Here is a 123,996-nt window from a genome sequence, read left to right as displayed (position 1 = left end):
TATATAAATACATTTGATTTGATTTGATTTGCGTTAACACACAGGTGCACCTAATAAAGTGGCTGGTGAGTGTATGTATGCAGGCCCTTGTAATTGCTTTTCCAATACAGCCAACTCGTTAGTGATGATTGATTTCACATTGTGGTACGAGAATATCGTGAAATGAATCGTATCCACGTACAACAATATAGCGATAACATGGAGACGGCAGGTGATCCAGGTCACAATAGAGGTCAAGCAATGGGAGGAGGAAGACAAGGAATACGCAGTGGTCAAAGGAATGGCAGGGGACAAGCACCCCTTCTGAGAGGTGGTCGTGGTCCTCATTTGAGAGGTGTGGGGGAATGTGGTAGAGGACAAGGCCACAGACCAAGACAGTGGCAGCAAAAGCAAAGAGTGTCCAATGAAATCCGAGCAATAGTTTTAGACCATGTCTTAAATCATGGCACGACAATGACTGAGGCAGCTGAGGCAAGGATTCAACCAAACCTCAGAAGATCTACCATGGCCTCAATCATCAGAACTTTCCTCAATGAGAACCGGTAAGTCTTCAGCATGCGCTAAACATTAGGCTACTCTCAACTATCAAATGACTGTATATTGCATGCCAATGTGTACCACAGAGTAGGTGATGTGACTAAATCTGTTCTCACTGTCATTTTCTCTGCAGAATCGAGACTAGGCCAAATAGGGGAGGCAGAGGAAAAATTCTGACTGACCAACAAGAGCGGGCTGGTCAAATTGGTTCGGGCCAGAAATGATATTCGCCATTCAGAAATTCAGCTGCACATCTTGGACAATGACGACATGTTCAACAATGTGGAAGCCATGAGTTTGCTGACTATTGCCTGTATGCTGAAAAGGCACCAGGTGTCTCTCAAACAGCTAAACCGTGGGCCTTTTAAAAGAAATGCAGGCAGAGTGAAGCAACTGAGGACTGAGTATGTTCAGGTATGTTCAGTTTCAAGATGCCTGTTGTGAAAAATTCCCCCAAAATTCTGCATCATTGTAATCAGTAATTCTCTTTCCAAAATTGATTTTTAGAGGGTGATGGAGCTGGATGCTGACGAAAACCATCACAAATTCCTATTTTTGGATGAGGCAGGCTTCAAGCTGGCCAAGTCAAGGAGGAGAGGTAGGAATTTCATTGGCCAGCGGGCAACCATCCAAGTACCTGGACAACGTGGGGCCAACATCACCATGTGTGCGGCTATTTCAGAAGATGCGGTGGTGGGATGCAGACCTCGTATTGGATCATATAATGCAGGTCTCCTTGTAACCTTCCTTGATGAGCTAAATCAGGTCTTTAGAGCTGATGGCGTGACTTATGTAATTGTGTGGAAGAATGTCAGGTTCCACCATGCTCAAACGGTGCAAGCATGGTTTCAGGCCCATCCAAAATTTACCACCCTGTACTTACCCCCATACTCTCCTTTCCTTAACTCGATTGAGGAATTTTTCTCCACATGGAGGTGGAAGGTATATGATAGGCGCCCCCACGACCAAGCCACCCTTCTCCAGGCCATGAATGGTGCATGCAATGACATCACGGCAGACCAGTGTCAGGCCTGGATTCGCCATGCCCGAAGATTCTTCCCAAGATGTTTGGCTAATGAGAACATGTGATGTGGATGAGAACCTCTGGCCAAATCCACAAGACAGGGTTGATGGAAATATAGAAGTAGAGTAATCAATTCTTTGTTTTGCTTTTTACAGTAAGCTAGGTGAGGAACACTGCAGTTCACATTTTACTGTCATTTTTTTCTTTCTTGTAGCTAATTATTTTTGAAACCTATGTTGTGTTTTCATTGTATTTCATCAATACATTTCAGATTTTCTTCAATGATTCCACTGTCTGTAGTATTCTCTCTACTACTCCTTTTACAGTGATGTATTTACATGTAGTACCACAATGAAACATGTATCACATATTTTGTACTACAATATTTAATGATTGTACGAACAGCTACACAGTGAAACTATCAATATCTTGTGTGTGGGTGATCTAAATGAATGTTCCTATGGTGTGTGTGTGTGTGTGTGAGTTATTTGAACCGATGATTCTGCAAGTGCAAGGTTTCTTTAAAGATATGAATGCACAATGCAATGTTAACAACATTGGACAGCCTGTGTTACAAGTGATGACCGTTTTGAGTTAGTTTTGAAAAATGACTACAAGGTTCTGAAATTAGTGCCAAGGTGATTGTAAAAAACTGAAGTTACATTGAGGATGAACACACAGTGTGAGTGAAACCAAACCAAGTGAATCACTGGGTTTCCCCACCTCATTGTGTCTGTTATCTAAGATCTTGTTCCACAGGCACAAGGTGTCCTTTGTGGACAAACTCCAGTGGAAACAGTCTCGTACTGTATACTCAGACTCATTGTTTGTGTTGTGCTAAGTTGAATTCCCATCACTCAAACCAGTCCTTTCTCACATTCGGTCACCTGATCCCATCTGTTTTCCTTTACCCTCTCGTCCCAGCTGCAATTGTCAAGTGCTACAGTCAGCAATCAACATCAAACAAAAAGAGAAGACAGTGGGCAAACAAACTGGCAGACAGACTAAACATGCATGGCTTGTCTGGTGTGTGGGGAAATATAGGACCAGGCAGGGGGAAGTGTGCATGAGTCTGTGTGTGCGTGTGTGTGTGTGCGCGCAAGCGTGCATGTGTGTGGGATTGGCAGCAAACAGTGGGAACAAAAGAGCCTCAGCTCTTGCTCCAGTAGGCCACAGCTGTTGGTATAAACTCAGTGCAGGTGTTGCCGTCTTTGTGAAGCTACCAGTGCGTGTCTCCATCGTCTCCTTGTGTTTGAGTGTTTGTTGGAGATGTGTGTGTGAATGGTTATTATTGAGCTAAAGAAATAAATGGAATATGCAGAAGACTTTCAGCTTTGCGAACACATTTGGAAATGAACAGAGCGAGTGTGTGTGTGTGTGTCTGTGTGTGTGTGTCTGTGTGTGCGTGTGTGTGTCTGTGTGTGCGTGTGCGCACGTGCAAGTGTGTAAGAGAAAGATGATGAAGTGGTCCTTCATTAGCAGTGTGTTGGTGGAGGCCCAGTGACACCCAGACAGTGTTCACACTCCCCAGTCACGTGACCTGAGTGAACAGCACCATGCTGCTGTCATGGCACTTCAACATAGTAAAGTGGAATGTGATGATAGAGCAGTGAATACTGGCCAAGACTTATTATAACCCTACCTCTACTGCTCTGGCTGAAAAGACAAAAAAGGATTAGTTCCTCTCAGTGCCATTGGGGAAACTTTACTTAGGGGGAAGTTATTTCACCTAAGAGGAACTTCACAAAGCATTTTCAGGAAGTTGCTGGATATGCACTTGTGAGATATCTGTTGCATTGTACACACTTCATGAATTGCAAAGATATCTATTACAAAAACATTTTTAGGATGGCTGGGAAATCACTATTTTAAGCCTGTTTTCTTGCTTATTTTGTTTGTCTATGTCCTCTCTAAGTCCTGAGTGTTTTAGCGGGCTCTGCTCGTTTTAGCAGCTGTCCAGGAGGCACCTGTTGAGCTAACAGTGTGGCTGGACCAGGAGGGGGGCTGACACCAGGTGGGATCCCAGTCTGGATGCCCCATGCTGGGCATGCTCTCAGCTGGGACTGAGTCATCCTGGTGGAGGTCACACAGGTGGATGGACAACAGGCCACCAGTGTGTGGGGTCCTCGTGACTCCCATGGGTGGGGGCCGGAGAAATGCCTGTCTACAAAAAGCACCCAGCTATCATGTGTAGTACACTTCAACATCATAAAGAGACATTTTGTTTTCTCTGATGGAAACACACTTGCTCACCACTCACAAACACACACACACACACACACACACACACACACACACACACACACACACACACACACACACACACACACACACACACACACACACACACACACACACACACACACACACACACACACACACAGAGGTCCTCTTCAATTTACTGTAACTTCATTGTTTGTTTGTCACACAGTATACACATGTAAATGAAGAACGTGCTCATCATACCATGTTTTTCCTTCCATCCATCTTCATGACATCTAGCACTCATCCATGATCAGTGAAACTATCTCTAGGGAACATTTGGATGTGCGTCAGGACTTCTCTGCATCCCCGGTTGTGTATTGTGTATGTTTTTGTGTGTGTATTTGGTATTTTTGGTATTTTATTAGGATCCCCATTAGCTGTTACGATAGCAGCAGCTACTATACCTGGGGTCCACCCAAGGCCTACATTTATGATTTACATAATATAGAACATTAATATTCGAGGCCTACATTTATGATTTACATAATACAACACATGAATAGTCAAACATTTAGGATTTACATTTGGATATATGACATTTGCATTCAGTACCATCTACCGTAGGCTATCAGTGACACATACATATCAGTACAATTCATATCAGTACAGTACATATCAGTACAGTACATATCAGTACAATTCATATCAGTACAATTCATATCAGTACAATTCATATCAGTACAATTCATATCAGTACAATACATATCAGTACAATTCATATCAGTACAATTCATATCAGTACAATACATATCAGTACAGTACATATCAGTACAAATCATATCAGTACAATACATATCAGTACAGTACATATCATAACAATTCATATCAGTACAATACATATCAGTACAGTACATATCAGTACAATACATATCAGTACAATTCATATCAGTACAATTCATATCAGTACAATTCATATCAGTACAATACATATCAGTACAATTCATATCAGTACAATACATATCAGTACAGTACATATCAGTACAAATCATATCAGTACAATACATATCAGTACAGTACATATCATAACAATTCATATCAGTACAATACATATCAGTACAATACATATCAGTACAGTACATATCATAACAATTCATATCAGTACAATACATATCAGTACAGTACATATCAGTACAGTACTTATCAGTACAATTCATATCAGTACAATACATATCAGTACAATTCATATCAGTACAATACATATCAGTACAGTATATATCAGTACATACATATCAGTAAAATACATATCAGTAAAATACATATCAGTACACTACATATCAGTACAATACAAATCAGTACAGTACATATCAGTACATACATATCAGTACATACATATCAGTACAATTCATATCAGTATGATACATATCAGTACAATACATATCAGTACAGTACATATCAGTACAATACATACCAGTACATATATATCAGTACAATACATATTAGTACATACCACAGGAGGTTGGTGGCACCTTAATTGGGGAGGACGGGAACAGAGTAATGGCTAGAGTGGAATCAGTGAAAGGTATCAACAACATCAAACACATGGTTTGATGCCATTCCATTCGCTCCGTTCCAGCCATTATTATGAGCCGTCCTCCCCTCAACAGCCTCCACTGGTACATACATATCAGTACATACACACAAAATATTTAGGTAAAACAAGCGAGAGGCGCTGTGCTGTGAGGTGTTTCTCTATCTGTTTTTTAAAGCCACGTTTTCGGTTCACTTGATTTGGGGGCTGTGAAAAGAAATGTAAGGTGGGGTAAGTGTGTGTGTCAACACATTAATGTTTCCTATAAAAACAAGAAGTGATACTTACGAGAGAGACTGGCATGCATAGTATTGGACCAGCTACAGTTTTTCTAGGTCCTTCTTTGCAGCACCGGACCATGTGTGTGTGTGTGTGTGTGTGTGTGTGTGTGTGTGTGTGTGTGTGTGTGTGTGTGTGTGTGTGTGTGTGTGTGTGTGTGTGTGTGCGTGCGTGCGTGTGTGTGTACAGCTTGTGTCCCTTGCCTTGTACAATGGCACCCTTATGGAAAATACACACTCTCCAATGGGGGCTGGCCAAAGTACAATCTGCTCAAAAATTCCCTGTGAGAAAATAGACATTGTGTGTGTGTGTGTGTGTGTGTGTGTGTGTGTGTGTGTGTGTGTGTGTGTGTGTGTGTGTGTGTGTGTGTGTGTGTGTGTGTGTGTGTGTGTGTGTGTGTGTGTGTGTGTGCGTGGGTGAGTGAGTGTGTCTAGGGTGGTTTGAGGGGGTTGGTGTGGGAGATTCCAAGTAAATATGTTTGGTGAACCCCTCGATCACCTGAAACCTTTCTGCTTTGAGTCTCATTACAGTTTTTTAACAATGACTTCGGCACTAATTTCAGAACCTTGATGTCATTTTTCTAAACTCTAGACACAAAACTCACAACCGATGATCAAATGATGATTGGACTACATTTTCCATGGATGTAATATTTCATCATCATTCTTTATCAGACACTGTTTCTATTGTCCCATGTACCACTTTCCAGACCATGTTTTCAGATTTGACATTACTGTATACACTTTATTAGGTACACCTATCTAGTACTGGGTAGGACCCCCTTTTGCCTCCACAACAGCCTGAATTATTCACAGTGTTGTACGTTAAGAGATGCCCTTCTGCACACCACTGTTTTAAACAACTGTTATTTGAGCATTTGTGGCCTTTCTGTTAGCTTGAATGAGTGGACATTCTCCTCTGACCTCTCTCATTAACAAGGTGTTTTTGCCCACAGAACTGCCTCTCACTGAATGTGTTTTGTTTATCGCACCATCCTCTGTAAACTCTAGAGCCTGTAGTGTGTTAAAATCCCAGGAGGGCAGCTGTTTCTGAGATGCTGGAATCACCACGTGTAGCACCAACAATCATATCATGGTCAAAGTTGCTTAGATTGCGCATCTCGCATCTCTCTACTCTATATGCTCTATACATTGAGTTGCAGGAAGCCACATGATTCGCTGTTCGAAGGAGCAGGCTATTTGCGTTAACACACAGGTGCACCTAATAAAGTAGCCGGTGAGTGTATGTATGCAGGCCCTTGTAATTGCTTTTCCAATACTGCCAACTCGTTAGTGATGATTGATTTCACATTGTGGTACCAGTATATAGTGAAATGAATCGTATCCACGTACAACAATATAGCGATAACATGGAGACGGCAGGTGATCCAGGTCACAATAGAGGTCAAGCAATGGGAGGAGGAAGACAAGGAATACGCAGTGGTCAAAGGAATGGCAGGGGACAAGCACCCCTTCTGAGAGGTGGTCGTGGGCCTCATTTGAGAGGTGTGGGGGAATGTGGTAGAGGACAAGGCCACAGACCAAGACAGTGGCAGCAAAAGCAAAGAGTGTCCAATATGTAATACTTATGAGAAAGGTCATTTGGGATTTTGAAGTAGCATATTGACCCAGTAGCTATTTGCACATTATTCATTCAGTGTGTTCAGTTTTCATACATTTCCTAGTGTCAGTATTTTTCGAGGGGGAGAATAAAGTCTAGTGATGAATAGACAGGGTGAGATGTCGACAGCACCAGTCACAGCCTGCGTCCTTCAGAGGACTGAGCTTTAACATTGAGTCTCAGGTGACATCTGGTGGTCAGTTGATGTATAACACAAGAATGCAACGAATCCTAGACAGACATTATTTTTAACACATAATATATTCAACACATTACTGCTATACACACAAATGAATACAAATGAATACATTGATCAAGTAAATTGTAGTCAATTTCAGTGGGCAGAATCATTGCCTTCAAAATGCATTTTGGAATGTTGATTGTTTCATATGATGTCCTTGGAGCAACATTTAGGTATGTCTGTGGGACATTTAGGTATGATGTCTGTGGGACATTTCGGTGTGATGAGGCTCTATGAAACGGTTTGTTAAGCTGTTGATCCATTACTATTAAGGCCTGTCATGTAACATAGACTAGAGTGTAAAGTCCCTATGGTTTAATTAATATCCACTGGGCCAGTCATAGACCAGTATAATACACTGAACAAAAATATAAACGCAACATATAAAGTGGCCCTACGTTTCATGACCTGAAATAAAAGACCCATATGTTCAAAAAGCTTATTTGTCTCAGATTTTGGGCACAAATTTGTTTACATCCCATTTCGTGAGCATTTCTCCTTTGCTAAAATAATCCATGGGGTTGAGGTCAGGGCTCAGTGCAGGCCAGTAAAGTTATTCTACACCAGTCTTGACAAACCATTTCCGTATGGACCTCGCTTTGTGCACGGGGGCATTGTCATGCTGAAACAGGAAAGGGCCTTCCCCAAACTTTTGCCACAAAGTTGGAAGCACAAAATCATCTAGAATGTCATTGTATGCTATAGTGTTAAGATTTCCCTTCACTAGAAGTAAGGGCCTATCCCGAACCATGAAAAACTGCCCAGACCATTATTCCTCCTCCACCAAACTTTACAGTTGGCACTATGCATTCGGGCAGGTAGCGTTTTCCTGGTATCTGCCAAACCCATATTCGTCCATTGGACTGCCAGATGGTGAAGAGAATGCATTTCCACAATGGTGGTGAGCTTTACACCACTCCAGCCAATGTTTGGCATGATCTTAAGCTTGTATACTGCTGCACGGCCATGGAAACCCATTTCATGAAGCTCCAGACTATTGTGCTGACGTTTGGAGGACTGACGATTTTTACGCGACATGCGCTTCAGCACTTGGCGGTCCCGTTCTATGAGATTGTGTGGCCTACCACTTCGCGGCCTAGACGTTGTTGCTACTAGACGTTTCCAATTCACAATAACAGCACTTACAGTTGACAGTTGAGCTCTAGCAGGGCAGACATTTTACGAACTGACTTGTTGGAATGGTGGCATCCTATGATGGTGTCACGTTAAAAATCATTGAGCTCTTCAGTAAGGCCATTCTCCTGTCAATGTTTGTCTATGGAGATTGCATGGCTCTGTGCTTGATTTTATACACCTACAAATTTGAAGAGGTGTCCACATACTTTTGTATATACAGTGGATATTGTGAAAGATGTCTTCAATGATCGTACCTTTGATCACACATGGGATAAATATTATGCAAATGCTATGTTCAGTCACTTTTAATGGGTAGTACAAGTGTATTGCCTAATGTGAAAACAGTGTAATGTACTGTAATTTACAGTACCGTAGCATCTACATTCAAATAGTAATTTTGAAAAAATGTATCTTACATTTTTGCTATTGCTAACGGGTTGTTAAAATAACTACATTGAGAAGATATCATTATGTTGTGTTTTGGTGATTAAACTAATGTACTCATTATATTTCACAGTAAACGTATATGTTGTATCAATTGTTGTGTGGTGAAAGACGTCTGCAAACCAAATGAATGCACAATGAAAGGTTTTGAATGTTAGACTGGCTTTGTTAGAAGTGTTACCAGTTTGGAGTTCTGTACAAAGAGTTTAAAAAATTCACCACAAACTGTAAGAGACAGGTCAAGGTCACCCTGGAAACTGATGGTAATCAAGATGGATGTTGCATTGAGTTTGTCCCCTGACCCCCACCTGAATGTATACACCTGTGTGTGAATGAGAGAGATTAACATTTTTAGTGTGTGTGTGTGTGTGTGTGTGTGTGTGTGTGTGTGTGTGTGTGTGTGTGTGTGTGTGTGTGTGTGTGTGTGTGTGTGTGTGTGTGTGTGTGTGTGTGTGTGTGTGTGTGTGTGTGTGTGTGTTTGTGTGTGTGCTATTTTTTTTCATTGATGACTTTTAGTTTTTTTCTAATCTACCTTGGCCGTATGGCCCATAACTCTATTTTTCTCACTGTTGTTGACCAATCAGTGCTTTGCTGAGAGAACCAATCCAATCAATGTGACATGCATTTTAAAACCACAATGATTATTCTTTAATACAAGCAATTAGTGGGAAGAAAAACAACTCTAGACTATTACTCCTTCCCCCCTCCTCATCTTTTTAGAGTACAGGCTTCATATATTCCATTTCCAAAGGTATATAGTATGTTTTGATATTGCTGGGGGAGGTGGAGGCAGAGAGATTACAAAATGCCAATCTGATTTGATTGAAAACGCAAATCCCACACTGGCCTCGACGTCCAATCTCACCCCATCTCGGCACTGACACTGCCGCTGCCCGCTGCCCCATAAACCCACTTCTTAATCCCAAAGCCTTTTTAGTTTATGGCCAGTGTGCCACGCATTTCATAGATAAATCCCTCAGTCAATCTTACCAACCCGCCCCCACCCTATCCTCTCTGCATCTGCCTGTCTCAGCATCAGCCACAAACTGGCAGTCAGTAACCTGGGCCACACATTATCAGTCTCTTGTAATTTTGTTGGTACCTATTCAGGGCCCTATTGTAGGTGAAGGTCAGTCCTCCACATAACTGGTTGTGGTGTAGCCGACTGTAGGCTACTCTCTCTTGTACAGCACAGTATTATTCTCGAACACATAACTAGGGAGCAACGGCAGACATTATAAACGTCAGAATCGTTGTCAGACTTTTGGCCTCAGGGGAGTAAGAGGCTTTTGACCAAATTGATGATGCTCTCTGATAGGCTCAGTGCGCCTATGACCAGCGCGAGGCGGTGAGAAGTACCGCATGCCAAGCCCACTGATATTATATGGGAGAGCCAAACCAAAGCAGTATACGAGTGTAACGATGCGGGAAAGGAACAACCTTATTCTACGACGGTAAAACGAATCGCATAAAGCCTGGGTTACTAAACTACTGACTAGGTATATTTGCGGAACTATTGACAACAACGTCAAACGTATAGCGTTAAAATTATCTACAGGGAAACAGAAGTAGCTTGCTGGACCAAAACGTTTTTTTTCTCTCTCACCCCTTCCTTCCTACCTTCCTTCTTCTGGACCAAAACTACGCGGAGTTCTGGTGGATCCACTGAAGTCACAGTGTCAAAGCACACGCGTTGCTAGTATTTCACATCCACAAAGTGATCACAATGATCACTTGGAAATGTGTCCCCTATATGTGACCTTAATTATAAACAATTTACATAAAATATAGCCTAGCAGTGCGCGCTCTCGGTGAAGCGCAGCATCAGCACCAGTAACTGATGCGCGTCCCCGCCCCGGCAGAGGCTACCCGAGATCCCGGGAAGAGGAGTTGAAACTGCGCTAGTTAAAGTTGGGAAAAGGGGGGTGAAAGGATGCTACCGTGCCCTGTGGATAGGAGAACACAATCTACGATCTAATTAACATAGCATGTGCGGAAACGCGTGTCCTCTGTAAAGGATGATTTGCAAAATATTGAGCATAATCCTTTTATTTTGGGGTGTTCAAGAATGCTCATCACGTAAGTCTTGTGAAACAGTAACGGTCATTTATGTCAGTGTCTTGTCCTTTGTTAGCCTATTGCTATCATATTAATGAAATAGCCTAAGCCTGTATATGCAGCATATTGATAACAATATTGACAAAAAAAGGGATTCATTGTAAAAATGTGAATCAAGAAAGAAGCGGCAAAAACCTCTGGGTAATAGGTGCATCTAGTCCTTGAAGGGCAGAACATCTGATTTAAAATGACCAATAATCATCAAAACATTGTATAAGGGTTAACAATGGCTGTTATGTTTCTCTATATATATATATCTCTATATTTTTTGCTTTGAATTCTGAGGAAAGTCAAGTGGCATGTTTCCTGCGGGCTGAGGGCGCGCGGCGGTTACAGTCTCGTACTGGGCTTTCTGCATTGCAGTGCTGTCTCGCGCCAGCGTGCAAGTTTCTGCATCGCATGGTTCATTTCCCGCCCACCTCTCCAGCACTCTGTAACGGTCATGCCAGAGAATATCCCAAACTGTATGATAATGATGGCACTGAAAATGTGGTTTATTATCTGTAAAAGCTACAATGATGCTGTGGGATGATGGAATAATTTGAGCCGTGTCCTAACCTGCCTGCTGCGTGCGGGACCACCCCACTGCAGTACTTTCGCAGAGTGTGTACTCATCACCTGTACGCGAGCAAAAACGTCCCCTTCATCTAGGAACACGCACCACGCGGCAAAAATTCCAAACAGGAATTCCGTGATCAATGATGTATATCGTTTTTAATAGTCGCTTCGGATGTGGTTGTACAGCAGGGTATTATAACATGCAAGGCCGTAGGGAGATGGATTTGAGATGCATGTGGAGAAAAACTTGGTGGCGTGTTTTTCCATAAATCATTGTCGAAACAATTACCTCAGAAGAATTCACATATTAAAGGCTGCAGCAGTGTGATTCACCAAGCAGTTTTTTAATAGATAGGGTGGGGTGGAGGGGGAGGGAAAGGGAGGTAGGGTGGAGGGAGAGAGGGTGGGGTGGAGGGGGAGTGGGAGGGAAAGGGAGGTAGGGTGGAGGGAGAGGGGGGGGGTGTGTGGTGGGCTAGGACCACCTGACACCATGATATATGAATGTACCACGTAAAGGTCTAAACTTATGAAAAACATTGTTACTTCACTTCATATCACTGCATATAGTACAGTAAACAGGGCAGGTAGTTTGTTTTGCTCTCTCTAGGCTATATTAGGGATTACTAGTGAATACTTAGTGCCCCAGTGCCCTCTTGGTGCTGTGGCGGTGTTAGACTACTGTAAGAGGATCACACAGGCAGGCTATCCTGCGCTGCTGGACTATCAGATAGAGTGATTATTAAGGTGGGAGTTAAATATCTGGGGCATTTGGGTGTGATATTGTGGTGAGTTGGACTGTATGTCCATGTATGGTACATTTGGTTGTGTAAATACGTTGTGAACACTTGTTATGGTCATGTGGTGCGACGTCTATTTTTTGTTGTGGTCTCACATGGTTCCCATTTTGGGTAACTAGTTGGTGTTACGGAATCCATGTGCGTGTTGGGGGTAACCACACGGGTCAGTTTTTCTAGATGTGGCATTTTGTTCAGTGGTCTATTGTGTTACTACTGTATGCCTTCAGTATTGAGGGAAGTTGGTTGTAAGTGCGGGCCATTAGGGGTGTAGTATCGCACTACGGTGTTTGGAACCTGACTGGTTTACCGGGATGGTGTTGTGGTGATTTACCCCCTGTAGTTTGGCCTGCCGGCCTGTGTATCTGGGTGCTGGCAGGCATATGAGGCAGTGCCCACGACTCAGGCTGTGTCAGGCAGGCAACCAGGAATATACTCTACAGATTAGAACGGAGACTCCATTCCTGGGACATGCTCATCTGGGGTGGGGCTAACACACAGCATTGCAGGAGCATTCCTACTATGCTACTGTCTGTGCAGCTGCCCTGCTGTGTGTGTGTGTGTGTGTGTGTGTGTGTGTGTGTGGGTCACAGGAGGTTGGTGGCACCTCAATTGGGGAGGACAGTTTCGTGGTAATGACTGGAGCGGAATCAGTGGAATGGTATCAAATACCACATGATTTCCATGTGTTTGATTCCATTCAATTTGCGCCGTTCCAGCCATTATTATGAGCCGTCCTCCCCTCAGCAGCCTCCTGTGGTGTTTGTGCATGTATGTGTTTATTACTGTGAAAATGTGTATATATCTGTTTGGGTGTGTGTGCACTGATGTGTGTTGTTCCGTCTTGGTGTGCTGCCCATGCATCTCCAGTCCTCACAGAGACTAGTTGTGTGTTGTGGTGTGTGTGGCTGTGTGTGTGTGTGAGTGTGAGTGAGGGGAATTGATATGGAGGATAGAGGTTCACCAGTGTGGAAACTGTTCTATTCTTAGACCGATGCAGGATGCTGTGGGATGATGGCCCTGTATATGAGATGTTTTGGGGCTTTGATGTCTTTCATATTTAGCTCTTTTTAAAATATATATTTTAAAAAACTTTCCCTCAGTCCTCCGTGTCGCCAGGCAGACACTCCCCACTGTGAGGCCTGACTTTGGCTATGAATAATTCAGTCTGCACTCTAACACGCACCAGCCTGCCTTCCACTCTGTGTGCCACACAACCCAAATACCAAAACATTATGGCATTTAACATTAGGATTCTTGGCTCCTAACCATACATGAAAAAGCAGAGATATTCATCACACTGTACATCATTTATCATGGGCCACTGCATGATGTGTCCGGAGGAGGCTGTTTCAATATGCACAGCAATTGTGATGCGTCAGCCCAGACAGCCCCAGCCCCTTGCAGCCTCTCCACCCTACAGTAACACAAGACTGATGCGTCAGCATCTCTGATAAGCCGGCAGCAGCTCTTCACACTTATAGCCGACTGAGCCAAGCCATTCCCTTAATGATAGATGGATTGAGAGAACCCCTGGTGGTGATGTAGAGAGAGAGAGAGAGAGAGAGAGAGAGAGAGAGAGGGAGAGCGGGAGCGGGAGAGAGAGAGATGTACAGACTCAGTGAGCATAGCCTTGCTATTGAGAAAGGCAGCTATAGACAGACTTGTATTTCAAGAAAAGACAGGCTTTGTGCACACTGCCCACAACATTAGGTGGAACCTGAGATGCACTTCCTAACCTGCCAAACGTATGACCATATAAGTGACACGTATTTCCCTCAGATTACACAGACCCTCAAAGAATTTGAAAAAACAAACCCAATTTTGATAAACTCCTACATCTATTGGGTGAAATACCACAGTGTGCCATCACAGCAGAAAGATTTGTGACCTGTTGCCACAAGAAAAGGGCAACCAATGAAGAACAAATACAACCCATTTTTACATTTATTTATTTTCCCTTTTGTACTTGAACTATTTGCACATACTATGACATTTGAAATGTCTTTATTCTTTTGGAACCTTTGTGAGTGTAATGTTTACTGTTAATTTGTATTGTTTATTTAACTTTTGTTTATTATGTACTTCACTTGCTTTGGCAATGTTAACATATGTTTCCCATGCCAATAAAGCCCTTAAATACAATTTATGAGAGCGAGAGAGGGAGGAGAGAGAGAGAGAGCGAGAAGGCGAGATAGATAGAGGGAGTTAGAGGGAGGGGGGTAGGAGAGAGGGAGAGAGAGGGTGAGATAGAGAAGTAGCATGATCGAGAGAGGGGGTGAGAGTGAAAGAGATGGAGAGGGAGAGATAGAGAGGAGAAAGAGAGAGAGAGAGAGAGAGAGAGAGAGAGAGAGAAAGAAAGTGAGGGAGAGAGAAGAAGAGGAAGAGAGAGCGAGGGGTGGAATGTTCTGGATAAGCTCTGGGTACATCTTTTAGTAACTGCGACACAGCGACACCCACTCGAGAGGTATTTGAGATCAAATGAGAGGAAGAGAGAGGGAAGGTGTTAGGTAAGGCGCTCCTTCATGATTATGGCTCAGGAGAGAGAGAGAGAGAGAGGGGGGGGGGGGGGGGGGAGAGAGAGAGAAGAGGCATGCTGAGTGAGATGGAGGGATAGGTGATGTGAGGAGAGAGAAGAGGGTGGAGGGAGGTTTGGAGTCGGATGGAGGGGGGAGAGGAAGAGATAAGAGCATCCTGTCAGTAGGAGGTGGGCGTTGAGTGGCAAGGCCTGGGTTAACCTACAGCAGTCCTATTGTCTCTCTGCTTTCTCTATGCCTTTACTACCTGTAGTTCTTCTCCACCCTCTACAACCCTCTACACTGCTCACCACAGAAATTAACAAAAATCTATGTTCCTTAAACTGGAAGTAAACTTTAACTTCTATTAGTGGTAGGGTTAGTTATAGGCTTTGTTGTTGGAGTTAGCTGAATAATTATTGACTTGACTAACAAACTATAGGCAGCAGAGTATTGTACTTAACAGTGAGTTCTCATTCTGTAATGTCTGCAGGAGAAGATCAGGGGACATGGCTAGAAAGGTCACCCAGTCGAGACTCAGATACCCAGACAGAGACAGTATTCTATAACACTCAAGGTCAAAGGCAGCACATGTCTCTGGCTCAGCTGATTTCTTTCCACCTGAATGGTCCTTGGAGGACAGCATTCAAGGTCCCGTGACAGCAGCATACCACCCTACATACCACTGCTGGCTTGCTTCTGAAGCTATGCAGGGTTGGTCCTGGTCAGTCCCTGGATGGGAGACCAGATGCTGCTGGAAGTGGTGTTGGAGGGGCAGTAGGAGGCACTCTTTCCTCTGGTCTAAAAAATATCCCAATTCCTGAGGGCAGTGATTGGGGACACTGCCCTGTGTAGGGTGCCGTCTTTCGGATGGGACATTAAACAGGTGTCCTGACTCTCTGCGGTCATTAAAGATCCCATGGCACTTATCGTAAGAGTAGGTGTGTTAACCCTGGTGTCCTGGCTAAATTCCCAATCTGGCCATCAAACCATCACGGTCACCTAATAATCCCCAGTTTATAATTGGCTCTTCAATCCCCCTCCTTTCCCCTGTAACTATTCCCCAGGTCGTTGATGCAAATGAGAATGTGTTCTCAGTCAACTTACCTGGTAAAATAAAGGATAAATGAAACAGATTGAGCTGTTTTGACGGTGGGAAATGAAATAGAAGGCGTTTAGGCTCAGTGAGTGGCAAAGTGTACTACTGACTGTTGTAACTTCCTGACCAGCTCAATGATGCTGTCTATACTGTGGGGTAGTATGGAGAGTACAGAGATAAGGTTCAATTCTTCAGCAGAGGTTATCCCCTGATAGTTGTTCCTGTTTGAGCTCCGACGCTCCTGTCTCCATTTATTTTCTCCCTCTTCAAGAGGTGTTCTAAAAGATGAGTCTACAATCTCCCTCCCTCCCTCCCTCCCTCCCTCCCTCCCTCCCTCCCTCCCTCCCTCCCTCCCTCCCTCCCTCCCTCCCTCCCTCCCTCCCTCCCTCCCTCCCTCCCTCCCTCCCTCCCTCTGCAGGCTGAATACTAATTCTGCAAACGTCTCCCTTGGTTTGGTTTCGACCTCCCTGTCGCTCCCTGTCTCCCTCCCTCCCTCATCGGTTTGACCTCAGAGACGGCTGTATTAATAGAAGCTACAACGGTGAAACTAGTTTTAAACAACAACCGTGTAACAGAGAGGATTACCCCAAGACATGAGGGTGGGGGGGAGTATTGTTTTAGCCTCCCCAGGTTTTGTACTGTGAGATTTGGGTTTCTCTTTCTTTCCCCCCTTTGTCTTTTTCTCTCTCTCCATCTTCTCAGCCTTTATGTCCAACTATCCCTCTATCTATTCCTTTCCCACCTATCTACATGCCTCTGAGCTGTGCGGAGGAGTAACAGACATGTCAGGACATTGCAGAAGAGAAGGCAGTATTTTCTAGTGACCGTGGTGAGGACATAGTAGGTTTATCTGTGCCAGTGACAAGATTAGGCAGAATTATAGTGATTCCTAATTGCTGAGGGTATTTATCGAGGAGGGGGGACGGCGGATGAGACAGACGGTTGATGAGACGATGAGGGAAGGCCTCTGATTTATTTTGCTGCTATCTGTCCACTAGGCACCCATAGAATAACACCAGCTATCTCCCATCTCCCTGAGAGACAAGGCCTCAGTCAGTAACGCTGTTCATTAACTGCATAGTAGTTCATGCAAAACAGATGTATATGATCACTCACGTACACACACACACGCACACGCGCGCACACACGCTCATACGCACACACACACACGCTCACACGCACACACACACACACACACACACACACACACACACACACACACACACACACACACACACACACACACACACACACACACACACACACACACACACACACACACACACACTCGCACTCGCACTGTTCATTTCCAAATGTGTTTGCAAAGCTGAAAGCCCTCTGTATATTCCATTCATTTCTTTAGCTCAATAAAAAGGGGATGGGTGGAGGTTCTCTTCTTGATAACGATCATTCATCTCACAGGCACAGTGGAAAAATACTTACTGGCTTCTGGTTTCATGCCTGACTCCATCCACCATCCATTACTGCTGAAATAAAGACATTAGTTAGGTCTCTGCATCTTTATCTGGGAGGATTGATGGTTAGATTCATCAGTACAGCTCCACCTGTTCTTAAGGAGCCAGTTTACACTGTAGCATTACAGATGACTGCACCGTGCACTGTGCAGATGGGAGGTCATATTGTGGAAGGGTTATTACTGCACACCACACAGAGGCCTAATTAGTCTGTGCTTTTGTTTTCCTGCCTCTGAATGTAATCAGACTTGTTGACTGTTCATAGCTTGTGGCCCAGCTACAGGACAGATTATGCAGTGCTTAATTAGTTGCAATCCAACGTCTGTCTCTTATCTGTGTGAGGAGAGGCACCACTAAACCACGCTGGGTTCTGTTCAGCTGAAATCCCTGATGTTATCGTGTGATTTGAACGGTTTTGGAGAATGATGTCTTGTGTAGTCTGAGTATTACTGTAATCTCTGTGTTTAACTGTCTCTTCTCTCTCATCTTTTGTTCTAGATGAATGTGTTGATCCCTTGGTATCTTCGCTCTATGCCAACTCCTTCTTGGCCTCTTCCAGATATAACTTTTTGTACTCGGCCAACTTTGCCAAATTGTATGGTTAGTTTTCTTGGCTATATCTATGTGTGTGTTTTGTGTGTAATGAAGTCAGAGTGTGAGTTCTGGTTGATGACATGTGTGTGTTGCGTTCCTCCTCCAGGGAGCAGTGGCTGGTCCCCGTCCCCCCGGGACAGACAGCCCTGGCTGCAGATTGATCTGAAGAGGAAGTACCGCATCCAGGCCATCGCCACCCAGGGCACCTTCAATTCCTATGACTGGGTCACAAAGTACACACTACTCTATGGTGACCGCCCTGACTCCTGGACGCCCTACGTTATGAAAGGAGGGAACTCGGTAGGGAGGGGAGGGGGGGGAGGGGGGGGAGGGGGGGGGGTAAAGGGATAATCTACTCAAATTATTTATTATTTGTTCTCAGCTTGAAAGTTGTCTTCAGGCTCAGAGTGACTGTTATGAAATTAGGACATTTGAGTGAACTATCCATTTAGGTTGGGGTCTGTCAGGTCAAAAAACAGTCATTCAAATGTAATCCTTGGCAGTCTGTTCACACTGGGCACAGACTTCAAATCAATGTCTATTCCACGTTGTTTCAATGTCATTTCATTGAAATTCATTGAAATAACATGGAAACAACGTTGATTCAACCAGTGTGCTCCCAGTGGGTTGTTTGATTTCATGTTCATTCTAAAAATGTTCACCACAGAGTAACAGTTAATAGAGACAACATTACCACATTATCCCTCAGTGAGAGAGTTTGAAAACACTAATCTGTTTTTATCTGTTTATTACTGAATGAATAACTTCTTCTTCTCTCTCTCTCTCCCTCTCTCTCTCGCTCTATTTCTCTCTCTCTATTTCTCTCTCTCTATTTCTCTCTCTCTCTCTCTCTCCCCCTCTGCTGTGCACAGACGATGCCTGGGAACTGGAACTACCACCAGGTGAAGAGGAATGTGTTCCACTATGCCTTCACAGCCAAACACATCCGCCTCCTGCCCCTGGGGTGGAACACAGAGAATGGAGGCAAGATTGGCGTCAGGCTGGAGGTGTTTGGCTGTGCTTACGGTAAGGACATCTTTCAGAATCATTGTAACTATAATTTGCTGTAGGAGTCTTCTTCGAAATCTCAAGATAGCACACTCAACAGTCATGCAACTAACACAGTTAACAGTCAGTAACTAACCTCAACAGTCATTTGAGTTAACCCTCACAACTCAATGACACCAACGTCAAACAGTATCTATCAAACATCTATCTACACCATATCACAGGAACACTTTTGAGCCTCTCAACCATTTGAATCTTCATAGGATCACAAATGTGCCATTCGACCTCTAACATCTAACCACTTTCCCCTTCTCTCTCGGCCAGACTCCTACGTGATGCAGATGAACGGGGACGACTCGGTGGCCTTCATGTTCCCAGGGAAGAGGTTCCGGACCCTGCAGGACCATTTTGCCGTGAACTTTAAGACCCTGGAGCAGGACGGGTTGCTGCTACACAGTGAGGGAGTCCAGGGAGACATCTTGACCCTGGAGCTGAGGAAAGGACGCCTCGTCCTCACCATCGGCCTAGGTAGGATCAGCTGGAATGCGTGGGGTACGGCTGGGCAGAGACTCTAAACTGGTCAGAGTGCGGTATGCCATAGATGGAGGACAGATAAGAAGCACTCTGACCTGTTGGTCTGTGAAGGATCAAATCGAAACAAATGGAAGTCAAAGGAAATTCAATCTGTTCATTGTCATAAACACAAGATGAAATGCTTAATGGAACATAAATATTTGTGTTGTGGGGTGATTATACAATCTGATAGGCTGGGATATGACTTAAGGGTTCAGTTTCCTAGATTAGATCTAGTTCTCTTTACTGGATGAAAAACAGGGCTTCCCTGTCAACCCTCCATTACTGCTGAAGCAGACATTAGGCTTCTGTATCTGTGAGGAGAACTCTGGTTGGTATAGCCATTACTTCAGCTCCACCTTCTCTAAAGGAAACATTTATAGAAAAAAGTATACACGCTGTAAGTCGTGTAAGTCGAACTGTAAGTCGCTTTGGATGAAAGCATGTGCTAAATGGCCTACAGTACAGCTATAGCTTGAACTATAGCGAACTATAGCGAACTATAGCGAACTATAGCGAACTATAGCGAACTTGATTATTGAATGAGTTTCACATAGCAGTACTCCCATCATCCCATCAAATTCTTACGTCATTCATGTCCGTTCTCCTATTAAAGGAAGCAGTACGGTCAACCAGGTGGACGGTCGGACCACAATGACCGTTGGCAACATACTAGATGACCAGCACTGGCATTACGTCACTATCAAGCGCTACGGTCGACAGGTCAACTTCACAGTGGACGCCCACACTGAGACGGCCATTAGCAAAGGAGATTTCACCTACATAGACCTGGACACTCAGGTTGGTCGTAGAACTAGACGCTAAGGTGTGTCTGGACATTTTTTCTGTTGCTGAACATTAGAAGGTAGTGGGCCTGGAGAGTTTGGAGTCAGGCTTGTGACAGTGGTCCATAGGGACAGGAAGGAAGTGGTCATTGAAGGGGTCAATGGTCATAGACAGAGATCAGCCTACTATTTACCTGGCGCCTGCTTGTCATTCAGGGTGTACTTTGTTGATATACACATGATCTGTTCCTAGGCCATCATTGAAAATAAAAATTTGTTCTTAACTGACCTGCCTAGTTAAATAAAGGTTAAAAAACAACCAGCAAATACATGTGTGCCTTTGAGTATAATATTCCATTGATCATACGGGTACATTTATCTCATTTATTCCTCTGCTGGTACTCTCCTAGATGTATGTGGGCGGAGTGATTGAGCCCAATGTGCCCCACCTCCCAGAGGTTCCTAACTTCCGTGGCTGCCTGGAGAACGTCTTCATCAACGGGATCAACGTCATCAACATGGCCCAGGACCAGGAGCCCGAGATACGCATCCCTCGGCAGGTGTAGCTTCTCATCCGACTTCACCTCTGCATCACGTACTCGTTTACCTACACACACACACACACACGATTTACCTGTGACCTACAGTGATGTAGCTAATCTTTCTTCGTAGTTTGTTGTAAATGCAATGATTATTTTCTCTCAGAAAAAGATGCACTACGCGTGCCGTGACATCCTGTGGAAGCCCATGACCTTCGCCGGGCCCAACAACTACCTGCAGGTGCCTGGGTTCTTCAGGAAGCCTCGGATGTTTGTCAAGTTTAAGTTCCGTTCCTGGGACTACACAGGCCTGCTGATGTTTACACGCTTCGCTGACGACCTGGGAGCCTTGGAGCTGGGCCTGAGTGAGGGACAGGTCAATGTCACACTCTTTCAGCCAGGCAAGAAGAAACTACAGTTCGCAGCAGGTGAGCCAAAATGTGGAACTGAACTCACCCTGCCTCGTTAATAAATTCTTACTCTTCTACAAATTCGAAATAATGTGCAGAACGTAGAAGATGCAGCTTTGTCAAATGAATACTGGATTATGTTGCATTCATACTGATTCATTACATCTAAAGCTGTTCTAATGTTCTTTCTGTTTGTTCTCCTCTTCAGGTTACCGTTTGAATGACGGTTTCTGGCACACGGTAGACGTAGCAGCCAGGGATAACCTACTGTCCATCACCATAGATGAGGAGGAGGGCTCTCCGCTGAAAATCACCAACCCCTTCACTGTCCGCACAGGGGACCGCTACTTCTTTGGAGGTGAGCTGTTCACCACTCCTGTTCTGGCTCTTGACTTTACTGTTCCCAACATCAACATACATTACAATAGCAACCACTGGAAGTGAGCTGTTGAACAGACCTGGGGTACGTCCCAAATGGCACCCAATTCCCTTTATAGTGCACTACTTTTGCTCTTATATACCAGAACACTGTTCATCTACATCATTTGTTTTATATTTAATTAATTATTTTTAGACTTTTTTTGTCATTTAGCAGACACTCTTATCCAGAGCGACTTACAGGAGCAATTAGGGTTAAGTGCCTTGCTCAAGGGCACATCGGCAGATTTATCACCTAGTCAGCTTGGAGATTTCAACCAGTGACCATTCCGTTACTTGCCCAACGCTCTTAACCGCTAGCCACCATTTTGATGTTCTCACTATCAAAATGACAACCCAATAGGAACATATCTTCACACCTCCCTCTGTGCTTTGATCCTCAGGGTGTCCAAAGACTAACAACACGATCAGGAAGTGTGAGACCAAGCTGAACCACTTCCACGGCTGCATGCAGCAGATCTTTATCGACAACGAGCCGGTGGACATCGACATCATCCTGCAGCGACGCTGGGGACGCTACGCTGAACTGTTGTTGGGCACCTGTGGTATCACTGACAGGTAGGGGGCATCAGTGACAGACAGAGCAGAGGGAGGGGTCATCAGAGACATATATACGGAGGAGGAGGTTGGCAGAGGGGGAGGGGCACAGACTAAGATACTATGGTGAAATGGTTTGTTTGCAACATACTAGGACAGGCCTGGGCAATTATTTTCCATGGAGGGTCACATTAGAATATATTTTTGCCATCGCGGGCCAGAACCATATTACAGGATTATACATCATGTGTATGACTGTGTTGACAGGTATATCTACTGTAAATCACGTCCAGATATGCTACTTATTTTATGCACAGAAATAAACCACATCCATGTTCTCCTTTTGGTAGGTATTTTCTTTATTAAACAGACAATGAACTACATGGAGGGAAAAGTACACTGTGCTTTCAGCACCACGGACAGAACGAGTTTGCACAAAAATACAAGACAGAGAGAGAGCTCAACATTACATTTAAACTGCTCAATCAGTGTGAGGAGTGAAGTCTCTGATGGGCATTGACTAGAGCAGTGAAGTCAGGTATAGTTTCTGACGTCGCTATGCGCAGGATTGCTGAGAGGTGAGAACCAGTAAGAGATGAGAATCAGTAAGAGAGTGCCTTGTTATAATTCATCACTGAAAATGTCTGTTCACATACATAGGTTGACCCAAACACTACAAACGTCTTCTGAGCATGACTCCTAATCTTTGGAAAGTTTTGTTCATCAAGAGATGCATAGAACCTCGTCAGTGTCTTTGTTTTGAGTAGTTCTCCAATCACTGCATCAGACTGAAGATCGATAAGTTGCAGGTCAGTGGGAGCGTTATCCACATTGAAGGTGAAAGGAGAGGAAACCAACAGCATGTCATTTTCCAACACTTTGAAATCCTCAACACGACAAGAAAACTCCCCGTTCAAAGCATGCAGCAGCGAAGTATACTTCTCCCGCTGGTCATCTGATAACAGACTAGTAGTGTGGGAAGGTGGGTGAGATTGTTGTCATCTGATAGGGAACAGACTAGTAGTGTGGGAAGGTGGGTGAGATTGTTGTCATCTGATAGGGAACAGACTAGTAGTGTGGGAAGGTGGGTGAGATTGTTGTCATCTGATAGGGAACAGACTAGTAGTGTGGGAAGGTGGGTGAGATTGTTGTCATCTGATAGGGAACAGACTAGTAGTGTGGGAAGGTGGGTGAGATTGTTGTCATCTGACAGGGAACACGGTTGTAAAAGCCTTCCGGCGCCGACAGAGATGGCCGCCTCGCTTCGCGTTCCTAGGAAACTATGCAGTTTTTTGTTTTTTTTACGTGTTATTTCTTACATTAGTACCCCAGGTCATCTTAGGTTTCATTACATACAGTCGAGAAGAACTACTGAATATAAGAGCAGCATCGACTCACCATCAGTACGACCAAGAATATGACTTTCGCGAAGCGGACCCTGTGTTCTGCCTTTCACCCAGGACAACGGAATGGATCCCAGCCGGCGACCCCAAAAAACGACTTCTGGGGAAAACGAAGCGGTCTTCTGGTCAGACTCCGGAGACGGGCACATCGTGCACCACTCCCTAGCATTCTCCTCGCCAATGTCCAGTCTCTTGACAACAAGGTTGATGAAATCCGAGCAAGGGTAGCATTCCAGAGGGACATCAGAGACTGTAATGTTCTTTGCTTCACGGAAACATGGCTCACTGGAGAGACGCTATCGGAGACGGTGCAGCCAGCTGGTTTCTCCACGCATCGCGCCGACAGAAACAAACATCTTTCTGGTAAGAAGAGGGGCGGGGGCGTATGCTTTATGGTTAACGGGACGTGGTGTGGCCAAAACAACATACAGGAACTCAAGTCCTTCTGTTCACCTGATTTAGAATTCCTCACAATCAAATGTAGACCGCATTATCTACCAAGGGAATTCTCTTCGATTATAATCACAGCCGTATATATTCCCCCCCAAGCAGACACATCGATGGCTCTGAACAAACTTTATTTGACTCTTTGCAAACTGGAATCCATATATCCGGAGGCTGCATTCATTGTAGCTGGGGATTTTAACAAGGCTAATCTGAAAACAAGACTCTCTAATTTTATCAGCATATCGATTGCGCAACCAGGGCAGGAAAAACCTTGGATCATTGCTATTCCAACTTCCGCGACGCATATAAGGCCCTGCCCCGCCCTCCTTTCGGAAAAGCTGACCACGACTCCATTTTGTTGATCCCTGCCTACAGACAGAAACTAAAACAAGAAGCTCCCACGCTGAGGTCTGTTCAACGCTGGTCCGACCAATCTGATTCCACACTCCAAGACTGCTTCCATCACGTGGACTGGGATATGTTCCGTATTGCGTCAGACGACAACATTGACGAATACGCTGATTCGGTGTGCGAGTTCATTAGAACGTGCGTTGAAGATGTCGTTCCCATAGCAACGATTAAAACATTCCCAAACCAGAAACCGTAGATTGATGGCAGCATTCGCGTGAAACTGAAAGCGCGAACCACTGCTTTTAATCAGGGCAAGGTGACTGGAAACATGACCGAATACAAACAGTGTAACTATTCCCTCCGCAAGGCAATCAAACAAACTAAGCGTCAGTATAGAGACGAAGTAGAATCTCAATTCAACGGCTCAGACACAAGAGGTATGTGGCAGGGTCTACAGTCAATCACGGATTACAAAAAGAAAACTAGCACTGTCACGGACCAGGATGTCTTGCTCCCAGGCAGACTAAATAACTTTTTTGCCCGCTTTGAGGACAATACAGTGCCACTGACACTGCCCGCAACTAAAACATGCGGACTCTCCTTCACTGCAGCCGACGTGAGGAAAACATTTAAACGTGTCAACCCTCGCAAGGCCGCAGGCCCAGACGGCATCCCCAGCCGCGCCCTCAGAGCATGCGCAGACCAGCTGGCTGGTGTGTTTACGGACATATTCAATCAATCCCTATCCCAGTCTGTTGTTCCCACATGCTTCAAGAGGGCCACCATTGTTCCTGTTCCCAAGAAAGCTAAGGTAACTGAGCTAAACGACTACCGCCCCGTAGCACTCACTTCCGTCATCATGAAGTGCTTTGAGAGACTAGTCAAGGACAATATCACCTCCACCCTACCTGACACCCTAGACCCACTCCAATTTGCTTACCGCCCAAATAGGTCCACAGACGATGCAATCTCAACCACACTGCACACTGCCCTAACCCATCTGGACAAGAGGAATACCTATGTGAGAATGCTGTTCATCGACTACAGCTCGGCATTTAACACCATAGTGCCCTCCAAGCTCGTCATCAAGCTCGAGACCCTGGGTCTCGACCCCGCCCTGTGCAACTGGGTACTGGACTTCCTGACGGGCCGCCCCCAGGTGGTGAGGGTAGGCAACAACATCTCCACCCCGCTGATCCTCAACACTGGGGCCCCACAAGGGTGCGTTCTGAGCCCTCTCCTGTACTCCCTGTTCACCCACGACTGCGTGGCCACGCACGCCTCCAACTCAATCATCAAGTTTGCGGACGACACAACAGTGGTAGGCTTGATTACCAACAACGACGAGACGGCCTACAGGGAGGAGGTGAGGGCCCTCGAGTGTGGTGTCAGGAAAATAACCTCACACTCAACGTCAACAAAACTAAGGAGATGATTGTGGACTTCAGGAAACAGCAGAGGGAACACCCCCCTATCCACATCGATGGAACAGTAGTGGAGAGGGTAGTATTTTTTTATTTCCTCGGCGTACACTTCACAGACAAACTGAATTGGTCCACCCACACAGACAGCATCGTGAAGAAGGCGCAGCAGCGCCTCTTCAACCTCAGGAGGCTGAAGAAATTCGGCTTGTCACCAAAAGCACTCACAAACTTCTACAGATGCACAATCGAGAGCATCCTGTCAGGCTGTATCACCGCCTGGTACGGCAACTGCTCCGCCCACAACCGTAAGGCTCTCCAGAGGGTAGTGCACAACGCATCACCGGGGGCAAACTACCTGCCCTCCAGGACACCTACACCACCCGATGTCACAGGAAGGCCATAAAGATCATCAAGGACATCAACCACCCGAGCCACTGCCTGTTCACCCCGCTATCATCCAGAAGGCGAGGTCAGTACAGGTGCATCAAAGCTGGGACCGAGAGACTGAAAAACAGCTTCTATCTCAAGGCCAGCAGACTGTTAAACAGCCACCACTAACATTGAGTGGCTGCTGCCAACACACTGACTCAACTCCAGCCACTTTAATAATGGGAATTGATGTAAAATATATCACTAGCCACTTTAAACAATGCTACCTAATATAATTTTTACATACCCGACATTATTCATCTCATATGTATACGTATATACTGTACTCTATATCATCTACTGCATCCTTATGTAATACATGTATCACTAGCCACTTTAACTATGCCACTTTGTTTACATACTCATCTCATATGTATATACTGCACTCAATACCATCTACTGTATCTTGCCTATGCCGCTCTGTACCATCACTCATTCATATATCTTTATGTACATATTCTTTATCCCCTTACACTTGTGTCTATAAGGTAGTAGTTTTGGAATTGTTAGCTAGATTACTTGTTGGTTATTACTGCATTATCGGAACTAGAAGCACAAGCATTTCGCTACACTCGCACTAACATCTGCTAACCATGTGTATGTGACAAATAAAATTAGATTTTGATTTGATTTGAGTAGTGTGGGAAGATGGGTGAGATTGTTGTCACCTGATAGGGAACAGACTAGTAGTGTGGGAAGGTGGGTGAGATTGTTGTCATCTGATAACAGACTAGTAGTGTGGGAAGGTGGGTGAGATTGTTGTCATCTGATAGGGGACAGACTAGTAGTGTGGGAAGGTGGGTGAGATTGTTGGCTTCTACTGGGCGGGTTAGGAGGAATAATTCTCCCTAGAAGGCTTTGACAAGGCTGTACATCTGATGTGCAAAAAGGCCCTTCCCTTGTAGTTTGGAATTCAGTTCATTCATGAGGGCCATGATGTTCACGGTGAAGGCAAAATCAGCCAATTATTCTTAATCCATCTCTGACTTCAGGTCCCACACCCTTTTCAACACCTTCCCCAAACTCAGCCATCTCATGTTTGTGTGGTAAGGGAGATCTGCAAGACCCAACTCTGTCTCTGCCAACAGCGAGACAAACTGCCTGTTGTTTAAAGATGTTGCTCTTATGAAGTTTACCACTTTAGTGACTGTATCCACAACATGGCTTATTTTAATAAACATTTACAGAGCACTTCCAGATGAATAATGCAATCATTGCTCAGCTCAGCTCAGCTACTTGATCTTGTATCCTACTCAGCCTTGTAATATCAGTGTAGTACAGAGATAGTGTTGGAATGTTCCATCCTGATTCCTGATGGACCAATGTGACAGACACAGTCAAGGCTCATTGCTATAGGAGTCAAGGCTCATTGTTATAGGGATGAATCATTCTGAGAAGGCCTCTCATCTCAGCCCCCATGGCAGACGAATAACACTCAGACACCTCCAGGAGATGTAGTACCGGTTGATGACAGGGGCTATTCTCAGTTGAATGCACCTGTCTGGACTGGGAGGATTATTTACATCAGAGTAGGATCCATGTTACGGTATAAAGTATTTTCACGGCCACGCCACATGTAACCTCTCTCACTGCAACACGTTTGCGAGATCAACATTTTAGAAAAATGTCAATGTAAGACCATCACATGTAACACTAAACTTCAGTCCACCGTTTTCTACAATGACTCCTTTCTCCACCTCCATTTCTCCCCTCCTTTTATATGAAAAAGGTTCGGGGCGAGCGCTAGTTTCTCTCCAAAATCATGTGCAAAGACCATTGTGTTCTAGTTTGTATTCGTGTCACATGCTTACATCAGTATGTTACATATTTATCTGCTTTATGATGTATGATATTTTCTCGATGCCTGCTCTGTTTCACGAGGGTATCAGCATGACTATGTCTGTGGCGCAGTCAACCTTGGTGGTTCAGAGTCTTCCTGGTTTCCTGGTGTTTCCGAGTGTTTTCACACACAGTTTTTGATCTATAGTTCAATTATTTGTTACATTGTATTTTTTTTCTCATTTGGTTTGGTTGGTTTCACATTGCCAAATATCAAACAAACTAAAATTCTTAACCAAAACCACGTGTCCATGTAAGCCATTTATTTAATCTTCATATTATTTTTCGCTTTGGTCTTCCATCAACAGGAAACAGCGCAATAGCCGCTCTAACTACAACGTGAATAACCTATGTTCAGTATCCTACCGTATATCCCCGTTATAGTCCCAGTCTCCCCTAATCTGCATCGAATGCGCTCATAAATGCACTGGTATTCACAGCATGTTTCAAATATCTCAAGTTATGATGCTGTGTGCGTTTCATCAAATGCTCGTAGTCCAATAATACTAGTCCAATATACTATAATAACCAATAATACTAGTCCAATATGCTATAATAACCAATAATACTAGTCCAATATACTATAATAACCAATAATACTAGTCCAATATACTATAATAACCAATAATACTAGTCCAATATACTATAATAACCAATAATACTAGTCCAATATACTATAATAACCAATAATACTAGTCCAATATACTATAATAACCAATAATACTAGTCCAATATACTATAATAACCAATAATACTAGTCCAATATACTATAATAACCAATAATACTAGTCCAATATACTATAATAACCAATAATACTAGTCCAATATACTATAATAACCAATAATACTAGTCCAATATACTATAATAACCAATAATACTAGTCCAATATACTATAATAACCAATAATACTAGTCCAATATACTATAATAACCAATAATACTAGTCCAATATACTATAATAACCAATAATACTGCCCGACTCTGTTTTTTTCCCTGTTTGGTCTGTACTGCATTCTCACCTGTAAGAACTGCACCATGGTACAAACGTAAATCGTTCCCGAGACCACCCTTTTTGAGCGAACCATGGTGCATTGTTTATTGTTCTCCCTAGTGCGGATAGAGTATTCAAGTCCAAACTATCCGAACTGAGTTGTTGAACACACCAGAGTTCAATTTAGGAGTTATGCAGTATTATTGGTTGTTTGACTGCGAGCATTTGATGAAATGCACACAGCATCATAACTTGATACAGTATCTCTGAAACATTCTGTCAGTAGCAATGCATTTATGAGTGCATCCGATGCAGATTAGGGGAGATGGGGCTAAACCGGGGCTATAGGCGACTGAATAAAGGCTATTCACAACACAGTTAGATCAGCTATTGCGCTGTTTCCTCTGTCAATGTTGTTGGAAGTAATACGAACATTGGGGCACTCAAGTGATGCTTCATGATAATCATAGATGGATTCAACGTGAGCATTTTTTCCCCAATGTGAAACCAACCAGAAAAAATGCAATGTAACAAATAATCAAACTCTGATTCAAACTATAGATCAAAACTATGTGTGAAAACACCCTTAGTGATCCTGAGAATCAATATTGAGACCAATATATGTAAATGATATGAAAGACCTGTACAGTAATTTATCAGTTGACGCTAAGGGCTGAGGGGCTGCAGACAACGCCCACCCCAATCAGAGCCGACCACAGCCCTTAAATCTTCCCTCATACAGTAAATAAAACCTGCCAGAGTCCTACAGAAAAGTGAGAGAGAAAGATATTGAGTGACCTAATTCTCTCATGTCCTTTCATACTCTTTCACCACCCAAATAAAATTTTCTTGTTACCATATAACGAACAAAATACACTGAGTATACCAAACATTAGGAACCCCTTCCTAATATTGAGTTACATCCCCCGCACCCTTCCCCCTCAAAACAGCCTCAACTCTACAAGGTGTCGAAAGTGTTCCACAGGGATGCTGGCCCATGTTGACTCCAAGGCTTCCCAGAGTTGTGTCAAGTTGGCTGGATGTCCTTTGGGTGGTGGACCATTCTTGATACACACGGGAAACTGAAAACCCAACAGCTTTTCAGTTCTTGATACAAACCGGTGCGCCTGGCACCTACTACCATACCCTGTTCAAAGGCACTTCAATATTTTGTCTTTCCCATTCAACCTCTGAATGGCACACACAATCCATATCTCTCAATTGTCTCAAGACGTAAAAATCCTTTGATAACCTGTCTCCTCCCCTTCATCTACACTGATTGAAGTGTATTTAACAAGTGACATCAATAAGGGATCATAGCTTTCACATGGATTCACCTGGTCATGGAAATAGATGTTTTGTGTACTTAGTGTACAGAGCATTCAGAAAGTATTCAGACCCTTGACTTTTTCCACATTTTGTTATATCACAGACTTATTCAAAAAATGTATTAAATATTTTTTTCTCCTCATCAATCTACACACAATACCCCATAATGCTAAGCAAAAACAGGTTTTTGGAATAATTAGCAAAAGTAAATAAATAATAATAAATCAAATTAAATATCACATTTACATAAGTATTCAGACCCAACTTTGTTGAAGCACCTTTGGCAGCGATTACAGCCTTGAGTCTTCTTGGGTATGACGCTAAAAACCTGGCACACCTGTATTTGGGGAGTTACTCCCATTCTTCTCTGCAGATCTTCTCAAGCTCTGTCATGTTGGAATGGGAATGGTCATCTCCCTGACCAAGGCCCTTCTCCCCCAATTGCTCAGTTTGGCCGGGCGGCCAGCTCTAGGAAGAGTCTTGGTGGTTCCAAATTTCTTCCATTTAAGCATTATGGCAGACACTGTGTTCTTGAGAACCTTCAATGCTGCAGAAATGTTTTGGTACTCTTCCCCAGATCTGTGCTTCGACACAATCCTGTCTCGGAGCTCTACGCACAATTCCTTTAACCTTACGACTTGGTTTTTGAACTGACATGCACTCTCAGCTGTGAGACCTTATATAGACAGGTGTGTGCCTTTCCAAATCATTTCCAATCAATTGAATTTACCACAGGTGGACTCCAATCAAGTTGTAGAAACATCTTAAGGATGATCAATGGAAACAGGAAGCACCAGAGCTTAATTTAGAGTTTCATAGCAAATGGTCTGAATATTTATGTAAATAAGGTATTTCTGATTTGTATTTGTAATAAATTTGCAAAAATGTTGTTGTCATTATAGGGTATTGTGTGTAGATTGTTGAGGGAAAACAATAATGTAATCCATTTTAGAAAAGGCTGTAACATAACAAAATGTGGAAAAAGTCAAGGGGTCTGAATACTCTCCGAATGCACTGTACATGCCCCATTTCACTTTTACCCACACTCCTGCATGGTGTGCTCTCTAGATGTACTCCAAACCCCTGTGAACACGAGGGCAGATGCATCCAGTCCTGGGATGACTTCATATGTCTGTGCGAGAACACAGGCTACAAAGGGGAGGTGTGCCATATGTGTGAGTATTTCCTGAGAGAGCCTAATGTTGTTTGCGAGTACTAATGACAGCATGTTGTCGTAACCTCGCCAGTGTAACAACCAGTTTGTTGAGGCCTATATCCTGCGGTAGTGTGAGACAGACCCATGTCATCATTAAAACCTTGCTGGTGTAAGTTAAGATACGACTTCTGCTTCTCTCTTCCCCAACAGCGGTCTACAAAGAGTCGTGTGAGGCCTACAGACTTACTGGTAAATCCTGGTCAGGGAATTATACCATAGACCCGGACCTGAGCGGACCCTTGAAACCATTCGAGGTGTACTGCAAGATGAAATGTGAGTAACTGGCTTTTCAAATGCATTTTTATGCATTCATAAAATGTACTAGTATACAATTATATTATACCATCTGACCAACATGATTCCATGGTGCATATCGAACATAACGGTAGTCAGTGCTTACAGTACCTTACAGAAATGGACTGTTATTGAACATGTTGAGGCAGAGACCCTGATATTAAACTGTGTTCAGGTTGAGGTGAATGTTGACTGTGTGTTCCATGAGGAATGACAAGGCAACAGCAGCAGCAGAGGAGACAGCAGGGCCACATCTGTTGGATGTTGATCATGGAATAATGAACTCCAACGAGGACAATGGAGAACCAGTTTGGGGCCAGATCAGTAATTGGTTGTGGGGACAGAGTATTCTCCATCCAATCCTATCCAATTAACCAAAATCTATTACTGTAGGTTCCATGTAAATCCCTTAGATTAGTCAGGGTCTACTGCGTTAGAGCTGTCTGTGATAATATCAGATCTCTGGACACAGCATGGCACAAAAACAGATTCCTCAGTAGTAGATGTGCTTCTCTCACTTTGTCTCTCGCTAGTTTTCTCTCTCTTTCCCACTTACACAATCATACATTTTTACCCTTTAATGTCAACCCCTTCCTTGTCTCTTGACAAAGCCGACAAGGCATGGACGATAGTGATGCATGACCGTATCGACGGTATCAAGGTGACCGGTAGCACGGTGGACCGTCCTTACATAGGAGATGTCAACTACTGGAATGCCTCCTGGGACGATGTCACAGCACTGGCCAACACCTCCATGTACTGTGAACAGTGGATCGACTACTCCTGCTACAAGTCACGCATCCTCAACACGCCCAGTGAGTAGGACTGGTTAGGCTCTATGGGCAGTGGTAGCTATTGAAAGCACCTGAATCTGTACCTATTTGTATATATATCATAGAACATTTCAATGATGAAATTATAATAATCATATTCCATTGGTCTATTGTCATGTCATTCAGATGGGAGACCGTACAGTTTCTGGATTGGTCGAAATAACGAGAGTCACGAGTACTGGGGCGGGGCTTTCCCTGAGAGTGGGAAGTGTGGCTGTGCTATCAACCAGACCTGCACTGATGCCAGGTTTCACTGTAACTGTGACGCTGACTACCGCCAATGGTGAGACAGAAAGGATTTGAAATACTATTTTCTATAACTTTTAGAAAAGTGTTTCCATAGATTGATATACATTAGTGTACAAATGGAACCTATTGTGCAGGTACTCAGACAAGGGCTATCTGATGTGGAAGGATCACCTCCCAGTGAGGAAGGTGGTGGTGGGGGACACCAACAGGACAGGGTCAAAGGCCCACATCAGCCTCGGGCCCCTACGTTGCCAGGGCGACAGTGAGTTGTAGTTAAACCATTCTGCGGTATATAATTAGTCAAATGATTGTTTATCGTGGTTCTGGTTTGGATCTCATGGCCTCTTTGTCCTCACAGGGAGCATTTGGAATACCATATCGTTCACCAAGCCCACCTACATCGAGTTCCCCACCTTCAGGCCAGGCAGCACCGTCGACATCTCCTTCCACTTTAAAACCTACCGCCCCCACGGAGTCTTCCTGGAGAACTCAGACGACTGGCTCCGTAACTTCATACGCATTGAGCTCAACAGTAAATTACCACAGATTATCTAGTGTGAATCACATGAAATTACTCATATAATATACACTATTTAAAATACGATTTTCTCCAACGTGACTTACAGTCATGCGTGTATAAAATGTACATACGGGTGGCCCCAGCAGGAATCAAACCCACAACCTTTGGCATGGTAAGTGCCATGCTTTACCGACTAAGCCACATAGGACCAAGGCAGGAAACATAATTTCCGAATTACAATTTTCGAAAGGTTTTGTTGCTGTGAAACTTGACGAATGAAAAGGTTTAGAAATGATATTATCAATATTTTCCGGTATTTATTTCTATAATATATTTCATCCCTCATTCTGTTTTGTCTCTTCTTCTCCCAGCCACCCAGAACCTGGTCTTCATATTCATGGTGGGAGACGGCATCCTCAACGTGACGCTACGCTCGCCGGTGCCTCTAAACGACAATGAGTGGCACTTTGTCCAGGCAGAGCTCAACGTGAAGTTAGCCAGGATCAAAGTGGACTATCAGCCATGGGCTGTGAGACGCTTCCCTGGCCAGACCTTTGTCACCATGGAGTTCACCCACCCTCTCCTCGTGGGTACGTCACCTGGCCGCTGGGGCTGGGGAGGGCGGGGTGGTGGTCGACAAGGATTTTGGACTTCTCCCATTGGTTGATGTAGTCCATTCCTATGAGTTTAAACAGCACTACAGCACAGGAAACATATGTTTATTTTTTATTTTCTTATAACGAACACATATTTATTCTTCTTAATCCAAAATGCTCAACTTTACAATGTGATGATTAACTGACGGTGTCCCAATATATCCAGGCGCAGCCAATCGCACGCTGTGGCCATTCCTGGGCTGCCTCCGAGGGTTACGAATGAACGGTGCAACCCTTGACTTGGAAGGCAAAGCGAATGAGGAACAGGGTATACGGCGGAACTGTACGGGCCAGTGTCTGAACGCGACCATACCGTGTCGAAACGCCGCCCAGTGTATCGAGGGCTACGCCGCCTACACCTGTGACTGCGGCAACACTGCCTTCGACGGATTCTACTGCCACAAAGGTGAGCTCCACACAGGTTGGGTTACCTCGGTTTTTCATGGAGCCCCAGAATCACTATGACGGCCTTAAGCACACTGGGTTACAGTAACAAAAACCTTGATTTATTTTGACAGTGTTGGCGATAACCAAATATGGGCATTTAGCTCAACTTGATCCTGTTTGTACCCCCTTAGACATTGGGGCCTACTTTGAGATAGGCTCGTGGTTGCGCTACAACATCAGAAAGAAGCCTACGACCAATGAAGAGTGGTGGGCTAACTGGCTGGACCCACACTACCACAACTTCAGCCTGGGCTACAACGACACCAGTGATGAGATAGAGTTCAGCTTCAGTACCTTCCAGACCCCGGCTGTACTGCTCTACATCAGCTCTTTCGTCCAGGACTACATGGCTGTCATCCTGAAGAAAGATGGTAGGAACGCTCGACAGGGAGGAGCGCTTTAACATTATGGGTTATTATGGTTAAGATTCAAGGCAGAGAGTGTTCGAATTGAACTGGCTTTTGATTTTACTGTCACTGATTGAAGTTGGATTACTGTATGTTCCACAGGAGGTTGCTGAGGGGAGGACGGCTCATAATGATGACTGGAAGGTTGCAAATGGAATGGCATTCCACTGATTCCGCTCCAGCCATTACCACGAGCCTGTCCTCCCCAATTAAGGTGCCACCAACCTCCAGTGGTATGTTCTTCAGTCATCCAATTTATTTGAGTGGAAACACAAAGCAAGACAGGACTTGGACAAAAATGTATCACTGTACTTTACAATATGTTTTGTACTTTTTTTCTTTAACTAGGCAAGTCAGTTAAGAACAAATTCGTATTTACAATGATGGCCTACCAAAAGGCAAAAGGCCTCCTGCGGGGAGGGTGCTGGAATTTAAAAAATATATATGTATAGGACAAAACACACATCATGACAAGAGACACCACAACACTACATAAAGAGAGACCTAAGACAACAACATAGCAAGGCAGCAACACATGACAACACAGCATGGTAGCAACACAACATGACAACAACATGGCAGCAACACAACATGGCAGCAGCACAACATGGTAGCAGCACAAAACATGGTACAAACATTACTGGGCACAGACAACACCACAAAGGGCAAGAAGGTAGAGACGACAATACGTGAAGCAGCCACAAGCCATACTTCTCACAATAGTTAATGGAAATATAATGTTTTAATGCCTTACGTTATGAACTGTGGAGTGTATTGTTGCCCCATCCCTCCACAGGAACCTTAGACATGAGGTATAGGTTGGGGTTGATTACCCACAAGTACCAGTTGTCCTTCAGGAACCTGGCAGATGGATACCCCCACTACGTCAACATAACCAGACACAACAGGACCATCAGGACACAGGTACGCTGACGCTCCGCCCCAATGTATACACCTGTTAACACTACCTACCTCCTTCACCACCGTTTAACAGTCAATCACAAACCAGGATGGTCTGGTACCACTTTACTTGGTTTGTAAGTTGTGTGCATTTGTGTATTTTCAGTCTTTGATTTATTTGTTCGTGTTGACAGGTTTATGGTTGTGCGTGAATATCAATGTGTTTGTGTTGACGTGTGTAACTCCTAGGTGGACTACATGGAGCCGATAGTGGAGAAGATCACCCTAGTGGAGGACGGCAGGTTTGACTCACCCAAGAACATCTTCCTGGGGAGAGTGATGGGTAAGATTACACTTCACCCCCCCCAGCTGAAACATTTTTTTATTATTATAATTTTTTATTATAAATGTATTTGATTCATTATACAAAAATCAACTTACATTGCTACATCCAACATGTCTAGCAAACCAAACACAGGTATTAACAATGCTCAAACATACAAAAAATTGAAATTTTTTTTTTTTTTTTTTTTTTTTTTTTTAAAGAAACAATTTAAGTGCAATTAAATTCACTCTAAAAATACTGTATCTTATTATAATGATTCATGAAGATGTTATTCTTGTTGTTATTCACTAGGGTTAGTGTTTAAATAAGATAATTCAATTCAATCAGAAAAATTTGTCATTTTGGTATAGAATTTTTGTTTGTGTATAAAGTATTTGGCAACAAGAATAAAATAATTAACAATCATTTCAGTGGTTTTGTTATCATTGCAATAGTAACATATTATATATTTTATGTTAAAATTATAGGCAGTGTTCATAATGGTAAATAAGTACTTTGCAATGTTTTCCCAAAATTCTGACACAAATTTACATTCAAAGAACAAGTGAGACAGATTCTCGCCTTCTTTTTTACAGAAAACGCAGATATCATCAATAGCCACAAATGTGGAAATCATAGAATTACATGGATATATCTTATGCAAAATGTTGAAGTGCAATTCCTTAACTTTGTTTGGTATATAGTATTCATAAGGCCTTAACCATGCATTTTTTCCAGACAATGTCAGGAATAAGCATGTTCCAGAAAAACTTTCCTCTCGGTGTAAATTGGTTTTGTGAATGAAGCATTTGTCTTATATATTTATTACAACAAGATTTCTCAAGTAAGCCCACGCCTTCCAATCTGAGTTCTGGATAAACTTTAAACCCCAGCTGAAACATTTCTGCTTTCCTATTGAGAACTGATTTGGTCACACTTTATTTGGATATTCTTGGAGAGTCCATCTGTAGGTGCACATACTATCAACAAACTATCTGTTGATAAGCAACTGCTTGCTGAGGTTATGGTTACGGTTAGGGTTAGAATAATGGTTAGGGTAAGAGTTAAGGTTAGGGTTAGGGTTAAGTTTAGGGTTAGGGTTAGGATTAGGGTTAGGGTTAGACCTAGGGTTAGTAGATAGTTGAAATGTCACTGATAGTCTGTGGAGCATCTACAGATGGACTATCCAAATAAAGTGTTACCCGTGGAAGTAAGGTATCAGTTGTCCCACTGTAAGTTTGGGAATTAGTTGCGGTGGATGTGCACATTGTAACTCCTCTGTCCCTCTCTCTAACCCCCTCAGAGGTGGGTGACATTGACTATGAGATCCAGAGGCATAACAGTCCTGGTCTGGTGGGCTGTATATCTGGGGTGAGGTACAACATCTACGCCCCTCTTAAGACCCTCTTCCGGCCGAACGAGACGGAACCGCCGGTCACCGTGCAGGGCTTCGTCTCCGAGTCTAACTGTGGGGCCTTCCCTCCTGTCCATGGATATGTCCCTTGGGAGGCGGACCACTGGTTCACTTCTATAGGTGAGACGACATATCCCAGGATCCATCAGTAGATCTACTTTACATGGGACTACATATCCCATCAGCAATTATGACCTAGTGATGATAGTATATAAATTCCCCATAATAACATAATTGATGTATTTTTAACATTTCAGAATACATATATATCCACGATGACCTAGGCCTGTTTTGGTTGACAGGTACGTTTTTACTGATTACGATTCACAATAATGTCTCATTTCTCATGAAACTATACTTTGATGATTTTTGTGAAATCTATTAATGTAAGTGTTCATCTGTCGTCTGCCATCTGTGAGTCCTGACCTTAGTTTACCTCAAGATTCAGATTAAGCCTCCTCTCACTCTCTCTCTGTCCCTCTCTCTCTTCCTCTTGCTACCTCCTCTCTCTCTCTCTCTCTCTCTCTCTCTCTCTCTCTCTCTCTCTTCCTCTTGCTACCTCTCTCTCTCCCCTAGTGACACAGATCAGCAGTAGTTGAAATTCTCATTTTCATAAAATCCCCTAATCCTAAAATCGGAGACCATCAGATTCCAGAATAGGCTTTCCGTCCTCACGCTAAAAGCTAAAAATGTGACATGTACCAGAACAAATGCTGGAATGTAAAGAAGGATATTTTATTTTATCTGTTGAACATGAGAGGCGAAGAAAATGGGATTGGACAGCAGCTCAGAGAGTCTGTAGTCTGCACTCTATCCCTGTCTGAGATCCTCACCCGGATCAACTATATTTAGAGCTGCCCCTCCCTCCACTATTCATCACAGATATTTGCTTCAGCTTAATGTACTGGATACATCTGTACAGGGTTGTTATGGTAACGCAGAACATGTGAGTTTGATTTCTGATGTCTGGGCCGGTCCTGCTGTCCCCTTGCCGACGTCCTCCAGTTATTGGACATCCTTTGAGATGGATGGCTCCCTCATAACAATATGTGGCTGTATAAGAAAGGATACCTTGTCTCTAAAGGGAAGTTAAGTGAGTTTGGCAGAGAACCAACTGAGTCACAATGGTATTGATTGAAAGGGATATTTGTATCATCCACTGAGATACAGGTACATCTTTTCACAGTGGCAATTCCAACGTGAGTCATAGAACCCTACTGTGAGGAACAATGGGTTTTCAGCTGTTTGCTATACACTGTTGTTTTAACCACACCTTGACTGTGTGTGTTTCTCCCTCTAGTTGTCGTTGCCGCGGCCGTGATATTGCTGTTCATAGGTCTGTACAGCATCTACATCTATCTGTACCGGTACAAGGGCAGCTACCACACCAACGAGCCCAAGAACTTCCTGGAGTCCCCTGGAGGCAGCAGCTCCAGACCCCTGACAGGGACCCTGGAGAAGAAGCGATATCCAGCGATAGAGGAAGACTTTCGGAGTGACTAGCCTCAGGCTGGGGAACGGCAGGAGGGAGGAGAGGGTGGGAGGGATTGAACTGGGGCGGTTTTGGGGCTTACAACAACCACAATACCTGTTTATGTTTTATAATTCCTTTAACTTTTTGATTTACTTTTCGGTTTTGTTTTCCTTTCACCAGGTATGTGTTATCTTAAGCCTGGTGCTCGACGTAGTGTTGTTTTTCTAATGTGTTCATAGTTTTGCAGGCTTCGGAGATCAAATCAAGCCCGGATTGCGTGAGTGACGACCGACCAAGCTCACACTGCAATGAAAGGTTGACCAACTGAAGTGCCTCGACAGAGCAAAATGAGATCAGAAATAACCCCATGAGTTCATTGAGAATTTGAGACTTAAACTGAGGGAATTAGATTTCACACGCAGCAACACGTATTCAGCAGCCTCTTCTGGTTTGCAGGTCTGTCATTGAGATCACTTGATAGATCAATGCCATCTACTGTGTATCTCTTTCCGACCATCCACTCTTGCAGCCGTTTCGATAAAGCCATCCAAACTATCCCACTCGCCCCATCCTTTGACTAGTGAGCTAGGATCCACCACAGAGAGATGCTGCAACGGTGCAGCAACAACAACCGCAGCAACAACAACAACACGCACAATCTGGCATCTGCAAACAGCCTGTCCTGCTTAACACCAATTGAAGAAGCTATAAAAAGCATGGAGCTCTAAGCTTTGACATGACATATCTAAAGAATAATGGAAGGCATATAAACATATATTTGTTGTATTTCAGCCTATGATATTGCATACCTATACAAAAGAGGAACATGTATTAATGGTTAGTTTCATTAGATAGCAGCTTGGCCAATTACAGTATGCTCTGCGATTCCTAACCCGATTCCCAACCAATCAATGAAGCAGTCATGTACGATCAACAAAACATACTGAATAGATGTGACATTTGGCTCGGGAATATAAGACGATCGCCAATATTCTTGTTCAGAATCCTCAGAGTAACATGTGAAATGGCTGGGTAGCGCTAAGAAGCCGTGGTAGTTTGACGTTTCCCAGCGGTAGTGCTATTCGTGTTGGTGTGAGACTGGCCGTTTGTGCACTGCAGAAAAGGGAATGGAGATGTTGAACCAGGGACAGGACAACCTTATTGCTAGTAATCCTCATTCCACGCTTCACGTTTTCTGTTTGACTTCCAGTAGCGAGTGAACATGCGGCTGAAATCGGGGTGCTATTTCAGATTCAGAGGCCCCGGCGTGGAGGGGCCCCTACCAACAGCAGCCCTGTCGACCAGCCTGGTCAGGACTCATTACAAATGTCTTTCAGGAAAAGAGCTGCTCCGCATGAACATCCGGACATGCAAACACACACACACACACACTGGCATATTGTGTAGAGGACCACAACAATGTCAATGCCAGTCTTGTACTTCTTCTCACCACACTAGACTATTTTTGCATCTGACTGCTCTGTAGGACAGTGCTGTGCTGTGCCGCCCCCCCGCCGCTGTTACTTCTTACCCACTGGGCACTGGCTGAATCAACGTTGTTTCCACATTATTTCAATGAAATTACGTTGAACCAACGTGGAATAGACGTTGAAGTGACGTCTGTGCCCAGTGGGTGGGTGCTTCTTATGGTGCTTCTCTTCCTTTAGGTCCAATGATATTTCCCTGTCTGGAAAGTCACGATTTCAGGTTAGACGGTGGGTGAGGTTATGGTCAGGGAAGATGTTCCCAGTAGGTGAAACGTCATTGGACCCATGTAATGTGTGGCGTGGTAACCAAAGCTTAGGTCTCTGACATCATCACCCAGCGCCCTTTGAAGCTCAAGCAGTAATACATCATAGAAAAAAAGAGAGAAAACATAAGAGCATTTTGAAAATATATAGAGCAAAAATATATAGAGCATGATGATCGCACCTTGCAATGAAATGCAATAAAATCAGCCGCTTCCAGCGCAGGTCACCTCAAGATATTTTTTGTGTCTGTTCCGTTCGCAGCAACTTGCAGCAGTTAGGATCCTAGACATAATATGTATTACGTGAATATATGAATAAGGTGTTTATCGACTTTTTTCTTTATTCCTATGGTTTGTATGAAACCGTTGAAAATGAGTGGAGGCTAAGAGGTGTGAATGTAAAATCCTAATCATGACCCTGTAATGTGGACAGGCTCTGCAGCAAGACCTGCTCTGCTCCTCTCTGTGTGTGCTCTGTATGATATGTACACTCATTACACTGAAAACTATTCAGCATAGCTTTCTCACATGTTCAGGATGTGGACAATACAGTACCCTCCCGATGTTTCAGTAGAAAACATCACAGAACATATTTCAACATCTTTGGTTTTTAGCCTGTTAAGCCATATTTGTCAGAATGTACCATTTGAAATAGTATTAATGTTAGCATTGGGCAATTAGAGTAGTAACATGTTCCACCTCTGGAGAAATAGGAAGGATGTGTTTTTGTACAGAGATGGACAATGACCTCTTACAGAGCTCATAGTAGACCAGTCAACAACCTGGGTCAAATGTGCTTTGAAGCCTTTTAGGGAAACAGTCGACTTATTGATATATTATGTAAATGTCTACGCTGCGATGCATTTATTTGAAATGGACTACAGTACATGTGCATCCTGCCTAGCATCACTGCGATGCCACACCTTAGCTAGTCCATCCATGCGTGGTCCCTGGAGTGTGTGTGATTGAATGTACAGTAGACGTGCTGGTTTGTGTGTTCCCAGTTCTGTTTGTCACCTAACCCTCCCTACTGATGATGAGGATAGTCTCTGCACTGATGATGTGAATGAGCCAACTCACTTGTTGTCGTCCACCAATAGCACAACAGTGAGCAGATAGTGAATGGGTGCTGTCCAGGCAGGCTCCTCCCTACCCGGATGTTGCTCTACAGCTCTTGGTAATCAGGTAAAGCCAGAACATCTTCATCAGGTCAAAATATCAGTATTTTTAAGGATGTGTGTATGACCACAAACTTGACTACACTGTATGACAGCCTCAGCTCTTAGATCTGAGCTGATTGGCAGTCTATAGCAAGTTCCCTACCTTCCACTCTTAGAAAAAAGGGTTCTTCAGCTGTCCCCATATGAGAACCCTTTCCTGTAACCAAAAAGGGTTCTTCAAAGGGTTCTCCTATGGGGACAGCCAAATAACCATTTCTGGTTCTATATAGCACTTTGTTTTTAAATAGTGGAATATCAACTTAGCCACGGATGAGCAGCTAAGGTTCTCTGTGTAAAGGAGACTCAAATTGAATAAGGGGTTGAGGGAGTGAGCACAAGGGTGAAGGAGACGAGGATTCTGTCCATCCTAAATGCATGATGTCATCATATGACAGACTAGTGTTGTTCCCTACAGTGGAGGAGTGGCCTACAGACAGAGCTAGGGCCAGGCTAGAGGGAGGAGCAGGCAGGGGAGTCTAAGAGGGCCAGACCCCTCTGTGGGTCGCTACCCTATAAAATCTTGCAAGAGGAAGCACCAGACAGTTAGTAACTGTATGACCTAATGTAGCAGGTGTAAAAGCCCCACATCTGGCTTTCAGGGGGAAAAGAAGCTAGGTTGAAGATACTGTATCCCTGAAAACCGGATGTCTCAGGTTTCTTAAAACCCTGCTGAAGGTGATCGACTGCAGGACTTTGTGTTTGTGACCACATTGAAATCGTGGAGGTTTTTTTTCTCCCTTTCTGTTATGTTGGTTTTGTTTTGTAATAAGTTCACTGTAAATGACCATTACTATGTTAATCAAAGCAAAACCAAACTGACACTTCAATAAAGAATCCTGAAGGAAATTAAAATGGTGTATTTTCCCTTTACCTGTTGACAAAGGCACAATGTGTCTGTCTGGTGAACAGTTCTAATAAACCCATGTTGGTATGGGGAAAATTGGAACACCTCAGATGAAACCAGTGGGTAAATTAAGTTGGTGTTACCTGAAGCCAAGCTCCAGTACCTCATGGTATTCAAAGAGTAAAGTAGGATATAATAGCTAGGGTTAGGGTTGAGGATTTAGTGTAGAACCGGGATGTGGACAAGAAGCTAGGGTTAGGGTTGAGGATTAGTGTAGAACCGGGATGTGGACAAGAAGCTAGGGTTAGGGTTGAGGATTTAGTGTAGAACCGGGATGTGGACAAGAAGCTAGGGTTAGGGTTGAGGATTTAGTGTAGAACCGGGATGTGGACAAGAAGCTAGGTTTAGGGTTGAGGATTAGTGTTGAACCGGGATGTGGACAAGAAGCTAGGGTTAGGGTTGAGGATTTAGTGTAGAACCGGGATGTGGACAAGAAGCTAGGGTTAGGGTTGAGGATTAGTGTTGAACCGGGATGTGGACAAGAAGCTAGGGTTAGGGTTGAGGATTAGTGTTGAACCGGGATGTAGACAAGAAGCTAGGGTTAGGGTTGAGGATTAGTGTTGAACCTGGATGTGGACAAGAAGCTAGGGTTAGGGTTGAACTGGGATGTGGACAAGAAGCTAGGGTTAGGGTTGAGGATTAGTGTAGAACCGGGATGTGGACAAGAAGCTAGGGTTAGGGTTGAGGATTAGTGTTGAACCGGGATGTAGACAAGAAGCTAGGGTTAGGATTGAGGATTTAGTGTAGAACCGGGATGTGGACAAGAAGCTAGGGTTAGGATTGAGGATTAGTGTTGAACCGGGATGTGGACAAGAAGCTAGGGTTAGGGTTGAGGATTTAGTGTAGAACCGGGATGTGGACAAGAAGCTAGGGTTAGGGTTGAGGATTAGTGTTGAACCGGGATGTGGACAAGAAGCTAGGGTTAGGGTTGAGGATTAGGGTTGAACTGGGATGTGGACAAGAAGCTAGGGTTAGGGTTGAGGATTTAGTGTAGAACCGGGATGTGGACAAGAAGCTAGGGTTAGGGTTGAGGATTAGTGTTGAACCGGGATGTGGACAAGAAGCTAGGGTTAGGGTTGAACTGGGATGTGGACAAGAAGCTAGGGTTAGGGTTGAGGATTAGTGTAGAACCGGGATGTGGACAAGTAGCTAGGGTTAGGGTTGAGGATTAGTGTTGAACCGGGATGTGGACAAGAAGCTAGGGTTAGGGTTGAGGATTTAGTGTAGAACCGGGATGTGGACAAGAAGCTAGGGTTAGGGTTGAGGATTAGTGTTGAACCGGGATGTGGACAAGAAGCTAGGGTTAGGGTTGAGGATTTAGTGTAGAACCGGGATGTGGACAAGAAGCTAGGGTTAGGGTTGAGGATTAGTGTTGAACCGGGATGTGGACAAGAAGCTAGGGTTAGGGTTGAGGATTAGGGTTGAACTGGGATGTGGACAAGAAGCTAGGGTTAGGGTTGAGGATTTAGTGTAGAACCGGGATGTGGACAAGAAGCTAGGGTTAGGGTTGAGGATTAGTGTTGAACCGGGATGTGGACAAGAAGCTAGGGTTAGGGTTGAGGATTTAGTGTAGAACCGGGATGTGGACAAGAAGCTAGGGTTAGGGTTGAGGATTAGTGTTGAACCGGGATGTGGACAAGAAGCTAGGGTTAGGGTTGAGGATTAGTGTTGAACCGGGATGTGGACAAGAAGCTAGGGTTAGGCTTGAGGATTAGTGTTGAACCGGGATGTGGACAAGAAGCTAGGGTTAGGGTTGAACTGGGATGTGGACAAGAAGCTAGGGTTAGGGTTGAGGATTAGTGTAGAACCGGGATGTGGACAAGAAGCTAGGGTCAGGGTTGAGGATTAGTGTTGAACCGGGATGTGGACAAGAAGCTAGGGTTAGGGTTGAGGATTAGTGTTGAACCGGGATGTGGACAAGTAACTAGGGTTAGGGTTGAACTGGGATGTGGACAAGAAGCTAGGGTTAGGGTTGAGGATTAGTGTAGAACCGGGATGTGGACAAGAAGCTAGGGTTAGGGTTGAGGATTAGTGTTGAACCGGGATGTGGACAAGAAGCTAGGGTTAGGGTTGAGGATTTAGTGTAGAACCGGGATGTGGACAAGAAGCTAGGGTTAGGGTTGAGGATTAGTGTTGAACCGGGATGTGGACAAGAAGCTAGGGTTAGGGTTGAGGATTAGTGTTGAACCGGGATGTGGACAAGAAGCTAGGGTTAGGGTTGAACTGGGATGTGGACAAGAAGCTAGGGTTAGGGTTGAGAATTAGTGTAGAACCGGGATGTGGACAAGAAGCTAGGGTCAGGGTTGAGGATTAGTGTTGAACCGGGATGTGGACAAGAAGCTAGGGTTAGGGTTGAGGATTAGTATTGAACCGGGATGTGGACAAGAAGCTAGGGTTAGGGTTGAGGATTAGTGTTGAACCGGGATGTGGACAAGAAGCTAGGGTTAGGGTTGAGGATTAGTGTTGAACCGGGATGTGGACAAGAAGCTAGGGTTAGGATTGAGGATTAGTGTTGAACCGGGATGTGGACAAGAAGCTAGGGTTAGGGTTGAACTGGGATGTGGACAAGAAGCCAGGGTTAGGGTTGAGGATTAGTGTAGAACCGGGATGTGGACAAGAAGCTAGGGTCAGGGTTGAGGATTAGTGTTGAACCGGGATGTGGACAAGAAGCTAGGGTTAGGGTTGAGGATTAGTGTTGAACCGGGATGTGGACAAGAAGCTAGGGTTAGGGTTGAGGATTTAGTGTAGAACCGGGATGTGGACAAGAAGCTAGGGTTAGGGTTGAGGATTTAGTGTAGAACCGGGATGTGGACAAGAAGCTAGGTTTAGGGTTGAGGATTAGTGTTGAACCGGGATGTGGACAAGAAGCTAGGGTTAGGGTTGAGGATTAGGGTTGAACTGGGATGTAGACAAGAAGCTAGGGTTAGGGTTGAGGATTTAGTGTAGAACCGGGATGTGGACAAGAAGCTAGGGTTAGGGTTGAGGATTAGGGTTGAACCGGGATGTGGACAAGAAGCTAGGGTTAGGGTTGAGGATTTAGTGTAGAACCGGGATGTGGACAAGAAGCTAGGGTTAGGGTTGAGGATTAGTGTTGAACCGGGATGTGGACAAGAAGCTAGGGTTAGGATTGAGGATTAGTGTTGAACCGGGATGTGGACAAGAAGCTAGGGTTAGGGTTGAGGATTAGTGTTGAACCGGGATGTGGACAAGAAGCTAGGGTTAGGGTTGAGGATTAGTGTAGAACCGGGATGTGGACAAGAAGCTAGGGTTAGGGTTGAGGATTAGTGTTGAACCGGGATGTGGACAAGAAGCTAGGGTTAGGGTTGAGGATTAGTGTTGAACCGGGATGTGGACAAGAAGCTAGGGTTAGGGTTGAGGATTAGTGTTGAACCGGGATGTGGACAAGAAGCTAGGGTTAGGGTTGAACTGGGATGTGGACAAGAAGCTAGGGTTAGGGTTGAGGATTAGTGTTGAACCGGGATGTGGACAAGAAGCTAGGGTTAGGGTTGAGGATTAGTGTAGAACTGGGATGTGGACAAGAAGCTAGGGTTAGGGTTGAGGATTAGTGTAGAACCGGGATGTGGACAAGAAGCTAGGGTTAGGGTTGAGGATTAGTGTTGAACCGGGATGTGGACAAGAAGCTAGGGTTAGGGTTGAGGATTAGTGTTGAACCGGGATGTGGACAAGAAGCTAGGGTTAGTGTTGAGGATTAGTGTTGAACCGGGATGTGGACAAGAAGCTAGGGTTAGGGCAGTGGTTGAGGATAAATTTAGGGTTGTGGTTGAGGCTAGGGTATGTTCAACCCTGACTCATCCTAGCCCCCCACCCCCCAAATAGCGCTCCCCCACTTCCACATTTAAACACTGGAGGAAACCAGAATTATCTCTTGACTGACAATGGTACTCAACGACAAGATGCATATTGTAATAATGTATAAAGTTAAAAGTTTTATTTTCATAGGCATAAGTTGTACATAACGATAAATTCCACATAGTTTCAGTCACCTCCGTGCAGAAAGATCTCATCTTCTCATGGGTGTAAATGTTTTGGACTTAAGGATAAAATCCTGGGTGAATATCAGACCTGGATGTCAGTTCCACAATTCACTTTTATATAGTGTGACAACATGATCAGATGGATGGTTGTATGTACACAACATCCAAGTGGGGCACTTGAAAATTGAAATTGTCAAAAAATGTTATTTTTCCTATCTTATTTTCCCGTGACGAGTAGAACCGTAAAATGGTTACCTGTAACACAGTCCTGTCCATTATATACAGTACAAACATCATAATGACAACCCTCCTCTTTCAGTTTAGATTCATTTGGCACTTACAGCTTTTTCAGGGGAGACTATAGTGTTCATGGTTCTTATACACGGATATAGTCTTTTTTGAGTTAGAAGAGCTGACGCTCATGTAAACTGAATGGCAAATGCTTCATAAAGTACACGTATCACTGAGTACCAATGGCACAGGTGACTAGTTGTCAAACTAAAGGAGGAATGAGATCTCCCATCAACCACCACTTCAGAGTTCACATTCAGTTAGTCGGTTTCTCGTACGGTACGGCATGTTTTCTTTTGAAGAACATTGGTATAAATGCACAGTAAGTTATTTCACTATGTATGAAGGGGGTGGTGTTGATGCTATAGCCACAGAGACAGGTCAGATACAGAGCTTTAGCATTATCATGAGTTTAGCATTGCCTCCAAAAGCTACCAGGAAGAGGCTTTTTCTGAGTAACAGGAAAGTTAGCATGACAGGATACTGAGTTCCTCCATAGAGCTGCATTTGAAAATAAAAGCTAATTATCTTGCTAATGTGCTTAGAGTTCATTTTAAACCAAAAGACAACACGTGCGCTGTCTTGCACTGTTAATAGATACACTGTAGGCTAAAAGCTAGCGTTGCTCATTGAGAGGACAAGCAATAGTTAATAGATGTGAGTACAGTAACAGAAATACAGAGAGAATAACACACAGCATGTGTTCATGTTGAAAATAACAACAATGCCGTGAGGCTGATGGTACAGTATAAGCGATACATTGAATATATACTGTAGATAGTAGGTTCTTGTTGCCATTCTAATTGCTTGTTTCATTCCAGAAGCTTCATGTACACAGTTTTCGCTAGGTGAGTGATAAAGCAGAGTGGGGAAGTGCTTCATACAGAGAGGAAGTGATTTCACTGATGTGGTAGCAGGAGGAAATTGTCACCAAGGGAGAAGAAAACCGTTCAGCACTGTTGTCAATGGGGGACTAGTCAGTAACATAGATCAGGGATTTTAATTCTCCTCCATTACGGTGAATGTTTCACAGAGGAAAGAGCTTGTAGAGCTTGTGTTTGTTGTGGCAATGTGGGGAGGAGCAGAAGCATTACCAGGTGGTGTGTGGGGGGGGGGGGGGGGGGGGGGTCAGTCAGCAAGGGGTCAGTGCAGGTGGCTGAAATGCAGCAGGCTAATGCTAGGCCATGTCGACTTCTCTCTCTATGCCCACATACTTCAGGGCATCATCCTGGCTGTACCTGTAAGGGGCAGGAGAGAGAGAGTCAGGACAGTGTGAAGCATCAGTGTAAAAAAAAAATGCATGTCATCCCACAAATATCAGAGACAACCAAAGAAGGACTGCGATACCGTATTGTATCGAAGACTCCAGTGTTCCCATGGCCACAAGGCTCTACCTATAGTCGAAGAAGAGCTCCTCCCCCTGTAGGATAGCCCGTTTGGCAAAGATCCCGATGCGGTGGTCTCCATTCACCATGACCACTGCAAGAACAGCCATCACATCATTGATTTGTGCACGTCACCAAACCAAATCATTCCACAAAACAGGCTTTGCATTTTTCACTATGATCCTACCCTTAGCGTAGCAGTTTGGGTTCACCGAGTGATTCGCAAATCTGATTTTATTCCCTTTCCTTGTGGCGTCCACGACAAAGTCTGTTGAGACATTACAGGAACAGTGTCAGCTCAGCGATCACAGAACACAGTGACGGTGATGTCCTTTAAAGGGTTAACTGTGCACCATCAGCGTGTTGAGGAGTCATTATTACCATTGTTCAGGTTGAAGAGGAAGCTGGACATGTATTTGTCGTAGATCCTCCCCCGTCGGTCCGCCTCATCCTGCGAGATTAGCTGCAGACACAGACAGTTTCAGAGTGTGATGGTCAGACTAGATGTTTTATACATTAACACAAAGGCATTCATACAAACGCATACTGATACCGTATAAACCCCACACCCAACTATACCCCATTACATGATAAAGAAAGCTACGTTCAACAGTTTTATGTAGCCTCACCTCTCCACAGTACTCTGAGATGAACTCATTCTTCTGAACGGACTCTTTGATGAAGGTGCCCCACCCTGCCACGTTTGAGGGGGCAAGCAGGAGGTGCTGGGAGAGGTTAGAGGTCAGAGGTTAAAGTTGGCTGACATTTACGCAAAATGACAAGACAACACCGGAATAATACAACTGTGCCTTTTATTCCTCAGCAAGTCATAAGCATGTTAATATGGGTTCTGACTCCGACCTGAATTCAGATACAGCACATCATCGACTATTTTCTATTCCTTTGGACTGGAACATGACCCACTGGCCTACCTTCTTGAGCCCCCTTTGGATGCTGCAGTTCTTGCAGGAGACTACCTTGCTGTCCCAGTGGTCCGCGGCTCCACAGGTCATACACAGATCTGGGTCACATTCCCTCACCGCCAGGTAGCAGGGACATTGCTTGGTGTTGCACTGGGTCTTACAGCGGCAGCCCGGGAAACGGTTCTGGCCTGGAGAACAACGTAACACCCCAGGTTAGTGTTCAGAGTCAGACAGGGGAACGTTCAGCGGAGAGGTTTATAGTCACTTTTAGAAACAGCATAGAAACATACTGCGGCCGTATGAGTTACATGCCTCAGTGGACTAGAGAACTATTTTGTAACAGAATTCTCTGTGACTGTGTGGCGAATGGCAACTGCATTTTCATTAATGAACGCTGCCTCAACGGTAAAAAAGCTGCTGCTCTGTAATGTAACTCATCAATCACTGACCTCTGCTGGCAGCTATGCTGAAATACAGCTGTGCTGAGAGTAATGGAAAGCCTTCCAGGCAGAGGAAGAAGGAAAACGAGCAGCAGACAACTTAAAATGTCCCTCTCCTCTCCAACAGGTTTAGCTGGAGGACAATACTCCATAAGTAGAGCAGTGACATTAGTCTTGTCTCTCCTCCTTCCTAAGTCTTCTTCCCTACAGTTTGTGTGGCTGTGTGTGTGTGTGCGCATCACCGAGCAGTGTTCAGTCGTAGGGGTCGGTCTCGTATAAATGTAGGGATGGATGTTGTAGCTCAGGCACTGTGCCTGTCACATCTCTTTGATTCCACTCCAGGGCGGTGGAGCTCACACATTAAACCCTCCATACGCTGCTTCCTGTCAGAACCAGGGAGGGGGAGGGAGAACTGTATTTCTATTAGAACACAAAATGAGCCAAAGCTGTGAATTCAGAGCCAAGCTCTCTCTCTCTCTCTCTCTCTCAACATTCCTTCCTTCCGCCCTGTGGCCATTTGTGGAAGTGCGTGGGCACAGCGGTTCAGGCTCATTTCTCCTGGGATGAATGTGTCAGAGCATTGTGAACACGGCCCCATGCTGAACAGATGCCCATGCAGCTAACCAAACCCTGCCTGCCAGAGGACAGCTTATCCTGCGGAACACACAGCGAGGAGGAGGATCGTCTTACACACTGTTCCACTGTCTATTCTGGCCTGTCAAAAGGGCCTTTTCATCCACCGAGTGAAAGAGAGCTAGTCTTCAGCAGAATTGTCCTGTGAACACATTCCTATTTCCATTACAGAGTTGAGCTGTGAAACCTCTCGCTGTCAGTACAGGTAATTGTAGTACACATTTACCCCAGCCAGTTTAGTGGAAGGAATGTTCAGTATGTGTTGAAATATGTCTGTTTTCACACTGATATGTGTTGGTCTTCTGCAAATGGTCTGTCCGGGTTGGGAAGTGGTGTGTCTGTGTGTGTGTGTGTGTTAGGACATGGTGGTAACAGTGGATGTGTGTTTGGGTAAGGTGACACTCACACTCGTGCTCACACTGGCAGAACTTCTCACAGAAATTCTGGGTCATCACACAGGGACAGGAGCTGTCACATGGGTGGTCCGGGTGGTCACATGGCTGGTAGTTGTACACCTGATTGGATGAGTTATCTAGAGAGGACAAAGGCTTTAATTATACAATGAGCAGATACATCATTCTGAATTAGTGTATAAGAAATGCATTTGACAACGTTAATTTGACTATTTCAATACTTCAGTCAAGTGAAGAACTCACCTTTCTTGAGCTGTATCTTTGCCCATAACCTACAGAAAGAAATGAAAAACACTTTCAATAATCATGTCTATTTCTGTACAAGGGTATTTGAAAAAGAGCAGTTCCTTTCATTTTCTGCACGGTTTAATCTTTTTCTCCCACTGATCTGTGTATCAGGGTCCATTCTCACTACATTCCTATGAGGTCATGCTGCAACAGGGACGGGGAGGGAGTGAGTGTAAAAGTCGGCGGCCATCTTGCCTGTGCTTCCTCTTCTTCTTCTGAGGGGAGTTGCCACCATCCTCCAACGGAACACGATGGATCAGGACCTCTTTCACAGCAAACTCATACACCTGAGGAAGAGAGGGAACACACACATTAAACACACACATGCAGGCATATTTGTCAGCGCATACACGACACGCATACACACAGATATGAGGCAACTATCCACAACGGTGCAGAATGTTGTGTGGTTCTGGAATTGGTCCCATTGTGTAGTTGAGTGCCTCTCAAATTAAGCTGGGAAGCGCATCGCTGCATGTGATTACTCCATAAAACACGCGGCCCTCTCCTCCCCTATCAGAACCCACCACCATCTCAGCGTAATGCACACACACACACCTCCCCGCCATCCCACTCACCGCACACACCCGCAAAGCCCCAAACCACTTCTGCCTGCCAAAAAAACAGATTTGGCTTCCTCCCTAAAACAGACAGACACACATTACGCAGAGGGAGGGACTGGGAAGCTCGTAGCAGCGGTGTTTCCATCCAGCCAAACCACAGGCTCTCTGAGGGATAACAAGGCCATGCTATAGAGTCACACTGACGTTGTGCTGGAGGCCGGGATGCTGCTGCAGGGGGCTAAGCTACTTTGCAACGTCTGTGGCGGATCTCTGTCGTCGCGCTTCGCCCTCTTTGTTTCTCGTTCTTTGTCTCTCTGTTTTGGTTTTGGAGGATTGGAACGTGTCTCTCAATAGCTTTGCAAATCTGATCAGAAGGCCTAATATGTTCCCCATACAATACTCCCATAACTCCCCCATATTAGAGACACACAACATCCCCACAATACCTCAGCTCAGAAGGGATCCGTTCGCTATAAGCCGTCTGAGCCCGGAGACCGTGACAGCGTCTCAGAGAATCACAAAACTGTCAAGTACATGTCGTAAAAGTCCTAATTAATGACTCCGCATGTTGTTTACATTCCATTTGTAATCATCCCAATTTTACATACAGTATTATGTGTTACGAAACTTGTATCAATGCCAACACACTACAACACAGTCACAGCACCACTTCGTTATCTTGTCGGTCTGTACTAGTCTGTAATGTGTTTTGGTCATTAGCGTGTTGGCCAGGAGACTTGCTTTAATTGGTGTATCAATAGAGTATATGAACATCTGGTGGGTGTAGGTTCTTGGTGGTTCACCTGTTTGCAGGTCTTGGTGCTGATGAGGCGAGCGATGGAGCAGAAGTTGTTGTAGTAGGTTCCGTGCAGCACTCTGAACAGAGACTCCTCAGCCCCACTCCACTGGACAGGAGGTTCCACCTGCTCCCCGTGCTCCTCCCCCGGGCACAGCTTGGTGGGGGTCTGACAGCGAGAGTTGCTCTCTGACCGTACCCAAAAACACACACATGCGCACGCACACAGACACACACACAGGGGGGGGGGGGGGGCATTTGAGACTCATGCACATACACCCACTGCCATGCACATACACCCACTGCCAAAGGCAGAGAGCAACATGTTGCTTGGCAACAGGTTCAAGGCTGTGTTATTGTGACCACATGCTATGACTGGGGAATGCTTATTAGTCCGCTCATCAATCTGTTTTTACACATGATTTGAGCTAGAGGGGACGGCCGCTGGGCCACCAGCTTAAGTCAGTAGTCTATCTTCAAAATGAAGAGCTGCAGTGACATCACAGTACAGATATTAGTTCCTTCCAAACTGAATGCAAGAGAGAGACAGTAGAGAGACTGAGTGAATGATTAAGACAGAGAAAACGAGAGCCTGAGTAGATTGCTCTTTCTCCCTCCCACTGTTATCCACATGAGTCTGTCAACAGAAAGAGGAAACCAGGGGGAGAGGCTGAGTGAAGAATCTATTGGTTTTGGAGCTGAAACCCATGGTTGGATTCTTGTGTTTGGAGAGCGAGTGAGAGTGAATGGTTTAAAAATATATATATATATTCTTCAGCCAATGTTCTCTTTTCTGATGAACTGCATTCAGCACACATTAACCATTCTGGCAGATGAGCGTTATGGGGAACTTAGTCGATCCATTCTGTCATTAATACACTGAGGTATGACAGATATACTGTAGTACCGTAGCAGCTGAGGCATTAGTGTTCTCCTACCTTAGAAGATAGGAAGCTGGCAGTCTCCTATTCATGGGTTGCATGTTTCGTCACAATATTGTTTTGAACGTTCGTTTTGGACTGATGCCCAACTGAGCATCCTACTCAATGTATTGTCAATGAGCGCTGACGAAAATGTAATCACAAGTGCCCCAGCTAGCACAGTGGTTCTGGGCCGATTCCGGCGGAGAGTCCGCCTTCGGCAGTATTGCTTATGGCTAGGATGCGGGGATTGAGCTCGGGCCGATTCCGGTGAGCGTTATCTGGCCCAAATGTATTACTTGGGGCTCAGGCTGATTCCGGTGTGAGTTATCTGGCCCAAATGTATTACTTGGGGCCTCGGGCCGATTGAGGCTACTCTCTGGCAGATGATTACACGGGCTGCTTTATATAATTAACATTTCATTATTTTCTCATTGTTTCTGTGATCAAAAAATATAATTTACATTTATATTAAATTCTTTAAGAGCCCGTTGTAGTATTTTGATACTTTGTGCAAGGCAATTGATAAACATGAAAAACTTTGTGGATGGAGCTTCCCGAGTGGCGCAGCGGTCTAAGACACTGCATCGTAGTGAAAACTGCGTTGCTACAGGCCGTGACCGGGAGACCCAATTGGCCCAGCATCATCAAAGTTAGGGGAGGGTTTGGCTGTCAGGGATGTCCTTGTCCCATCGCGCTGTAGTGACTCCCGTGGCAGACCAGGCGCATGCACGCTGACACGGGCACCAGGTGTATGGTGTTTCCTCTGACACAAAATTAATTTTTTTGTGGATGGGTATAATTTATATGTATAAAATGCATAATAGTAATATTTCAATCGGGTCATTTTGTATACATTTATTTACATTTGCATCGGGCCGCTTCTGTGGGGATTCTAGTAAGGTGCCGGCAAAGTCAACTGAATTCTGGTAGATGGAAAAGACCTGATGTACTTGGGCCGATTCTGGGCAGTCATTCATTTTGATTCCGGGCCGAGTCCGACACCCGATTCCGGGCCAATTCAATCAGTTCCGGACGCCCAGAAGAGGACCGCTTCTGGGCAGATTCCTCACTGCTAGCTGGGGAATTACAGTGGCTTAGAAATACAATGCAAATAAAAAAGAAGGCAAATAAATCAAAACCTTTTGTCATCATTTTGATGTCGCCAGATTGACTTTAGATGCATGACGCGACCGAGTGACGCAGGTGCAACCTGTGAATAGTACTTTAGAAGCTCGTCTTTCCCATAATTGTCTCTTGAAGTACTTACGGACCAGACAGACTAACATGAACATTGGCCATGCGCAGTGGGTGGCCGTCCTATCGCCTCTGACCACAGAACATCGGCCGCCATTTTCTGTTCATTTCCCAACGATTCTACATGTTGAACCGCCCCTGTTTGTCGACACCCAGCAGGTGCTCTACTGCGCATCCCTGACGTTTGTGTTGGTCTGTCTTGTCCCTTATAATGCTTGTGTTTCCCCAAGCTACCTGAGGAGCTGGTGGTCTCGTGATCACTATCCACCTCCTTGGCCTCCTCAGTGGTGCCTGACGGGCCAGGGCAGCTGGAGCTGGGAGTGCGTGGCTGTCGCCGCCGCCGCCGGGACCTCTGGGAGCGCAGCATCTCCTGATCCGCAAACTCTTTGGCCCCTTTCTTTAGAGGAGGGAGAGCGGAAGAGAGGGACAGAAATGAAGAGATAAAAGAGTGTTAAAGAAGGGATGAATGGATCGGAGCGTCATCATTGGCTTGTCTGTCTGTTGTCGGGCAGTTAAACACAGAGGACATGTAGAGGATCAGAGCACACCTGGAGCAGAAAGCAGTCCAGACCACAGGGATCTGTCTCCATGCGAATCTCCTTGCTCTTCCTCTTGTAAACATTGGGGGTAGCATGAAAAGCTGGAAAGACACATACTATTAGTATACTGATAGTAACAATATACTGTATGTTAGAAGTACAGTAATAGTAGGGACGTAAAACATTTTGCCTGCTGCACAGACGCTATGGACACTGTAGTCTAGAGCGCCTGGTTAAATTGAGCTTAGGAGCATATAAATTCTCTCCATGGTTAAAGTAGGAAGAAATATATGTCATTGTTGTAACAATGTGTGAGTCTGCTACATTTACTATTATCATGTATTAAAATATTGAATTACTTTGACATATTTAATTAGGTTACATTATGCTAATTTCCAATGGTGGACAGAATGTGTTACTACATTACACATACTAACGTTTTTACCACACAAGAATTGCAGGAAATACACATCCTTTTTTACCTCAGATGGGTGATGTTAGTATCACAGTTTATTGTCATCATGATCTCATAAAATCAATTGCTTAAAACAGATCAATACCCATACTTGTTCTAAATAGTAGCCATTTTGGGTATGCAAAAATAGTATTTTAAATGTTGAAAATGTTGTATGCTTTAAATGCCAGGATGTCATACTAATTTGGGGTTTTCATCTAGTATTCCACTATTGAGGAAGAGAATCATTTTGAGACCGACGTGTGTTTGACAACAGCTGATAATCAGATATTTTGGACACTGCCACTGGTTTTGTCATACACACCAGTCCTTTGTGGGACTTAGAACGCAGCTGTCATTTTCAGACCACACTGGCTAGAAAAAAAATGGGCGCTCTGGCATTACATGAATTAATGGATTTGAGGGTTAAGCTATCATTCAAATGATAGAAACCGATGATGAGGTGGTGATTTGTTGAAATGATCCAGTCCCCCAAAAAATGTCATTTTCCGTATTGGTCATCTACCAAAATCATTTTCTCACAGAGAAATAAGTTGATAAATGGCTACGACAGGTTGTCATCATTCGACATATATATGTTGTATACCCAAGTTCATTGAGGTTTGTCTGGTAGAAGAGTGTTAATGGTACATATCGCCACGGTTATTGTCCCAGTTCAATTGATTTCAATACAATATCGATGTGAGTGATTAATATGCGTGCGCTACTGATTACAGTAGTACAAGCTCATCAATCCCATTCTTGAGTGACCGCTCGGTAAATATTAGTACATGTGCAGTTTGTAAGGTGCTAATTTAGGGAAAGGGAAAGGGGGATACCTAGTCAGTTGTCCAACTGAATGCATTCAACTGAAATGTGTCTTCCACATTTAACCCAACCCCTCTGAATCACAGAAGCTGCCTTGATCGACATCCTTCAGTGCCCAGGGAACAGTTGGTTAACTGCCTTGCTCAGGGGCAGAATGACAGATTTTTACCTTGTCAGCTCGGGGATTCGACCCAGCAACCTTTCGGTTACTGGCCCAACGCACTAACCTTTTAGCAAAATACAAGTATCCTGAACATGTGTGACACGTGTGTAGGGTGTAACTTGTATGTACTGGTCTTCAAAATATCACAAGTATTTCAGCATATTGATTATGAATTTGGACATATAAAACCGGTGTTTTAACACTTGGCCATAAATCAAAAAGCCATGACAACAGTGTCATTTTCAATCTTTTTTTTAGGGAATACAAACGGTACTTTGAAAATTATTTTAAAACTGAATTCTACTTTATCAGGTAAATACTACTGAATGAGCCCAAAAAGATGCTACGATTCATTGATTTGGATGATATTATTGAAATCGTGAAAATATGTTTGTCCTGGCTAGTAATAATGCATTTATTATAACACTAGAGATGTGTTGATTCCAAGAGAGTCTGAGTGAGACAGAAATAAAAAATAAAAACAGAAATCCAGAGGAAAAGCCACATGTTGACAGATGTCAATAGGTTAAAAACACAGAGTTAGAGAGTTAGAGAGAGAGAGTTAGAGAGAGAGTTAGAGAGTTAGAGAGAGAGAGTTAGAGAGAGAGTTAGAGAGAGAGTTAGAGAGTTAGAGAGAGAGAGAGTTAGAGAGAGAGAGAGAGTTAGAGAGAGAGAGAGAGTTAGAGAGAGAGAGAGAGTTAGAGAGAGAGAGTTAGAGAGAGTTAGAGAGTTAGAGAGAGAGAGAGAGTTAGAGAGAGAGAGAGAGTTAGAGAGAGAGAGAGAGTTAGAGAGAGAGAGAGAGTTAGAGAGAGAGAGAGAGTTAGAGAGAGAGAGTTAGAGAGAGAGAGAGTTAGAGAGTTAGAGAGAGAGAGAGAGAGTTAGAGAGTTAGAGAGTTAGAGAGAGAGAGAGTTAGAGAGTTAGAGAGAGAGAGAGAGTTAGAGAGAGAGAGAGTTAGAGAGAGAGAGAGTTAGAGAGAGAGAGAGAGTTAGAGAGAGAGAGAGAGTTAGAGAGAGAGAGAGAGTTAGAGAGAGAGAGAGAGTTAGAGAGAGAGAGAGTTAGAGAGAGAGAGAGTTAGAGAGAGAGTTAGAGAGAGAGAGAGTTAGAGAGTAGAGAGAGTAGAGAGTTAGAGAGTAGAGAGAGAGAGTTAGAGAGTTAGAGAGAGAGAGAGAGTTAGAGAGTTAGAGAGAGAGAGAGAGAGAGTTAGAGAGAGAGAGAGAGTTAGAGAGAGAGAGAGAGTTAGAGAGAGAGAGAGGTTAGAGAGAGAGAGTTAGAGAGAGAGAGAGTTAGAGAGAGAGAGAGTTAGAGAGAGAGAGTTAGAGAGAGAGAGTTAGAGAGAGAGAGTTAGAGAGTTAGAGAGAGAGTTAGAGAGTTAGAGAGAGAGAGAGAGTTAGAGAGAGAGAGAGAGTTAGAGAGAGAGAGAGTTAGAGAGAGAGAGAGTTAGAGAGAGAGTTAGAGAGAGAGAGGGAGTTAGAGAGAGAGAGGGAGTTAGAGAGAGTTAGAGAGAGAGAGGGAGTTAGAGAGAGAGGGAGTTAGAGAGAGTTAGAGAGAGAGAGGGAGTTAGAGAGAGAGGGAGTTAGAGAGAGAGAGGGAGTTAGAGAGAGAGAGGGAGTTAGAGAGAGTTAGAGAGAGAGAGTTAGAGAGAGTTAGAGAGAGAGAGTTAGAGAGAGAGAGTTAGAGAGTTAGAGAGAGAGAGTTAGAGAGAGAGAGAGAGTTAGAGAGAGAGAGTTAGAGAGAGAGAGAGAGTTAGAGAGAGAGAGTTAGAGAGAGAGAGAGTTAGAGAGAGAGAGTTAGAGAGAGAGAGAGTTAGAGAGAGAGTTAGAGAGAGAGAGTTAGAGAGAGAGAGTTAGAGAGAGATACAGAAAGTGAGAGAAAAGAGTAAACCCATAGGACACATTACGGTGGAGGAAGCAGTCGTATTTGAAGCAGCGCCTGCAGAACAGCGTATGGAAGGAGTGTAGGGACTGCTCCCGCTGGACAGACTTGGCGAACGGCCCGTCTATGTTAGGGGTGCAGAGGGGGGGCAGCTTTACCGGGCTGGGGGGCTCCAGGAGGTCCTTGTACCTAGGGAGGTGTCATTTGGGGAAGAAGGGGATAAAACAAAACATAGCCGTACCATGCATAACATAACTTTGTATTTGGATTGTATTTTGTATGAGCATGGTATATGGCATGATATACAGTAGAAGTGGGAAACTACAGTAAGTAGCTGTATTCTGACTCAAGTAGGCCTATGCCAGGAGTAGGCAACTAGATTCAGCCGCTGGACAATTTTTGTCAGAGTGGATGGTTGGGGAGCCGGAACATAATTATAATCATTTGTACGTTGCAAATAGACCACAACTAAGCCCAAAACGAAATTGCATTAGGAAATAACAGTAATTTCATAACTTGATTACATTGAGACATGATCAAGTCAAAAACATTTTTTTTGTGGAAATACTTGGGAACAAATTTCCTAAATGAAACAAATATTTTGCTGAATTCCTGGTGATTTTACAGTCCTCTTTTTTTACGAAAAACAAAACATCATTCTTTGTTTTACAAAAAACTTTGGGGGGCCCTGTTGCCGACCCCTGGCCTATGCTCATTTGCAGGTGGATTTGGATGAGAGTGTTTAGTTTGCGGTATTTTATAATAAAAAGGCCTTTCAGACGGGAATGCAACAACTTTCCTTTGAGTGTGAGGAGAGAGGGCAGAGAGCATTATTAGCATCTCCCTGAGAGCTCCCATCTCCATGGTGAACACTAAGCAACGCTCGGCTAAGCACATCACAGTTGTTGGGCACTTTTCTTACTTTTCCTTCAGCTCCTCCATCGTACCCTTGTAGGGGAACATCGAGGCGATGGCCGTGAATATCTTATCATGCGGGATCTTCTTTTTGGCAGCCAAATCCCTCACTAAGGAAGGTAGTGAGAAGAAAAGCAAAGAGCAGATAATTAGCAACTCAACCACCCCTTTTCTAGTTCCAATTTCCCATTGAGATGTAATTGTATTTGCACTTTTTGCCATGTAAGCAATCATATTGGAACGATAGCAAAGTCCCGAGCCTATTGAGAAGGACTGTTTGTCCATGTGCTCTGTTTATTGAGAGAGTACCAATGAGTGTTTGGCATACTGATGTGTTCTGACACTGAGTGTCACTGAGTGCCACAACTGTGTTAGATGTGGTTACATCTTTCAGTCAAAAGACTCTGGAGGACACTCACCCTCTATGACACTCCTCCTCTTCCTCCTGAAGAAGGCTGTGGGCCCCACCTTGGCCTCTTCAGTCTCTTCCCCAGCGCTCTTCCTCACCCCTTTCTCTTCCTCCTCTTTCCCCCCTTTCTCCTTCGCCTCCTCCTCTTCCTCCTCCTGGTCTGAGTACTGGCTCAAGGCCTCCACCAACTCTTTAAAGATCTCGTCGTTGATGAACCCTCCCTCTGGGAGACAAACCACACAGTCAAACATGTCAGCACCTACTGATGACATCATGCAATATACTTCAGCACATATCCCCTAAACAATTAAGATTTCCCCAGCAGCACACAGCAACGCACGTACTGTACCGATGACCTCCTGGAGCCCGCCTAACCCCAACGTCTCCAATAATATAACTCTGTGATAGATCAGACTGACAGTGTGCGTAATCGAAACAGGACAGAAAGGATGATATCCCTAGTCTAGGTAGGTAGGCAGGTCACCTCTGTCTCCATGGACACCGTCATAGTTGTCGATGAGCTCCTCCAGGAAGGCCTCGTCCTGCTCCAACACCTCGTCTCCCATGTAGGGGATGTTATGGAGGAACGTCTCATCCTCCACCTAGGAAACCATTTATTTTATTTTTTATTTTATTTAACTAGGCAAGTCAGTTAAGAACAAATTCTTATTTACAATGGCGGCCTACCCCGGCCAAACCCGGACAACGCTGGGCCAATCGTGCGCCACCCTATGGGACTCCAAATCACGGCTGGATGTGATGCAGGTTTTTCTGTATTTGTACTATTTTCTACATTGTAGAATAATAGTGAAGGCATCAAAACTATGAAATAACACATATGGAATAATATAGTATCCAACAAAAGTGTTAAACAAATCAAAATATATTTTATATTCTTCAAATAGCCACCCTTTGCCTTGATGACAGCTTTGCAAACTCTTGGCATTCGCTCAAACAGCTTAAACTGGAAAGCTTTTCCAACAGTCTTGAAGAAGTTCCCACATATGCTGAGCACTTGTTGGCTGCTTTTCCTTCACTCGGTCCGACTCATCCCGAACCATCTCAATTTAGTTGAGGTCGGGAGATTGTGGAGGCCAGTTCATCTGATGCAGCACTCCATCACTCTCCTTCTTGGTAAAATAGCCCTTACACAGCCTGGAGGTGTGTTGGGTCATTGTCCAGTTGAAAAACAAATGATAGTCCCACTAAGCCCAAACCAGATGGGATGGCATAACACTACAGAATTCTGTGGTAGACATGCTGGTTAAATGTGCCTTGAATTCTAGATAAATCACACGTGTCGGCAGCAAAGCACCCCCCACACCAAAACACCTCCTCCTCAATGCTTTAAGGTGGGAAATACACTGGCGGATATCATTCGTTCACCCACATCGCGTCTCACAAAGGCACCTTTAACACGGCGGTTGGAACCAAAAATCTCCAATTTGGACTCTAGACCAAAGGACAAATTTCCACCGGTCTAATATCCATTGTTCCTCTTTCTTGGCCCAAGCAAGTCTCTTTTTCTTATTGGTGTCCTTTAGTAGTGTTTTCTTTGCAGAAAGTTGACCATGAAGACCTGATTCACTCAGTCTCCTCTGAATAGTTGATGTTGAAATGTGCCTGTTGCTCGAACTCCGTGAATAATTTATTTGGGCAGAAATTTCTGAGGCTGGTAACTCTAATGAACGTATCCTCTGCAGCTGAGATAACTTTGGGTCTTCCTTTCCTGTGGCGGTCCTCATGAGAGCCAGTTTCATCATAGCGCTTGATGGTTTTTGCGACTGCACTTGAAGGATCGTTCAAAGTTCTTGAAAATGTTCCGTATTGACTGACCTTCATGTCTTAAAGTAATGATGGACTGTCGTTTCTCTTTGCTTATTTGAGCTGTTCTTGCCATAATATGGACTTGGTCTTTTACCAAATAGGGCTATCTTCTGTATACCACCCCTACCTTGTCACAACACAACTGATTGGCACAAACACATTAAGGAAAGAAATTCAAAAAAATTACTTTTAAGAAGGCACGCCTGTTAATTAAAAAGCATTCCAGGTGACTACCTAATGAAGCTGGTTGAGAGAATGCCAAGAGTGTGCAAAGCTGTTATCAAGGCAAAGGGTGGGTATTTGAAGAATCTCAAATATAAAATATATTTTGATTTGTTTAACACTTTTTTGGTTACAATATGATTCCATATGTGTTATTTCATTGTTTTGATGCCTTCACTATTATTCTACAATGTAGAAAATAGTAAAAATAAAGAAAAACCCTTGAATGAGTAGGTGCTCTAAAACTTTTGACCGGTAGTGTATACGGAATGTGTGTGTGTTGTCGGGAAATCCCCATACCATGAAGTTCTGCTGCAGAGGGGACCAGGAGTACATGAAGGGGATTCCTGCCACGGTAGTCAGGGGCCGCATGGCAACCGCCTGAGCTTTAAACGCTGGGAAGCCAAACTCCACCATGCACAACTGTGATTGGACCAGAGACAGATGGGGGAGTATGAGGACAGACCAACACTGGATTATAACCAACAGGTAGGCTACTATTACCCAAATGGATAAAGACAATGCTATATCTACTGACACTACTCTGAAATGAACTAGGAAACAAATACCAAGAAAATAGAGGAGAGCATAGTGAGAATTTCAGGAACACAAGATGCTGCTCTGTCTGCCTCCAGGCTGTTTTCATCATAGGTTCTGAGAGAGTTTAGTTATTGACCTCAGTAAGGCCGCCTCATGAACCCTTTTTGGCAGCTCAGCATCTCCCTGAAAAGGGATGAAACATCACAGTCCTCTGTCGGCCTGATGGGAGAGCAGACCCTGGCCTGGTTAATGAGGCAGGAGTCAGAATGGGCTTTAAAGGGCTAGTTAATGGCCAAAATGTAGATTTCCCCTTAAAATACACATACACAAAAGTAAATCGTCTTCATGAGATGGCCATAAATAATAACGGGTAGTTCTGCAAAAATGTTGAAAGGTCTAGAACTAAACTTATAAAGGTGTACTAACCTTATAAAGGTGTACAAACTCAATTGCACAAACATTATGAAAAATCTGATATTATTTTTGTCCTATTCAACAAAAGTGGCACAATAGAGCTCGAAATGACTGAAATACTTTCTAAATATAGTAACAATCAAATTAGAAACGACTTACTGGAAGATTTCACCTTTCTTATAACTGTAAAATAAACGTGATCATACAAACATTCTCTGGGCAATCCAGAGACACCATTCAAATGTGTTCAGACCAACAATGTCTACAACTCCTGGATTGCTGGTGCAATGAGAGGCTTCGAAGCCACCGGTCGGCCATATTGGCACTCCGCAGTAGGAGCAGTCCTCCATAAGAATGAAAGGAATTCTAAAGTATTTCAATTAAATGTTTCAAAGACAAAATGACATGTATTTATGTATTTGGTGCAGACTCGTTACAACCTCATATTTAAGCACTAAGTGATTCTGTCCATCTGTGACTAAGAGAAAGTGGTCTGGTTTCAATTCTCCGAAATGATTTTGGATTTATTCCTGTTGAGAGCTATAAATTCATCTGAGAACATCAATGCGAGATGAAACTGCTATTGTTGCATCTGCTAGACTCCCGTTTCATAAGAGCTATTGCAAGCACAGCTATGAGGTTCACTGGCACAGGAAATCGTTGCTTTGTCTGGATAGGCCAGAAAACGTAATGCGTCGCCTCCTACTATATGTCTCTCTATCCTTTTGTCACGCTCACCTTTTTGCCGGGTAGCGCTCCACCTGGGGTAGATAGGGGAACTGACTGGACCCTCAGCTTGGACCACTCCTCGTTCAGAAGGTTGGTACGTTCCTCTATCTTCTGCCGGTTGGACATGAACAAGGCCTGGAAAAGACAGGAAATGTAAGAAGAGTTTGTAATACTTATACACACGATCTCTCTCTCTCATTATCCTTACCTTGACCTCCTCTGCATTTTTAAAGCGTTTCAGCTGACGGAGTCGCATGTACTCAGACTTCACCCTCTTCCTCCACTCCAACAGGCTACGGGAGGGTATGTTGGAGGCAGGACAAGGTGTTGGGGTTGGGATCAGGGCCGGGACTGCGTCTGAGACAGGGGCCTCCTCCATGGTCCTGCACAATGATATAAATGAATGGAGTTACTGACACAAATACAAAACACATGGAAGTGCCCTGGTCAATCATGCTAAAGAACACTTTTCTATTTCACCAATTCTTCAGGGTCAGTTTTTGTGTTGTTAGAAGTAGTATTAAAGGAGGTTATCGCTGTTGGTGTGAGTGTGGTGTGTGAATTGGTTGTGCCTAACTCCAAAAACACGTTTTACTTGGATCTGGGATGTGATAACATCAATGGCAATTGGAAAAGTACATTTCCAAGAGCTTCCCGTAAGAGAAGTGATTCAGCCCCCCCCCCCACACACACACACACAAACACACACAGACTCACACAGTCAAACGAAACGCATGACTCAAACTTCTGCATGCTTGTGCGTGAGCGAACCACCGCCCCCTTCTGTTAGCAAAAGCACCAAGGACTGCATTAAAAAAGGCTTAAAAACCACCTTCCAGTGCATCCTGGTCAGCGCTATAATGTGCCATTCGTAATCTTATCATGTGGGACTAGAACAACGGAATCATAAAATAACGGGCCTATAATAAAGTGAAACCTCAAGCACGTCAAACTTGTCATATACCTAGACCAAATGGCAGTCTGAAAAACACGTTCTCCCCTACACATACAACATTAGTAAAAGTGGGCGTTTCTCTTCTGAAAACCAATATGAAAACAGAGCAGCTAAGTGCGTAGTACACTTTTCTAGGATTTCATAACCTCTTCTGCAGAATTCTATAACCCTATCCCACAAAAATGTTGTGGGATTGGTGAGAAGCAAAATAAATGTCGCGCTGCGTAAAGGCTTTTCGTTTTCAGGGCAAATGAGTCGTATCAACCGTACCAGGCATTAGCCTTCCTTAGAATCCTACACCCTTAGAATCCTACACCAACAGTCGATAACATGCATCGCCTATCCATTTCAATTATGTTCGTTTTACGCAATGGACAGCTTTCACGCCCAACCAATAACATTATAATGTGATATTTCTAATGCGCTTCTCTGGGATGCGCGCACACATGTTCAGTTTTGATACAGTGTCGCAGTTAGAAATACCTTTAAGGATCCTCGTGTCCTCTTATTTGTAGCGACTTGAGCTCGCCACTACAGCGTTGAACTCCCCGTTTGAAATCCACCATAAAATACGGATTTCTTCGCTACGGACGCGGAGTAAATAATAGGGTCCGTGTATTTGGGTTCACACGCCGATGGGATCCGAAGATTCCTATGTCGTCCGCAAGCATGCTGAAATTGAAGTTGTACAGTTAAAAGCTGCGCACTTAACTGGCTCAGTTAGAGAGTGACGTCTTTATTATGATCACTCTGTGCTTGGTAGCTGGACTGGGGTAAAAAGCGTGCGACTTGAAAGTATATGGACATTTGGATAGCCCACATGTAGCTTATGAATGATTCAACTCACAAGGGCTACACGCCTGCTATAAGGCTACTACTAACGTTATTACTACTATCAGAATAATAATACTATTAGTCAACTATTACATAGGCGACTAAGCTACAATAGGCTACTAATAACTAGTGGATAATACTAATTTATGAAAATGGTACAGTTGATAGGTAGTCATAATGATGATGTTTAATATGTTTATTATTTGTTCATATAATGAGATATATATTTTTTTAAAGTTCAATAGAACAAATGCCTATACCTATATGGATGTAATGCATTTTAATATGAGTGTCAGGTGATGTATTTGGGAAGGGTATAGTAACATCATTCGTTCATCACCAATAACCTTTGCTCTCATACTGTATATTGGTAAGGTACTGTTGTATTTTTCCATAATTAATGTATACATGTCATACACATTTATACAGGGGTAAGAGTAAACATATGTTATCAATGAGTATTGTTCCTCAGTCATTCATGGAAGAGGAAGCCTCCAGCCTCTAGTCTAGCGCATGTTGTTTTCCTTCTCTCCGGGGGCGGGTGTGCAGTGCGAGCTGGGGCTGTGGCACACTACTCATAGTCACGTGATTCTCAGAGGAAGGAGAAATCGCCTGATCCAGTAACACAGACAACCCAGCGGCCCGGCCAGGCCAATGTTAGCTGTGTTCAACAGTCAGTGCTCATTGAACAGTAGCCTGGCCTACCATTAGAGACGTACTGCTTTTTATGATACACTATGTCTGTTTATATTAAATGGCAAATAACTGTCCGGAGGAGAGACAGAAAAGACTCTATGCAAAGCATAATCTATTATAGAGTGTTCATAAATACCATAGAAACAGTTAATAGATACATATTACATCATGATGCTTTATAAATTAAGTACTGTGGAGGTAGGAGTGAAAACGAACAAAACTGCTGGTGAATGTGAACCCTGCTCTTTTTTTCCCCATACACAAGATGGCACTGTAGGGCTACTTTTATTTAAGTTCTCCATTATATTAGTTGTACCAATATCACTACATTAGGCCTACATTTCTTCCAGGGTGTAGAATGACAAGTCTACGGCGAGTTTATGATCAGGCCATTGGGTGATAGTGTAAGTGATAAAACAGGGGTGGGCCGAATGACAAGCAACAGGATGGAAAAGGATAACATAATCCACTTCAAAACACCAGGCCCAACCAGAATAAAATAGTGATTAAGTAATGAAATCATCTTCAAAACACCAGGCAAACCAGAATAAAAGAGTGATTAAGTAATGAAATAATCTTCAAAACACCAGGCAAACCAGAATAAAAGAGTGATTAAGTAATGAAATAATCTTCAAAACGCGTCTAGTTGCTGTCTTTTGACGTAAACCATATGCTCAGTCTTTACTGTGTATCATCGGGCATAACTGATCCTTTATTGATCATTGATTCACATTTAGCACAGTATGTCCAGGCCACCTACAATGGAATCATTTTTTGTGTACAATTAGTTCTGATTCTCACTCATAGTTACTGGCGGTGTATTCCTGGGGCCATTAAGCATCTCAGAGTAGGAGCGCTGATTTACCTTTTAGATCCTAGATCAGCACTCCTACTCTGAGATGCTTGATACATACAGCCCCTGATCTGTAACTCTGACACTGCAGACAGTAAGGCTATTTCAGTGTGTCACCTACAGTGCTCTTCTTACGGTGAGTTTTTCTCTGCCCGCTCTCTCTCTTTCCTGGCACATCCACATTGGTGCTTGACCTGGGCCGTGAGGAGTTTATCCCAGACTGTGAAACAATCGCCAACATGAGAAAGCAGGAAGATATGCTTGAGAGCGAGGCCCTTATCAGCGGAAAGTTCTTAATTGTGCTCTATGCAAACGGTGTGTGTAACTCTTGGCACCTGGAAAGAGGGTTTTATATGGTCAGATGTGCAGAGTGGAGATGGATCAGTTCAGAGGCCTATCGGTGCAGATGGCGAAATACACTACACGGTTATTAATCATCTCAAATCATTCTCTGATTGAGGTGCTGAGCTAAGCGTTTTTCAGCATTCCTCAAAATATGCTTGTGTCTTGTAGCCCATTGAACATTGATTTGAGCCTCCCAATGGAATCGTTTGGTGGAAGCTGATCAGCTAGAGAGAGAGGAAGTGTAGCTGAGTTTATGGTGGAAATTCTATGATAGCACCAATAGTACAGATGATATGTGTTGCATTATCCCTTGATGGCTCTGCAGATTCAGATTAGCTAATGTACTCAAGTCCTTAAACGTTGGAGGTTTATTCAATCAGCTGTAAAGAGAAAAACAAATCATTGATCGGTGTTGAAATGTGGAAGTAATTTTGGCCCAGAGTCCTAGCAAGCTCAGTCCCAGCTGAGGCAGACAGTACATCAGTGACGTGGATGAATGCATCATGAATGCGTCATTCTTTGTGTGTACTGGAGGGCCCAGAAGTGTCTCAATGTACTACTGCAGCTCTGTGGATATGCCAATGACAGCCTTGCAGGGGGTGAGACATTCCACAGAACTACTGCTGGGGGGAGAGATTTGTCATCAGCCATTACTTCACATAATAAATACAGAAACACAAAAACATATCTCCTCTCATCACCAGCTGGGACCTCCCCCACATACCTTGTGCTGACAGTGACAGAAAACCCAAACCATATTTGACTTATGTACACTTCACTGTTAGTGTTAAGTTAATAAACGTTTCCCTACAAACAAAGTGAAGTTGATATAAGTTTCCTTACAAACTTGATTCAGCTCCGTCTGTTTCTCACAAGGAGCTCTAGCCTTGAGACATAACAGAATAGCATCAAAAACAAATATTGACAGTTTGTGTTGTCAAAGAGCATGATGAAGCTATCCATTTCAGCCTTTGAAAAGTTTATAGTTTTCCACTTCAAGCAAGCTACACTGAGTGTACAAAATATTAGGAACACCTTCCTAATAATGAGTTGCACCCCCTTTTGCCCTCACAACAGCCTCAATTTGTTGAGGCATGGACTCTGCAAGTTGTTGAAAGTGTTCCACAGGGATGCTGGCCCATGTTGATTCCAATGTTTCCCACAGTTGTGTGAAGTTGGCTGGATGTTCTTCTTTGGGGGACCGTTCTTGATGCACACAGGAAACTATTGAGCATGAAAAACCCAGCAGCGTTGCAGTTCTTGACACACTCAAACCAGTGCACCTGGCACATACCACCATACCCCACTCATACCCCGTTCATCTACACTGATTGAAGTGGATTTAATAAGTGACATCAATAAGAGATCATAGCCTTCACCTGGATTCACCTGTTTTGTACACTCAGTGTATATCCAGTCTATATGAATAGACACCCACACCTTTTTGACAGCTGAAGTCTAGCAGGCTGTATTTTTGTGTTTCAAAGAAAGATATTTGTGTAAAGAATGCAACTCAGAAAAATGTCCCTGGAGCGTACATATCCATTCTGGCTGGGCTTGGAATTGGTCAAATTATTGAGCTGACATGATACTACTCTAACCCAAGGATTTTAGGTCAATGTCAGATGAATTTGAGGGACCAGTTTACAACTAAACCATTTACTTCAGAGGCTGAAATATGATGCTTTAAACCACATATAGCAAAAAAAAAGTTTGTCAATTTGCTCAAACCATTATTGAAAATATTTTGCCTGTTTATCTGGTCAGTGGTGATTTAAAATAATCCACTGTCTGACCCATTAATTGAAACATGACTGAAACTGGAAAGGAGTCAAAGGGGACTCTATATCATTAACATACTTTACTCAACCAAAACAAGAAATATAACTGTCATCTGTCAATAACAAAACCCTTTTCCATAGTTTAACAATCATCTATATTATAGTTCACCCAACTTCGGATATCTTGGTGTAACTGCTAAGGTGTTGGTATGACAGTTGTTGGACCAGGGTTGTGTCCTGGTCGGTGCTATGCCTGAATTCGCTACACTGGTTCAGCTTAAATAGTTCAGCTGCAATGTGATTTCTAGTTTGCTCAACATTTGGACATATTATTGTAGCTGAACCTAAATTAATTCTCAAGTTGAATTGTATGTTCCCTCAACCTAAAATTGAAAGTTGAGTGAACATACAATTCAACTTGAGAATTTATGTTGGTTTGGCTAATATGTAAAAATAAAGACAGTCGCACACTCTAATTATGCTCCAACCGGCATTTCAACGTCGTCGATAATATGCCCAAATGTTGAGCAAACTGGAAATTGTATTGCAGCTAGTTGCTGTGAGAATTTTTAAGTTTAATCAACACATATAGAACAAAAATGGTTTTACAGTGTATTGGAACACATATTAGTCTGAAAATCAGTTTACTCACAGGATTTGAGCAAGTGAGAAAGGCTACAGGGTCATCAGCTAGTCAGCAGTCTATTTTCAAAACGAAAACCTTCAGTGACTGCTGGTACAGATGTCTTCCTTCCAAACTGAACGTCTAATAGAGTGTGAGGAAGCATTGAAGTAGAGAGACAGAGAGAGAGAAACTAGGAAAAGGAGTGTGAGGGAGAGGGAGAGAGCGAGAAAAAGAAAGAAAGAGAGCAGTTGAGTGAGAAGGAGAGAAAGAGAATAGGAGAGAGATGGATTGTATTGTAAGTGGTAGTGGGCTACAGTAGCTCTCCCCTTGTCTGGGGCTGTCTGTCCCATTGTGGGAACCCGCCCAAGCCGCCCATCCTAGGAAACGAGAGCTTCCTGTTGTTTTATAGAGCTTTCCTGCAGAAAGGTTGAGATATGTAATCTGGGTCCACCAGGGAAGAGGAACAGAGCAGTGTCAGGCAGAAATGAAAGCCCCTAATCCGTCTCCCATGTCTTCTTCTTCTTTCTCCTTTCTGCCTCTTCTTCTCTGGGGTAAGTAGATGATTTACAGAGTACTATATGTATGTAAAGACGGCCAGAGGTAGGGAGAAGTATGTTGAACTACTGAGAAAAAAAGTATGTAAAATATTGCCCTAGATTTCACCTCTTACAGTAAGTGGAATGCTTAGAAGCTCACGGTGAAGTAAGGGATTGTAGTAAGAGCTTGGCAGATCTAATATTCGATTCTTGTTTTAAGTTGCCTAAACTAGTGATTTTGATTTGTTAAAAACATTTTCATGCTCCAATGTTGAAGAAGCAGAGGTTAAATATAGGTATGATGATGTTATGGATCTGGTGTCTTTCTTGAAGATTATAAGCAGATTGTTGTTCTAATTTATATGATCTGTTTTTTTACCAACAAATACACAAGATATGTGATTGAGATAATCACGGTCTTCACGGAACACAATGTCACAATAACGGTTTAATAAGGAACACCTCAGCTTTAGACTCAATTTCCCAGACCAGATCACACTACAAAAAAACAACAACAAAAAATGATTCAAAGACTAAATGAAATAGTTTGTGTTTGAGGAAATGGCTGAACTGTTTCAGACTTTATTCAGAGAACAAAGGGAGGATACACTCCCAGCCACTGACCAGCTCTCTCTTCATTTGTTTCTCTTTCCCACTCCTCTCTTCCTGTCTCTCCTATATGTTCATCAGTCTTCTATATGTAAAAAAAATAATACACATCTGTCTACTAATTTCTGTATTTCTACTTGCTTGTGTTTGTCTTTGTTTATTTCGCTGACTGTGCACGTGTGAGAATGTGAGTGCACACTTTTCTGTCAAGAACTCTCCGGTGACATTGTCCCTGTTTTGTGTCTGTCCCTGTAGCACTGAGCTCCACAGCAGCTGGCCTGATAGGACATTATGAGGCGCCACAAGCTACCACACCAGGTAACTAACAGTTGTCCTCTTCTCGTGGTCTCTACGTCAACTAACACAACTCATCTATGTCAACTAGTGTTCAATACCAAGGGAACAACAACAAATGTTTTTTTGTTAGACTGTCTTCACTTTGATGGGGGTCCCATTGGGGTCCCGTGTGGCTCAGTTTGTAGAGCATGGCTCTTGCAACGCCAGGGTTGTTGGTTTTATTTCAACAGGGGACCTGTACAAAAAAGTATGAAAATGTATGCACTCACTACTGTATGTTGCTCTGGAGAAGAGTGTCTGCTAAATGACTATAATGTAAATGTACTGATGAATACATTGATTAAACAGTATGTTATTCTCATCAATTAGGTTTCACTTCATGGCATGACTCAACAACATATGCAAACTACCAACACCACGGTAAGTTACCAGATTAATTGAACACTTTTTAGGCAACAATTTAACACCTATTTCACAATATTGGTATTACACAACATAATGATCACAGATGGATTATGTTGGTAATGTTTGTAATGGTGTAGCACCCCATTAACGTTCGAAACAAACATTACCATCGAGATTTGTCCTTCGTCATCGAGCAACGCTTTGATGTGAAATTATATTTGAATCCATGGGGGACTCTGTTGGACATGCACTGTATAACACATGGGTTCAGAACAGAACTGGCCAACCTCTTAAAAAAATAAAAAAAGACAGGCTTCTAGCATACCGTGAAGCCAAGACAAACCTGTGGGGAGGTCCCCACCATTGTGGGGTTAGCAGCAGCTGACATAAGGCCCGTAATTGTCTGGGGTCAAAGGTTAACTGAAGCCTAGTTACAGGCAGCCCCCCCACCTGGTCTGCACTTCCTGTATTTGTTAACCATTCGCCCCATGTGATGGCTGTGTTATAAACAAGAACTCTAGAGTTGTGAAACAACTGGAACTTTGGAGCAGCTAGTCCCCCTTCACTGTTCCTCACCCTATGATTTCCCTTTTCTCTCTCTCCGCTCCCCTCCAACTCACCCAACTCTGAGCTCCTCCTCTGCTGAAAAGACACATTTCCTGATGTCATTACTAAATCAAAACCGTTGCTCAGCGAACAGATGGTGTTCAGGGGCCCAACCACATTGTGTAGCATAGATTGTCCTGAGAATACATCCTCTAAATCTTTTTAAAGTCACTTTAAATGTTATTATTTCATCCCAGTAATCGACAAAGACTTATTTTGAAAAACGTCCTTTTTGATAAGGAGCTTGAGGTATGAATAATCGTTTTAGTGATGATGAAGAAGTGGTCTAATGCGTTGTCTTTGAAGAGCAGTATGAAACAGAGACAGTAGTCTCTTGAGGTAACAGTCATGCAGCTCCACATGGCTCAAGGTACTAAATAAAGATCCAGGAGGAGTCCACCCATATTCCCAGGCTTATCCTATTGTGTGAATGCTGAAAGTCCTATTGAGTTGGAGATTTGCATTACTTGCCTGTGGCTGTGGGGCAAATAGAGAGTAGGTCTTTGCAAACAGCTGGCTGACTCTAATAACGTCTTCCAGATACAATCACATTAACCCAGATATGAATCCACAGCCGTCTGCACAGCACACCGTGCGTAGTCATGATTACATCCACCCTAAACGCCCCGGTCCTAAATGTTTACTTATGTTTCCGATTTGGCAGAGGCAGCCCTCAAGGCAAATAAATCACAAGCTGCAAGTCAGCCAGGCCTTTGACTGTGAGAAATGGAGACTAAAAAGCCCAACTAGAGTTAAAGAGTAAAGGGGTTTCAGATGTGAGTCCAGCCCAACTTGGGTGTGCTCCCTTTTATTTGAGAGAGAGAGAGAGAGAGAGAGGACAGTCTTTTGAGCCTCCACCCCTTTAAAAGGCAAGACAGTCCTAAAGAAATGCACTGGAGAGGGTAAGAGCTTGCTGCCAAGGCGCAGGGCAGACAGACAGATCCCCGAGGAACATCTGGTAACCTAACCGCGGGTAACACCGATCTGACATCTGGTAACCGAGGGTAATGCCGTGTCTAGCTGCTTCCACCCCTATCTAGTTTCCTGTTATGCCTTGCAGGACTCGGTGTTAGAAGTTCAGGCTCAGTCTAGATGGTCGTCAGTCAGTAGGGGAAACTCTCCTATGTTCACGTTCTCTGACATGAAGGGAGCGCTTGTTTTCTTTGCGGTGCTCCTCTCTGTTCTTTCTGGTGAGTGTGTGGGCTCGGCCCGGGCGGCAGCGAACGCACGTCTCGCGTTGCTGGACATTCAGAATGATTTGCTGACACGATGTGCGGCAGTAAAAATAACATTCATTGCATGCTTCGTTTTGATTGGGATCTTAAATGTTACATTGGTCATTTGAAAAACTTTTCTAGAAGATTTGATCATTCTTTAAAAAAAGATGTTGAATGACACAGCTGTTCAGTCTGTCTGTTTGAGAGGCCGTTTTTAACAGACATTTCTGTTGTGATTACAACCATTGACCAGTCAAATGTCTACAAATGTATTGTCCTTTTCTCTTCTCAGGCGTTAGCCTCGAAGATAGAGGACTCTCCCGTGGATTAGGTGGGCCATTATTACCTTTCTGACTCTACATGTAGGCTATTTAATAGTGTTAAATCAGAGGTGACACTGCTGCTTCTGCTTGCTGTTAAATCAACATAAGGTCAGACTGGGACGTGTTAGTAATAATGTGTAACCATGAATCTTCTAGACATTCTTCTAATCCCTTATTTTAAGGATTCATTTTTGACAATTGCATAATTTTAAAGAACTGATTTTCTAACTTACAGTATTCTCTCTCTTATTGTACAGGTTGTGGGAATAAGTATGTTAATTGTGAAGAATACTGTGAAATTTGTGTGTATTTTCACACAAGGACGGAGTGCTACGCGACCTTATTTAAGGAAACCTGCTACAGTCCTTTTGTAGGTGGCATGGAGTTATTAAACAACACAGACTGGTGCAACTGGAACAATGTGAAGAGGTAGGCCTAAATGCTTATTTGAATCCACTTATTGTTCTGTTTAATTTGTTTCTGATCCAACTTATCATGCCATTGGTCTTGCATTATCACATGCTTAGTTCAAACAGTAGTTTTGAGAAACCCAACACACAGTCAAGTGAAATCAGAGTTAACTCACTCATTAATGATCAATCCATACCATGAAACTCTTAATAATGTATTTCAGAGCACATAATGTTGCCCTCTCTTGTACTAATAGTACCCCTCGTATCCCTCCCTGTAGGATGTATAACACCTTCACCATGTGCACGGAGGAGATAGCAGAGTGTCTGCTGATCCCCTGGCCCAACAGGATGGTGGAGAATGAGTTTGTAAACATCCACTCCAGGTTCTTCCCGGACTGTCCCAACGAGGGGCTGAGCGACCCCCCGCCCAGCATCGTGTTTGCCCTGGTGATGACCCCCATCTGCCTCATCCCCATCATGGTTGTCCTGGTGGTGCTCAAGACCAAGAACGGAGATGGCAGCTCCTGATAGGACGTCCTGGATCCGTCCTCATCCACCCTGCCTCACCTCCATGTTCAGACTCACTCTCTCCATCCCCTGTGGATTCAAGACTGGGACCATTGACTCAACTATTTTACAGAGAACTGCTTAGCATCTTCCACCCACTGATGATTGGCTTAGCTCTGTGGAGTCCTACCAAAACAATCTCACAGCCCAAACACCTGACACATGACCTTTTTGGATGCACTGATACAGAATGAGTTGTACCACATGAGCATCGTCCAAGGACACAGGGGTTCAAGAAAGGGTCCATCAGTGTTGTGTAGAGTGTCAGGTCAACATCCTCAGGGTTGCTTCTTGAAAACTCATCTTCTCCTCATTCCTCGATGCTACTCTAACCAAAAGTGGCGACAGCCATGTAAATGTTTCGACTTCTTACACACCTTAGGAAAGTATTTAAGATAGTAGGGTTCATGGACTTATGTCATTCTTGACAATCCATTCCATGACCATCTCCATCTTGTCCCAGATGTGAACCCCCTAGAATCCTTTTAATAGAACCCCTTTGGGTTCAAAGTAGAACCCTTTCCACAGAGGGCTCTACATGGAACCCAAAAGAGTTGTGCCTAGAACCAAAATGTTTTTTCTTGGAGTGTAGTTATCCATATAGGTTCTCCATCATGTTTATTTCTGTATGTAACTACAGAACAAAACGTGATGTACCCTCTCACCTGATAGCTTTCATGTCCTTGAATGTGTTTTGTGTATATTGGAGAGCCCTCTTTGCCCCCGAGTGTAGGGTTAAGAATGTATGTGGTACGGGGTGGGTGTAGGAAGGCCATGATGAAGGGGGTTGGCCAAGCATCAGTCTGTGTTGGGGTCAGGAACTAGACACAAAGGGTGGGTAGCCTACGCCCAACATGTAGTCTATGAGATCTGTTTCCAGGAATTGTCTATTTCCCAGCATTAAGGGCCCAGCGCCTCAACCTCTCTCTCTCTCTCTCCCTCTTGACAATGACGGCCCCCACTGTCGCCCATGATGAGCCAGTCGACGCATGCCTGAGAGTTGAATCAAGCATTAGATCAAAAGACGACAAACATTTAGTCTCCCCCCCGGCTCAGTGTAGCAGTGAGCACTGACTGAAGACAGAAGGAAAAACTCATGTCTATCTCTCCTCTACTTAAACGGTGTACGAACTGTTTGTCTCATTTTTTATTATGCTGTCGTGAATGACACTGAAAGCATTGAGTTGCATTCAGTTTCAGAAACAAAGAAATATGTATGCTTATGTATTGTATTTCTGCTCTTACTCTGGACATAAGACGTCCTGGACTTTGTACTGTCTGTGAGAGGGGTGTGAGTCTTAGTCAATGCATAGCCTCTTTCCTTACACAATGTACTGTATATAATTTTATTTTGCAATTAAATATATTAAAGCCAAAGGCCTAATCACTTGACTTTGTTTTGAACGCTACGGAAATGGATTGTAGAAGTAGATATTGTATTTTTGTGAAGTCTCCGAACTGGATCTAATTGGTTTAAACCCCCTGCCTTAATGGAATGCACAGCTGATAACGCCATGGATGATCCATCAAGTTTTTACTCATTTAGACCCAGTGCAGAGATGGGTGTTATTGTGAAATCTAAATAGACCCTTTGCCCTTCACCATATAGGGCACTCTTGTAGATAAAATAAATAAAAGGTATTTACCCTGTCTTGTGACTGCATGGGTGGTATTTCCACCATTCTTTATTGCAGTCCTACAAGAGTCCATTCAAGCTGTTTTACTCACATAACATAGCTGGTGTGTTTCGGTGTGAGGTCTCCTCTCTAAGGAAGAAGTGACAGCAGCTGTGTAATCCACACCCTTAGCTGGCATAGACAAGTCAGGCTGGGTGGGGTGGGAAAGTGTGTTTGATGGCCCTCTTCCTCTCTAGAAGTCAGGTCATCCTCACCCCAGCCTTCCTAGTGACCTCACCCACCTCCAGTGTCACTCTTCAGGTCCCAGTGGGTTCGAATCATAGAATTTGAATTCCTAGAATGGACACTCCCATGGTCAGAGGGCATACTGTATGTCCATTCTGTGAACTATATGCGTATGGTCATAGCACACCTTACCATGCAGGACCAGCCAGTTAGAGCTTCCCATGTTTCTGCAAGGACCCGATATGCAGAGATCTCGTAATACATAGAGATATATACTTCAGCTGCTGGCTTCCCACCTCTCCTCCTTTTGCCTTTGCTCAGGTTTTTGCTCCAACACCAAGCCATTGTGAGGTGTGTGGTTGTGTCAGTGGTTGTAGGGGTCATTAAAGAGACACGAGCTTCAGCTTTGGAGAACGATTGCGCTCATAGCCTAGAAGCTCTACAAGCCACCCTCACAGCAGCTGTGAGAGAATACAGCAGAATGGGGCTGTCTGTTAACATCCCAAAAACAGGGGTCCATTGTCAGGTCATCTGATCCTCCACCTGAACCACAAGCATTCTCCTTCTCAAGACTCCTCACTTGCCATCGTACCACACTTTAAATACCTTGGAAGACGTTTTTAACAACAGAAACCTGCACCTAGACACCGATGTTGCAGTCTACCAGGCAGTGTGTGTATCTACAGTCCTTTATGGATGTGAAACACGGACAGTCTTCAGTCGACATTTAAAACAACTGGAGTCCTTTCACATAAAATGACTCCAACGCGTTTGACCTGGCAGGACCGGAGCAGGAGCATTGAGGCGTCCATCACCCACCAGCAGCTATGATAACTCGGCCTCGCCATCCGGATGCTAGAGGATCGCCTTCGGGAAAGATGCTCCACAGACAGCTACAACTGGGCCGCCGCACCGGGCAGAAAAAGCACTCTAAAGGATCCCTTGAAGACCTCACTAAATAAGTGTGGGGTAAACCCTGCCTTCCTCGAGACTGTTGCCACGGACCATTCCATATGGCGTGGGCTCTGCCAACAAGGTGTGCAGTTGGCTGTGGAAAAAAAGGACTGAACGGGCCATTGTGTGCTCTGACTGTGGCAGACAGTGCATACCACATCAGATTATATAGTCACCAGCAAACCCACAAGCAGTAGTAGATGTCATCATCAAATGCGATGGACTACCTTAAGCAATGTAAGTAAGGAGTCATTTAAGAGGCTTGCTTGGCTAGACTACTTGAAAAAGTGATTTCTTTCTTCTTGCAAAACATTGCCCTCTAGAGGTGAGTCTCTCAAATAACATTTCAAATCAATTCAATCCAGATGTTCAACATGATTGAGACATATTGACACTTACATTCATCTGATTTAGTTTTAATTGGCACATTTCTTAAAAAAGAAATCATGTAAAAAAATAAATTACAAATGTAATTTAACATCAAAGACTGAAACCCTCATTAACCCTTAATGTGGATGCTGCCACAAGCATGGGGGAGATCTTCTGGATGGCCCCTATCGCTGCACTGCCAGCAGCCCAGAAACCCAAATACATTTTACCTGCTCCATCATGGCGTCACAGATCAATCAATAACAACACTCCAGAATAACCAATCCAAACCGCTGAGTTGTCAACACTCCAGAATAACCAATCCAAACCGCTGAGTTGTCAACACTCCAGAATAACCAATCCAAACCGCTGAGTTGTCAACACTCCAGAATAACCAATCCAAACTGCTGAGTTGTCAACACTCCAGAATAACCAATCCAAACCGCTGAGTTGTCAGCACTCCAGTGAAGATGTCTTATATCATAACAGAGCTTGCATTTGTGGATTCTAGAGACTCTGGGAGCAACTCATCTGCTAGAAGGAGTCAGGACAACATTTTCCAAAACCTTTTGTTTCTTTATTCTTCAAAACCACATAATCAAACCAACTGTACCATTAACACAGTGCTCTTCATACAGAGATCTTATTGTGTATTTTTTTATCATATAACAGCAAAAACAACCACTTGATATGAGATGAATCTACATGCATAAACAATAACAGCATGATGTTAAAGGGCAATTCCTCCTCTTTTCAACATAACTTTCATCATCTCCAGCACTGAACCAGTGTCTACATACACTACATGACCAAATGTATGTGGACACCTGCTTGTCGAACACCTCCTTCCAAAATCATGGGCATGAATATAGAGTTGTCCTCCCTTTGCTGCTAGAACAGCAAAGGGGGAAGACTTTCCACTAGATGCTGAAACATTGCTGCGAGGACTTGCTTCCGCCACAAGAGCATTAGTGAGGTCGAGCGCTGATGTTGGGAGATTAGGCCTGACTCACAGCCGGCTGTACAATTCATCCCAAAGATGTTCGATGGGTTTGAGGTCAGGGCTCTGTGCAAACCAGTCAAGTTCTTCCACACCGATCTCGAAACAAACCATTTCTGGACCTCGCTTTGTGCACAGGGGTATTGTCATGCTGAAACAGGAAATGTCCTTCCCCAAACTGTTGCCACAAAGTTGGAAGCACAGAATCGTCTAGACTGTTATTGTAGCCCGAACCATGAAGACCATTGTTCCTCCTCCACCAAACTTTACAGTTGGCGCTATGCATTTAGGCAGGTAGTGTTGTCCTGGTATCCACAAAACCCAGATGCGTCCGTCAGACTGTCAGATGGTGAAGTGTGATTCATCACTCCAGAGAACGCATTTCCACTGCTCCAGAGTCCAATGGGGGCGAGTATTACACCCCACCAGCCACCGCTTGGCATTGAGCATGGTGATCTTAGGCTTGTGTGTGGCTGCTTGGCCATGGAAACCCATTTAATGTGCTGATGTTGCTTCCAGAGGCAGTTTGGAACTTGGTAGTGAGTGTTGCAACAGAGGACAGACAGCATTCGGCGATCCCGATGTGGCCTACCACTTCGCGGTAAACCACAGGAAGCTTCATGAAGTAGTCACCTGGAATGCATTTCAATTCACAGGTATGCCTTGTTAAAAGTTAATATGTCGAATTTCTTTCCTTCTTAATGTGTTTGAGCCAATCAGTTGTGTTATGACAAGGTATGGATGAAACAGAGACGATAGCACAATTTGGCTTAAAAGACCAAGTCCATATTATTGCAAGAACAGCTCAAATAAACATAGAAAAATAACAGTCCATCATTACTTGAAGACATGAAGGTCAGTCAATCCGGAAAAATTCTGGAAAATCTCAGATTGCAGCCCAAATAAATGCTTCACAGAGTTCAACAGACACATCTCAACATCAACTGTTCAGAAGAGACTATGTGAATCATGCCTTCATGTTCAAATTACTGCAAAGAAACCACTACTAAAGGACACCAATAATGAGAAGAGACTTGCTTGGTCCATGAAACACAAGCAATGGACATTAGACCGGTGGAAATCTGTCCATTCGTCTGATGATTCCAAATTTGAGATTTTTGTTTCCAACCGCTGTGACTTTGTGAGATGCAGAGTAGGTGAGCGGATGATCTCTGCATGTGTGGTTCCCATCGTGAAGCATGGAGGAGGAGGTGTGACGGTGTGGGGGTGCTTTGCTGGTGACACTGTCTGTGATTTATTTAGAATTCAAGGCACACTTACAGTGGGGCAAAAAAGTATTTAGTCAGCCACCAATTGTGCAAGTTCTCTTAAAAAGATGAGAGAGGCCTGTAATTTTCATCATAGGTACACTTCAACTATGACAGACAGAATGAGAAAAAAATCCAGAAAATCACATTGTAGGATTTTTTAAAATGAATTTATGATATACCTTCAGTCTCCCATCCAGGTTTTTCACCAAGCCCAACCCTTCTAAGCTTTGATATTCGCCACTGACTATTACCGTTGTAGTATCTTGAGAATGATTCTTGAGAGATCTCCACTTTAAAGACTAAATATATTCACCGTTGCTATTGAAGTCATTCCAAAGGGTAGGTTTAACATAGCAAATAAAATGTGACCATACTTTGTCACTCATAACATATTGCAATCGCGAAGTCATCAACTGACATAGTTTCAATTCAATCCGCGGTTCATCTAAAAATGTACACTTTAAATAGATGGTTTCAATCACATTTGATCTACAACTTAATCATGTAAGTGTTGGATTCACGTCTCCATCTCCACCAAAAATCTAACAAGACCAAATCAAATCAAACTTTATTTAAAGTGCATTTCGAGTCTGCTTTAACTGCGTCTTTTGAGATGGAGACGTGAATCCAATCGATCAATTCTTCATTTGTAGACAAGCGGGAATTAAAGCCCGGCTAAGTCAACGGCACAGGTGGAACTATCCAAGCAGAAGATCCATCTCTATGTTGATATTTGGTTGTGTCGACCACCAACCACAATTCAATATCAGTTTTGCAATATAGTAAATAGCCTAAAGTTAAGGCTAATTTACAGACTAATGTGACGATATTTATTCGACCTTAAAATGAGTAACACATCCATAGACACATGTTGAGCGACTTCAACTATAAAGTGTCTTCTAATGTAATCATAGAAAGAGTGCAAGTGCAAGTTCAAGATCAAACGATGCGATAATAATCTGCCCAGAATCTCCAACGCCATTGGTCACTTGCACCATGTACTTTTAATATAATATTAACTGCAATCCAGGTCATTTGATTGTGCTATTAGATGAAGCTCATTGATAACACATTAAGCTGTTGTAGAAATAAACAAAGTATCTGTCATTGTATTCCCATTCATTGTTCTGGATTTAAATGGTTAAATGTGCAGTGATAATAGCACATTTAGCTGACAGCTAAACCAAAAACCAGACATGGTTTTTCTATCGGTTATGCTTCGTGATAACACATTGGGAATTCAACAAGCTTTTCACTGGCAGTGAGTCAAGTGGCCATGGCTAGGTACAGTATATAAAGCAGGCAGTATATAAAGCAGGCAGACAGGCTTCGAGGCATTTAGTTTGATTGAATGTTATAATGGGAAAAACGAGTGACCTAAGCGACTTTGAGCGTGGTGTGATGTCGGTGTCAGGTGCGCCGGATCCAGTATGTCAGAAACGGTCGCCCTCCTGGGCTTTTCGCGCACGACAGTGTCAAGGATTTACTGAGAATGGTGCAACAAACAAAAGACATGTAACGGTCGTCGGTGGAAGAAGGTGAGGACCAAAGCGCAGCGTGGTACTTGTTCATGTTATTTATTTAAACTGAACAACATCAAACAAAGAAACAAAAAGCACAACCGAAACAGCTCCGTCAGGTGCAAACCACACTAAACAGAAAATAATCACCCACAACTCAAGGGTGAAAACAGGCTGCCTAAGTACGGTTCTCAATCAGGGACAACGATTGACAGCTACCTCTGATTGAGAACCATACCAGGCCAAACACAGAGCTACCAAATCATAGAAAAAAGAACATAAACTACCCACCAAACTCACGCCCTGACCATACTAAAACAAAGACATAACAAAAGAACTAAGGTCAGAACGTGACAAAACATCTAGTCAGCGCCAGTCCTGTGGCTCAAAACAACTCGCTGATGAGAGAGTTTGAAGGAGAATGGCAATAATCATACAAGCTAACAGGCCACAAACAGACAAATAAGGGGGCAGTACAACAGAACAGTGGTGTGCAGAACGGCATCTCGGAACATACAACTCGACAATCCTTGTCCCGGATGGGCTACTGCAGCAGATGACCACACTGAGTTCCACACCTATCAGCTAAAAACAAGAAGAAGCAACTTGAGTGGGCAGGCGATCACCTACACTGGACAAATGGAAGTGGAAAAACATTGCCTGGTCTGATGAATCCCGGTTCCTGTTGCGTCATGCTGATGGCAGAGTCAGGATTTGGCGTTAGCAGCATGAGTCCATGGACTCATCCTGCCTGCTGGCGGTGGTGTACTGGTGTGGGAAATGTTTTCCTGGCACACATTAGGTCCCTTGATACCTATTTAGCAACAAATGTTTCCAACACATTGTAGAATCTATGCCCCGAAGAATTCAGGCTGTTCTGGAGGCTAAGTGACTTTCTGTTTCTTTCAGCTTGACCCAAGAGGCATGGTTGTGTTATTCTTTTTGCAGGCAGTCGTGTTCCTTTGATATTGTATCATTACAGTTTTGATGAATGTATTTGCTGTTTTAAGAAAACATCTACATTTTGAAAATACATTTGTTGTTATGCAAAAGACCACAAAGTTCTGTGCCTTGTGTACATTGTTTTGAAGATCGACAACATTGTTCAAATAATGTTGTGAGACGTCTCAACGTGCAGATTAAAAAGTGAAGTGATTCAAGTCAAGTGACATAGAAGAGACCTCTCCCGGCCTCATCGTTTCCTAGATCTACTGCTGACATAGGCTGACACGTCGCTGGCGGCTGTTCTCGTCTCTTCTCCCTGCTTCCCTCCCTGGGAAAGGACCAGAGGGTTATGCTACAAAGCAGGATCAATAAGTTAGCCAGCTGACTTTGATAAACAACCCAAAACAACAATAGATTTGATGTGTCATTAAGAAAGCTCAACTCAGATAGGTATATTTTAATTGTTGATTCAATTAGACCATGCCCATTTGAAACGCATCTATCTATAAAAAAAAAGTTGCTTACAAATATTTTGACCAGCTAGCTGGCTTGTCATTAGTCTTCTCATCAATATGGTGTACACACCCCTCTGTGGACCCTTTCACTTACATAACACCAGTCATTTCTGACATATACTTGGATTAATTTATGCTTTTCAAATCCTTTAATTTCACATTGGTGGGATAACCAAAAGGCAGAAGAAGCTTAGTCTGTAAACATATCCAAACAGATCCAACAATGTGTTTTGATGCAATATGCAAGTGATGACATTAAGGTTACCAATTGCATTAGGGAACTAAATCTGTGACTAAATAGGTAGGTACAAGATCACAAACGATGTATACATTATCTGGGTATTTGCATTTCAATGCGAGTTCAGCCATAATTGGTCTGTGGGATTGTGCCCTGTCTATTCTGGTAACAACTGGATCACTGGTTGTCTCATGGTGTGTGTGAGTCATGATCGGGATGGCCTGAACTCGATAGAATGGCCAAATTTCAGTAACTGCAGTTGAGTTGAGTTGAGTTGAGTTTATTTTTATTTTTACAGGGACAGTGCACATTAATCAACATTTCAGTAAAAGTGCCGGTTTTAGCCAACCGGCTAATTTTCAACCGCAGTCCCTGGGCAGGTTATTAAAAACAATTACAATATAGACAATAGCAACATAGAACAAGCAAGACATAGCATACAGACAGAGCAACATAGGACAAGCAAGACGTAGCATACAGACAGAGCAGCATAAAACAAAAAGCAGCAAGACAAAATTCATAAAAGCAACAAAGTGTTTCCACACCTCACAAGCTACAGACAACAGACAACATGGAGTGGCAACACACAGCTAGGGACCATGTTCACAAATCTGATTGACCTTTAGCCATGTCTTCAAGCATTTTGTGAAAGTGTGATATGTGGTGCAGTTATGTGTGTCTGATGGCAGTGTATTCCAGACATGGGAAGCTCTCACAGAGAATGCAGATTTACTAAAGGTGCTTTTCCTTAGGGGAACTATACAGTCACCTCTCATGGCAGACCTTGTGGATCTGCTGCCATATGTCTGGGTTTTCTGTTTAACAAAAATATTGAGTGGAGGGGGAGCCAGGCCATTGAGGATCTTGAATACAAGACATGCGTCGGTGTATTGCACAAGATTTTCCCAACTCAAGAGCTCATGCTTTCTAAGGATGTGACAATGATGATGGCTATTGGGCTTCCTATCAAGCACATTGAGAGCCTGTTTGTAGACAGACTGAATATGTTTTAATGTTGTACAGCAAGCTTGGGCCCAACTAGTCAAGCAGTATGTTAAGTGGGGGAGTATCATAGATTTGAAGTACAGTTTTGCTACCTCTGTAGTCAAACAATTTCGTATAAATCGGAAATTAGCTAGGTTGAATTTGGTTATTTGAATTACCTTTTTCACATGCTTTTTAAAAGAGAGGTTGGAATCAAGTATGATGCCAAGGTACTTAAAATCGGATACCACCTGGAGCTTCTCCCCTGACACATAGACATCTGGCTCAGTAGCATCTGTTGCCCTCTTTGTGAAGAACATGCAAACAGTTTTTTTCACATTGAGATGCAAACACGAGTCACTGAGCCACTTTGTAACCTGGACCATTACAGTAGTGAGTTCTTGTGCAGCTTGTTGTTTGCTCTTTGCATGCACATATATCACTGTATCATCTGCATACATTTGAACTTCAGACCCAGTACAGACAGAAGGCAGATCATTAATGTACAGGCTGAACAGGAGGGGCCCCAGTATTGACCCTTGGGGCACGCCCACATCATAGCTACGAGTGGGCGACAGCTCATTGCTCACTCTGACACACTGAGTTCTGCCTTCAAGGTATGATTTCATCCATCTCAAGGCATCAGGGGAAAAGTTGAACTTGGACAATTTTGTGATGAGAATCTCATGGTTAACAGTATCAAAAGCCTTCCTTAGGTCCAGAAACACAGCCCCAACAGCACCCCCTTTGTCCATCTTGGACTTCACATTTTCCAGAAGAAAGCAGTTGGCCGTTTCTGTGGAGTGTTTCGCTCTGAAGCCAAACTGCATGGAGTGTAATGTGAAGGGGTTGTTGTTGAGGTGGGCAATCAGTTGTTCTGCTACACACTTTTCAACAACCTTTGACACCACAGGTAATATACTAATGGGCCTGTAGTTACTCACGTTAGCAGGGTCTCCTGATTTAAAGATGGCCGTTATTATGGCTGACTTCCATACCCTTGGAAACACACCGAGACCAATAGATGTGTTGGTGACCTTAGTAATGGGGCCAATGAGTGACTCTTTGTAGGTTTTAAGAAAGGTCAAAACACAGTGGAACAAACCCAGAGTGCAGTAACTTCACTTAGTAACTTAAGTTACTGCTGTTTGCCTTGGTTTTTACTTTACTACTTATTCTGTAGTTACTGTAAATTTGACACTCCATAGTATTGTCTCTGAAACTAAAGATAATTGAACCAGGGGACACAAGATAAAACAGATACTACAAAACCTGATTTCGGTCTTAACTCAATTTAGATCAAATGTGCAGTTACTGCGGTTTGCAGTTGTACAGTAGTGTCAGTGGAGGCTGCTGAGGGGAGGATGGCTCATAATATTGGCTGGAATGGTGTCAATGGAATGGTACCAAACACATTAACAATGTGGTTTCCATGTGGTTGATTCTATTCCATTGACTCCACTCCAGCCATTATTATGAGCCGTCCTCCCCTCAGCAGCCTCCACTAAGTAGTGTAAACCTATGACCCTATCATTCTTGTTTGCACGTCTGGACATAGAAGAGTTGGAGGAAGGGGTGAGAGAAGGGGAGGGGGTGGCATGTTTGTGAGTGAAAGAGCTAGAGGACATCCTGCTGATGGGCTGACTAGCTGACAGATAGGACTGAGTGGCAGAGCATGCCCACTGGGCACAGATGTCAATTCAACATCTATTCCAATTTCATTGAAATGACCTGGAAACAACATTGATTCAACCAGTGTGTGCCCAGTGGGTGGGTTAGGTCGGGGTGTTAAGAGAAGGAAAAGCCAATGCACAGAACAGAGATGGGATGGGAAGTGGTGTGTATTGGTCTGTCTTGCTGTCAGAGGATCAGTCCCAGACAGAGCGCTGGCGTTCATCATTTAGCCAATGTGAGGATGAGAGGGCTATGGAAATACGAACCATTGAATATAACCTTTTTGCTTAGTTACATGCAGATCGTGTGTCAATGTTTAAATGTAATTCAGTAAATAGCCTACACAAGCCACTAATTAGTAATTGTGAAATGTATTGTATTGGCCTTGCAATAAGGGAGGGCAGTGGAAAGCCGAGAGAGAGAGAGATGTTATTCATCCCCAATATGACAAGTTAGCAGAACACATAGCAACCAAAGGGAAACAGATTTGTTTTTATTTCATAGATGGACTCTGGAAAAACAAAGATACTCCCAGCAGGGTCAGAGTGTATGTCTGATAGAGAGAGAGAGAGAGTGTGTATGTGTGTGTGTGTGTGTGTGTGTGTGTGTGTGTGTGTGTGTGTGTGTGTGTGTGTGTGTGTGTGTGTGTGTGTGTTTTTGTGTGTGTGTGTGTGTGTGTGTGTGTGTGTGTGTGTGTGTGTGTGTGTGTGTGTGTGTGTGTGTGTGTGTGTGTGTGTGTGTGTGTGTGTGTGTGTGTGTGAGAGAGAGAGAGACAGAGACAGAGACAGAGACAGAGAGAGAGAGACCCTGTGATCGTGAACATGAAAATTGAGAGATGGCTCAAGGCAGACCCCAGTCAGCACATTCCACATGCCCATTAATAACAGTGTTTCACAGAGAGACCACAACTGCACCCCACTTGCAGTGCATCTCCTACCAGAGACGATGCTTCTTGCGCTCTCTGAAGTCATCAGGGCCACATTCTCCATTCACGCCAATCTGTTGAGGCTGACATTGTGGGGGCTGAAGAGGATGCTGGGGGAGATGTCCTTGGCCAGGAGCAACCTGGAGATGCAGCTGGAGGACCTGAAGGAGGTGGTTTACTTCAAGAAGAACCATAAGAAGGTAGATCTCTTAGTACTGTAGGTTAGCCTGGTCCCAGATCTGTCTGTGCTGTCTTGCCAATTCCTATGCTGATACTACTGTAATGTTGTTGTTGATGTTGTTGTTGTTTCCTAGAAGACCATGTGGTTCCGTGCCCCGATGAGTGGTCAGGTGCAGGTGGAGGTGGACGCGGCCCCGGTCTAGGACTTGAACACTGTCATGACTGAGATCAGAACCAGGGATTGGTGTCAAAGAGCCGTAGAGAGACCGGGGCCTGGTTCAAGAACAAGGCAAGGGGACAAACACACAGACATAGATTACATCCCAAATTGCACCCTATTCCTGTAGGGTGCACTACTTTTGACCAGGGACCATAGAGCTCTAGTAAAAATGTAGTGCACGATGTAGGGAATAGTGTGCATTTGGGACGCCACCATTGTGTATGACTACAGGGACCTGAATACATAACATTTCAAGATGATTTTTTTCTGTTCAAGAAATAACAGTATTGATGATTTTTATTATTACGTTTTCATATCATATATTTTATATATGTCTTATACTGATGAAATGTTTATTCATGAGTTAATGATTTTGACCTGTGTGTGTTGGTTCCCTCAGGCTGAAGTGGTGCAGCGGGAGGTGAGCTCCAGTACTGAGGTCCTGCAGACCACCAGTGTAGAGCTGAAGAGCGGCCAGTCCACTGCCAGAGACCTGGAACTGGGGCTGCAGTAAAGTGGCATTCCCAACACAACCGATGTAGAGTTCCATGGTTTGGTGGCACACCCAGCACGGCAGACTTAGAACTTCTTGGATAGAAGCACTTTAGTTTCTCATTTACCTGTCACATTATAAGACTCTCCGTTTGGACCCTATGATTTACTTTTGCAACATGCGTCATGATGCTCAGAACAAATAGGCCTAAAGAGTTTCAAAACAAGCCACAAATGATTTTTTTACAGTTCCAAGGATCACTTCAGCTCAAGACATCACAACTCTTGCCCCTTACTCGTCTGCTGTAGGGATTGGACATACATCTATTTGGAAAATAAAATGCTAAATGACCTCCAGAAATAAAGTGTACAAGTCAGACTTAACCAAAAAGGATTGAAGAATCAGAGTTCAGCTCAGTTCTCACTGTGTGTCTGTGGCCCTGCCCTTGTAGAAGGCTCTATGGAGGGGAACCTTGCGGAGATGGAAGCTTGCTACGGAGCCATGATGATGAGCCTACAGGCGTCGGTGACAGGTCTGGAGAGCCGGCTGACCCAGATCAGGGCAGACACAGAGCGCAGCTCCCAGGAGTACCAGGCCCGGTTGGACATCAAGACCGCAGGCTGCTGAAGGGAGGAGACATTGGGTGAGCTGATCTCTCAACTCTAACCCCTCGACTCTCAGTACGACATCAGTCCTCCTCCTCTCTGATGAAGGCTGTCTGGAGGATATTGTGTCCTTTGAAATCTGTTATCATGAGATTTTGGTTCATTGTGCTGACATTTGGGATTTTTCAAAACTTTCTCCTCCTCTTTTCTCCTCATTTTTGTTCAATGGCAGCTAACCATCAAGTTAGATGTACCTCTATATATTGTGCCCAGTATTAGTTAGATAAATGCTCCCTAACGTTCTGTTGTACAGTAGAGCAGTGTGAGTCATTACCTTGGACAGACTCTAGGTGGCAGTCTTTGAAAGCAGATAAAGATGGCTCTCAGCACTTCACAGTAATATAGAGCACTGGGAAAACACAATAAATTGGTAACGTTAGTTCAGACCATGGAATGTTTTAGCAGATGAAGGTGCATTATTATCTTGCCAGCATTATGTTTAACACCAGACACAGGAGAATGTTCAGCTCTAATCAAATGCTTCTCTTCAAATCAAAGAGTAAAAGTACAGGAAATCAGCAGGAACTAGCTGACTACCAAGTGACTGCTGTGATACTGGCTTATGTGTATGTTGTTGTGCTTGGCTGTTTTTGAGGAAATATACTAGATGCCAAGCTTACTATTGTATGAGTCTATACACATGCACGCACGCACGCACACACACACACACACACACACACACACACACACACACACACACACACACACACACACACACACACACACACACACACACACACACACACACACGAATGCAGTCATGCACGCACACACACACACACACACACACACACACACACACACACACACACACACACACACACACACACACACACACACACAAGCGAACAGACTCACGAATGCAGTCATGCACACACACACACACGCACACAAAACACAATCACATACAACACAATACATGAAAGCATGCTTAAGTATATGCAGGTGTATGAGTGAATACATGTGGGAGATTGAAAGAGGGAGAATGTGAAAGGAGTGAGGGAGTTTATCCCCTTTCAAAGATGTAACGGACAAAAAGCCCTGCTTTGCGTGCGGTGTGGCCCCATCTGTTATAGGCGGCTGTGCCTGTCTCTGTTTCAATGCACCACTCAACAACGCTTCTGAGATTGAGCCTAAATAGAGCTAGTTTATGCTTCTATATTATGTAAATGCTACAGCGGGAAGAGAAACCTTTGATCAGGGCCTCTTTGTGGCGGTAACCAGTTAACGCAGCTTAAGCGAAATGAATCTACCGCGTGGGGGAAACAGAGTTAGAAATGCAGAGTTGGATTTGTAAATGGATTTGCTGTTAGAAACGCAATAACATCTGGCTGGGATGTGATTTAAGAGCTTCTGCAGCATTCACTCCCAGCAGTACCCTCATTTTCACAAGGTTAATGATTGCATCCCTCCAATCGTAGCAGTACTATTTGCATAATAAGTGTGTACTCCATGTGTGTAAGTCACTCCCATTGTGGGACTGGTGTGGTATTGTTGATAGTCTGAAATACCCATGCCTCAGCCTATAGGGCTCGGGAATTAGAATTAGACTGTAAGTAGAAGTGATAAGGGTTTCTTCTCTGTGTTGGTATTTAGTGAATGATAGCTGTTAGGGGGAAGAGACTTCCTATTCACTGGCTGTCATCTCCTCCGTCAGGCCCTCGAAGCAGTCGGCAGGCCTACTGTTCCTCTGAAGAGCCTTTCAAATGCTACATTTGCTTTCAATAGAGGTTTAATATTGACATGGTTGTGCTTCTCAAGGGTTACTATAATGCAAACTGTGCATTATGCCTTGACACATTTTAGGAAAACATTCTGTGGTGGAATAGGGTGTGCCTGGCATGGCCCTTGACTCACTACAACTCTGGGAGTCACTCATCTTGCTACAAATACACTATAGCATAGCTGATCACAGGTACCCTCTACAGACTAAGCCCTGTTTAAGCAGGGGGGGGGGAGGTTCTACTAAGCTACAGTATATGGAATTGTTTTAAGAAGGTCACACCAAGGATAATTGCCTACAGAATTTTAAGTCCCCTTGAAGTATAAAAAAAATATATGAAAAAATGATTTGATGAAAATGTAATATGGCCTTACATACTGCACATAGCCAGTGGTGCAAAGTAAAACATGCTTTAAAGTACTACTTATGGCGTTTTTTGGGGTATCTGTACTTTACTTTACTATTTATATTTTTGGCAACTTTTTCTTTTACTTCACTACATTCCTAAAGAAAATAATGTACTTTTTACCTGACACCAAAAAGTACTTGTTACATTTAGACAGGCAAACATATATGTGGCTTAACCAACAGTAACTTAACAATTGTATTTGCATATTTACAGATGGCATACAAGTTTGTTATTAAGGCACATAAAAGTTGACATGTTCCAGAAGGCATTTCTGCACACATACGCCTAGTTTCCTGAATCGGGTCACAAATGGTCCAATTCACACCTTTTTCAAGAGAATGTCCCTGGTCATCCCTACTGCCTCTGATCTGGCAGACTCACTAAACACAAGTGCTTTGTTAGTAAATTATGTCTGAGTGTTGGAGTGTGCCCCTGGCTGTCCGTCAATAAATAAACAAGAAAATTGTTTGTTTAAAATAAGGAATTTGAAATTATTTATACTTTTACTTTCGATACTTAAGTACATTTGAGAAATTCCATGTACGAACACTTTAATACTTTTACTCTAGTATTTTACTGGATGACCTACTTTTACTTAAGTAATTTTCTATTAAGGTATCTTTACTTTTACTAAAGTATGACAATGGAGTACTTTTTCCACCACTGCACATAACCTGCATGGTATGCAATGCATAATGTTATTCAGAAGTTGAAGACTTCATATCAGTATTAGCTATCCATTAAAGGCCAGAATAATTTTCCTTCATGGGCAGTGTTGCATAATATTTCCAGGCTCAATCAATAGAGAAACTCATCATACACAAATAGCTTTAGCAAAACAACAACATTTATTCCAAAGACTATTATTGCCATAAGTAGATACAGACAGAGACAGCTCCTGGCCATGTGTTGTTAAGAGAGCTATGCACCCTCGTCCTCCGGTGAGTCATTGTTTGATTTACATTTCTAGAGAAGATGCCAGTTGACAGAGGATGCTACTGAGAGATGAACAGTGACTTCTACAGAAAAGAGCAGATATCGCTTCTGCCTGGATTCATAAACAAACTAAACTGTGATCTTGAGCAGATTTACTGAAAGGTCATGTCTGGAAATTCAGACATGTCAGCAACAAAACATACAAACAGTAGCAGTACGGCAGAATAGTAATATCTATTGGTGGATGGATTGGTTAGAGAGGTAGAACACAGCAGAGGTATACTGTAGTGCTGGTGGAGAGGGTGGAGGCTGGAGGTTCCCCTTAGTGGGCCTGCTGGCTGGGAGTGAACAGCTTGTCCCATACCTCCACCTTCATGATGGCCCTGCCCATGGGGGACATGGTGGCCTTGATGTCCAGGTAGTTCCCTTCATAGCTGATCCCTGAGCCATTGGCTTCTTCTCTTATGAAACCTTTCTGGTTCTTTTCATAGTACATCTCTTTATACAGTGACTCATCACAAGCTCGGCCCTTGTTGAAGATGCCCACAGCGAACCAGTTTTTGTAGATGTTGTAGTCCCAGGGCACACCGAACATGAGGGCCACCGTCTCGATGTAGTCGTTCCGGGACCTCTCAAAGAGGTCATAGGTCAGAACGCCATAGCTGCCCGTTGCCTTGGCGCTTGATTTGCTGAATGTGCAGACTTCGGTCTTTAGGGGCCGCACTGTGGGCTGGGGAGGGTTGTAGGTATCCCCACTCTCCAGGAATACCCTAGTGAGGACACACGCACAACGTTACGCTTTCAACATTTCTTTGACAATAACAATAGTTTGGTAAGGTGTGTACTCACTTTGGGTTTATGAGACAGTAGTTGTTTGTGAGATTGTTGATCTCAATGGTGACATTCCTCTTGCTGCTCAGGTTAGCTACCACGGCCTCGGCTGACTCTGCCATTTTGGAGTGGTTCTGATATGTACCTCTTTATTTCTATAATACAGAGACTAGCAGGGTTAAAGCCTTTCAGTTAGACTGCTGTGCAGAAATACATTTGTGGTTGACCCCCTGGAATGCCAAGGGGGGGATCTGTATTCATATCTGATCCAATTCCATCCAAAAACGTACTGTAGAATACAGTTACTGTACGTGTCCCTCTGAAACCCTTCACTCTTTGTTACGACATGCCTTGCTCGGTGTCAAGAGGTTTTTCTCAAATACAGTAGAGAACTTTTCAAATTTCAAAAGCAATGTCTCCATGACACGCACAGGTTTTAAACAGTCAGTTTAGAATGGGAGATGTGAGAAAAAACCTGAGAACTTGTGTGTAATAAGGAATATTTCAAAGCTGTTCTCAACAATAACAAGATGGCTGCTCACTCTGCTCGGCTCATTAGGAAACTTGGCTCTTTACATATTACATTACTAAGTAACGGTGCAATAAGCAGTTTAGAGAGGAGAAACCTAGAGAAAATCATTTCCACTTTCATTTGCAGGGAAACGGACACAAATCAAACGGATGTCTCACATGTAAACTGTACTAATAGATTCACATATGCCCAATAATGAATCTATAAATTGTCATCATATCAATGGTTACCGTGGGAGAACCAAATGGAAAGAAGATTTGTGTTAAAAAGTATCATGGGAAGGGATCAAATGTAGGTGGAATACTGGCACCCTTACAACTCCTACAGTATATAACCTCTAGTTCTACTTATTTCAGTAATACTCATAGTGGTCATGAATAGAAGTAACATCTTACCTGTAAAAGTAATAGGAGTAACATCTTACCTGTAAAAGTAATAGGGGTAATATCTTACCTGTAAAAGTAATAGGAGTAACATCTTACCTGTAAAAGTAATAGGAGTAATATCTTACCTGTAAAAGTAATAGGAGTAATATCTTACCTGTAAAAGACTTCTCTCAGCGTGTTCTCTCAGCTCTATAGTTTAGTAAAAATGCACCTGAAAGGAGGGACCTTTTTTTCAATCCAGGAAACAGTTTCACTACTCTGTCAAACACTCTCAGAACACCCCCCACAACATTATGTTGTCTAGCTCTGTGGGAACGAGTCCGTACCACACCCTAATCTGGGTTTGGAGTTGGCAGACCAGAACAATAGATGGTTCCAGGTGGATAAAGGCCCATTATGTAAGCAGGGAGCAGTCACTCTGCAGTATACTCCGTTTCTCATGATAGATTATGTGTGACTGCATGCTTGACTGACTTGGAGGAATTGGGTGATTCATTGCAATGGCATTGTGCAATAGAGGCACTGAAAAAGCTGAACAAGTAAATACATGCACCCCTGAAGCTACGGTCATCTCTTATATGCTGCAGTTCTACAGGACGTTGGACAAGGCAAGAGACCAAGAACCATATGAACCCTGACAGGATTATGATCAATTCTGAGCCAATAGTCACTGAATCACATTGGATTATTGTATTATGGCTAGTATAACGTCTCTTTATGATTCATTGAAAACGGACAGTTCTAGGAATCTGAATTCAATGTATAACCTTTTATTCTTAATGGTAAATATTAATGATACATGAAACGGTTCAATAGATCGGGTGTGTAAGTACATGTTAATCAAGGTTATCACTAAAACATCTTACACCAATTCATTGTTAAACGTTTTATTAAAACAAACATGTACAGGTGCAGAAAAAGACACAGAATCAAATATCGTGAACAATTAGACAGTAATATCTTCCAGTTGAGAAAGATTTATTCATTGGATAACATTAACCACCTACGTTGGTTGATTCATTCATTCTTATATTTAGTACGTGATTATGTATCAATATAAACTTGTTCCCTGCTGTGAGTTGGAAAAATGGCTCAGCTACCAGCTTGTCTTATTAGTGCCCCATTTTATCATAGAGCTCCACCTTAATGATGGACTTCCCTACATTGGACATGGTGGCCCTCAGGTCTACGTGTTGGGCCTTGTACTCCACCCCTGACCCACTGGCCTCTGATCGGACAAACTTGCTGAAGTCCTTCTCCTTGTACATGTGGTTGTACAGTTGCTTGTCGCAGGCGCGTGCCACCTCGAAGACGCCCACCCCTAGCCAGTTCTTGTAGAAGTTGTAGTCGTAGGGCACGGAGAACATGATGGCCATGCGTTCTGAGCACACGCGGCTCTGCATGTGGAAAAGGTCGTAGGTCAGGACCCCCACGGCGCCCGTGGCTGTGTCGTCATCCTTGGTGAAGGAACACACCTCTGTCTTGGTGGTGCGGACGGTGGGCTGGGGTGGGTGGTAGCAGAAACCACTGGACATGTACACCCTGGGGGGTAGTAATGGGAATGGGGTGTCATTAAAGTTCAAATTAATTATCTGAACATTCACGTTGCTGATAAAATGCTAAACTTACAACTGGACTTAAAGTTGTGTGAAAATACACTTTTTAACTTTTAGGATCACTGTCTCTCTACTTTTAGTCATTTCACTCTTCCTTTCTTCCTGTCCAGCCACTCTGTGCTGATGGATGGAGTGTGAGTGCTGCTATGGATTCGTAAGCAACACAGAGTGAGCCAGCGTGCAGTGTGCAATGAGCCACGTTGTGTCACTTCATGATGGATAGGTGGATGTACGCAAAGCCACGTTACACATGAAAACCACCCATCCAAGAGAAGCCTGCCATAAAATAGATTTACTCTGAGGAATTCCACCGAAAAGTAACATACAAATAACAATCTGGGGATGGTCAGCTGGTTTGTTATTTGGTTAAGTCATTTCATTTCCATAGTGGTATACTGTATGTAATGTAAGGAGATTAGACTATTGAACACCAACATACTTGGGGTTGATGAGACAGTAACCGGTGGTGACATTGGTGAGCTCTATAGTACAGTTCCTGTTGGTGGTTAGAGTGGCTGAAACGGCCTCTGCGTTCTCTGGCATCTTGGCTGGTCTGAGCGAGTTAGAGGGGGAAAAAGCTGTATAGTGGTATTTAGATGTGTGGAAACAGAGTACGTCTGGAGTGTAAAGATAATGACAGCTGAAGACATAATATTTCTCTCATGAGAGTAGCTTTGCCAACACAATCAAAATAACATTCATAAAAAATCTCTTTAATCTTCCCTTCAAACTCAAACCTCAGAACAGGTTTGCAGGCAGATGCATGTTTCTAAAAATCTAGGCAAGGTAGCAAACAAACCGTTCTGATCCCAATGCATCACTTGCTAAATATTGTAGCAGGCAGAAGAAGTGAATTATGATGAAGACAATGTAAAGATATTCACCTTCTAAGTTCAGAAAACTCCAGTTGTGTCAGGCAGAGTATAGTAGATTCGTGTTTCCCCAGACTGGTGGAGGAGAGGAGGAATTGGCTGAAGTCACGCCTACTCCGATTACACTTTTGCGTGTTCGTGCACAAACACAGGTGTGGCACGGAACACAGAAAACAAGGCATACTTTTGAACGAGAGCAGCCAAAAAACAAACGAAAAACAGGAAATACTGCATACCAATGTAATAGTTTAGACTTTTCCTGTATTTATTGGTGTTATGCTGGCTGCTGCCAGTTCTATTACATCAAATACTATGGGAGAAGATATTTTAGATTGAAAAGTAAGGGATTTGTGCCAATGAGAGTGTTGTAACAAATGCTATCCATACAGCCAGCTCTAAAATACTCATAGAACATTCCATAGTACTGTGTTTTGTGCTCTGACATGATGAGGGAGATCAAATTAAACATTGTTGCTGGTATCACTGCAGGCCTGGGAAAGATGTGGGTTCTGCATCTGTACATGTGCACGTACCGACCAGTAACAGATTCCTCACAGCCAGGTACCACCCTATCAAAACAATGCATTGCGACACAGCCTTTGACACACCCCAGCTTCACAAACCTCTCCCTCACTCACACTTGTCAATAGAAAAATAAACACACCCTTCTTTTAATGTAAAAACCGAGCGGGGCAATAATTACTCAGTAATTAATAATTACTGGTGGCTGGGAATGACAACTGAATGAACAAGAGCTACAAATGTGTGCTTTGGAAACCCATGTAATTATCATAGGTTGCATCCCAAATGGCAACCTATTCCCTATATAGTTAAAAATGTATATATTTCACCTTTATTTAACCAGGTAGGCTAGTTGAGAACAAAGCAGTGCAACACAAACAGCAACACAGAGTTACACATGGAATAAACAAACATACAGTCAATAATACAATAGGAAAAGTCTATATACAGTGTCTGCAAATGAGGTAGGATAAGGTAGGAAAGGCAATAAATAGGCCATAGTGGCGAGATAACAATATAGAAATTAAACACTGGAGTGATAGATGTGCAGAAGATGAGTGAGCAAGTAGAGATACTGGGGTGCAAAGGAGCAAAATAAATAAAACTATGGGGATGAGGTAGTTGGATGGGCTATTTATAAATGGGCTATGTACAGGTGCAGTGATCTGTGAGCTGCTCTGACAGCTGGTGCTTAAAGTTAGTGAGGGAGATATGAGTCTCCAACTTCAGTGGTTTTTGCAGTTTGTTCCAATCATTGGCAGCAGAGAACTGGAAGGAAAGACGGCCAAAGGAGGAATTGGCTTCGGGGGTGACCAGTGAAATATACCTGCTGGAGAGCGTGCTATGGGTGGGTGCTGCTATGGTGACCAGTGAGCTGAGACAAGATGGGGCTTTACCTAGCAAAGACTTATAGATGGCCTGGAGCCAGTGGGTTTGGCAACAAATATGAAGCGAGGGCCAGCCAACGAGAACATACAGTTTGCAGTGGTAGTTAGTATATGGGGCTTTGGTGACAAAACGGATGGCACTGTGATAGACTGCATCCAATTTGCTGAGTAGAGTGTTGGAGGATATTTTGTAAATGACATAGCCGAAGTCAAGGATTGGTATTATAGTCACTTTTACGAGGGTATGTTTGGCAGCATGAGTGAAGGATGCTTTGTTGCAAAATAGGAAGCCAATTCTAGATTTAATTTTGGATTGGAGATGCTTAATGTGAGTATGGAAGGAGAGTTTACAGTCTAACCAGACACCTACAGTGCCTTGGGAAAGTATTCGGCCCCCTTGAACTTTGCGACCTTTTGCTTTAATTTTGCACGCCCAATTTTTCAGTTTTTGATTTGAAAAAAGTTTGAAATATCCAATAAATGTCGTTCCACTTCATGATTGTGTCCCACTTGTTGTTGATTCTTCACAAAAAAATACAGTTTTATATCTTTATGTTTGAAGCCTGAAATGTGGCAAAAGTTCGCAAAGTTCAAGGGGGCCGAATACTTTCGCAAGGCACTGTAGGTATTTGTAGTTGTCCACATATTCTACGTCAGAACTGTCCAAAGTAGTGATGCTGGACGGGCAGGCAGGTATGGGCATTGATCGGTTGAAGAGCATGCATTTAGTTTGACTTGCATTTAAGAGCAGTTGGAGGCCACGCAAGGAAAGTTGTATGGCATTGAAGCTCGTGTGGAGGTTAGTTAACACAGTGTCCAAAGAGGGGCCAGAAGTATACAGAATGATGTCGTCTGCGTAGAGGTGGATCAGAGAATCACCAGCATCAAGAGCGACATCATTGATGTATACAGAGAAAAGAGTCGTCCCGAGGATTGAACCCTGTGGCACTCCCATATAGACTGCCAGAGGTCTGGACAACAGGCCTTCCGATTTGACACACTGAACTCTGTCTGAGAAGTTGGTAAACCAGGTGAGGCAGTCATTTGAGAAACCAAGGCTGTTGAGTCTGCCGATAAGAATGTGGTGATTGACAGAGTCGAAAGCCTTGGCCAGGTCGATGAATACAGCTGCACAGTATCTCTTATCAATGGCGGTTATGATATTGTTTAGGACCTTGTGCATGCCTGAGGTGCACACATGACCAGCTGGGAAACCGGATTGCATAGTGGAGAAGGTACGGTGGGATTCGAAATGGTCGGTGATCTGTTTGTTAACTTGGCTTTTGCAGACCTTAGAAAGGCAAGGTAGGATAGATATACAGTAGGTCTGTAGCAGTTTGGGTTTAGATTGTCTCCCCTTTGAAGAGGGGGTTGACGTTGGCATATTTCCAATCTTTGGGGATCTCAGACGATATGAAGGAGAGGTTGAACTTAGTAATAAGGGTTGCAACAATTGCGGTAGATAATTTAAAAAAGAGAGGGTCCAGATTGTCTGGCCCGGCTGATTTGTAGGGGTCCAGATTTTGCAGCTCTTTCAGAACATCAACTCTCTGGATTTGGGTGAAAGAGAAATGGGGGAGGCTTGGGAAAGTTGCTGTGAGGGGTGCAGGGCTGTTGAATGGGGTAGGCGTAGCCAGGTGGAAAGCATGGCCAGCCGTAGAAAAATTCTTATTGAAATTCTCAATTATAGCGGATATAGTGATCCCTATGGGCCCTGGTCAAAAGTAGGGCACTATAAATGGAATAAAGTACCATTTGGGACACACAAAATGCTGTGAGATGTGCCGGTGTAATTGGACCATTGCTGACTGCTGTAATAGTGTTGCCAGATTTCAGACTTCACCAGATGGCGCCAAACATGCACTTACAGTTTGAATGGTCAGCCTTATGGACAAATAGAACTTGCTTTACGAAGGTCGCAATGCTTTCAGAAATGCACTGATGCTTCTGTGTTGTAGTTTGACCTTTCAATATCAGAAATTAACATTTAGTCCTGCACAGATTTGATAGAGTACTGTGAAAATTTCCTCTGAATTTCATGTTATGGTCAACAACAATAACCGTGAATCACAGGAGGTTGGTGGCATCTTAATTGGGGAGGATGGGCTCGTGGTAAAGGCTGAAGTGGAGTTGGTGGAATGGTATCAAATACATCAAACACATGGTTTCCATGTGTTTAATGCCATTCCATTTGCTCCATTTCAGCCATTAATACTATCCGTCCTCCCCTCAGCAGCCTCCACTGCTGTGAACATAGGACACACAGCAACCTTCAGCCATAAGGACTAGAATAAGGCATTATTTCTGTATGAATGAGTCAGAATATTAAATGCATCTTGGTAATTGTGTTTGTATAAGTGAGATGTTTATTTAAAAAAAATCTCGACCTGATCATATTAGTCCTACTATTTAAATTCAAAGTCCTCTTTAAACTTACACAACCAAAACTAAAAAACACAACCGGATAAGAGCAGAAGACACAATAAACATTCAACAAGATGCAGTGAAAATCCAGTAGTCGGTCACAGTAATTGTTATAGTTTATGTCTTGATTGTCTTTTATCTTTGTCGCTGGGGTTTATCCGTGACTGAAGAACTGCATATTAAAATATTATTACTCATGCATAGAGCTCAACGTTTCTGAAATATCATTGTTCCGTATATAGAACCATTTCTTATTGACCTAACACATCTACTGTATATCAATCGTTGATGTGCTCTGCTTGGTTGATGGCAAATTGCTATGGAATGTTCTACACATTGCACATTACACACGTCGGGAATAAAATACAGATTGAGTTTGAGAGAGAGCGAGAGAGAGAAAGATCAAATCACATTTGATTTATCACATGCACTGAATACAACTGGTGTAGACTTTACTGTGAAATGCTTGCTTATGAGCCTTTCCCAACAATGCAGAGTTGAAAAATAAAATAGTAACAGAAAAGGAATAAAATAAAGTACACAAGAATAGAGCTATATGCAGGGAGTACCAGTACCAGATCAATGTGCAGTGCTACGAGGTATTTGAGGTAGATATATACTAGAAGGCAGGGTAAAGTAACTAGGCATCAGGATAAATAATAATAGTGAAATAAAGAACAAAGAGAGAGAACGAGGCAGACAGAGAGAGAGGGAAACAGAGAGAGAGGCAGACAGAGAGAGAGGCAGACAGAGAGAGAGGGAGACAGAGAGGGTGACTGAGGCACTCAGACTCCCGACTCACTGTCTGCTGGCTTCCAGACGTCGTTTGCTGTCTATGCCAAACTTGTATCTTGCCCCATCCCTGATGCACCATATCCAAGACTGATACTAGTAGTCACATCCATCTATAGTATATCTGGAATGTCAGACTAGATTGTCAGGCGTTTCCTTTTTCTATAATCTGTCCTGGTCTGAGTCCAAATTTGAACATTTTGGTTCCAACCAATGTGTCTTTGTGAGAGGCAGAGTAGGTGAATGGATGATCCCCGCATATGTGGTTCCCACTGTGAAGCATGGAGGAGGAGGTGTGATGGTGTGAGGGTGCTTTGATGGTGACACAGTCAGTGATTTATTTAGAATGCAAGGCACACTTAACCAGCATGGCTACCACAACATTCTGTAGTGATACGCCATCCCATCTGGTTTGCACTTAGTGGGACTATCATTTCTTTTTCAACAGGACAATGACCCAACACACCTCCAGGATGTGTAAGGGCTATCTGACCAAGAAGGAGTGTGATGGAGTGCTGCATCAGATGACCTGGCCTCCACAATCACCCGACCTCAACCCAGTTGAAATGGTTTGGGATGAGTTGGACCGCAGAATAAAGGAAAGCAGCCAATACGTGCTCAGCATATGTGGGAACTCCTTCAAGACTGTTGGAAATGCATTACAGGGGAAGCTGGTTGAGAGTGTACAAAGGGTACACTCACCTAGGCAAAGGGTGGCTGAAGTATCTCAAATATAAAATATATTTTCATTTGTTTAACACTTTTTTGGTTACTATTTCCATATCTGTTATTTCATAGTTTTGAAGTCTAAAATGTAGAAAATAGTAAAAAATAAAGAAAACCCCTTGAATGAGTAGGTGTGTCCAAACTTTTGACTGGTACTGTATATATACAGCGGGAGAACAAGTATTTGAATCACTGATGATTTTGCAGGTTTTCCTACTTACAAAGCATGTAGAGGTCTGTAATTTTTATCATAGGTACACTTCAACTGTGAGAGACGGAATCTAAAACAAAAATCCAGAAAATCACATTGTATGATTTTTAAGTAATTCATTTGCATTTTATTGTATGACATAAGAATTTGATACATCAGGAAAGCAGAACTTTATATTTGGTACAGGAACCTTTGTTTGCAATTACAGAGATCATACGTTTCCTGTAGTTCTTGACCAGGTTTGCACACACTGCAGCAGGGATTTTGGCCCACTCCTCCATACAGACCTTCTCCAGATCCTTCAGGTTTCGGGGCTGTCGCTGGGCAATATGGACTTTCAGCACCCTCCAAAGATGTTCTATTGGGTTCAGGTTTGGAGACTGGCTAGGCCACTCCAGGACCTTGAGATGCTTCTTACGGAGCCACTCCTTAGTTGCCCTGGCTGTGTGTTTCGGGTCGTTGTCATGCTGGAAGACCCAGCCACGACCCATCTTCAATGCTCTTACTGAGGGAAGGAGGTTGTTGGCCAAGATCTTGTGATACATGACCCCATCCATCCTCCCCTCAATACGGTGCAGTCATCCTGTCCCCTTTGCAGAAAAGCATCCCCAAAGAATGATGTTTCCACCTCCATGCTTCACGGTTGGGATGGTGTTCTTGGGGTTGTACTCATCCTTCTTCTTCCTCCAAACACGGCGAGTGGAGTTTAGACCAAAAAGCTCTATTTTTGTCTCATCAGACCACATGACCTTCTCCCATTCATCCTCTGGATCATCCAGATGGTCATTGGCAAACTTCAGACCGGGCCTGGACATGCGCTGGCTTGAGCAGGGGGACCTTGCATGCGCTGCAGAATTTTAATCCATGACGGCATATTGTGTTACTAATGGTTTTCTTTGAGACTGTGGTCCCAGCTCTCTTCAGGCCATTGACCAGGTCCTGCCGTGTAGTTCTGGGCTGATCCCTCACCTTCCTCATGATCATTGATGCACCACGAGGTGAGATCTTGCATGGAGCCCCAGACTGAGGGTGATTGACCATCATCTTGAACTTCTTCTATTTTCTAATAATTGCACCAACAGTTGTTGCCTTCTCACCAAGGTGCTTGCCTATTGTCCTGTAGCCCATCCCAGCCTTGTGCAGGTCTACAATTTTATCCCTGATGTCCTTACACAGCTCTCTGGTCTTGGCCATTGTGGAGAGGTCTGTTTGATTGAGTGTGTGGACAGGTGTCTTTTACACAGGTAACGAGTTCAAACAGGTGCAGTTAATACAGGTAATGAGTGGAGAACAGGAGGGCTTCTTAAAGAAAAACTAACATGTCTGTGAGAGCCGGAATTCTTCTTCCTTCTTTCTACCAACCTGGTTGGTAGGTGATCAAATACTTACAGTATGTCATGTAATAAAATGCAAATGAATTACTTAAAAAATCATACAATGTGATTCTGGATTTTTGTTTTAGATTCCGTCTCTCATAGTTGAAGTGCACCTATGATACAAATTACAGACCTCTACATGCTTTGTAAGTAGGAAAACCTGCAAAATCGGCAGTGTATCAAATACTTGTTCTCCCCACTGTACATACATACAGTATATTAAAATACAAAAACACATTCATGGGAAGCACAAATCAAACATCACCCAGAAGAACATTTACATTCCTCGACAAATAAGTCTCCAGTCAATCATTTAAATTGCCAGAAAGGCACCAGAACATCAAGATTGAATGTTTTTAGATTTTTGTTTTTTTTGTTCAAGCTCCTCTGACGAGGAGGTGTAGCAAGGATCAGACCAAAATGCAGCGTGGTAATTTTCATACATGTTTAATAGATGAATAAACACGAACAATACAAAACTAGAACCGTACCGCAAAAACCTAAACAGCCTATCTGGTGCAAACAAACACAGAGACAGGAACAATCACCCACAAAACACTCAAAGAATATGGCTGCCTAAATATGGTTCCCAATCAGAGACAACGATAAACATCTGCCTCTGATTGAGAACCACTCCAGACAGCCATAGACTATGCTAGAAAACCCCACTAAGCCACAATCCCAATACCTACGAAAACCCCAAGACAAAACACACCACATAAAAAACCCATGTCACACCCTGGCCTGACCAAATTAATAAAGAAAACACAAAATACTAAGACCAGGTCGTGACAAATATGATGCATTAAAACTAAAATACCCTCGGAACCTCAAGTGTTAATCAATCCAGTGAATGGGTTAGGCAACTCAAGTGTCTATACTTCAACAGCAAAGTTAGATAAGATGGACGTTTATGATGTAGGGCCCACAAAAGGGAGTAATACAGAGATCTATGGGTCTTTAACGAAGTCCAGACAACCTTTTGATACAGGATGCAGTGATGAATATCAAACCTGTCACCTGTAACAAAACGAAGGGCACTTTGGTGGTGAGAATCCAAAGGTTTAAGACGATTAGCAGCTGCACTTTGATAAACAACATCACATAATGAAGAACAGATAAGAAGGTTGACTGAATAATCTGCTTCCTACTGCTTAGAGAAAGGCACAATCTGTTTCTGTAGAAGAAGCCAACTTTAAATCTTAGCTTCTTAACCGGCTCAATCTATATGTTTTTTAAACGTCAAATCCGTATCAATCCAAAAAGCCTATGTATTCATTTGCGGGAACACGTTCTATTGGAGAACCATGTAATGAGTGAACATGTAGTTCATGTGAAACAAGAGTTTAAAAACAACATGCATTTTGTTTTGCCTGTGAACTTCAACTTAGCGTGAACAGTTTCAGTCAGCCTGCCATTACCTGGCACTTACCAAGGACTATTTTGAGGAAACATTCAGTCTTTCCTGTGGAGGAAACATTCAGTCTTTCCTGTGTCTAGACCCTATCTATCTATACTACCCTTTAATGTAACTTTCCAGTCAATTAGTGGGCCTACATGTTTAATGGTTCGCCAGTTACACATTGAATGCTTGACTTGCATTCATTCTAGTATAGAAGAAATGCTAAATTGTCTAATCAACAAGGATAGTGATCCAATGATTGTATGCAAATTCACCATTTACATATCACATTATGGCTGTGCAGAAGTCGTATAAATGCATAGGTCTCTGTGAATGAACTATTTTGATGAATCCTTCAAGCCATCGGAATAGTCTGTAAAAGGTAAAGGTTCTCAAACATGGGGTAATGGGTGGAGGGGGAGGCGGGAGGAGAGGGGGATTATGTAAACTTCAGCGTTTGATTAATTTTGGCCTGAGACCTATCTCTGGTGATGGCCGTAAAGCGGGGAGAGGAGAGAGAGGAGAGAGGAGCGTGCTGATTGATTGCCGCAGGGGGAAGCAAGGTTCTGCACGTTACCTGTTTGATGAATAGGCTGTCAGGGCCCGCGAACAACCAAATATGGCCCCGTAAATGAATGTTTAAGCGGTTATGCTATAAGTATAAATATTAAACGTCCATTAAGGGGGATTACACTTGGTGCCACTTTGAAAAGGGATAATAAAAGGACGGGGGGGGGGGATAACCCTGAACAGTGCAGGTGCATGGCTGCCTGTGTGTTTGTAATTCTCCTCTAACAAATGTTAGAATTCTCAGCAGCCTTGACATTAATCTCATTTATTCTGTGTGTGCGTGTGTGTGTTTGCAGACCTGCGTGTGTTTTCAAGAGGGCGAGAAGAGGAGGACTAAAGATAGGTAGGCTTTAACTTGACAGAGCATGCCAGTGCATCCCCCTTCTCAAATTACGGAGCGATTAAAAACATCCACGGTGGTGCATTTGGAGTGAGAGTGTGAATAAATGCCTGGTTTAAAGATTATTTGTGCTCAGCATGGAATAATTCCCCCTCCAAAGAGAAATCAATAGCGCTGTGCTGTATGAATACATTTGTGTCACTGCCTGCCGAGGGGACAAGGAGAGGAAACCTTGCTCAGGAAATGGGTTTAGACAACACACATCAAAATGACTGAAACCCACAAATTCCAAACGATCAGTGCTGATCCAGGGAGGAAAGCCTGAGCAAGTAAGAAGGCATTGGGAGCAAAACCAGTTCAATATGGAATTTAAAATCATAGTTCAGTCCATTTAGTGACAGGCATAACAAGACACGTAATCCAAATGGAATACTAACAGCTCTATTTCACATACACATCCCTCCCAATGTGATTTCAATCTGTTAGAACTCAGTAAGAGAAAATTCTAAGTTTAGGAATCAGTAACTTTTGAAGCTCCTGCATTTGTCTAAATATGCAAATATATTCAACAAGCATTTTTTCAAGTAAGCATATTCCAACTAATGTTTGGCAAACATCCCCTTTTTCCTCACCCCCCTCCCATATGTGTTTTTCACCCTCATTTGAGTAATGGCTAATCTTTTTCAATTGGGCACAGATCATTTCTGCTTAATTATTATGTCAACTATGCCAAAACAAAAACAAAAATGCACACACAAAAAAAATCTCTCTTTCTCTCTCTCTCTCTCTCTCTCTCTCTCTCTCTCTCTCAAATATACAAATGTACTGTACACTCCGGCTCTGCTGGGAGTGTCTTTGTTTTTCCATAGTCCATGTAAAAAGACTCAACATCTCTCTCTCTCTCTCTCTCTCTCTCTCTTTCTCTCTCTGGCTCTCCGCTCCTCTTCCTTCTTGCAAGACCAATACACGACATTATAAACTTAGTAATTAGTGGCTTGCGTAGGCCATTTACTGAATTAACTTCAAACATTGACACACGATCTGCATGTAAGTGAAATAGTTCTATTGAATAGTTGCTGTGCATTTCCACATCCTCAGACTGTGCTCTCTCATCCTCACATTGGCTAAATGATGAACGCCAGCTCTCTGTCTGGGACTGATCCTCAAAGAGCAAGACAGACAGGAGGTCAATACACACAACTGCCCATCCCATCTCTGTTCTGTGCATTGGCTTTTTCTTCTCTTCTCTTCTCTTAAACCCCCCAACCCAACCCATGCCCTGCCACTCCGTCCCCTCTACAAACACATGCCGTCCCCTCCTTCCAAACCCTCCACCTCCACTTCGCTCAGTCCTCCATCCTGCTTTAGAAAAAATATGATCCCATTGACCCAAAAGCCGCTGAGAAGTGTTGCTCTATAAACAGACTGATGCTCAATAGGAGGCCCTGAGCACCCCAGGAAGAGAGCGACTGCTGTAGTGGATATGTGCGTTTCTGATGGAGGTAGTGGAGGGGGGCGGGAGAAGTGTGGGTGGGGGGACATCTAGCATCTGAGTAGTTTGGCATCATTTATCAGTTTTATTGCTTTACTGTCTTGTTGCTATCTGCCACCATCCCTGGCCAACCCCCACTGCCCTTCCTGCACCCGTGACCCCTGTTCCTACGCCAAGTTCCCTTCGATCACTCCAGGTTCCTCCTGTGCAATTAAGCGGAGGCAGGGAGCGGGTAGATGAAAGGTGTGACATTTTGCTTTTGACTGCAGATGAATTCGGAGCAACGGAACGGACGGATGTGTCCAGGCGTAAATATGGATTTATTTTCCCTGCGTTCCCACACTACTCCACTTTCCTCACTCCCGCTCTCTGAAGTGATGGGACCTGGCTTTAAGAAAGGGCGACATGTGCCTTAGACTCATCCTAAATCATGAGTTGACAGTTTAAAAGGGCACGATGCAATGGATGGTTTTTTTTCTGTCTCCATGGTTATTTTCCCCACTCGATAAGCTGGGCTATGCGTTTTGAACCGGTTTGTGTATTTGGTGGAGAGAGTATGTGTCACTGTTTCTCAAAAGGGTGTGTTTTTTGTTGTTGTGTATCTCTCTCCTCCTTGAATCACCCCAGGACAGCATGAAGGCTGTGGGCCCTAAAAAGAGTCCACCCAACCCAAGTCCAATTGTGTCACCCAAACACTAACAAACACTTTAATAATCTATAATAATAGTCTCAACCCTCTCCTTAGGTTCCCTTAATCTTAAGGATCCGCCCCTTTTCCCCCCAATTTTCACCTAAAATGACATACCCAAAGCTAACTGCCTGTAGCTCAGGACCTGAAGCAAGGATATGCATATTCTTGGTACCATTTAAAAGGAAACACTTTGACGTTTGTGGAAATGTTAAATTAATGTAGACGAATATAACACATTAGATCTGGTAAAAGATTTATACAAAGATTTTTTTTGTACCATCATCTTTGAAATGCAAGAGAAAGGCCATAATGTATTCATCCAGCCCAGGTGCAATTTAGATTTTGGCCACTAGAAGGCAGCAGTGTTTGTGCAAAGTGTTAGACTGATCCAATGAACCCTTGCATTTCAACATTTTGTATCAACACTGCACAAATGTGCCTAATTGCTTTTATTAATACATGTTCAAGTTCATAACTGTGCAGTCTCTTCAAACAATAGCAGGGTAATCTTTCACTGTAATAGCTACTGTAAATTGGACAGTGCAGTTACATTAACAAGAATTTAAGCTTTCTGCCCAAATCTGAAATATCTATGTCCTGGGCATTTGTTTTGTTACTTACAACCTCATGCTAATCACATTAGCCTACATTAGCTCAACCATCCCGCGGGGGACCCACCGATCCTGTAGAGGTTAGGAAAAGTTTACCTAAAATCCAGAAACTCCCAAGTGATTCCATACATGGAAACTAGTTCAGTGGAATTTCCCCTCTCTCCCTCTCGCTCTGGAGTGCAGAACTGAGACAGCTGCAAAAATTAGTCACGTGACTCATGACGTTGCTGGATGCAGGCCTCACTCTCCCCCAAGTCAGTAATTGTATGATTCACACATCCGCAAACTGTGGACAAATTCATTGTTTTATTGAAAGTGGACAGCTGAATTTGGTATTTTTGTTAAAAGTACTATCGGTTTTGAGTTAGGAAATGTATACTTTCTTAATTTTTATTTTTTATTTTTTATTTTATCCCTTTTTCTCCCCAATTTCATGGTATCCAATTGTTTTTAGTAGCTACTATCTTGTCTCATCGCTACAACTCCTGTACGGGCTCTTGAGAAACGAAGGTTGAAAGTTATGCGTCCTCCGATACACAACCCAACCAAGCCGCACTGCTTCTTAACACAGCGCGCATCCAACCCGCACCAATGTGTCAGAGGAAACACCGTGCACCTGGCAACCTTGGTTAGCGCGCACTGCGCCCGGCCCGCCACAGGAGTCGCTGGTGCGTGATGAGACAAGGATTTCCCCACCGGCCAAGCCCTCCCTAACCCGGAAGACGCTAGGCCAATTGTGCATCGCCCCACGGACCTCCCGGTCGCGGTTACGACAGAGCCTGGCGCAAACCCAGAGTCTCTGATGGCCCAGCTGGCGCTGCAGTACAGCGCCCTTAACCACTGCGCCACCTGGGAGGCCCTGGAAATGTATACTTTCAACCTAAAATATTAGCGATTATTTTACATCATTATTTTATGTAGCAGATGGGAGATGGGTAACAACTGCACATGAGCGCCCTCGTGGGGGACACCCTGCTACTTAGAAACGTCATGATAATATGCCCTTATATGGAGGTTGGTGTCACATGTTTTTTGGGGGGTAGAACTAGTGAGGATATTGAAAGATGCTGTATGTAACTGTTAAGGTGACCGGAAAAAAATAAAATAAATGAAGGTTCTATGATCTGTCATTGTCATTGAAAACAAGTCTAAGAAGCGGCAGATTGTGCATTATTTCTATGCTTTCCGTTTCACCTGGAAGACAGTGCCATTATAAGAACATGTCTGACGACGTCAGGAGGAAGAGTAGCCTACTAGAGGGATGTTGACGTTGTCGAACCTTATTTAGTTGAGCCAGAGTAGCCTATTCTGACAAAAAATGTAGGCAAACTGAACTTCAGATGGCAGCCACCGTTTTAGAAACCCTTCCTCAGGATCAACACAGTCTGGTGGTTGAATGCACAAGACAAGAGGTTTAAGTGCCGTTGAACAGGGTATGGTACATCTACATGATATGGTGTAATGCTAATAGCACAATAAGAACACCTCAAACGTCAAGGATCAGGCTACAAACACCCAAACGCTTGCTTTCTCTTCTCAAACACACCTTTGTATTTTGGCACAGTGCCAGATCCAGTCCATGGAAATACAGTAGAAACAGCTGTATGTTTTAGTATCCTTCAGTTTTCTGACCCCATCATTTCAGATTGCACATCTCGTTCATTTTCATCGTCGCTGAAGTGCTTGCTACACACACACAGCGATGTACAGCTGGCTGCGGGAGTTTGTACATTGTATTTACTACTTCTAATTGCTGCTAACCATCTTATGCATTTCCATGTATCTTCTACCGGAAAACTGTGACATTTTGTGTCTTCATCCCTTTATTTCCTGTATAAAGTGCAGCCGGGGAGCAAACACCAGCCTGCTCTTGCTACCATCTCTTTTTCCACTTTGCATAACTAACATTACTTGTCGTAAGGCTAACTCTACAAACTTTCGCAACAGCTCCTTCTCCTACCAAGTAAAATTGTGACATCAAGCTCCATATAAGGGCATATCCTGTGTAGGGTGTCCCCCCTCGGAGGGCGCACATAGTTTTCACCCATCTCCACTGCTGTGGCAATCTGCTACATAAAATAAGTATGTCAAATTATCACAAATGTTTTAGGTGGGAAAGTGCGCGTTTTACTTTTGACAAAAATAGCTATTTTGTCCGCTTTCAATAAAATAATGAATTTGTCAAGATTTGTGAATCATGCATTCACTAACAACGGAGAAGAGCGAGGCCTGGATCCGGCAATGTCAAGTATCATATGACCCGTTTTTGTAGCTGTCTCAGTTCTGCAATCCAGGGAGCGAGAACCGGAGAGGGCAAACTCCACTGAATGAGTTTCAATTTATGGAACCACTTGGGAGTTTCTTGATTTTGGGTAAACTTCTCCTTTAAACTTTGCTTCACACTGAAGTATAAATGGTCCTCAACTCTCAAGACGTTTTTTTTTTGAATCACCAGAAGGAGAGGTTAATGGCATAATTATTCTAACAAACGTTTCAATGATATTTAAATGTCATACTTTGGAATATGAGCACAGAAGATACATACAGTACGAGCCTGTGCACATTCAAATGGCAAACCTTTAAGGCATGTTGAAATTCTAGGCCCATTCAGTAATAAATCTGTCAAATCTAATTTAAGAGAACACAGTAACCTTCATGGGCTATGCAAACTGCTATCATTTGATATAAACGTGATTTTCATGTAACTGGGACTGGCGAGTGGTGATCATTCCGTCAATGTGTTCTTGGTTACCCGTCAGTAAGGGGAAATAATCCCACTTTTCTAATACAGTATAATAACTAATTAACTTGCCTAATTATCATTTATCGAGGGAAATTAACATTTGTTTTAATTAAGACACTGCTCTCTATGGTTGCCACAGTGTGTCTATTCTTGTTTTTAACTTATAGTAATTGCACAAGTATCAGTTGCGTGAAATTGTACACATGATTGAGATGGTAAGAGAAATGTACCAGAGTATATCTGAAGACAGGGACATTGAATCATTCTCTACCACAACCACTAACACCATCTATTGTTTTTTGATTGCTGATGACCTGTCATCCACAGAGGCTGAAGGTCAAAGTTCCTGCCTTCTCCTTCTCGCCAACGACCCCTTAAACTTGAGAAATCCATCATCAATATTGACACAGCTGCTCAGCTTCAATGAAGACTGCTCCCCCCCATTAAACAAAAACAATGCCAGGTGCACCAGGTGCTTATTTCTAGAAGAAACAAAATCTCTCCACTCAAGAAAACTTGAACAAAGAGGGATGAGTATGATCCCACTCCAACAGAAACAAGCTCATTTGAGGCCTGTGAACATTGTAGTGTGGGTGCTAAAAACGTTTGCAGGGCTGCCTGCCATGATTGCCATCCATGGCGATTGAGATACTTGGAGAGGACACTTGAGTACCTGATTGAGGTGGGTGGGTTTTATAGTGGGTTTTATACAACAAAGGGAGACAATGATAAATAATGATGTTCTCCCATGATTTGACCATAATACAGCTCTCTCTCTCTCTCTCTCTCTCTCTCTCTCTCTCTCTGTCTCTCTCTCTCTCTCTCTCTCTCTCTCTCTCTCTGTCTGTCTCTCTCTCTGTCTGTCTCTCTCTCTTTCTCTCTCTCTCTTTCTCTCTCTCTCTCTTCTCTCTCTCTTCTCTCTCTCTCTCTCTCTCTCTCTCTCTCTCTCTCTCTCTCTCTCTCTCTCTGTCTCTCTCTCTCTCTCTCTGTCTCTCTCTCTCTCTCTCTCTCTCTCTCTCTCTCTCTCTCTCTCTCTCACTCTCCATTGGAGGAGGATGAGGTAGAACCAAATTAGTGGGTGTAAACATCAGAGCCAGACATTGGCCAAAAAGAGACACATAGGCAGGCGGGTGCACTGAGCTCCTCTGTCTCTCTGTAGCTCCCTAGCTCAGCTTGCCAGTTCACAGAATGTCAAGCGTGCTCCAAACATGCTGCGTTGAGAGAGCGCAATGACACTCAACCTGCTCAGAGACACAGAGAGGCCCTTGAGTGCTTCTTTCATGTGTGTTCATCCACGAAGCCATTTAATTCCATTGTTTATTTCATCTTTCAAGCATTTGTCGGTTAGATCCTGGCTCTATCCCTGGTGGAGCTTCTCGATATGTAGCTAGTGACTCAATAAAGTCTGGGGTTTGTCTGAGTCATTTGTCTGTTTGAGTGACAATGTGATGTGGCCACAGCCGTCACACTGGCATACCCTACTAAAATCAAAATGACATTTTATTCATTCGTTGCATGCTTCGTAAACAACAGGAGCAGACTAACAGTGAAACTCTTCCTTGTGGGCCCTTGCCAACAATGCAGAGAGAAAGAAAATAGAGAAATAATAGAAAAGTAAAACACGTAATAATAAAAGTAATAATAAATACACAATGAGTAAAGATAACTTGGCTATGTACATAGGGTACCAGTACCGAGTCGATGTGCAGGAGTACAAGATAATTGAAGTAGATAAAAGAATAAAGTGACAGATGATAACAGTAGCAGCAGTTTATGTGATGAGTCCAAAAAAGTTAGTGCAAAAAGGGTTGATGCAGATCATTCGGGTAGCTACAGTATTTGGTTAACTATTCGACTAACTATTTAGCAGTCTTATGGCTTAGGGGTAGAAGCTGTTCAGATGCCTGTTGGTTCCAGACTTGGTCCATTGGCTCCGCTTGCTGTGCGGTAGCAGACAGAACGGTCTATGACTTGAGTGGCTGAAGTCTTTGACAATTTGTAGGGCCTTCCTCTGACACTGCCTGGCATAGAGATCGTGATGTACAGTGTTATGCTGTACGTACTACCCTCTGTCGCGCCTTGCCAAGCAGTTGCCATACCAAGTGGTGATGCAGCCAGTCAAGATGCTCTCAGTGGTGCATCTGAGGCCTTTCTGAGGGGGAATAGGCATTGTTGTGCCCTCTTCACGGCTGCATTAGTGTGTGTGGACACAGAGGAACCTGAAGCTCTAGCATGTAATATGAATGTTAGATTACATGAACACTCAATGTTGGACAACATCGGTTTCCCTTCTTTATTGGCTTGATCGACCAATAGCGGGGGGACAAAGCATCCATCAGACAACGACAGGACCAATCAGGGGCATTGATCCACTATGGCTCCTAATCAGCAATAATCAGCCCGCTCTTTAGCCCAGAGGATACCAGACTATTGATCCTAACATAGTCTCTTAACTCTTCAAGCATTCTTTATCATTAGTACTGTGACCTAACAGCACACAGAGACAGTGAGAGAATTGCTCTGGAGAGGGAGAGAGAAAGACAGAGTGACTGAGTGAGAGAGAGACAGAGAGAGAGAAAGAAAGAGAGTACAAGAGAGAGAGAGAGAGAGAGAGAGAAGTAGTGAATAAACAGCCAGCAATTAAGAGACAGATGACAGTTGTCTTTCAAGGGAATTCTCTGAGAAAGGGAAGGCGTTGGGAAGTTAAAGGCCAATTAGCCTCTTTCTGATAACTGAGCTTCAAGAGAAGAAGAGTAAGGGTGGGTTGGTGGGAGATTGTGAGGACGAGATATGGATGGTGGGAGACACAGAGACCATTAAGGCTTTGTGGTTAGTGATGGGTCAGCTGAGGATAATAGTAGATCTGGCTGGATCTAGCTACACACAGAAGCAGTTTGATGACCCAGCCAAAGTCACATTCAGACTGGCTTTGAGAAAATAGCTGTGACTGCACTGAAAGGCCAAGAGAGGGACGATGGTTTCATTCTGTTGAAGCGGTCATCACCACTGAGCTAAAAATATCACCCAAACCATAAGGATACAGTTACTGTTGTGTCTAAATGAGATGATTGATTGATCCAGCCATATTAAGTAGCATCAAAGGAATCTCTTGACATTCTGGAGAGAAACAATAACATTTATCAATATAAAATTGATTGAAATGGGAACATGCCTTTGATTGGGCCAAGTGAGAGTACTTTCTGATTTGTATTTACTGAATAAGAAAAACCGAGTCAATGCCTGTGGCTGGAAAAGAAACACTACATTTGATTGACTTATTTCCCCCGATTTGCTTAAATCTCTGCTGAACTTCCCCAAAGGCCCTCTGCTTTAACTGAATGACTTTGGCTGTGTAATTGTTTTGGTCACGTTGGAGGGGAAAATCAGTAAGTGTGTATGTGGGTGTGGATGGGCTGTCTTGCCAGGGAGAGGAACCTGGGGAATAATCAGATTGATCTGGAGACAGAGGAACTTACAGCCTGTTTCTGTGTTGGCACAGAAACAAGAGCAACAACAGTGGGTCCCTGATTAAGGCCTCACAGCAACACCCTAGAAGAGAGAGAGAGAGAGACATGATGTGTTATTTTATTTGGCACCTAGATTCTGACAGCTTGACATTGATGGGTCCCTTCGGTTTTGACTGTGTTATTGTCTCCCTACAAGATAGTCATATTAGTCAAAACAAAATATGACTTTGCCATTAATAGTTCAGCAATGTGCATTGCACATTAGGCAGTAATGAACCAATGCCAATCATCATCACTACCAGCGCCATGACCAGTATAGAGAAAGCCTATGCTCTTAAACCAGCTGAGGGATGGGGCTGAAGAAATGTAACCACTCTCAAATTCAAAGACAGAGCTCTGGAAGCAAGGACTGACCATCCATGGTATCAACATGTCAGTTTGAACCATGTTTGGAGGCTATACAGTATTTGTTAACATTTACATTGTTTAAAAACAGTGGAGTTAAACAAGCGTATATTTTGGGTTCTGATGGCGTACGACAGTTGAACTAAGCTCATAAGACATTTGAAAGATTTTTTTCAAGAATCAGTGGGTATAATGTACGCCATTAATTTCAAAGTCAAAAAATGGAAATCGAAGAATGCCCATTTAACTCTTCCAGTGAGTCTGAATGTGAGATAGGGAGTCAGAGCGGCATGGCCCAGTCCATTCACTCTCCTTCAAATAATGGGCTGCCAGGTGAGAGTCGTGAAGATAAGATGGATGGAGGAGTGGGGCCTCTCCTCTGCACTGCCGTGGCTGACTGGGGAAGGATGCACACTCTGTGAATTGTCTTCAGGTGTCAACTCCAGACGAGCTACCTGGCTGCAACCCCATCTCCTCTATTCAGGCCTAATAGGCAATCCATCCATCCCCACTATCTCCAGCTCTAGTGATGGGCAGCTAATTAATCACAATTGTGTGTGTTTTTATTTTCTTTTTTGTTCTCTCTCGGTCTTGTAACCCCCTTCTCCCTCAGAACAATGTGGTCTCCTTTCCTCTATATACCCTAACAACCAGGGGTTGGAACCAACATCATTTTCCAATCGTTTTGTTCTGAACAGAACTATTATTTTTCCGTTCCAACCAGCAAAATAAAGTCCCCAAAAAGTAACGGCTTATATTGTTCCTTTCTGTTCCTTTTGAAACCTTTTTGTTGTTGTACAATTAGCCCAACATCACCAATCAGGGCAGAGACAGCAGCTTGCTATGGAGCGGGCAACTTATTTAAATGAAATGGACAGTGTAGAGCGCGAGATGCGACTGACATTTTGCTGGTGGGGAGAGAGGGAGAGAGGGTGTAGCAGGAGGCTTGGCTTGAAGCATTGGGCATCTTGTTGTTATGACATGCATTATCTGAATTAGGCCCACAGGAGTGGGCTTCTATGAAGGGACATTGAATGTCTTTGGCATAATGTTGGCATAATTGGCATAATGTTGGACCAGCTAACAAGCTTGTGTGTGCAGAGTGGCACCAGAATTCAAATAAATACACGTGTTTTTGTGTTTAATAAATCCATCTGTACACAGATCCCTCACAAGCATACATATTGCACCGTACCCAAATACATCCTATGTAAACATACACATACAATGTCATGACAGCACTTGCATGTACACTGTATATCTGTATACTGTATGTTGTACATGTCCACATTGTTTTGGTATGTGTATGTATGTGTGTGTGTGTGTGTGTGTGTGTGTGTGTGTGTGTGTGTGTGTGTGTGTGTGTGTGTGTGTGTGTGTGTGTGTGTGTGTGTGTGTGTGTGTGTGTGTGTGTGTGTGTGTGCGTGTGTGCATGCGTGCGTGTGTTTGCACATCCACAGAGATAATGATGTTTTGGTCATTGAAGCCATGTCAGTCATGTGTTATTGTCTGAAGAGACCTGAACCAAGAATCAATAGCCTGACGTTTGTGATTAAATGGGAGTGACACAAAGGGGGAGAGAGAGAGAGAGAGAGAGAGGTAGCAAGAGGAAGAGAGAGAGAGGTAGCAAGAGAGAGAGAGAGAGGTAGCAAGAGGAAGAGAGAGAGAGGTAGCAAGAGGAAGAGAGAGAGAGGTAGCAAGAGGAAGAGAGAGAGAGGTAGCAAGAGGAAGAGAGAGAGAGGTAGCAAAGAGGAGAGAGAGAGAGGGTAGCAAGAGGAAGAGAGAGAGAGGTAGCAAGAGGAAGAGAGAGAGAGGTAGCAAGAGGAAGAGAGAGAGAGAGAAGAGGTAGCAAGAGGAAGAGAGAGAGGTAGCAAGAGGAAGAGAGGAAGGAGGTAGCAAGAGGAAGAGAGAGAGAGGTAGCAAGAGGAAGAGAGAGAGAGGTAGCAAGAGGAAGAGAGAGAGAGGTAGCAAGAGGAGAGATTAGCAAGAGGAAGAGAGAGAGAGGTAGCAAGAGGAAGAGAGAGAGAGGTAGCAAGAGGAAGAGAGAGGTAGCAAGAGGGAGAGAGAGAGAGAGAGAGAGAGGTAGCAAGAGGAAGAGAGAGAGGTAGCAAGAGGAAGAGAGAGAGAGAGATAGCAAGAGAAGAGAGAGAGAGAGAGAGGTAGCAAGAGAGAGAGAGAGAGAGAGAGAGGTAGCAAGAGGAAGAGGAGAGAGAGAGTAGCAAGGAGGAAGAGAGAAGGAAGAGGTAGCAAGAGGAAGAGAGAGGTAGCAAGAGGAAGAGAGAGAGAGAGAGAGGTAGCAAGAGGAAGAGAGAGAGGTAGCAAGAGGAAGAGAGAGAGAGAGAGGTAGCAAGAGGAAGAGAGAGAGAGAGAGAGAGGGAGAGAGGAAGAGAGAGAGAGAGAGGTAGCAAGAGGAAGAGAGAGAGAGAGAGAAGAGATAGCAAGAAGGCAGAATGAGAGAGAGAGAGAGAGAGAGATAGCAAGAGGAACAGGAGGAAGAGAGAGAGAGAGAGAGGAGAGGAGAGAGAGGGAGAGAGGAGGTAGCTAGGAGAGGTAAGAGAGGAGAGATGAGAGAGAGGGGCGAGATAGAGAGAGAGAGAGAGAGGTAGCAGAGAGAGAAGAGAGGAGCAAGAGAGAGAGAGAGATGGGTAGCAAGAGGAAGAGAGAGAGGAGCGGTAGCAAGAGGAAGAGAGAGAGGAGAGAGAGAGGTAGCAAGAGGAAGAGAGAGAGAGGGAGAGAGGGTAGGTAGCAAGAGGAAGAGAGAGGAGAGAGAGAGAGAGAGATAGCAAGAGGTAGAGAGGAGAGAGAGAGAGAGGTAGCAAGAGGAGAGAGAGAGAGAGGGGAGTGGGTTAGCAAGAGGAAGAGAGAGAGGGAGAGAGAGAGAGCGATAGCAAGAGGAAGAGAGAGAGAGAGAGAGGTAGCAAGAGGAAAGAGAGAGGAGAGAGGTAGCAAAGAGGGAAGAGAGAGAGAGAGAGGATAGCAAGAGGAAGAGAGAGAGAGAGGAGGAGAGGTAGCCAGTAGGAAGGAGAGAGAGAGAAGAGGTAGCAGAGGTACAGGAGAAGAGAGTGTGTGTAAGCAAGAGCGAAGAGAGAGAGAGAGAGAGGTAGCTAAGAGGAGAGAAGAGAGAGAGAGACGGTAGCAAGAGGAAGAGAGAAGAATGAGCAAGAGGAAGAGGAAGAGAGAGGGAGAGGTAGCAGAGGAAGAGAGAAGAGAGAGAGGTAGCAAGAGGGAAGAGAGAGAGAGAGGTAGCAAGAGGAAGAGAGAGAGAGAGGGTAGCAAGAGGAAGAGAGAGAGAGAGAGGTAGCAAGAGGAAGAGAGAGAGAGAGGTAGCAAGAGGAAGAGAGAGAGAGAGAGATAGTGAAAGCAAGAGATGGGCAAAAGGAATTACAGCTCCAGCTCTGTTAGCTTTAAGTATTCAAGTGTAGCAACGTGGTCCCATATCATAGCCCAAGAGTCCATAAAGAATTAATCAACCTTAAATATCAAAGTTACTTTCTCTTCCTCAACACCTCATATTGCAGGAGCACTCCTGAGCCTATCCTTGACAGCCCTTTGATTCATTTCCTTTGGCCTGAAAGACAGGAAATGACTAGAAAGCTTGGATATTGTCAGGCCCTAAATGGAAAAGTACTACTTCTCCGCCTCGCTCTGGAGCTCTGGCAGGATCAATGCAGTGAGAGCTGCTTCTCAGTCCCCCTTGGCTGCTGCTCTCCTCTCCTCTCCCACACGACCCTGAGTGGAGACGGCTTCCAGAGTGTGTATAATTCATACAATGCCATGATCAGTCTCCGGGCCGCATGGACATCATCTGAGGAGTGACGTACTCCCTGCAGTCTGTCACTCCTCAGGTCTCTGTGGTGTCACATACAGTATATGCTGAGCACGCACGCACACACACACACACACGCACGCACGCACGCACACACACACACACACACACACACACACACACACACACACACACACACACACACACACACACACACACACACACACACACACACACACACACACACACACACACACACACACACACAAACACACACACACCTATGTCTTAATATACTTGTGAGGACTTTTTGGGACCAACAATTGATTCCCACTCAAAATCCTAACCCCTAACCCTAACACTGACCCTAACCCCTGACCCTAACCCTTACTCTAATCCTAAACCAAACACTTACAGTAAATAGCCTTTTAACAAGTGAGGATCAGAAAAATGTCCTCTCTGAATGTGAGTTAGTTTACTATTCTTGTGAGGACTTCTGGTACTCACAAGTATAGTAAAATGTTTGCACACACGCACACACACACACACACACACACACACACACACACACACACACACACACACACACACACACACACACACACACACACACACACACACACACACACACACACACACACACACACATAGACTTAACTTGTCAGAGGTCCTCTATTGTAAGCCGGCCATAGTCTAACGTAGTCTAGAGTTCTCTCAGAGATATAGAGAAGCAATATAGAATGGATAGGAATGGTTGATGAAGAAGGGACTTAGGTTCATAGAAGGGGTAACTCAAAGCCTCCTTGCCCAGGGACAGTGTCTGACTCACCAGGTACAAACACAATGCTCCTTTCCTTGTGGTGTTGAGATCCATAGAGATGCCTCTGGAAAGGAACAAAGGACCAAGAGGAGAACAAACACTTCAGGCTTATCCAGAGAAACTCTACAGGATTATAAACGCGTCTGAACACAAGTATGAATGGTACTTGGCTTTATGGACACCCAGTAAATACAGATTTAATGTGACCCTAATGTATTGTTCTTCACTGAGATGTTATGAAATGACTGAAGGGGTCCATCAGAATAAGAGTAACTGACTTTGGCTGGGTCATAAGAATATCTCTGCTGGACTTTACTTCTTGGTCATTGTGTTTAGCGTGGTCAGTGAACCCTGCATGTTCAGCTGGCTGCTCCGTCAGCATGGTGCTCCACGGGGGTCACTGTTTCGTGTCTGCTGGTGTTGGTCTTGGCCCAGAAACAGAGGGCCAGAGACAGCGTGGGGCTGGGCTTCGTGCCAGAGATTGGATCCAGCTGGGGTTTGGACCCTGGATCGGGTCACTACCACACACACCCTGCAGGAGAGCAAGGAGAACATGCGGTCCAGCCCAACCTATTTATTTATTTTTATTTTACCTTTATTTAACTAGGCAAGTCAGTTAAGAACAAATTCTTATTTTCAACGACAGCCTAGGAACAGTGGGTTAACTGCCTGTTCAGGGCAGAACGACAGATTTGTACCTTGTCAGCTTGGGGATTTGAACTTGCAACCTTTCGGTTACTAGTCCAACACTCTAACCACTAGGCTACCCTGCCGCCACCTAGTTACAGTTTTTTTTTATTGCTAAACGACAGTGGGCACAACTGGAGTCTGGTGCAAACCTCTAACTACAGTCTGCACTACCAACAGTCACCTGAGCTAAACAGTTCACATCACCTGCAAAACTCATTCCAAGCAACACAACTCTTAACACATGGCTCAAAACACGCTCAGTGCAGCCAAACACTATGCACAACCCTCACTGAGATAACACACACTGTCACTCAGAACACACTGAGAGTCAAAACACTAGCATCACCAATACAGAAAATACTAACTTTTCATCTTTACAGTTTGAACAATTTCAGTGACTTCATACAAAGTTCTATTTTCTTCAAAGAAAAGAGTGACATTCTTTCACATGATTTATTTAAAAAATGTGAACATAACAATTCTTTAAGGTAAATGAAAATTTGCAGTTTACTTCAATAGCCTGTAGTAATTTACGGAATTACAGTAATGATTTTTAAAAAAGGTAGAAACTAAAAGTACATACTGTAATTCGAACAAATACTTGAGGGTCTAATCCTGCCTCTCTCTACCATCAGGCCACAGGTTTTCTTCAACATAACATCTAATGTTTTCTCTTGCCATGCACCTGGGGAAGAACCTTCTGGCGTGCCTTATCCATCCCTGGGAGTCCTCTGGACTCGTGTCCTCACATCCGGCACGCATGGCTTCCAAAAGAGACATTTGGTCATGTGGGTGGTGACCAAACACTTTCCACCTCCAGGCAGAGAAAAACTCCTCTATTGGGTTGAGGAAGGGTGAATATGCAGGCAGGTACAAAACCATACATCTGTGATGTGCTGCAAACCAATCTGTGACAGCTGCAGAGTGGTGACAAGCAACGTTATCGCAAACTATGACAAAAACTTGGGGGTTTCTTACTGGCTCCCCCTGTTCTGCTGGCACTAGCTGAGCATAGAGCTGTTCTAGGAAAGCTATAAGCCTTTCTGTGTTGTATGGGCCAATGAGTGGTGTGTTGAGAAGCAAACCATCATTGGCCATTGCAGCACACATGGTGATATTTCTCCCCCTTTGGCCTGGAACCTCCACAGTGGCCCTTTGACCTATAACATTCCTTCCTCTGCGCCGTGTTTTGGCAAGGTTAAATCCAGCTTCATCGATAAATACAAATGAATGTGGTCTTTCCAGTGCTTCCACCTCCATTATTCTCTGAAAAACAGTAAGTGCACAGTTTTACTGTAGAAATGCTAGTGTTTTTTTTTACTGTAAATATTTTGTATAGCTGTGTATGTAACCTCAGACGTCTTACCTGGACATATTGGTATCTTTGCTCTTTTACCCGTTCACTGTTTCTCTCGAACGGTACAGTGTATAACTGTTTCATTGTAACTTGGTGTTTCTTTAGGACTCGAGCAATAGTTGTTGTGCTGACAGAATTAACATTTTCAAATATATCATTATCAGCCAGCACTCTATCTTGAATCTCCCGCAGTTTTATTGCATTGTTGACAACAACCATGTCAACAATAGCATTTTCCTGCGCATCTGAAAATATTTTTCCTCTTCCCCCTGTTGGGGGCAGCCTTTGGGTCCTGTTGTAAAAATATATTTTACAGTCAAACTTACTGTAATATATATCTGTGTAAATATTCTATAATTGCATTACAAAATAGATTCCTGTAATGTTTTCATTTACTGTAAGGATGTAACTCTCACCTGTTTGCATGATGGAAAATTCACATTACAGATGCCACTGTGGATCTTTGCAGATTGGGTTGCACCCTCAACCCTGCCTCTCTCAATGAGAGACCATGGTTCACGACATGGTCTATAAGTGTAGCCCTTATTTCATCTGAAATAACAGCTCTTTGTCTTCTTTGTCTTCCTCCACGCATCCGCCCTCTCCCTGCCACCCTTCTCCCTCCACGAACCCATCTTCCTTGTTCCATTTCCAAAATGAGTCTTTCTGAGCTCTACCTATATATACTGTAATATGTGTGTGTGTTCACTAACAAGTCTAAAACAAGACACCTGCTTAGCCTTTCAGCTGAAATTGCAATCAGCAGTGTTTGAAAGGCACAAGGCTGAAATCTATTCCGTTTTGAATGTGTGGTTCACAGTTTTGAAAGCAGTGTGTTAGCATTTGAACAAAGTGCTGTAAATCCACAGTGTTGTGCAGGTTGTGGTTAAAGTCATGGGATAAGTGTGTAGAGTTTTGAAAACTGTGTTCAAGCAATGAAAAACTAACTAGAGTTTGGTCCACATGAACTGCTGCTGTGCAGACTGTAGTTAGAGTTTTGCACATGTGACTCCAGTTGTGTCCACTGTCGTTTAGCAATCGAAAAAAACTGTAATGCTGTACTACAGTTAACCATTAGTACAGTCTATTACTGTACACAAAACAAGTGTAAAAAACATGCATTTGAATACTAGTTGGACCTGCCAAAACCAGCACTTTATCTTGACGTACTGCTGTACACAGGGTTTCTCTTTTTTCTTAACATTACAGTAGAAATTGGACATTCCAAGTTCGTGATGCTCATCACTTGCCTTAGTCATGGGTTCTGTCTGACTGGAAAATCTAACATTTTCAATATCCACTTATCTACTCTGTCCCAAAAATATTTTATTTTACTTCAGTCTTGGTAGGTTTTGGTCAACCTACTGTCGATATAAAATCATGAAAAGATGACTGTCTATGCCATTGTACTGGTCACACCATACTCTACAGGTCATCATACTATCAACAAACTATCTGTTGACAACAATTACCTGCTAAGCTTACGGTTAGGGTTAGGTTTAGAATAAGAGTTAAGGTAAGGGTTAAGATCAGGGTTAGGATAAGGGTTAGGGTTTGAGTTAGGGTTGGTAGATAGTTAGTTGAAATTGTACTGATAGTCTACAGAGCATCTACAGGTGGACTATCCAAGTAAAGTGACAACCAATACTGTAGTTCAACTTCTTTCAGAAAATATTATTATTGTTCGCTCAAGGTTGCAAAAACGTAATTCCATTTTTGAAACACCCAGCAATTCAAACCTCTGCACATCCTTCCCCGACAAAAGCCAGAGTGTGTGTAGGAAGGACGCTTAGAACACACACAGTGGGGACTGTATAGTACTTGCATGACTCCAGCCATGCCTATCTACAATGGCCTGAGCTGTGAACTGAATAGGCTGGTTAAATGTTTGCTGATTGTGATGAGGACCAAGGGGAAGGAAGAAAGAAGGAAAATCAAACTAGTTGACTGCTGTATTGAAATGTTGGATTGGCCGGGTTCGAGGAAGACGGCCGAGGTGATTTCGGTGCAGCAATAGCATTTTGTGTTCCGGCGCTTGACCTAGACAATAGCCTCCGAGATGGAGCCCAGAGAGTGAGAGGGTCCTGGGAATGGATGCGGGAAGCATGACAAAGCTTTGCGTAATGATGTCGCTTTCAATTACTAACCTCTGTCAACCCTGTGCACAACGGAGGGCAACTAAGTTCCACCCAGAACAAAGAGAGCTGAGCTTCCCCACCTCCTCCAAGGAATCCATGTAGACAGAGATCAGAATGCCGACTGAGGCAAGGGAAGTGCTCAACTGAATCCGGAATCAAGAGTCACTATGCTGTGGCCAGACGATGTGTTCCGACCATCAGGAACCATTGTGTCTGTGAGTGTGGG

General features: G+C 43.6%; 5 protein-coding genes across 10 annotated transcripts; 2 read left to right on the top strand and 3 right to left on the bottom strand.

Moving 5' to 3' along the window:
- Nucleotides 1-10,490: 10,490 nt before the first annotated feature.
- Nucleotides 10,491-43,286, top strand: LOC109891925 (contactin-associated protein 1). The gene is made up of 24 exons (XM_031827338.1): nt 10,491-11,154; nt 18,134-18,235; nt 18,336-18,529; nt 19,102-19,255; nt 19,562-19,765; nt 20,427-20,611; nt 21,006-21,155; nt 21,301-21,562; nt 21,753-21,902; nt 22,366-22,540; nt 31,801-31,907; nt 32,099-32,221; nt 32,854-33,057; nt 33,202-33,358; nt 33,459-33,586; nt 33,683-33,856; nt 34,216-34,434; nt 34,667-34,906; nt 35,079-35,318; nt 36,151-36,278; nt 36,504-36,597; nt 37,883-38,113; nt 38,251-38,295; nt 39,294-43,286. The coding sequence occupies exons 1-24, from the start codon at nt 11,094-11,096 to the stop codon at nt 39,494-39,496; spliced, it is 3,930 nt and encodes a 1,309-aa protein (XP_031683198.1). The 5' UTR covers nt 10,491-11,093; the 3' UTR covers nt 39,497-43,286.
- Nucleotides 43,287-47,265: 3,979 nt separating this feature from the next.
- Nucleotides 47,266-65,909, bottom strand: LOC109891924 (histone-lysine N-methyltransferase EZH1-like). 2 transcript variants are annotated; one of them, XM_031827336.1, is made up of 20 exons: nt 65,597-65,909; nt 64,367-64,541; nt 64,168-64,293; nt 62,776-62,898; nt 60,911-61,028; nt 60,437-60,649; nt 60,025-60,127; nt 59,128-59,291; nt 55,794-55,885; nt 55,480-55,642; nt 53,076-53,257; nt 51,905-51,996; nt 51,665-51,693; nt 51,415-51,540; nt 49,945-50,123; nt 49,642-49,737; nt 49,394-49,475; nt 49,200-49,280; nt 49,022-49,106; nt 47,266-48,865 (listed from the first exon to the last, which is right to left on the bottom strand). In XM_031827336.1, the coding sequence occupies exons 2-20, from the start codon at nt 64,535-64,537 to the stop codon at nt 48,805-48,807; spliced, it is 2,286 nt and encodes a 761-aa protein (XP_031683196.1). In that variant the 5' UTR covers nt 64,538-64,541; nt 65,597-65,909; the 3' UTR covers nt 47,266-48,804. The 2 variants fall into 2 exon arrangements, with proteins under 2 accessions (XP_031683196.1, XP_031683197.1); XM_031827337.1 differs by having other exon boundaries at nt 48,975-49,106; nt 65,597-65,863.
- Nucleotides 65,910-70,377: 4,468 nt separating this feature from the next.
- On the top strand, nt 70,378-76,612 carry LOC109893335 (receptor activity-modifying protein 1). Of its 2 annotated transcripts, XM_020486514.2 has the most exons (6): nt 70,378-70,798; nt 71,648-71,710; nt 72,059-72,109; nt 74,210-74,248; nt 74,498-74,669; nt 74,932-76,612. In XM_020486514.2, the coding sequence occupies exons 1-6, from the start codon at nt 70,732-70,734 to the stop codon at nt 75,179-75,181; spliced, it is 642 nt and encodes a 213-aa protein (XP_020342103.1). In that variant the 5' UTR covers nt 70,378-70,731; the 3' UTR covers nt 75,182-76,612. The 2 variants fall into 2 exon arrangements, with proteins under 2 accessions (XP_020342103.1, XP_020342104.1); XM_020486515.2 differs by lacking the exons at nt 70,378-70,798; nt 71,648-71,710; nt 72,059-72,109 and adding an exon at nt 72,149-73,890.
- Nucleotides 76,613-91,992: 15,380 nt separating this feature from the next.
- Nucleotides 91,993-94,307, bottom strand: LOC109892244 (DELTA-stichotoxin-Hcr4a). Of its 3 annotated transcripts, none has more exons than XM_020484685.2 (3): nt 94,007-94,307; nt 92,953-93,089; nt 91,993-92,873 (listed from the first exon to the last, which is right to left on the bottom strand). In XM_020484685.2, the coding sequence occupies exons 2-3, from the start codon at nt 93,054-93,056 to the stop codon at nt 92,426-92,428; spliced, it is 552 nt and encodes a 183-aa protein (XP_020340274.2). In that variant the 5' UTR covers nt 93,057-93,089; nt 94,007-94,307; the 3' UTR covers nt 91,993-92,425. The 3 variants fall into 3 exon arrangements, with proteins under 3 accessions (XP_020340274.2, XP_020340276.2, XP_031683194.1); XM_020484687.2 differs by having other exon boundaries at nt 93,978-94,078; XM_031827334.1 differs by lacking the exon at nt 94,007-94,307 and adding an exon at nt 93,862-93,885.
- A 293-nt stretch (nt 94,308-94,600) lies between these two features.
- LOC109892243 (bryoporin) lies at nt 94,601-96,537 on the bottom strand. 2 transcript variants are annotated; one of them, XM_020484684.2, is made up of 3 exons: nt 96,353-96,537; nt 95,908-96,021; nt 94,601-95,394 (listed from the first exon to the last, which is right to left on the bottom strand). In XM_020484684.2, exons 1-3 carry the CDS (start codon nt 96,520-96,522, stop codon nt 94,965-94,967), a joined length of 714 nt encoding a protein of 237 aa, XP_020340273.2. In that variant the 5' UTR covers nt 96,523-96,537; the 3' UTR covers nt 94,601-94,964. The 2 variants fall into 2 exon arrangements, with proteins under 2 accessions (XP_020340273.2, XP_020340272.1); XM_020484683.2 differs by having other exon boundaries at nt 95,908-96,046; nt 96,353-96,468.
- Between the last annotated feature and the right edge of the window lie 27,459 nt (nt 96,538-123,996).

Source organism: Oncorhynchus kisutch, linkage group LG6 (genome assembly GCF_002021735.2).
Source record: "Oncorhynchus kisutch isolate 150728-3 linkage group LG6, Okis_V2, whole genome shotgun sequence".
NCBI lineage: Eukaryota > Metazoa > Chordata > Actinopteri > Salmoniformes > Salmonidae > Oncorhynchus > Oncorhynchus kisutch.
The sequence above is the reverse complement of the archived record's forward strand: the minus strand, read 5'-3'. Positions and strand labels throughout refer to the sequence as shown.

What these genes read in the sequence shown, in the direction of transcription:
- LOC109892244 (XM_020484685.2), bottom strand. Translation starts at nt 93,056, where the DNA reads ATGGCAGAGTCAGCCGAGGCCGTGGTAGCTAACCTGAGCAGCAAGAGG. An exon ending in TACTGTCTCATAAACCCAAA is followed by an intron (nt 92,874 to 92,952) that starts GTGAGTACACAC and finishes TGTCCTCACTAG; the next exon opens with GGTATTCCTGGAGAGTGGGG.
- LOC109893335 (XM_020486514.2), top strand. Translation starts at nt 70,732, where the DNA reads ATGAAAGCCCCTAATCCGTCTCCCATGTCTTCTTCTTCTTTCTCCTTT. An exon ending in GCCACAAGCTACCACACCAG is followed by an intron (nt 71,711 to 72,058) that starts GTAACTAACAGT and finishes CTCATCAATTAG; the next exon opens with GTTTCACTTCATGGCATGAC. An exon ending in TGCAAACTACCAACACCACG is followed by an intron (nt 72,110 to 74,209) that starts GTAAGTTACCAG and finishes TTCTCTTCTCAG; the next exon opens with GCGTTAGCCTCGAAGATAGA.
- LOC109891924 (XM_031827336.1), bottom strand. Translation starts at nt 64,537, where the DNA reads ATGGAGGAGGCCCCTGTCTCAGACGCAGTCCCGGCCCTGATCCCAACC. An exon ending in AAAGATACAGCTCAAGAAAG is followed by an intron (nt 51,541 to 51,664) that starts GTGAGTTCTTCA and finishes TGTCCTCTCTAG; the next exon opens with ATAACTCATCCAATCAGGTG. An exon ending in CCTCTTCAACCTGAACAATG is followed by an intron (nt 49,281 to 49,393) that starts GTAATAATGACT and finishes ATGTCTCAACAG; the next exon opens with ACTTTGTCGTGGACGCCACA.
- LOC109891925 (XM_031827338.1), top strand. Translation starts at nt 11,094, where the DNA reads ATGATTTGCAAAATATTGAGCATAATCCTTTTATTTTGGGGTGTTCAA. An exon ending in GGTGTTTGGCTGTGCTTACG is followed by an intron (nt 19,256 to 19,561) that starts GTAAGGACATCT and finishes TCTCTCGGCCAG; the next exon opens with ACTCCTACGTGATGCAGATG. An exon ending in ACATAGACCTGGACACTCAG is followed by an intron (nt 20,612 to 21,005) that starts GTTGGTCGTAGA and finishes GTACTCTCCTAG; the next exon opens with ATGTATGTGGGCGGAGTGAT.
- LOC109892243 (XM_020484684.2), bottom strand. Translation starts at nt 96,522, where the DNA reads ATGCCTTGTTTTCTGTGTTCCGTGCCACACCTGTGTTTGTGCACGAAC. An exon ending in GAGTTTTCTGAACTTAGAAG is followed by an intron (nt 96,022 to 96,352) that starts GTGAATATCTTT and finishes TAACTCGCTCAG; the next exon opens with ACCAGCCAAGATGCCAGAGA. An exon ending in TACTGTCTCATCAACCCCAA is followed by an intron (nt 95,395 to 95,907) that starts GTATGTTGGTGT and finishes ACTACCCCCCAG; the next exon opens with GGTGTACATGTCCAGTGGTT.